This window comes from Uloborus diversus, chromosome 3 (genome assembly GCF_026930045.1).
Source record: "Uloborus diversus isolate 005 chromosome 3, Udiv.v.3.1, whole genome shotgun sequence".
NCBI classification, from domain to species: Eukaryota; Metazoa; Arthropoda; class Arachnida; order Araneae; family Uloboridae; genus Uloborus; species Uloborus diversus.
In genome coordinates this window covers 121859778-122003956 of record NC_072733.1, presented here as the reverse complement: position 1 = coordinate 122003956, position 144179 = coordinate 121859778, and positions in this window count along the sequence as shown.

Sequence of the window (144179 nt, the reverse complement as noted above, 5' to 3'; positions counted from 1 at the left end):
TAATAAACTTATTATCACTAGTTTTTAAGAAATAGCAACCACGATCGTCTATTTCTAAACACTAGAAACAAGAATGGATTCAAAGCTCTCTTAGAACAAAACTGTTGAATAAGTTAGTTTGTCCTCTAAAGTGGCTCGAATGCGACTTTTTTCCCAGATATGAAACATGGCTATTTAAAGCATAAACCACTTTAATCATAAGGTCTTTTACATAATTTCAGGGCCCATATAGCAACAAAAATGACAGATTCAGAATTTCTCCAATGAGGAGGGAGCAGGGTTTGAAACCATATCTACTATATCGATTTCATTTTAAAAAAACATCTTTATTGTAATTATTTTCAATGTAAATTTGTATTTACTTTCAATAGCAGTAAAGGGCCAAGTTTAGTGTTTTTGACTCCGACAATTTTATTTAGTCATAATCATCTAAATTCAAATTTGGCAGGGATGTACTTGGGCACCCGAGAAGGAACGTAGGACAAAAAAGAACCAAACTCTTCGAATTTTAATTTTAGAACCCAAAAATTGCATTAAATGGCTTTTTCTAAAAGAAATTATCCGATTTTCTTGATTCAAATCCCATTGGACAGCCCGCAAAAAATACCCCTAATTTTGGTTTACTTCCTTCGAATTAAAAAAAAAAAAAAACAAGCCTGTAAAATCACAGGGAAAAAAGTTATAAGCAATTTTAAGCCTAATGGAACAACAAAATCAAATCCGAAATTTATCGTTTGCTAACGAGCTCAATTAAAATTAGCGTGAATAAACACATTTAAAAAAAGATTTGTAGACCATTTTTCCCCATGACTGTGATGAAATAAAATGCTTACTATTACTTTGAGGCAAAGTTTTCTCCCTTTGATTATTCTTCGGTAATGTATCTGTTTTTTCCCCCTGTACTGCCAGTAGAAGATAATAAAGGATTGTTGTTGTACTAATGGAGGGTTGCCTTTAATTTATTCGGGACTTTTAGATTTGCCCTCAACGAAATTTCAGAATCATTATTTTGACGAGAAAATTTACAGTATTTTTTTTCTATTATTGAAGCGTAATTGCTGAACACGCGTCACTTGACATAGTTTTTATTTTGGAGGTAGACCGTAATAAATCGCAAAGGATTATTCCCTTACACAGCTACTACCTGACAATCGGCTAAAACTCCATTTAGGTCACACAGGCTTTGAAATCATGGAAACTATAAAATGCTGTATTTCGTGCACATGCAGTTTTTTTTTTTTTTTTTTAACTATTCATATTATTAAAATTAACCTTTTTCTTTCGAATATTAAATTATTGTCTCTCTTTAGTGCTGTTAGATTTTCTGAAAATCTGGTCAAGTTTTCCGGAAAATTAAATCAGTAACGAGCTAATAACTTATTAGAAAATTGTTTCTGTTGCAATAACTGCTCCATTAACGAAAATGCAAAGAATACTCGCAGCGGAATGTGAAGGGAAGTGCAGTAGCGGGGCAATGTGAAATGGTGAACTTTTTTTTCAGTTTGCAGTGTCACCTATTTAGAAATATTTTATAGTGTTGTCAAGCATATATGATTCCAGTCAAAAAAGAAAAAAAAAAACTGCTTTAAAAATAAAAGTAGATTACTTTACGAGTCATTTTAAAAATTTGGTGAACATATTGCAATAGTTTGTGGTTTATTACATTTTCTCCCTTCGAAAATGTGTTAAAGAAAATATGTGAAAAGAAAATCGTGTAATTAACATTTTAAGTATGAATGAAAAATGGCCAAATAAGCTTTGTGCTACAATATAATTAAAGTGAAAAACCAACGTAAATAAAGCACACATTATCAAAAAGACGCAGCAAATAGCTATTTTAAGGCTACAATGGAGCCTCTCAACAGTGCAAAAAGCTCACCACACAACCAGAAATTCGCGAGAGACCTGACGTCAACCACGTGGACACCAGTATTTATACCAAATTTGCCAACCAGTAGGAATTTACGATACAAGATGACAAACAACCAATCAGCAAAAACAAACAATCCCCGAGGAGCGCAGCCAGGGGAAGAGACAACCAATAAAAGCCAAGAAACAAAAAGAGGGAGAGGAAATGAACAACCCGAATTAGCAGTTACAAAAATTGATTCCAAGTATCAGGAAAAAATGCAGTGCCGGAAAAATCATTGACTAGGGAATGAAAAGTTTTCCAAATATAGTAAGTTTTTCAAAAATCTAGGTCATAGACCGAAGAACATTTACAAATAATTTTAGCAGGTGAAAAAATTTAAACAGTGTTTAAAAACTTTAATAATGCTGAGCAACGGAAGAACGAGCAAGTTCTTTATGTTTAACATGATTTTCATGCTCTTTCAGACGATGCTTGAGAGCACGTTTGGTCTGACCAACATAAACAAGTTCACCCAAGTTCACAGGAAATGCTTTAAAATACCCATAATTACATTATATAAATATTATATACTATATAATAATGTATATACACATATAAATTATGAGATACATTTCAAAAACATTTTAAATATAAATTCAAAGACATCGAAAGAAAAATGAAAGAATAAATACTAAGTATTTATTTTGATTGCTTATTCATGAATAATAATAATTATTATTTATATATATATACAGATGACTCTCTGTTTAGCGACGCTCTATTTAACGACTTTCTCTATTTAAAGACGACTTTTCACGGTCCCAGATGCTCTACTGTAGTGTTAGAAGCATTCTATTTAAGGACGATTTTATATATATATATATATATATATATATATATATATATATATATATATATATATATATATATATATATATAGTATTATATGCGCACATTTTGAGGCTAAAATTGTTTAAATCGTAACGTTTCCGTTTTATGTTCATTTTGTTGATAATAGTTTTGTTTTGCTTGGCCAAAACCGTGTTGATAATGCTCGTTTACTTTCTAATTTAATTCTATCGATCCTTGCATCCAATTTACTCTTGAAATGGAAACTGATAGTTCTGTTTCTTTTTTTGGACGTCTTTATTACTGAAAGTTAAAATGACCTTATGACTTCGGTGTTTCGTAAGCTTTTTGCTGTTACACTACCCCCTCAAAAATGCTCTTCTTATCATCCAAACCGCAAGCTGGCCGCATTTCAGTTGGCTTTCGTATTCCGGACTTCAAACACACTGGTTCCTCTTCCAATTCTTTTAATAGTGAGATTTCTTATATTAAATGTGTGGCTTTCGATCGTGTTTACTCTCCTAGTATTATTGATTCGATGTGTAATAAACTAATTAAGCCTTTTAAAGAGCACATTTTAAAGGTGTGGCTTTCGATCGTGTTTACTCTTCTAGTATAATTGATTCGATGTATAAGAAAGTAATCAAGCCGTTTCATTCGGGTAAGGTTTCTGCTTACAATGCTACTAATAATATTGCTTTGCCTTATTATCCAAAAGTCAGTCATTAGTTGGAAACTCTTGAAGAAGTTTGGTTTTGCTACTGCATTTTCTCCTGTAAATGAGATGAAATTTACAAACGTGAAGCATCCCATTGATTGCCATAGCTTCTGGGGGTATTTATAGTATCTCCTGCAAGTTTGGGCTTGGTTATGCTGGTCAGACCAAACGTACCCTCAAGCACTGTCTGGAAGAACATTAAAATTATGTTAAACATAAAGAACTTGCTCGTTCTTCCATCGCTCAGCATTGTTAAAGTTTCTGGCCACTGTTTAAAATTTTTCATCTGTTAAAATTATTTTAGTATGTTCTTCGGTCAACGGACTTTGATTTTGGGGAAGCTTACTACATTTACTACATTTTTCCAGTACAATTTTCGTAACTGCTAATTGGGGTGTTCGTTTTCTCTCCCTCTTTTTGTTTCCTGGCTTCTGATTGGTTATCTCTCCCCCTGGCTGCGCGGCCCCGAGATGACTTATTTTTTGTTTGATTGGCTGTTTTTCGCCTTGTATCGTGAATTATTATAGGATGGCCCATTTGGTATAAATACTGGTGTCCACGTGGTTGACGTCAGGTCCCTCGCGACTTTCTGGATGTGTAGTGAGCTTTTTGCACAGGCAAAGAGCCTTGTAGTTTATAGGAGGCCCCGACTTCAAAAGGTTGCTAAAAATTAAGAGTGGTATGTAATTAGTTAGGTATTTAAAATAGTTCATCGTATATTAATTTAAATCTTTGTTTATTTTAGGATTGGGTGTTTAGTTAAGTTGATTTTTTTACTGGAATTGTAAAATAAGTTTCATTTCTAGGTTTGAATAGGAAATAGTATGTAAGTGTAATCAGTTATTTTTTGCTTTTTAGTTCCTAGGTGGTTTTTTTTTAAATTTAAAATGCATCACAAACCACATATACAAATAAATACAAATACAGTTGTGACGACCAGCAACAGGCTCTTGGCCCGAAACCAGTAAGGCTTCAGTTTCTTCAAAACAACTGAAGATACATTAACATTATAAATGTGTACAGTTGCGACGCTTTTGCATTCGATTTTGGAAAGTCTTGGCAAAACATTTTAAAAGTTTCAGGGATGTAAGTTATTTTTCCCACTCTATCATATGGAAATAGCAAATAAAACTTATTTTAAATGCATCTGCTTTGAAGAGTAAAATAAAGAAGTAGGACATAAAATTTACGAGCTTCTAAAATAGAAGACAAGAGAACGACAGTAAGCGAGAGTGTCCCGATCGTCATAACAAAGTTTACAGCAGAGTAAACTGGCATATATGAAACCGAAAAAGTAGCAGACAACAAGAAAACCATGTCCAAAAAGCTATCACAAGAAGCATTTTAAACGAAAAGAAATAAAACAGACACTTCGGATTCACCTTAAAACAACTATCTTTTGCGGTTTTTACTTTATAAACACAAAATTTCCTTCCGTATGAAGCTCTAGAGATTTTAAAAGCGTTCCTACTGCTCCCCGATAAAGTGGACGAGCTTCGGTCGTATTGTTGGTTCTTTCAATTACATGCGGAAAGAAATTTATCTCCAGAAACAACGATTTGTGTTTTATCTTAGGCTATGAATGTTATGGCTTCATAAAAATGTCACTATAAATAAACTGAATTTTATTGTATGGTTAGATTGAAGTTACGTAAAAGACAAAGGAGACATAAAATTTATCAAAACCTGTGCGTATGCTTGAGATTTCCTTAAAGACTACTAAAACCCGAACAGTTATATTTCAGCCTAAAATGCGTCTACTTTTTCTTTTTACAAAACTTACTGATTTTAGAAGTATGAAGTAAAACCGAAATGTATTTACAAATTCAATTTTGACTTCTAACTTAAAAGCGCGAGCACACACATATTTATGTACTTTATATAACGGGGTGATGCGAAAAAGCAAACGATTTCTATGTTTGAGGAAAGATACAAACATTTGCGAATGAATTTTAGTGGTAGAAAGTTTAAACAATATTTCTCGTAATTAAACATAAGGAGGATAAAACGGACAAAAATGGCTTATGTTGATTATTCCAATTTCGCACCTTGACTTGACCCCGAATGTAAGGCCGTCTGGAAGAAGTTTCTGAATATGCCATCTGTATTTCAGCAGTACGCTACTCCACATCAGCGATTCCCAAAGTGTGTTCCGCTGAACCTTTGGGTACCGCGGTAGGATGAGAAGGATTTCGGCACTATTATTGCAAAAACTTCTACAGTAATTTGAGGAAAAAATAAAAGAAACAAGATCAAAGATTAAAAATGTCGTGCCACATTGTAACTATTAGTTGTTGTTAGCAGTGGCGAACTGGGCAGCCGAGGTACTGGAAAATTCCCGGTGCACCGACGTCTTGAGCAGCAATTATTTTTTAATTGCATATTTTTTTCATGAAAAATATTTTCTTTTGTATCAATATTCAAGCATTGCACATGCTTACAAAAAATGACTGTATTACATTTCTCATTTTTATTTTATCACACCTAATAGCGTATAAGTTGAACTTTTTCATATTGTCAGAAGGTCTTTATTTGTTGTTACTTCATTTGACATTTCCCACTTCCAAATCCTTTTTTTGCTTTCATGCGTTGCTACTTTATTTAACGGCGCAAAATATCATTGCTACTCAAAAAAACTTTATTTTAAATTCAAATCATGACCAAAGGCGTAGCTTAGCAGTGCCGGGAGAACATTTGTACCCGGGCGTAAAACCCCTGGGATCGCTAAATTGAAGCTGTAAAATTTTAAAATGCCGTTTTCCCAACAAAAAAATATAAAAAAATAAAAATAAATCGATTGTGTCGATTGAAATCATCAGGGACAGCGAACGTTCAGATACGACAAATGTAAAGCACCTTCCTTCCTCAACATCATTAAAGATAGCGAAATTTTTCGTTTAAAGGACTTCAATTCTGAAAAATTTTACGGGATAGACCTGAATTTTGTATTTTGGACTTGAATTTTGGGTACTTACCGAAGAGCCCCCTCAACTTTCGCCCGCCCCCAAAATTATAAGAATGTCAGAAAAAACCCCAAAAAATTGTCTGGTCAAGAACCACCAAACGCCCTGAACATTATTAAAGGTGGAATAAAATTTCGTTTTTAAGCCTCAATTTCAGAACTTCTTCAAGTGAGCAGTGCTCCCGGCTGCAGCCAATAAATGTCTAAAATTCCATTTCCTGGTCGTTAGTTTTGAAAACTTTTCGGGAGAGCATCCTCTTCTCCAGCCCAATAGAACCATCTCACAACTTTATAAAATCTACTAACATTTTATTTTTAAAAATTTGAATGTGAACAACTGATGGGGAAGAGTACCTGATCTTCATCCCTACTTTTCAATATATCGGAAAAAGCTAAAAATGACCTTTTTCAAAATTCAATTTCAAACAAATTTCGGAGAGAATCCCGAACCCCAACCTTTTTAATGTCACCCGATTCAATTCAATTCATTAAAATCCGGAGAAATTAACAAACTCATTTCACTCAGAAAAGAAATTTAAAAAGATGACCCCGACTCTATCTCTCCTTAACGACAATAAAAAAACAACCATTTTGTTTTTCATTTTTAGGACTTCAATTTCTAAACATTTTCGAAAGAGAACGCGCGATATATATTTTTTCCACTAAAATCATGAAGAAGGTCTACGGTTACGGTTTTAGGACTTTTATTAGAAAACATTTCTGGCTGAAAACTTGTGAACTGCTTATGTCCCATATCATTGAAGATCGTCTAAAATTTTGTTTTTAGTACCTCATTCTAAAGAACATTCCGTAGGAGTGCCTCCGACCTCAGCACTGCGCCAAAATTACTAAAAATAGTCCAAGTTTTCGTTTTTAACATTAAAATATCGAAAAGCTTCCAGGGGAAAGTTCTTGAACCCCTACCTTTTTCTAATGTCATCTATGATGGCTTACTATTGTATATTTAAGATTTCAACTTTGAAAATTTCCTTGGAGAGTTGCAAGTCCCATTCCACTAACTCTGTCTTGGATTTTCCATAACCGTGTTTTAACATTTGACTTCCCAATCGTAAATATTTCGTCTCCCAGTCACGAACAATACTGGGGTTCCCTGAAATAAATTTAAAGCACCAAGGGTTCCGTGGCCTAAAAAGTTTAGGAACTGCTGCTCTACATAAATGTGACTGTGGAATTGTGTGGAATTCGACCGTTTGGTGGAAATTTGGTAATATCAGCTAACTTTCGCCGCCAGCACACAATTAACCCTTTCAAGGGCAGTGGTCGCGCTGTGAAACCACTAATTTATAATTTTTCCCCCTCTTTTTACCGAATTTTTTGAATCAAAATCGCTTGAGTCCTCTTCTTTTAAGTTCAATGAACAACATTAGATGGCAGAATAACAAAAAAACATTTTTTTCGTAAACTCAATTTCTTGTTCAAATCAAATTTTCAATTTTTTGTTTCCTCAAAAATTGTAATTTTTTTCAGATTTTAAAATTTTTTATTAGCGCTGAAAGAGTGAATCATTTTTCTTCATTTTACCTGAGGTAGTCAATCATAGTGTTCGAAAAGATTCAAATTCATTTTTACATGCATAAACATGTTTTTGTCCTTTCCCAGGTGGGGGGGGGGGTGAACAAATGGGGACACCACCCCCAGCGAAAAAAATTCCAAAAAAAAATTTTTTTAACTGAAAAAATCTATGTCTAGATGATCAAATAAACCCACTTGTGGTGTTTTTTCTTAAGATTTCTCAAAAATTAATGACGCGCCCCTGAAAGGGTTAAGCCAGTAGAAGTCCCACGCACAAATTTTACTAGCATAGTTTTATAAATAATATCCACTGCTTTAATACTTAGATATGACACAGGAGAAAACGGCATACTCCTTGTAGTTTACCGAACCCAAAAGTAGCTGTCATCATCCCGAAATGAACAGTCGTGTTTATAATTACACTGATGAAACGCAGGGAAATTTCTTACAGTGAAAATATAATCGAAAAAGTTACTATGAATAAGGTTTTGGATTAAAGTGTAATCGATAATTGAATAATTAGGCAAAACTTCTCAAGATTAAGTGATCATAATAGACTAAATAACTATCTCGTTTGTACAGAAACAGCTATAACAAAAACAGCGCATCTTTATCAGTCTAGTGAAGCAATTTTGAAGGCTGTCAAACTAGCAATATTTGTTAGGTCGCAACTAAATGTCCACCTCAGGGTTAATTTTCTTTAAGTTGATCAGCCAACAAGAAAAAAAAAAGCAGAAAGGACAAGATCAAAATTTTAAAGAAATACAAATGTAGACTCTTATGAAAAAAATTGTTTTATAATATTAGGAAAGCGATGTATTTTATTTTCTTAAAAGATTTGGACAGCATACATGTTCTGAGTGAGATGCTTAGTTTTATTAATTTGGTTACATGTTAACATAATTATAAGTTGTTCCTGTATTTTATTAACGAAAATTACCTCTCAATTGATTTATCTAAAAATATTTAACTGCAACATATTGAAGTTAACTATGTTTAAAATAGCATACTAAAATACGAATATATTCAGAAATGACGCTTTCTTAAAAATCAATAGTTTTAATTAGTAGCTAGCTTTCCAAGATGCGAATCTTATTAAATAAAAGGATAATGAAAATTATTGATTTTTTAATTTCAATAATGTATCTTCGAAAAATAGATCACACATTTCATGAAACATCATAAAAGTAACATTTGAATTAATTAATAAGGATTTATAAGCATTATATATATATATATATATATATATATATATCTTTATATATAAAAATCTCGTGTCACGATGTTTGTTCGGGGTAAACTCCGAAACTACTCAACCGATTTTTCTCAAATGTCATATCTATGTGTCATTTGGTCCAACTTAAAAGATAGGATAGTTTTTATAATTTTTTATTGCAAATTTCATATTAACTATGCAATAATAGTGTGAATTAATTGTTTAGTTCTAAAAATTCTTAATAGATGGCGGTGTAAGTTAATGAATCGCTTAACTCGAACATCGTATGATTTACTGCTAAAAACACCATGATAAAAATACTCAGAAATGCTGCTTAGAATTTCCATATAACGTTTCGGGATATTACAGGTTATTATTTACTTCCTGAGAAAATCAACTATATTTTTCAAAACGTTTCCTTGAATTGCAACAAATTTCAGATTTCACACAGTTGTGAAAAGTATTTTTCTCAACCAGTATCAAGGTTAACTAAACGTATTTAATAGGTGTATCGGTTTTGGTGTGATCACGGTTCGTCCAGATTGACTCAACACCCAATAAGTGCGAAAACATATCTGGATCACGAAGCTTTGCAAGAATTGCAGAGGAGTTACATTCGAGCTTCTTGCTTGAGAGTCTGACTTCGCGTTGGCAATGCGTGTATTAATGCTTTGAGAGCTTTCTTAGAAAAGCAGGAATGTTCCAGGCTATTGTATTAAATCTGCGTTAGGCTTCTCTGAAGGTGCCAGAATCATAACTGCCTTTAACCAAGAAGACTACTAAATTCTTCAAAAATATTCCAGGTTAATTTCAGGAAGGTTAATGAATTTAAGCGGAAAACAACTATTTTCTTTATTTTGTTCCCCAAGAAATTTTTAATATCATTAATTCTTGCAAAGATACGTTCGAAACAGAAAATTGCAGTGACAATTGCATCGTCAGGCATTGCTGCTACTTTTTTTAGATGTTAGACGAAAAGCACCTTCAGCTTTAAAGTTGCCTATTAGATATTCATAACAAACAAAATGCAATGTGTAACATTAAAGAAAAAAAAAACATGGTATGGCTGTAGTGTTGCAAGAGAGTGAAATTATAATTTGGGATAAGTGTACTATGGCTCATGAGTAAAAGCATTCATTCGAAGCACATCCTAGGATTGTGCAAGATTTGAACGGCAACGATAAACTTTTAGGCGAAATCATCTGAATACTGTCTGGGATCTTCCGGCAGACATTACCAGTTATTCCGATGAAATGAACGCATGTTTAAAACAATCGTTTTTATAGCGTAATGTCGAGATAATGCGATTGGCCATGAACATGCGAGTATAAACGCAAAATAATCTAATCGCACAAGTATTTTCCAAGCAATTGCTGAGTATTGGAAACGGTGAAATTGAACTGTATCAAAATATACAGTACAACAAATAGTCAGACAATTTCTACACTGCCGTTGAGACGAAAAGTGAACTAATTGAGAGTCTATTCCCAGATAAATTTATTTTTTTTTAAAATCATAATTGCCTCTGTAATCGCGCTGGTTTTGTAGCAGTTTTGTTTTCGGTAAACATTCCCGAACAGACAGGAATATTTGTGGATCGTCAATTGTCGACTGTCAAATACATATCCCGATGCATGTCGCAAATTGTGTTTATTGGTCGCACAAAGTCATTGGGAGTTGACACTATCTAATGCAGGTTTGACATAAGGAGAAACAGTATTCGTCAACTGTTTAAAACAATTTTGACGACATACTATCCAACACAATCATTATTTTTTCAGGAGAAACTATAGAACTTTCACGTTTGAAGATGTATTTCATAAAGTTTAACAAACACACAAATGTCCAAATCCAGATTTTTTACTAGAGATGAATATGAAGCTTTAGTTTTAACTGAAGGTTTTTGCGTTTCAATTTCAAATTTGTCACTTAGTTATTATAATATGCCGTCACTTGATAGTTGGGCCAGCGACTTAGTTAACACTGATTTGCGACGTATAACAACAGAGCAATGACGCTGTCATAGCTACAATTATTGCGAATTATGAGCCATTACTGACGGCTGGAAAAAAAAGCTCCCCATTGATGCTGAACAAGCACATACAGTTGTCGATGAAAACAAAGCAGTAAACATTCCAACTTAATTTTTAAATACCCTGGATACACCAGGAATACGACTACACGATTTCCGGTTGAAAATTGGCTCAACAATTTATTCTTTTTCGCCATTTAAACCCACCTAAATTACGCAACGGTACACGTTTCTTCTCAAAAGTCAACAATTTTGTCGGGAAAGTTTAAAGGAGAAATGTTTGTGTTGCCACTTAATCCATTAATAGCGTCATAATTTTCAAACACATTTGAAAGGCCTTAATTTTTGATTCATTTAGCTTTTGCAAAGACCATAAATAGATTTCAAGCTCGAACAATGTCTTCTTTCAGTTTGGACTTGAAACATAAATATTTCTCTTATGGGCAACCATATATCGCCTACTCACACGAGGAAAGTTACCATACTTTTCGTATTAGCAAAAGACTGGAAAAGCAAGAACATTGTGCACAGCTTAGTGCTTAGACAGTTTTCAGTTTTCAAATAATAGAAACAATAGTTCGAAGTCAATGTTATCTACTTCATTGAAAAAATTTCATTTTTATATGTTTTTAATTTAGTTAGTGTATTTTGTAAAGAAGTTATTGATTACAAACTATAGAGAAAGCTGAGGCGAATAAAATGTAGTGTAGAATCTAAAAGTGTAGCGCTTAGTTTCTACATTCGGTTGTTTTACAATTAGTTTCGATATTTACTATCACTTTCAAGTTATTTTTATTTTTTTTTTTTTGCGGAAGTCATACTTACAAAATTTACTACGCGTAAATATAGTGCTTTTTCCATAGAAAATTTAGTTAGTACTTACTGAATTCAATAAGTACTTTCTTCAGCCTGCACTGTAAAAAAAAAAATCTGAAACGTTACTGAGTAAAAATTTTCGATACTTGCTTGCAGTTCTGGCTAAGCTTTGGCTATGTTTGCATTACTGCTTATAGAAGTTCCTTAATAAATCAGAAAGGTGCTAAGCTTTTTTTTTTTTTTGTATCCTTTCCTAAGTTTACACTAAAGTTCCAGAAACACGACTAACTTCAAACGGGAAGATCTTCGAATTTTCAAGAGGCTTCCGAGATTATTTCAGGAAGGTTATTAACTTTTATCGGAAAACTTTCCGAGTTTTGGCATGACACGTTACTAGCAGAAATTGGCCACATCAGCTGCACATAATTTTTCAGGAACATTTGTGAATCGTTTTTACATTGAATCACTCCCATTATCAATCTCATATATTTTAAAATCGGCTATACTACTTTAAGCTCTATTAAAAATATTTATTTGATTCTATTAAAATAATGAGTAAAAGTTTATTTTAATCCAGCTTCTTTGCCACAGCAACGCGTGGCTGAGTCAGCTAGTATATATATATATATATATATATATATATATATATATATATATATATATATATATATATATATATATATATATATATATATATATATATATATATTGTAACTTAATGTTCATTTTTGGAACCGAAACATAATTTCACTTTTCAACATGACAATTATCTAAAGCAGTGGTTCCCAACCTTTTTTGGCTCATCGCCCCTTTCGGAAGTTAAATTACACCCATCGCCCCCACGTTCTTCCCTTAAAAACACAAATTAGATGGCGCTGATTTTAGTGAAGATTGATGTTACTGAACGCCTAATTTTAGTTTAAAGCTTCAAAAAGTGCATGATAAAGCAATAATTAGCTTTAAAACTGAACCCCTTCCCCTCCCCCCCCAAAAAAAAGAAAAAACGTAATTTGAAGTGCTTTAATTAACCAAAGTCATTTACATACTTAGCAAAAATTAAAATATTACATTTTTCAGTAACATGCTTTTTTTTTAAATTGAAATCCGGAAAAAATTGAAAATTTTAACTGTTAAGATTTGTTCTTTTTTACCTTTTTCATGGCTGCCTTGTACTTGATGGAACTCTGTTAAAGCTTTGATGTCTGGCTTTATATTAGTGAGATTTAATCTGAGGCCCCCTGTGAGGCAGATGTTCAATCTATTTCTTTGCTTCGTAAGAAGCTGCACTACAGAGCTAAATCCTCTTTCAACTAAATATGTTGAGGGGAATGAGATGAGGAACTGTTCAACTTTTTTCCAAAGTTGTAGGTAAGTACTCATAAGTTTCATCCAGGCAAGTTCGTAACTGTATTGCTTGAAAATAATTTTTGATTCACAATCAAATTTCAAATCCATAAACTCTGTCTGCAAAGAGTTTTCCACTTCATCCACATCTTCAAAACTAAATGGGTCTAAAATCCAGTCAGAAATTTGTAAGTTGATCAAATCTGCAAACCTTGATTCCATGTTCTTTTTTAACCGATCAAGATGATCAATAAAAATTAAAATTTTATCTTCAGGAAGTTCATCATCCACGATTAAACTTTTTTTTAGAGTCGGAAACAGGATTATTTCTTTACGGCCAATATTTGCCTTGTGGATTCCAAATTTGGCAATGAATGCTGAAATTATGCTTTTGGCCTTGATGAGGTTCATCTTGTTTCCTTGAAGCTTAATGTTGACTTCGTTCATTGTTTCAAAAATATTTGTGAGATTCGCAAGTTCCAATTTGCGTTGTTTCAAATTCTCACTTAAAGCAGGATCATGCAAGTCGAGAAACTCAGCTAGAGTCGAATAATTCAAAGAAACGGCGCAAACAGTTTCCTCTGGAAAGCCATCTTACAGACGTATGTAAAAGCAAGCGTTCGAATTTTTCATCATTTTCATGGCAAAGCTCTCGAAACAGGCGATCATTGAGAGAATTTGCTTTGATCTTGTTAATACCAGTAATGATTAATTGTAAGGTTTCATATAAAACACCACTCAATTTTTTTGCAGCCAAGTGTTGACGATGAATAACACAATCGATAGTAATCACTTCTGGCACTTCTTTTTTAAGGTGTGCAAGAAACCCAATATGACGCCCCACCATGGCAGGGGCACCATCTGCTGCGCAAGCACTTACATTTGTCAATGAAATTTTTTTTCTTCAAAATAATCCTTCACCACTTTAAAAATCGACGATCCCTTTGTATCAGTAATCAAAGTTCTGGCGAACAACATTCCCTCAGTTATCTCTTTCAGCTCATTAATAAACCTCACGTAAGCTAATAAAATAGCTCTGTTATCTGTCACAGTTGATTCATCAATCTGTAGTGCAAATTTACTTTGTTTCAAAACATTTATGAGTTTGCACTCAACGTCAGCAGCCATTTCATCTATTCTCCTGGAAACTTGTTACTTAAGGGGAGAGATTGACTTATCTTTTTACTGGAGCCCTCACGAAGGAAAATTTCAACTATTTTTTTGGCAGCCGGTTGAATAAGAAGGCCAACCACATTTTGCTATCAAAAGAGACCCTTCGTAAGAAGCAAGAAGCCCTTTGTCAAGATCTGTTGCTTGTCTTCTAAGTAATTCCCCCAACTTTGACCGTTTATCCGCTTTTGTTTTGAGGTCTTGAAAATAACTAAGAGGTGTATTTACTTTGTCACCGTGTACTCTTGACAAATGTTCTTTCATTCGCGAGGGCTTCATCGCTTCATTGCTAGAAAATGTTTTATCGCACAAAAGACAATGCGGAAACTGCACATTTTACGGTGACGTGACAAAACCAAATTTTAAATACTCTGCTGAATACTGCCGGCACTTCTTTTCTGAATTCATATCGAACTTCCACACTACGAAACATGCACAATTAAACAGAAATTCACTAAATTAAATCAAACAATAGAAACTACGTAAGGAGTCTTATGCGCTGATTGCAAGATTATGAATGACAACTGATAAGTAAATGCAAAAATCCATTCCTAACATATCCATCCACTTTTCAGGTGTTAAATATAAGCTGGCGCCAACGGTCAGACAGTGCTTACAGAATTTTTTTCTTCCTCGTGAAAACGGCAATAAAATAAAAGATATTTTTCACTTTTGGGATTTTTTTTTTATCCGAACAGATTTGATTGTTCTATAAATCATACATGCCTTATTTTCTGGGAACGACTTTCTATGATTTGACGTGCCATATGCTTGGTTCGGTATTACACAACATAGGTATTCTGAAAGATATTTCTGAATTGTTTTAATAAATATAGTTTTTGAAAGGTCAAGAATTTCCCATTACCAGGTATCCGAATACCGGTCGCTCCCCTATCGCCCCCTAGAACAGTTCGATCGCCCCTTTGGGGGCGATCGCCTCCAGGTTGGGAATCACTGATCTAAAGCATACAATAGCGTTGACCTTTAGTTTTTTCGTATTTTTTTTTTTAATGACAGCCGAATAATAAATTTATAGCATTTGCCATTAATCCGAAATTTATAATTTATTTCCAACTGCATTCCTTTAACCTTCTCTTAGTTTTATTTTCTGATTCACAGTATTTAATGTCTACAGCCCTGTCTTTATACAGTTCTGTAATAAAACAGTATCTAACATCAATATGTTTTGATCTTTAACTCACCCTTTTATCCTTGACCATTGCTATACAGCCTTGATTATCCTTATGAACCACAAATGTTATATTTTTATCACCTTCGATTTCATTCAACAATTGTATTATCCACTTGCCATCTTTACATGCTTCCGACACTGCAAAAAATTCAACTTCAGTTGAAGACAATAATACTGAATTCTGTTTTCTACTTGCCCATACAATCGGTGAACTTCGAAGCATGATGACGTAACCCGTTGTTGATTTTCGATCAGAAATATTTCCTGCCAATCTGCATCGACAAATACATCTCAACTGGATGCATCTGTTCCAAATTTCAGTTTGAAATGAGAGGTCTTCTTTAAATACGTATTACTTGTTTTACTGCTTTCCAATCCTTCTCTGTTCGCTTGCTTAATTTCCGTGATAAAATTCCAACTGATGTAGTTATATCCGGTCGCGATGTTGTTGAAATGTACAGAAGTTATCCAATTACTTCTCTATACGTAATATTATTTTCTAATTCTTCTGATTTTTCTTCTTCTTTTATAAATTCAGAATTCATTGGAATATTTGCTTCTTTTGCTTCAATTAATCCGTATTTCTTTACTAGTTGCTTAATTTTCGATTCTTGATTACTTGCAAAGCTTCCATCTTCAAGTGGTTCTACTTGAACACCCAAGCAGTATGTAATTTTTCCTAAATTGGATATTTCAAAATGCTGTTTAAGCATATTTATCGCATATTTATAGTTACAAAGTTACTAAAGATTATATCTTTACTCCTGAAAAGAGCTCTTTAACCAATCGCATAAAATGTCTCCAATGGCCCAAGCTCGATTAATAACACGCTAAAATTCAGTTTACTGCGTGCAATCTGCAATCTCAGGAGTTAGGAAGAGGGCAAAAAATATTCTATTTGCATTGCTGCATCCACGTAAAACCAAATCTTAAACCACGTATAATCAAAACCGCGTAAAATAAACCCGCATAAAACGAGGGTCTACTGTGTAAAGTTTTATTTTTCTCTTTAAATAAGGTGACGCACTAAAATTTGTACGACTTTCTGAAATTTAATTTTTTTAATGTTCTGAACGGAAAAGCAAACGTGCAAGCAAGTCCAATAAAGACTTCTGATATTTTTAGTACACTCCAGTATGGTGTTTTCTATACTCCGCTCTAGAGTACAGGCACTGCGTTTCATTAATTTTCTAAAACACATTGAAATATCTCAAGGGCCGTGTTGTTCCAATTTACCCGATGTATTACGTATGGGAATGCATTGCTTTTTGACAAAACTAAATATTTACGTTAAAAATAATCTTGACAACTATTTATACGTGTAGCAAGAACTGAAAAAAAAACATGTAAATAAAAAATAGTTTGAACTACGTTAAATTATCCGTACAGTTAAAAAATAGTACGTTAGCAACATGAAGGATATCAGTAAACTTATTACTACTATTTCTTTAATTAAGTTGATTTTTCAAACGAAACTTAATTTAGTTTTTATGGTACTTTGTGATAAAGATAAAATTTGTAGTTCAATAGTTCAAACTTCATTATATAAGAATGATACATAATTTTTTCATTAAATAATAGTTAATGGAAACATGTTTGTTCAGTATTGTGTGTGTGAGAAAAACCATTTGACAAAGGAAAATAAATGTCGATATGTTTCTTTTAACATAGTTCTAAAACGTTTGTCAGCAAAATGCTAGAACCATTAAACAAAGTTCATTACATAACGTACATTTTTTTCTTCTCCAAAATTCAATATCTCTTAAAATTCTTAATTGTCTAAACATTCGAACAATAAGAGAAATGTAAAACCAAATGTATAGAAACTAAGTCAAAATGCATTTCTTATTTTAAAAAATCTCAAAAAAAAAAGAAAAGAAAAAAAGAAAAATATTTATCTTTGTACTGAAAAAGTAAAAACTCAATGCTCTTGATTTTAGCGTTTATTCTACCTTTTTGTTGGATTATTTCTGTGCATTTTGAAAATTATAACAGTAAAATGCATGTTTCCTAAGAGTTTTTTTTTTTTTATTGAGTAGAAACTACCTTTTTTCCCCTTAAGGATCAGAAAATGTTCGATACTTATTGCTATACGCATCAGTGCTTTATTTTAACAATGGCAATATGATATGTGCACAGATATCAAATAGTTATATCTCCTTTAGAAAACCTATCGAAATCATTCACCTCAATTATACCAGTATAGGTTTCAGTAAATCACTGCAAAATAAATACAGCTTTAAAAACTAAGTCTACAAGTACGATCATGCCTAGGCATGTACCATGTATCTATTTAAGCTTGCACACAAAGAAACTCTACCTGTGGTATTGTTTTTTTTTTCTTTTTTTTTAAATTCCTGCCCGCTGGAATATTTTATTCAAAAATATTTCAAGTTATTTTGCTTTAAAGTTATCTGCACCTGCTTTTCTTTTTGAGCGCTTTATAGTAGGGGGGGGGGGGGCATACTACATTCCGTGGGAAATTTCGTGAGGAAATTGTGAGATCAATTTTAATATATTCCTTATGGTCTATATAACTATGCCTCAGCGGGTGTTTTGCTTGAATTCATGTCAGACGGCCTGTATGACGTCATCAATCCAAGATGGCGGCTTTGATGAGTTTTTGAAGTTATGAGTTTATTTTTGGGTATTTTGTGACAATTTTTTGGTGAATTTACTTGATTAATATTCTATTCACCTTTTTATTATAAATTAAAAACAAAATATTTGATTTATTTGTTTATTGATTCATTTTTAAAGAAAATTCTGATAAATCCTTTTTTTTTTTACCTTGGCACACTCTAAATAGCAACTTAAAAGTATCTCAGACTCGAATGGACAAATTCCACTTTCTCTTACCACACCTTCAGCAGCCCGTTCCCTTTCGACATTACCTCAGTCCCTGACTGAAATAACGTCCTATAAAATTACAAAGACAAGTAAGCCCAAATGTGCAGCATTTGGAGAAGTATTAGAAGATAAGAAAATAGAAAGTGAGATATTAAATCAGTTCCACTTAGAGGATATTGTTTGGATGATGGCCCGCGTTCAGCAAATAAAACATGAATCTGTTGATGATGATTTAAATGAATCTGAAAGTGACGTAGATAATGGAAGTGCATCAAGCCCTGAACCTGTTATTCATATTCCAAACTGGTCCGCGTACAACTCTATAGTTAAAAAACAGCAGATCACTGAAACGCGTGTTTGTGAGTTACCTCTCATCGATAGCAGCTCAAGTTTTTCATCAACACAGCTTACTTTCATGCAGAAACTGGAAGACGTAACTAAATATATTTTAGGGGAAAATTCACCGACAGTAGTCACCATGGATATTGGGTTATACAAACCAGTTTTAAAACTTGCAATGGCAAACAAAAACTTGTCCCATAATTGGATTATTAGACCTGGTGAGTTACATACGATTATGGCTATGCTGCGAGCAATTGGGTTATATTTAGATGGTACAAGTCTCGACGCCACTTTGACTGAGTTATACAGTGAAACTGTAGTGTCAAAAATTCTTGCAGGAAAGTGTGTTAGACGGGCTATAGAAGCACATTCTACGTTAAGGATTGCACTATTCAAATGTTATCTCGATGCCTTTTATACACACAATGAAGAAATTAAACTTCAATGCGATTATAAAGTCCAAAAACTAATCAACTGCTTTCAAGAAAAAAAGTATGATGAAGCAAGAGAACTTCACTCAAATGTAATGCAGATATTAATAGATTTTAAAATGCATGAAAAAATGAAAGATTTTGAGGATACAGAATCAAGTGGAAGACCAATATTTAAACTTGATTTGTAATATATGCATATGGTTGATACTATGCTACTTTTTATACGGTCTGTTAGGTCATGAATTGGGAATTACACATTTCTTCATTGGAAGCTTTCGTTCCCTATTTCTTTGCTTTGGATTTAACAAATTATGCAAGTATGATATCATGGTACCTGACTGATATGAAGCGTCTTAAAGTTAAGCATCCAAATCTTTGGAATGAATTTATGGAAGGAAATTGGGTTGTTAAAAAGTCTTCTGTACCATTTTGTGCTTTAGGGTCAGATGAAGCTTTAGAGCAAGAGAATAGGAGAATGAAAGTAATTGGTGGAATAGTAAATATAACTCAAAAGAAAAATACTTTAGCGCGATTTTTTTTTTTTTTTTTGACCTCTCCAGAGATGGCAAGGCTTTCTGATAAAACTAAAGCAATGATTGGATTAAATGAAATGTCAAATAGTAAACATCATCATTTGGCAGGTTCAAGAGGAAAGCGACAACATGAAGATGTGCAGTCTATATATAATGCTATCAGAGTATCAACAAACCCTATAACATATGATGGAAGTGAACTTATTAACACAACAACAAAGTCTATATATAATGCTATCAGAGTATCAACAAACCCTATAACATATGATGGAAGTGAACTTATTAACACAACAACCAAGTCTGTACATAGTGAAGCCACACAAACAGATGTATTAAGCATTTTAAACAGAGGCCGTGAAATGTACGCCACTTTCAAACGAGAGAGAATTGAAACTGGAAATATGAACTTCTGGGCCCCAATGAAGAAAGAAAAACTAAATCTATGTAAAAATAGCATGAAGAAAGTTGCGGCAAATATAGCTGGCACTGTTCTACAGTTATTTACCCGTTTGCTAGTTGTATCGAGGAGCCGAGCAGACATTGATTTAAAAGCAGCACTTGGTGCATATGAATTTTCGGCTGTTCCACAGTCTATGTTTAATTTGGGTGGGTCGATAAAATTGTCCCAAAACAAATCAAAGTTAATGAAGATTTTAGAGGAATGTGGCTCAGAAAAAGTAGAGATTAGCATCAAAGATTCTTTACCAAACCCCATGAAATACTCAAACATACCGAAGCAAATGAATAGAAAATCTTACGGCGTTGCTGTTATTGATGGAATGGCTGAGTTACAATCAATGAAGAAATCAGAGCCAGTGAAAACATGTAATGATTTAGCTGCAGAATTTAATAATAAGATCAAGGAAATTCTTTTAAATTATGATGAAACACACTTAGTGTTTGACACATATATTGAAAACTCGCTGAAATCTGCCATGCGGAAAAAAATGTGAGTACGTTAACACCCATTGAGTTCAAAATAACTGATTATACTAATAATAAAAATGTACAGATGAAGACACTACTTTCTCATATAAAAACAAAGGATAATTTGACAGCTTATCTGGCGGATAAAGCTTTAATATACGCACGCAGCATTGAAAAAGACCTAATCGTTAGCTGGAGAAGTGAAGCTAAATCATCATTAAAAGGTGTTGTGACTGCACTGCAAAGCAGTCATGAAGAGGCAGATGCTAAAATAATACTGCACTGTCTTCATGCTTCTAGAGAAGGGGCAACCAGTATTCATATATATTCCCCTGACACCGATGTATTTTTACTAGCATTGTTCTGGTTAAAATCATTTCACTGCCCATGCTCATTTTTGACTGGTGTAGGTAGTAATCGAAGAATGATCGATCTAACCAGCATTGTGACCGCAATAGGACCCGAAAAAACTAAAGGAATATTAGGACTCCATGCTGTATCAGGATGTGATACAACAGGTTCACTTGCTAGGAAAGGGAAACCATCTTTTTGGAAAATTTACAAGACGGCAGACAAAGAAACTCTTGATGCTCTGAGTCATCTGGGGTCAACCGAAGAATTTAGTGAAAATGATAAAGTTGCTATTGAAGGATTTATTTGCTCCGTGTATGTGCCTCTGACAGATTTCTGACATCGGAGAACTTCGTTGGTTCATGTTTTCCAAGCAGGAGGCTCAAAATGAAAATTTGTCTCCTACAAGAGCATCTTTGTCCCCATACATTTTAAGAGCGCATTATCAGGTATTAGAGTGGCGTCTTGCTGACCAGCAGCACCCGAATTTACCGTCACCGTTAGACTTCGGATGGGAAAAGAAAGACAACGTCTATGCTCCAGTTATGTGTATACTTCCTTGTGCATCTGACTCCATCTTGAAGCTAGTTCGATGCAGCTGTGTAAAGGGAAAATGCATTGTTTCGTGTAAATGCAAATCTCAGAACATTTCATGCACTGAACTTTGTGTGTGTGGAGGTGTTGAGGACTTATGTGAAAATCACAGCCAACAAAGCGATAATGATGACACTTCAGATGAAGAACTTTAAGTAAGAACTGTTTGTTTATTTTTAAATCTATATTTTTAAATTAAAATCAGAGTTTAAATAATTTACTCATTGTTTAGAGTACATAAAATGTAAGTAATAAAATTGTCATTGTTTCCATATTAAGTAAAGGAAGTTGTAAGTTTTTCTACATTAAAAAAAAAGTTTCTTATAACCCAAATATTTGCAAATAATTGTACATGTTTTTATGGAATTATAAATTTTATTTTATCTTACAAGCTTTCCAAAATATTTTTAACTGCTATTGGTAACTAAAAAAGTTCATAAAATCTGAATCGAAATTCACAAATAACAAAAAAAAAAAACTTATTTTATATGCACAATTTGTTCTTAAATTTGAAAAGTAATCGTATTAAAATATTAAATATGTAATACAAGTTGAAAAAAAATCATAATATGCCTCAAAAATGTGTTAAAACCGAGAACTTTCATCAATATCTAGTGCAGCCGCCATCTTGGATTAATGACGTCATACAGGCCGTCTGACACGAATTCAAACAAAACACCCGGTGAGGCATAGTTATATAGGCCATAAGGAATGTATTAGAATTGGTCTCATAATTTCCTCACGAAATTTCCCACGGAGTGTCTTTTACTTTAAGTATGCAACTGGACTATTAGATATTGTGCGGGATTCTGTACGGATAGAAAAAAAAACCAAGTTTTTTCCATAAAAGAACAAACGTTAAGAAGTACCATTGGGTGTAGTTGTCTTAGTTTTTCCTTTTGTCCATTAATTCCCAACCGGTGAGTTGCGACTTAAAATAGAGTACAACACACATCTGGACATAGGTTAAGCATTTCCTATAGAGTCGTGACATTATCCCCACATTTAAAAAATGCATTATTGCATAGGTTAAAAACTAATATATGCTGAGAAAAAATGGCATCATTTTCAAATAACACTGCATTCAATCAACACTTGAATGCAGAGGCGAATCCAGGACAGAGACTATGCGGCTGCAGCATTTCTCCACATCAGAACTCCTGAACTCCCAATGCGCACTAAACTTATCTTAAATTTTGATTTAGGAACTTGAATCTTTACAAATTTCCGCGAAAATGTTCTCGAACTCCTCTCCCTGACATCCTGTAAAAATAGTCTAAAATTTCGTTTTTGGAATTTTAATTTCGAAATAGTTCTGCAAAATAAAAACCTAACCCTTAACCTGATGGTATCAAAGATGGCACACATTTGCATTTTAGGACTTATTTTGGTAAATATTCCGTGGAAAATTTCCGATACCCATCCCGTCCTCAAATTTTATCAAATAGAGCCAATAATAGGGTTTTCAGGACTTCAACTTAAAAAATCAATCCACGGAAATGCCTAATGTCCCCTAAACATAATTGAATGTTGTCTAAAATTTATGTTTTTGGACTTAAATATGGAAAATATTTCGAATGAGGGTTGCCGAAAATTTCCCCTCGCCATCAAAGATAATCTTCTATTGCGTTTTTTGCAGTTACAATTCTACAAGTTTCCGGGAAGTGCCCCACAATTCTCCCCCCCCCCCTATAACTTATTAAAGTTCGTCAAAAATTTCGTTTTTAGAACTGCAGTACTGAAAAAGTTCCGGAGAAGAGTTTCTGCACATCAACCCCTTTCCTGATGGTGTCAAAGTTGGTCTATAATTGCGTTTCTGGGACCTTACTTTCAAAATTTTTCCATGGGCTTGTTACGAATGCATCCATTCTATTAACTTTAAATAAATGGTAAACAACTGCTCTTTTTTCATTACATTTTATTTTCGAAAAGTTCAGGAGAAGCCTCTTAAAATAAGTTAAGAAGCTTGAATCATCGCGTAAATTATGCGCAGTATCAGCTCATAAATACACACACGGGTCGCGGGTTGTTTAATTGATAAAAAAGGGATGATGACGTTAAAAAGTTGAGGAACCACTGTTCTAGTCACTAAAAACTAAGTAAATAGGACGTACTTAAAACTACAAATAGAAAACTACAATGAGATACAAGATTTATTTGTGACCAATTTCATTTGAAGGATCAAACACCAAATTTGAAGTTTTTACGCTGTATTTAATGAACATATTCATTATTTCATGTTTTCAGGTAAAATGCTCGCTTTAGGGATTTAAGTTAACAAAAATAAATAAAAAAAGAAATAATTTAATTTTAAAAGTTTTTTTTCTCAGTATTTTCTGACGGAAATTCCATATTACTTAAAAGTATAACTAAACTGCCGATAATCCTTTTATACACACAAAAAAAAAAAAAAAGTTGCAATTGAAAGGATCTCAAACTGCAAAACATCATATTCAATTTTCTGAAATGGAATGACGCAACATGCACCAATAATATGAAAATCATATTTCATACGAAATCATAATAAGAAAATAGGTTTGTAGGTGATTATATTATTGCCTATGTTGAATTAATGGTTCAGTACACGAGTCGATTCCAAGCGTGTTTGATTGGATTTGAATGAGCGCTCGGATTGCGTAATCTATGTAATAGCATTCCGTAGAGCCACCATACGCAAACATCGTTTAGGGAATTGAATCTCATTTTCTTCCTGCAAAATATTATATTCAAGGTCCGTCCCATTAGAATGTGAAATGCACCACTAGTTACGTAATGAGTTATTATAAATTTAAAGAAAAATGTATAAATGTTTTCTTCATAATTATTGTTGTAAAATAGTTGCCATTCATACAATCAATTTTTAGCATATTAATAAGAAATTTTTTAAATATCAAAATTACTTCCTATGCGGACACTCTAATGCAAAACAGATAAAATTTACGAGGGAAAAAAACAAATGTATACAGTCAGGGTAAATGTTTGGAAAAAGTATTTTACATTTTCAAACGTTACAATACATTTTTCTGAAACGTATGTTACATAAAACATTCTCTTCGTGTTTATTAAAATTTAAATAACATGATTTGCCATTAGAATCACCTTCTCGGGCAATGAAATATTTTTAGGTGCAGCACAGCTAAGAGAAGATGATACTCAAGACATATTGACTAGTAATAAGTGTGAGCGTATGTCTATTTTTGCGTGTGTCAGTGCATCTGTAATCCAATCTCCTCCAGATTGCCACGTCTGCTTGGTCGATACTGGTACTGTTTGATGGAGGACATTCAGTAAAAGTCATTCCGCATTGTCACACCCTTCTAAACTTTAAGGGACTGCGGATATGGATGAAAACTAAAATTATCAACTGTCACTCGACCCAATTGGCGAACGGGAGTTGGTAACCAAAGCAAACATAGGACGGAGCCACCTACTCTTTTAGTAAATTCTAGTAATTAATTGCTATATGTCAGGTAACCGTGATAGGTGACGTGACAGGTACACAGTCAGCTTTTTGAAACGTCTAGTAAAGTTTAAAGCATTCAGTTTGTTGATACCCCGAAAATCAACGTTCGTCTCGTACATTCACGCCATACGTGGCTCATAAGGATACTAAAAGTTCCATTCATGTGTAATTTTCTCAGTAACAAACGGTCACAATAATTTTCTTACGTCAATGTTGCTCTTGTGTATTTTTCGTGTAAATTTTGTTTCGCATTGACAATTCTTTCTCGGTGCGTCATATATATATATATATATATATATAAAGGAATATGGGGGCAAGGCGAAATGGTTTAGATCACTTTCTTTCCATAGGAACAAATTTTAATTTTGTTCTAAAATCTATAATTCATAAAGAAAAAACAATATATTTTATAAGAAAACTTGCACTGCAGCACTATTTTTAATTTTTGGCAGCAACTTTGTACCTCCAAAAAAAGTTGGAAATATTTCACTTTTTCTTTTTTTTTCATGGGGCAAGTGAAAAATTACTTTTTTTACGGTAATTTTCAAAACTAAAAAGTCGGAAAATACTAAAAAGATTTGATACAGTTCGAAGCGAAAAAAGGGTCAGTGGCATGTTTAAGTAAGACACTATAAGAACGTGCGTAAAAAAGGTGCTCCGACACCATCGCGTAAACTTGCCCCGTCGCTAACTTTAGATTCATTTTTAACGTGCAAAAAAATTTAATAACATTTCAGTTCATACAAATACACTTCTTAAACGAGCTGATGTGTGCATCACATGACTTCCTTTTACTCCAATTTAATGTCATTTCCTCGTTATTGGCAATTTTAATGTGGTTCAATTGTTTACTCTCTAAATATCACCAATAGTGGGCAAATTGAAACCAAATTAAAAAAAAAAAAGAAAAAGAAAAATAATCGCCAAATTTGTCGCCAAGTTGGCGACAAAACGGCGACCAAAGGACTGGCGATATATCGCCAAGTGTCCGACAAATTATAACACAACTTGAGTTTACATCGAAATTAACAATGATTTCCACCCAAAAAGGGAAAAAAAAAAACCCTTGGACCATCCGAATGTAACCAAAAGGGAAGGTGCACAACTAGATCCCACTAGGAGTCTACGTACCATTCAACTTTGTAGGACATATCGTTTTTGAGTTATGCGACATACATACACACATACGCACGTACATACGGACGTCACGAGAAATTTCGTTATAATTAATTCGCGGGTCGTCAAAATGGATATTTCGGGTGTTTGTACGTTCCCAGGATTCCCCGATCATCCACGCGTGATCGGGTCGAAAAAAAAACTCAACATTCATTTGGAGGTGAGAAAAATGGAAATTAAGGCCGATTTTTGAGTGAAATTTTTTTCGCGAATTCAATGCTTCCTTTTTTGAAAAAGGAAGTAAAAATGATAAAATTGTGCTAATTTTTATGTATTTGTTCTTTTAACGTTCAACACAAAATTTACACTCAACTTGGTAAAAAACAGATTATCCGCTCTGCATGATAGACCGAAGCTTGACTGATGCTCAAAAACTTGTGCAGCATCAATCTGTTATGACTGTTGGCTCTCCAGTTATAAAGGGATAAAGGGCGCTGCGTCAACGTCCCCCGGTCTACCCTATATGTTTTCTCTCGTACGAGTGTCTCTCTTTTTAAAATGTTGTAACAACTTAAAAGCATCACCTTAGTGTCATAAGATTTTATTTGCGTCCTTAATTTTAAAGTTATGTAGTTAATAAAAACGTTTCCCTTCACTTAAATACTTATGATAGTGACGTCTAATGTTGTTTTGAAGTCACTGTAGTTAAAATCAGAAATTCATTCAATCGTTTGGGTTAATTAAAGTTGATGATAAAAGACTTATTCATAAACGGAAAAGAACGGGAGCAAAATGTGAATGCTTAAACCCATTTATCAGCTTTTCATGGTTTCACTATCTAATTAAAATAGTTGATCTATCTCCTGGAAAGTATGATTGATTGTGAACGAATTTTTGTTATTTAATTATGTTTTAATTAGAACCGTACTTATTTCAAACTTTAAATAAATGCACAATTGTCAAATGAGTTTTAATCCAAGTTTTCAGATGCGAGTTGCATAAATTCTTTAATCAATTTATTTTTGTAGGTACTGATCCACTTTATACTTTTACATATTTTACTTGAGATGCATTATGAACTTGATTTGAATTATATCGAAATATACTTATTTTTTCTATAATGACATAGATTACCGGATTACTTCCTATTTTTGTAAACTTAGCTCTGCGAATCATTGCATTCAAATATCTTTCATAGTATTTTCAAAATAATCATTTCTAAGTGTTCTTCTTGTTAAAAGAGTATATGTTTTTACAAAACAGTAAAAAAATCTAAACTTCAGAATATGGGTCGATGTTAAATAATCATGCAAATATTTGTTCACGTGGTTCAAAGTGAGAAAAATGAAACTTATAAACGAAAATTTCTTACAAATACTTATTTTGTAGGATATAAGTGACTTTTCAAAGCACTTCTATTCTCACAGTTTGAATTTTAGTGAGGAAAACAATTATTTTGTAGGATATAAGTGACTTTTCAAAGCAATTCTTTTCTCACAGTTTGGATTTTAGTTAGGAAAATAGTGACGTTTGGGTGGTGGGCCAAAAAAAAGGGGTATTTTCGATAAGTAACCTCTAACAGAAAAAAATAGGTGTGCATTGGCATCCAAAACCTGGGAAACGTAACTAAAAAATAAAGGTTTCAAAGTTTAGAAAAAAGGCAAAAAATATTAATTTTTCAACAAGTTTATGAAAATGCAAATATTTTAAATTTTTGTTCTAATACCATTTGGTTATTGCATGTTAACATTCGCTTCGCGTATTAAAAATACATTTTTCCCTTTATAGTTTTTAGTTGGCGTATAAGCCTTAAGTTTTTCGCAGTATTAACCAAAAATTGACTTTATTTTGGGTGAATTCCAGGAGAAAGAGGACAAGCAGAAACATTTGCTTAAAAACTTGAAATTTTAATTGGAACAATACAATATTTAAACAGCTTTCAGATTTGTTACCACAAGTCACAAGAAAAGACTGTTGAGAGCATTGATTTAACCATTAAACGTACTGCGAAGAGATCAGTAAATGCGTAGATTAACTTTCAAAAAGATGAACCCAAAGAGAAAAAAAAAGAACCCAAAAAGATCCATTCTCGTCCTGACACACAAAACATGCGCTATTTGAATCATGTAACAAGTTATAATATTGAATATGTTCAGTACTTTAACAAATTGAAAGATATTTAACTTCAAAGTCAACAGACTGACTTAGAAAGTCAATAAATAATGTTTAAAATGTAGATACAGCTAAATCAAAAACTCCAAATCATCAGAAATGCCAACGGATTAATTAACGTTTGGACAAGTTTTGTTAGGTGGATGGAAGGGAAAGAAGTTAGCAAAGAGCAATGTTTGACAGGTACTTCAAATGGAAGATGAAAGAATAAAAATATCTCGTTTGAGAATGCATAATAATGTGGGAATGATCTTCGTGTTTGCTGAGAAAGAAGAGAAATGTTGTACGGATTATGATAAAATTATTGAGTATTTAAAGAATTCAGAATTGCAACAGATGGCTCAGGTATTAGATTTTGTTTCAGACTGCTGTATTAGCTGAATAAATGTGTGTAAGTTGAAATTTACCCAAGTTTAATTGCTTTGGACTTCTTATCCTTCCGTTACTGTTCTTCCGTTACCCTTAACACGTACATAATTTATAAGCTTAAAATAATTATTTTTTCAAACTTGAGGTGAAATTGTAATGATTGGAAACTCCTGTATGTGCTCTATTTTTTTTATAGAATTTTCCCTTATTTAGTTTAGTTGAACTTTTGGGAAGAACATGATAGCGTAAAAATCATGTCGCAAAAATGTCCTTCCTTTACCGTTTTTTAAATTTGAATTTAAAAAGAAAGTTACTAGCAAAAAATTCATGACTTTGGATTTTTTGCAACATACTGTGACATGTATAAAAGTCCATACATCAGTTTTTGAAAAAATATGTATTTTGATATGCTCACACACTGAAATGTAGATTTTTTTTTGTAAAACTGTCCTTTCGTTACCGCTGAAATTAACCTTTGCCTTTTCTACACATTACAGTGTTTCTTTTATAGTCTAGTTATAAATTGTTCACAATAAATGTGCACTATTCAGCTCTTTGTTGGAAATGTAATTACATTTCATTACATAAACAACTTAGAACGCACCACACGGAGGGAGCTGCATATCGTGTTTCGTCCTTCCCTTCCCATCCACCAAGCCGCGTTGTTTACCAGTTCGTATTTACACTATATTTATATTTAGAACTAACGCATGGTTTCAAACTCGTTGCTACTTTTAAATCAAGATTTGAAGTAAAACTTTTGAACTCAGTTTTGGCTATGATGATCGCGAGTGTTATGTTTTTCATGCAAGTCCATATCTTGCCTCTTCCCTTAATACAAATCTACCGATTCAATAAGGAGTTTTATAGCCCTTTCAACAAGTAAAACGTAAAAGGGGAACATTTGCTGAATTATTTATAAAGCTTCAACTATTTCTGAAAAGTTAAGTTTTATTAATTTTGAAAGAACTCGTTTAGAAAAAGCAAAATTTTTAGAACTGACTTAAAAAGCGAGAAAAAGTATTTGGTGATATTGCAATGTAATATAGAAATAAATATTCCACCATTATGTCACAGTCAAAAATCCAATACCTCTTAAATATTAGCATTTGTTTATTCAAAAGCGGGTGCCGAGGAATTCCCGGAGTTGTATTTTATTCAAGCTGAACTACTAATGATATAAATATTGTAGTAGGATATATCTTCAAAAATATGCTTTAATATGGTTTCAATATATAATAATTTTTAAAAAGTTACAACATCCTTGAAACATGGACCCGTACAGTTTTTGAAAGTTAATCATTTGACAAACCTATTTGAACAACCTATTAGACATTTGTCAGATGATCTCCTAAAAACACGGATCTGGTGTTTCAAATAATTTCCTACTTTGCCAAGTTTGAGAATTTGGAAATGGTCATGGCAGCGGACGACAGACAAAATATAATGGAGTTGTGTTACAGAAAATTTTTCGAGCCAAATTATTTACCATCAAGAGAACTTCTATAGCTAAGAGACTTTCTTCGATCAACATTAAGTTTTAAAACTTGAAACTATAAGAAATAATTGACTCAACGTGTTCAACTTCCTCTCCCTAAGTGATAACGTTAAAAATAAGGATATTTTGTCACTTCTACAAACTATACATAAGCTTCAGTATACACTCTCGAAATTAAAATATTACCATGAGGCTGGAATACGGATTGTGGAGTATGTTACTGAATTTGCAGAAATACATTTAAGGTTGAAGCAAGAAATGAATTCATAAGAACACTTTTACACTCACGATCATCAGTGCCAGAACTGAGTCCTAATCCCAACTTCAACATTTGTTCAGAGGTAGAGATTAGTTTAAATTCATTTTGTACTTGTAAATTAAAAGTATATTACAAATAAGTAAGTTATGTTATACACTATCCTTCGTGGTTAGATGAATGGGAAAAGCAGGGTGAAACACGAAACACAGTCACCTAATTGGTGGTGACTGTGTTTCGGTGAGTGAGAACCACAGTGGTGAGTTCTTTGCTGAGAATGCAATAAAATTTAACTGCATTTCCCGCAAAGAGCTGCATTGTGCATATGTATTGCTAAAAATATAAACATTGACTATAATTGAAGAAGTAGTGCAATAAAAAAAAACCCAAAAAGTCGACTTAAAGTTAATTTTGTGAAGATTTACAGCTCATGTAAACAATTTTAATAACGGAAATAATTTTAAACATGCATAAAAATGACGTTGAAAGAAAATATTTTAATGCAATTAAAACATAACTATTGAAACATTTGTATTTTCTGTAAAAAAAAATTAAAAGCTGACCATATTTAACCTTTTTTTTCCTTCAAACTTTGAAGCGTATGCGCCATCTAAAGACATAAATATTCCTTTTTCTTAAAAATATTTTTCCGATATTTAAGATGTCAATATACAACAGTTTTTGCTATTAAAAGTTGCTTATCGAAAATATTTTTTTTCTGCCCACCTTAATGCATGTCGCTATTTTATTTTTAAAATGAATGATTCGTTGAAAATAAATGTATATATTTGACAATTTGGTTGGTTATTTTCATAGATTAAATATTCAAAGTGCAACATAAACTTTCACAAAGAATTGAATTTTTAATACAGTTGCATTTTAGTTCATGTTCATTGTCTATACCGTTTTTCGTACGTAAATAAACCGGAGGCTTTCCCTAATCAGATTACAGTGCTTTCTATCTAGATTATTCAAACGAGTAGACCCCAAATCAGAAATAACAATGTTGTTACAGACAAATTTTAAAATATGTGTATCAGCTAATAGCTTAAAATTTATTTCACCTCAACTACATTTCAAAGTATTTAAAAAGTACGTTTAGAAGTTTTTGGATATTTAAAAGTTACTAGATATCGAACTCAAGCCCAACACATCCTTTAAACATGTGAACACAAAATATTTCATACATTTTGTGCGTGTTTTTTACTTTTTTCTCCATTACTGAAAACGTTTCTAAATTACTAATCCAAACATTTTGAGGTTCATTCTTGGATTTTTTTACAGAAGTAGTGCAAAATTTCCGTATTTTTTTCGGTAAATACAATATTTCCTGTTATTAGGAGTAAAAGGATACATTGGTCATGTGAGTAAATGATTTCTTTTAAACTTTATCCACATCAGATATATATATATATATATATATATATATATATATATATATATATATATATATATATATATATATATATATATATATATATATATATATATATATATATATATATATATATATATATATATATATATATATATATATATATATATACTTTTTTTTTTTGATGAATGAATTACCTAAAGTGAATTCCCCCTATTTTGTCCGTTTGTTTCATTTTTCCTCTTTGTATAATTATTTGACCATTGAGTACCATATGTTACCATCAATTATTCAAAAAAGCCGTTATAAGTCCACCAATTAAGGCTACATGTAAGGCAGTGAGAAGAAAAAGGATGCAAATTTGAAAATTAAAAAGTTGGAGATAACAAGTACGTATGGTAGATGAACCTCTCCTCTGTCTTGGGGAAAGAGATGATACTTAGTACCCCTGGTAATTGCTGCTATACAGCATGATTTGGGAAAAAATATCAATGAAAGCCAACCTAGGATGTTATCTTTATACGTGTTTTACTCAAAACATGAAAATGTCCACTTACATCCCTTTACTTATCCTGCCTCATATGGTATTTAAGCTTAAATATACAAACACATTTGAATACCAAAATGCAATTTTACCAAAAAAAAATACGTTGTATCATTCCCTCTCCCAATACACTTTGTAAACGGGGGTAACAATGGTTTTAAAACAAAGTAATACCAATTAACGCGCATTAAAAATCGTATAAAAGAAAACCAGAGGAAAAATGGCACTCAAATATTACAATCTCTATTAAGCCAGCTTATTTCATTTGAAATTAAGGTCTATATATGTATAAGTCTTCACAAATCAATACAAGTATCTAAAAAGTGAAAAGTCACTTGCTTTAAGGAAGTTAATGGTGTCCAATGCTACATGCTTTAACTGTCTAAGTGTGTTTTAGATTACTAAACTGCTACATTAAATTTTGATCTAGCTTATTTGAAGTTATTTAGAAGAAGAAGGATAATATTTACGTACGTAATGTGCACAAAAATAAGCTTAGGGCGATCGTCAGTTTTTCAAAATTCTTTTCGTATCGTATGTGAAATTTTACTTTTCATTGAATTTTTCCTTGCAAGTATAACCGTAGAATTTTCCCCTTGGCATATTTTTTTTTTCTAATCTTACACTTAGTGTCTTCTTATTTCATGAAAAAGGAGGACTTACTCTCTGTCTTAATGTCATTAATTTGTACTGTACTAAAAGGACTAATAATTTTTTGCTGACTCTTCTACTTTTAGCAAACCAGTAACAGTCCTGCTGTAGATGTTGTAGTCCAACCTGTCTACTCATATATTAAAATGTTGTCCATTCTGTCACGATAGATTTGCTTAAAATACTTGTCAAGACAAGCCATTATCACTTCAAGCAACGAAGGCAGCTTTTTCAAATCTTTTTTTCCTATCATGCACTAGATTATTATGTTCCTTATCATTAAATCTTCTATGGTTACTGGACGGGGATAAAATTGCAATATTGGCAGCATCAGAAAGTTCATCCGTATAAAAAATGTTTACCGAGACAATTGCTTTTTGATACGTCTGACGCTTTTTTGAGAATTTCCTAAGCAAAACGAACCTATTTAATGACAAAAATCTATCATTTTAAATTTAAATTTCATTGATACCAAACTAAACAACCAAACTCCATTGGAGATCCATACATTCCCTTTCTAGAAAACTGATAAATGTACATCACCTGATAACTTTTAAAAAAAATTGAAGGTTATGTATCAATTTAGCTGAGTGTACTGTAAAAATTATAAATATGATGAAACGAAGTTTTACTACTGAAACTCTGTTCCAACTAACTAAACGCTGGCTAGTGCAAAATTACAAAAAAAGGATAATAAAGAAATATACGTGAAAAATGTACAACTTGAATGTAATCACCTGGGCCTTTATTATATTTAGATAAGCTGAAAATATAATCTATGCGTTATAACAAAATAATATTAGACAGTTTTGAGAATGAGAAGTCTTGTTGCGTAGCCAGAAGGTGCTTCATCTCCGGTTTTATGACAGGTAAGCAAGTGCATAAAGAGCAGAAATACAGAATGAAAAATGATTTTGATCTGAAGCATTATATTACCTACCGTAATGAATATTTTTTAACAACACGTAACTCAACTTTTACATCTTTACCGTCCCCCCTTTTTTAAGTCAAAATTTGAAATTTTGAAAATTTGCATTTAGTAATTATTTCGGTATTTCAAAAAAAAAAATAAGAAAGAAAAGAAAAGAAAAGAAATACAATACAGTAGGCGCCGCTTAATGTGATCACGGTTAATGTTATCATTCGCTTAATGTTATCAGAATCACGAAGTCCCGGAACACTTGTATGTTGACACACGTTAAAAAAGTCAGATATTGTAATTGGCGCCTTCGTTTATTGTTATCACTTTTTCATAAACTTTAAAATTTTTTCACGTTTTTGTTCCTCGATTAACAGAAGTACATAGGCAAACCCTGATGAGACTAATTTTCTTTGTAGCATTTTGTGGTTTTCAATAGCAGTTCAAAATTTTTCTAGGAATGAAGCTACAGAAAGTTCGCCCCCTCCCCCCCCCCCCCAACCAGTGACCACAAACTCCTCCTAAGAAAACTTTCTTTTGCACCTAAAAACATTCAGTCGCTGGACATGTTTCAGACATTGATGTAGGACCTCCATTGTTGCCATTACTTTGTGAACTATTAAAGATTTGTGTCGAGATTGAAAACAAAGTGAAGTTAAGTTAAAATTTAAACAACATGCAAAACCATGCTGGAAAAGATAGAAAAGCAGAATGTGCTTTGAAACTGGTTTACGAATGTCAGGGAAAACGGTCATATTTTACTTCACCTATTACTATGTGATAAAACATTGCATAAGTTAGCTATAATTTTTTATAATTCAGATATTTCCATTCTGTTAATTTTATAATTTTATAATTTAAAACTGCTTTCAGTTGAATCATTGTGATTTTAATTTGAGGTTGCCAAAATAAATGCACCTTAATTGGAAAAAAATAATTATTTTGTGTCTCCTGGATTCTTTTCGGTTATTGTTATCAGTCGGTTATTATTATCAAATTGTATTTGTCCCAAAGTGATCACATTAAGCGGCGCCTACTGTATCTTTATATTAATTGAGTAATGTTCAAACATAAAAAATGCAAACCCAGTTAACTACCAGAGTACGTTTTATTATGAGACTAGAAGTTTTGTGCAACTATTATTTGTTTTAGTAATTATTTACCTGCTTAGTTTTTTTTTAATGTGTGTGTAAGAGAATGTCCTAACCGTAGTAAATATTGTACCCCAAATTGGTCTTTCAAGATGCTTACTTTTACGAAAATAAACTTCAAACTTCGAAATAAATTTCGAACAATTACTGCTTTTTTAAAACCTCTTGTAACGTATACTCCTAATTATTGTTTCGCTACAATAAAAAACAACCCATTTAATCTATCTTTAACTGATTGCGCAACTCGTATCTTCATTGGGACTCACACCACACTGGCCAAAGCAATAAAACTAATCAACTGCTCCTCATAAAAAATGTTTTCTGCATCGAAAAAAAAAATGTTCGCTATTTTCTAAATGTTGGGTAAACTGCTTAGTTTCCTGGCAAGCTACGGTAAAACGATTATTTTTTAGGCAGTATGTTGAGAAAATTCTTTGGCGTAAAAGAAAATTACGACGATAAGGAAAACAATTTACAAGCAGTTCATTTTCACCCAGTACTGGAATGTTCTTGGTGTTTTTTCACTGAAAATTTCTAGCTTTGATTAAAAAATAAATGTTCATTTAATACGTATTTCGAACGAATGTTGTTTTAGCTTCATACTGGATACTTCGTTTTAAGTTATCCTTTTAGTTTATATTGGAACTTTCAAAACTTTTTTTCAATATAATTTTAAGGACCTCATTAAATTAAGTACATGCCTGCGAATACATTTTGCGTGAACAATTTCAAAGATATACTATGACGATAAAACTAAATACGAAGTCTTGTAACTTTTCTTAATAGTCTTTTTTTTTAACGTAGGAGAAGGATGGGATAAACCTTATTAAACTTTGGCACCCCTAAAGAAATCGAAATGCAAGGAATGGGATAAAATATCAGTAAGAGAGTTGCGGCCTATAGCCGAAAATTTTGTGACACATTTAATACTCTGTATTAAGGCTAAAGTTAGCTACATTGAAAATTTGTAAATATATTAGACGTAATAATGTATTAATATTTATTTTGAAGCTTTGTCGTAATATTGTTTAAGCGTTTAAGTTATAACGTATTTTGTGCGTCTAAGTTATTTCTTGTTACCCTGTAATTCAGTAGACGAAAATTTTTTCTTCAAAAGTTGCATTTTTTAGCCCACGAGAGGATTGATCCCCATGACCTTCGCGTTGTAAGCAGGAAGTTCGTACGAACTGAACTGCTGGGCTTCCACCTCGGTATGCTACACACTAAAGCATTGCGTAATAAACGAGCAACATAAACTGGAATCGATGTCTCTATTTTTAAAAAAATATTGTAAAAATTATGCTGCGATTTACCATGTTAAAGTTAATCTTGTTAAAATTCATCCTTAAATCTCAATTTCAAAAACAGAACTGTAGAACAGAATCCTGCAATGAGATTACATTATTTATTTATGAAACTTTGTGTAAGAAATCCGATGAAAAGAATAAATAATTAAAACTTAATATTTCAACCCATGGAGATTCGAACTCACGACCTTCACAGTATAAGTTTGACGCTCCAACTAACAGAACTAATGAATCTCGAATTCTAGACACTGCGATGATGTAATGCAGAAACATAATATTTTTTTTTCCGACAAAAGTACCAAATTCCGAATTCTCCTTTTTCCGCTAAAATATTGTTTACATGACGCCTTATTTATGAAAGTTGCCGCATTTTTTACGTTTAGTATACCACATGAAAATACTTATCTAATAAGGTGAGCTGTGAGATCAAGTGTTTTCGCTTTACATCAAAGTTTGTTTTGATACTAATCTCACTAGAATTACAATATATACACAGAACAGAACTATATCAATGGCATAAGTTCGTAGAAATGGGTCAGTGCAAATGTTAACATATTTTCATTTAATGTATGTATATACGTATGTGCATGCTCATGGAGTAGAGTCGGAGGCAGTGGGATGGTGGGAAGAATAAGGAAGCTGCATTTGAACCTAAATGAAACATGAAATATTGTTTCAATCTCCTCCAATAGATGCAGTACATTGAAATCTAGCAATTGTCTAATTCTGCTACTTCACTATTTCTACTAAAAGATATTTCTACTAATATATTTCTACATTTTTCACTTTATTTCGTTTCCGTATAAATGCAGTTCTTCTACTCCTGCCGCCGTCCCATTGCTCTCGACTCTCCCTGCATTCTTTCAATGTTCAAAAGGAGCAAACCAAAATAAAATTCTGCTATAACGCAGAATTTACAAAAAAAAAAAAAAAATCTATCAAAAATGTATTTTACAATTTACAAAATCTCTTCCTACTTGAGAATCAAGGTTGAATTATGATGGTTTTACTCGTTTAGATTTTGAACGAAAGAAACTGACAGTAAGATAATAAAAAGGACTATTTATATTAAAAGTTTTATGAAGATACTGCTGTTAAAAAATGATATAGATTGCTTTTGTAATTGGTTTTACTAAATGGTGAACACTTTTTATATTCTCTAACAAAATATGGCTTTTTAAATTAGGTTTATTTTGAATATAACGATTTTCTTCTCCTTTTTTTCCGAATTACCCTCCCCCCCCCCAAAATGGACATTTTTTTTCCTAAACCGTAAGTTTTCCGAAATTTTTGTATCTCTAATTTGGAGTTATTTCACACTTATATTTGCTCTTAGTATGCAATGCAAATTATGAACTTGAGAACAAAAGTGCCTAAAATTCAGGATTTACCTCAAACAAAAACTTGTGACAAGTAGATTTTACTGCACATAAAAAGTGCTCATAAAATATCTTCAGTCGAAAGCATCTGCGACCTAAATCAGTAGTCTCCGCTAATATATCTTGTCCGATATTTTACAGCTGCTGAAGAAACCATGTCTGACAAGTAGTAAGTATGTATGCCGATAATGTATTTTATTTATCATTCAGTTTTTATTACTTATGCCCAAAATATAAATTATTTATATACTATCTAGTATTATTATATAATCATGTTAGTTCAATTATTTCTATAAGAATATCATGTGTGGATAAATAATTGTAATAGTGGGTAAAAAAAGTTATATCGGAAGATGAAAGCTTATAAAAATGCAATAAATTTTCTAAAACTGATGCTGATGTCGTGACTTCGGTATGTCAAATCCAGACTAACGTCAAGTTATCATCACTTTGCAAGAAAGCGAAAAAACGAAAAATAAGGACTTTGTTGCCTATTTACGAAGCTTTTATGTGAAGTACGCTACAAAACGTTTTTATTAACATTAACACAATATGTAAGCTTTATCGCTTGTTAGTTAATTTCGTACAATTTAACAATTATTTATAAAGTTTTATAATAATAAATAAAATGTTTTTGGGTCATTTCATATAAAACTTTTTTTTAATTAAAAAAAAAGACATCTGAATGAAATATACGGAAGAGCCAAACTTTAAAACACAATATCGCAGCTTGAGCCCAACAGCAGATTCCACTTTTTTGCATAGCACGGATGTATACAGGGTGCGGCAAAAAAAAAAAAAAAAAAAGGAAAAAAATCTCTAACAAAGATTGCATAATCGAATGGAAGTAAAGTAATTTCATTTTTATATGTGTGTCTTATTTGTTTTGTCTCTCAATTATTTACAATACATCTCCTAATTTATGTACTGTTCTTCATTTTTCTTACAATTTTAAGCAAAGACCTGCTATTTTAAAGTTGTTTAACCAAGTAGGACGACAGTTCGTTTACTTGTTTTGCCTCGGCAAACAGTTTTTGATGCGGTATGCCGCTTTAACTGGCTTCGAAATGGAATTCGGTGACAGGAAAGTGTGCAAAAACGAACAGTGAACAACATTTCAATTAATCGTCAGGTCATCCAAAAGTGAGTTCAATAAAATCCTTGGGTTTCCTCAGAGAGTGGTCGTTCGTAAAATGGGAATTTTTGACCGAAAAGTGCGACTAAGGGCAAAAACAGCTCCAACAGAAGTTTTACGAGTTCCAAAAAGTTTAGGCATTCGTATGATTCCTAAGCCAGAAATACTTAAAATACACCGCCAGCTCAGTTACTCCATCCGAAGACTGCAGTTTCGTGCTTTTTAGCACTCATCAGCCCGGATTAGGAATTACCTGAGCTGGAGGCGAAAAACCTCTAAGAGAGCCAAGAGAGTCAAACAAACTGGTAGCTAATGTAGAATTAGCGCACCAGATGAGTGACCGCAGCAGTGGTGCGGTTCAACCGAGACCCACGTGATAACAGGCCAGACAACTCCCCTCCCCCCACTTCGTTACGCCACCAGTCGTCGATCTATGAACTTGGCGCGAAACTTTGAAAGCAGTGCAGTTTACCAGTAAACAATAGTGCTGGCTTGCTCTGGTGGAAATAGGAAATATGTTACTTCGGCTGCACATTTTTGAATACAATACTGTTGGATTTATCTCATCCTTTCCACGTAACGAAATGTAGAGGCAATTAAAAAATATATATATAATATAAGTCTTAAGTGTCTGCTGAGTGAAAGTGAGTCAGCGATTTCCACTTCCGAACAACCTGCATGTGAAGAAAAAAGTTGGGCGCCTCATGGAATAAATTCTAAAGTTCGGAGGTAAGTACTTTTCTCAGATAAACAAATTTACATTTCATGCATTTGAGTTCATGCAGTTAAGGTTACTTAAATTTTCCTTCATTACACAAACAATTGTTAGTTTCCTTTCTGATATCTTTGTCTGTAATTTGTAATTTCAGTATACTGCTTTAATATTTGAAACGGTTAACTTGCAACTTTTTATTTCTTTATTTTTTCAACGTTGTACACGCATTTATTCGAAATGGATTTTCCAAGCTGACAATATACATATGTCAAAATTTTCTGCAAATATACTTGTTGCTATCAGAAGCAACGTAACTTGGTGTTGATATTCAGTTAATATGTAAACAAGTTTATTGAAACAGGCTTTTAACTGAACTAATCTTATATTTTCGGTTTTGATTAAATTGTTTCATACGCTAGCATGCGTTATTTTGATGAAAAAACATTCCTTGATGGGCTTCCTTAGTTCTGAGGTAGAAGATTAGATTTGAACGCCGGAGGTCGTGGGTTCGATACTCAAACATTTCCCCCCAACCACGCCCCTCCAATGTTATTCAAACAAGCTGGTTCTGTGCGTAAATTAAAAAAAATATGTTTTTTTTCCATTCTTGTCTTTAGGTTTTATGATATTTATGCACAAATTGTGGTTAAGTTAACGGTATTCATAATTTCTGGGTTTGCAAAAGATTACTTTTGAGCTGTGGATACGCAACGTGTTTTTGCCAAATGCTCTTTGCTTGTTTGTTTATGCTTAAAAAAGGCAAAATGTCTTGAACTACATATTTTTGGAACTCCTTGGGTTTTCTGTTAATAAGCTTTCAGGAATTTTGAAACTGTAACATTAATTGAATTAAGAGGCTGTCCATAAAGTATGTTGCAAAATTTTGAACAAATCCGCCCCCCTCCTTGTTACATATAACGCTGTTAAACATGAGCATATTGTTATAAACAACGTGTGATGTCACACTTCTTGTTATCCCCTCCCTTCCCCCTGTTACACTGAATTCCTAAAAGAGCATACTCAGCAAAATGTTGATCTAAATTTAACATATATGAGGTTTTAAGTATTGAAGAAAGTTGCTACCCTATTGGAAAAAAAAATGATACCGGAAAAAAATATACCGGCTTATGAAACACCGGAACCGGTATCATACTTCCGGTAAGTCAGTATTTATACCGGAACCGGTGTTCCATAAGCCGGTATAATTCGGATCCCGGTATCCCATACCGGAACCGGTATTCCATACCGGAACCGGTGTTTCATAAGCCGGTATAATTCAGATCCCGGTATCCCAAACCGAAACCGGTATTCCATACCAGAACCGGTATTCCATACTTTAACCGGTGCTCCATAAACCGGTATACTTCATATCCCGGTATTCCATACCGGGACCGGGGCTCAATACCGGAACCGGTATTCCATACTGGAACCGGTGTTCCATAAACCGGTATACTTCATATCCTGGTATTCCATACCGGGACCGGGGCTCAATACCGGAACCGGTGTTCCATTAGCCAGTATACTTCAGATCCCAGTAGTCCATACCGGAACCTGTGTTCCGGTATACTTCAGATCTCGGTAGTTCCTACTGGAACCGGTGTTCCATAAGCTGGTACTTCAGATCCCGGCACTCCATTTCCGAACGGTTGTTCTATTTTGGAATTTATTTGGTTCTTCAAATCCCGGTAGTTTTAGCCAGAGTTGTTGTTCCAACTTCAGTTGTATACCGATATTTTTTCTGGTACTGGTACAGCACATTTCGTTACTTCCTATCGCGGTAGTATATTCTGGTGATTCTCCAGAATGGTCTGTACTGATTTATGATGCGGGAATAGACACTGGTGCAGTCCATTTTGATGTTAAAGTGTACTGGCATTGCATAAGCTGGTACGGTGCATGGTGCCAGTAGCATACTGAAGTCAATAGAATACCAGCATTGCATTAGGTATATTTACGAAGCACAATATTTTAGTGTAACATAATTAAATCAACTAAAAATGCGACTTATCAATATCCAAAACTTAAAAGAAGGGATGCAAATGTACAATATTAATCAAAGCTATATGTAGTGCATTATCGAGTAAATGGTTAAAAAGTAAATATATTTAGTCAGAACAAAAATGTTTAATTGCAATATATTGTTATGAGTCCAGCCACTTCAAGAAATTCTTTAAATGACAATAGTTCTTGAGAAAATAGAGAAGATTTATTTACGACAAGAAATATCGTTAGCAACTGCTAAATTAACCATAGTAATTAGGCAAATTCCATTAACACCGTAAACTCAATGGTCACACACGTATTTACATCACAATACGCAAAAACAAAGCATAAATCTGAGCATGATACGCAAAATCTGAGCATGTTTGGCACCTCTGTTTTGTGCACAAAAAGTGCACTGTACAAACAGCACACTCTGTACAGCTAAATTGTACAATACTTTTCATATGCAATCACAATGCTCAGACTTAGTGCACTTTTTTACATAATGTTTTCATTGTGTAGAGACTACTTTTTGTCCGCAATATTTAAAATGAAAAAAAAAAGAAACTGAAAATTAAAATTTCTTAATTTTTGCATGTTTATTAACAATAAATTTATTTAGGAGAACACATCAAAAGTATTGTTCAGTTTTTGATGAAATATAAGAAATTCTAAAATAAAGCCTGTCGTGGAGTGGAAATCATCTTTGTTACCAAAAATCTGTTTATTACTCCTGAAATTCAGCAGCAGTTGTTACAACTGTTACTGCAGTTGTAACTTTTTATTGAATACATTAATAAGTTAAAGTTGAACAAAATATAGATTTTAACTTACTAACATGTATGGCAAGAATGTCCTTCCTACCAGGAATGATGATGAACCCCCTCCCCCAAGCAAACAAGACCCCAAAGTTGAGGTCAATAAACCCTTTAAAATGTCTATGGCATAATCTGGATTAATAAATCTGGATCACTGTGTTATAACCCAAATTTAATGCTCTTTCTTGCCACAAAAGGTTTTCTTGTGCATGCTTACGATATAAAACTATATAATCAATGGTGATGCATTAAAATTTCATAATTTAGAAGCAAAAATTTCACACATTCAGTATGCATTATTAATTTAGACGACAAAAAGTAAATAATAAGCGCCACATTATAATTTTTTCCAAATATTGTAGTATTCGAGTTCAAACCACTTAAAACTACTATTGTGTAGATGTTTATTCTCCAATATTTTTCAGCTGTTCGTGTCAGTTTTGTTGCTCTATAGCATAGAAAAACATAGTGTGTTATGTATATAACTCACAGCGTGTTACTGGTTTCCATGGTTTGAAAATATATTTTGATATCTATCCGATATTTTCAAATTTAAATAATTAAATGTATTGTCAAATTGTTGCTGTTTATTTTCCTACATTATTCTTATAGTATATAGATTTAAAATTAATGTTTCTTTCATTACTTATACACCCGAACCTGTTTTTATGCGGTGGATGGGGACCGCATAAAAAAAATCCCATAAAAAAAATATTGTTCGAAACTTCACAAGTAGCTATAAAAGGTTGTTTTTGCAACACAGTTAAAAAAAATGTGGTGGATAGAGACCGCATAAAAAAAGTCTCTCAAAGAAAATAACACCCAAAATTAAACAAAATCAAAATAAACCAAGTGAAGATAATTTTGCAGACTCCTGAAAAATTTCCTGAATAAGGAAATTTTTGGGAGGTCAGTGACTTCCCATCCGGATGCCCATGACCTCATTTGAATATATTACCTCACACTCGTTTTATAAATAATTTTCATACACTGCACAAAAACAGGTTTGCATATAAATAAACATGTATTTAATGTAAAAATTTATTCACTTTAAATGGTATTAAATCTAGCTGATATCTACAATTTTGAAATACAATTTAATATAAGAATAAAATATAGCATAACTACAGTTGATATTGACTATATTTTGGTTATTGACTATAATATTTATATACTCTATGAAACTGATTACAAATATACACACAAGCCTTGTAAAGAATCACAGTATCATATACACAAATATAATGTTTTATGTAATATTAATACATGAAAAGCTGATTTAAAATCATAGGTTATATTAGCTTAGTTTTATTGATTATTGCTTACATGTGTTTTAATGCTTATATGTAATTTAAAATTAATGTTTTACAATAAATTTTATTAAATTTAGTTGAGTTGCTTTCGCAACAACAGTAAACAAATTTTACAAAATTATAAATTTTAGAAACTGAAAAAAAAAAAAAAAAACAATACCCATTATTTAGCCCACTTTTCGGTTTTTTAAAATTTTCTGAGAAGTTTTTTTAAAAAAATTAAATATTTTCACAATTTAAACTTCTTTTTTATTTGTTCTTCATCACAGACAGTGGACATAAAAAACGAATTTTGAACTTCAGTGGTATTTCTTAACTCTTTATGGCATTAAAAAATACTTCAAAGATTTTAAATAAATATATTTAACTTTTTCTTTAACTGGTCAATAAATAACTCAAATTGTCTTGACTAAGCCCTGTCACGTCTGATTTTCTCAATATTTGTAGTTTGTACAGAGGAAACTACTCTAGCTAAAAGGCTCTTTCATTTGAATTATTTTCTGCAAACCAACACATCACAAATCTCGAATAAACAAGGTATATTTTTTAGAAGATAACAGGCATTACAAACGGTCAGACAGAAAACAGAATAGGATGTACAGTATTTTCATTATCTTATGAAAAAGTTTAATATTTCTTACTCTGTACACAGAAATAGAAAATAATTTGTGGGTCCGAAAGTCATGCAATAAGTCCCTTGCTAGCACTTACCTTGGATGGAGGGTATTGGAGACCCTCTCTCTCCAGCAGCATATTGTAATTGTAGGGATATCAGCAACTCACTTGACGTGGCCTGACAAAGTAATTAAATTGGTAGATGCTGGCATCTTTTGGGGCTAAGTGCAAAGACCCATAACAGAAGAAGTTCAAAAATGCTACAGGCCTATGTGAACTTAATGTAAAAACAGTAACACCTTTAGTGAAAATACAGGGTTTTGTATATATTTAATTTGAATTCTTGATCCTGTAATATATAAGTCATATCTTCTTATAGAAAATCTTTGAATAACTTCGTTTATTGACGTAGAGTGGATAAATGAGATGAAAGTTAATAAGGTTGAAAATTAAAAATTTTATTTCAATTTTTTAATTATTATGACAATTCTTCTGATTACGTGATAAAGCAATTAAATTGATAGTTGCGGGGTCGTAAAATGAAGTCACAAAAGCACTACAGGCCTGAGTGCTCTTAATAAAAACATAATATACCTGTAAGGAAAATATTGTGTATTTTCATTAAGAAATTTGAAATCTTGACCCTGTAATGTAAAAGTTATCTGCTAATGGGAATTTTTTTAAGAACTTGTCGTGCACTGAACAAGAGTGGATACATAAGATAAAAGGAAATTGGAATGAAAATTTATATTTTTAAGTGACATCAGTCGAATCTCCATAACTCCAATAATTCTTTATCTCGAAGTTTTCATCAGGTCTCAAACATTTGAGACTGTTGTGGAAACTTCCCGTAACTCGAACGTTTTAGCCGGTGCCTTGGGACTTAAGCTATCAAATTTGAGTTGACTGTAGTGATGTAAAATACCCGGGTATTTATTTTTAGGGGTAAATACCCAGAGTATATACCCGGGTAAAAGTAGGGAGATAATGGGCATTTTGCGCCAAGAGGCGGAGGGCCGGAGGGAACTCCGCCTCCCAACTCCCTGGTTAAGCCTCCCACCCCTGGTTGCGCCTGTGACCTCGCCTGTGACCTTGGGTTGAGCCTCCTCTGACCTCCCCACCACCGGGGCCGCCGCGAGAACCCGTAGAAGGTAACGAGGTTATTTTTGCGCGTTTTTGAATATTTTCGCGCGTTTTTGGACTGTCGTTTTTTCTTCTAACCTTATACGAAGGTTTTCGCACGACCGCGTTTTCGCATGGCCGCGTTCTCGCACGACTATGTTTTCGCACGGCCGCGTTTTCATGCGCCTGCGTTTTCGAACTTTTTCGTTTTTTACTTTTACGGAATGGCAACACTTGTTGTCATGACAACCGAAGTTTTTGTGTGGCAACACTTGCTGCTATGTTTTAACATTTCGATTTTTACTTTTAAGAACGTTCGTGGTGCCACCTATCGGCACTTTGATTATTTTTTTTTCGGACTTTGAATATTTCTACAAATTTAATTATTTCTATTTTACAGAGTGTCGGGAATCGAACACCCAAACTTTGAGTTAGCAAAAACGTATGCTAACCACTACGCTATATTTTCCATTACTCTTTCAATCTTAATGTGAATCTGTACCATGACAACGAATATTACAATTTAATTAATTTTAAAACCATCAATTAATTTACCCTTTAGTACTAATCAAGACACATCATTAATTAAATTTCAGCTCATAATTGAAACTATCATCATTATTATTATTTTTCATAATAACAATGTTTTTCACTTAAGCAAAGATTTATTTAAATACAACCCATTCGAGATTTTAGATTTATTTCAATGCTTTGTGGACTTGAAATATATTTTAAACATTGATTTTCTTTTTCATGCATTTCAAATTTTATCATTTTTTTTTACAACATTGATTCTTTGCATGAATTTCAAAACTTGCAATCAATTTACTCTTAGCATTAATTAACACTTATCATTAACAAATTTTCACGGAATTTTTTAAAATCATCTTAAATATGTTTTTTTTTTTTTACTTTTATACAACAAAATATTTTTTCTAACTTGTTAAATTTTCTTAACTAATTTTTTTTTTCTTTGTCAAATTTACAAAATAATTTTTCTAACTTGTAAAAATTTCGAAGAAATAATTTTCTTAACTAATTTTTTTTTCTTTGTCAAATTTACAAAATAATTTTTCTAACTTGTTAAAATTTCGAAGAAATAATTTTCTTAACTATTTTTTCTTACTCGTATTTTTTTTTTTTCATTACGAATAAAAATGAAATCATTTTTTTTTTTTTTTTGACTTTCATACAACAAAATATTTTTTCTTACTTGTTAAATTTTCGAAGAAATAATTAACTTAAATATTCTTTCACACATTTTGAACTTTAACGTTTTTTCCTGTCATTTAGAACTTTGATTATTTTTTTTTCACTATTTTAGCGTTTTTCAATTATTTTCAGTCTTTAACTATTTTCTTACTTTTTAGTATTTAACTAATTTCAAGCATTTCAGACTTAGATTATTTTTTCGTGATTTCGATTTTTTTTAGTATATTTTAGAGTTTGATCATTTTTTCGCTTGTTTTTACTTTATCGTTTTTTTTCCGATATTTTTCGAAACATTATCAAGTCTACAATTTTCATCCAACTAATTTAATTTAAAAACTTGCAATCAATTTACTCTTAGTAGTAACTAGCACTTATCATTAACAAATTTTCACGGATTTTAAAATAATCAACTTAATTAATTTTTTCCAGTAAGCAAATTTCGCACTAAAGTTACATTTCATCACTACATATGCTTTTCAAGAGTTTCATTTAATTTATCACATTTTATTTAATCAAGTCTAATATTTATTTTTTGATTAGTATTTAACTTAGTCATTTCATCTCATAGTATTTTACTTTATTTTTTTTTTCATACAAGCACTCTTGTTAGAATAAAACCAAATTTTCACGAAGTAGATTCACTTTGACTATTTCATTTTCCCAATAATATTTTATTTTACTTTACCATACTTTACTATTTTACTTACTGCGTTTTACTATTTATCATTCATTACAGCTTTTCTAAAATATTACTTTACAACCAACTAATTTCATTAACCGAATTTTCATTACAATTTATAAATTTCAGTTTTATTTAATTATTTTTACCTACGGTAAAATAAAACACATCACATAAAAATGTTAAACATCAATGAAGAATCCAAGAAATGTTAAAATTATAAGTCGAGTATCAAAACTTCATGTCTACAATCCTACAAATTTTAAAAGTAGACTCACCGAAAAATAACTTCTACTGAAATTAATTTCAAAACTTACAATCAATTTACTCCTAGCATTAATAAACACTTATTATTAAGAAATTTTCATGGATTTTAAAAATCATCTTAAATAATTTTTTCATGTAAGCAAATTTCGCGCTCAAGTTACATTTTATCACTACATATGCTTTTCAATAGTTTTATTGAATTTATCACATTTTATTTAATTATTTTTGATTAGTATTTAACTTAGTCATTTTATCGCTTAGTATTTAACTTAATCATTTTTCTTGCTTGTTTTTACTTTATCGTTTTTTCCCGATATTTTTAAACTTAGAAATTTTTCAATTAGTGACAGGAATCGAACCCACAAATTTTTCGGAACATTATCAGGTCTACAATTTTCATCCAACTAATTTAATTTAAAAACTTGCAATCAATTTACTCTTAGTAGTAATTAACACTTATCATTAACAAATTTTCACGAATTTTAAAAAATCAACTTATTTAATTTTTTTCCAGTAAGCAAATTTCGCACTCAAGTTACATTTCATCACTTTATATGCTTTTCAAGAGTTTCATTTAATTTATCACATTTTATTTAATCAACTCTATTAATTATTTTTTTGATTGGTATTTAACTTAGTCATTTTATCGAATAGTATTTTACTTTATTATTTTTTTCATACAAGCACTCTTGTTAGAATAAAACAAAAATTTTCACGAATCACGTGTAATTGATCATGTCAATTTGCATGAGATGCGAAAACGTCATCGGCATTCGATGTGATGTGAAAACCTGCTACCATCTTAAAACTACTCGTAGTAGGTCAGGATGAAGTTGGAAGTCAAAGTGTTGGCATTTTCTAAAAATCTGAATACTGTGGAAAACAACTCAACTCTGCTCAAAAGTTCGTGTGATATTCTATGACGTCAGTAGCAAGAGACTTATGTACACTTCTCATTGGTTAAAGTGAATATTCATTGGTTTATAGTGGATGTTTGGAGAATCATTTTCAGAGTGATTCTGAGCTTTGAAAGGCGTCGTGAAATTTTGTTCTATGTACTTAGGATTTTTCTTCACCCGCTAGTGTTAAAACCTAGTTTCATTTATTTTTTAAGTTCACAGGAAGTTATTTTAGTATTGTGACTCCTAATCCTATGAGAGTTAAGAATGAGTAACGTTGGTGAAAATCATTCTGAAACTTTGAAGCCTGAAGATGAACAGATGGATGCAACGAACATGAAAATAAACATTGAGGCTTCTCCACAGCCTGATGATATGATACACTTGGGTGATTGTATTTTCACTTTAGTGAATACTTTTCGGAAACGTACACGCGTGCATATTAGAAGATATACGTGTGGGAAAGATGATATTCTTCGACCAACTAAGGATGGTATTTCCTTAGAACCAGATGTGTGGAGATCACTTATTTCAAGCCTACGTCGAGTGCGAATGGTAACATCTGTGTTAGTGTGCAAAGATTGTTCAAACTGAAACGAGAAGTGTTCCAGTTGATGCCTGATAGAGTTCTACTTTTGGAAAGCCAGATTGACAAATTGTGTTACGCGTCCCCTTGTATCTCACGTAGTGTCAAAGACAAACTTATGACTTATACTCTAAAAGAGTACATCCTTTCGGAAATTAAGAAAAAATATCCCTGTGATTGTCGATGTGATAAAATCAGCACATATACATCACAAGAAGTTAGTAAATTGGCTGATTCTCTACGTAAGTGTCTATTTGATGAGCTCATATGCAACATAAACTACCTTTCTAAAAAAGAATGTGTGGATTGTAAAAATGGATTCATTTTTTACATGAGAGTGCATGAATGTGAATCATTAACAAGGGGTCGAAAGTTCGACACTTTTTTCGAACAGGCTCTTTTTAATGTTAATTGGGAAAACTTGACTCGTGACTTCGTTACTCTGAATGTTGATAGTTCATGTTTAAAATGTCATGTGTCTGATTTATTTGATGCAATCGATGTTAAAAATATGCTTGAAAGTTTTGAAGAGTTTTACTTAAAGATGTAAGTTTATTTAATTGTCTTTTACTGTGTGTGTGAATAAATTGTGTTTATCATTTTAAAAGAGACTTGTGTTTTTATTGAGTTGTTGAATATGGTTGATGGATTATACTTTGAAATAACTCTTACATATATTTTTCATATGCACTTTCTTGTAAGTAATCTTTATACTATCGGTGTTGTCTCCATCTTATTGTATGGTTTTGTAATTAAGACTGAATGAAAATATAATTTTTGTGATATTTCTATAGTTTAATACATGCGAAGGACTTCGACTAATGCTAAGTGGAAAGTCAAAATTAGAACCGTAAAGCTTAAACATGTCAATGGTTTGAAAACAATACACAGTTATATTCACATACACAAACTCGTACGTATCAATACACTTACATTAAAGAGAAATATTAAAGACTTATAAATTCTCATATGAAATAAGAACGCTCTTTCTTAACTTAGTTGGTCACATGATTGATAGAAGACCCTCACCTATTTGTGATTTGTCATGAAATAATATACATCGATAGATATGTTACTAAGTGTGTAATAGTTTTTATTTTTCTTAAATTCAAAGTTAAAACCAATTTGTTAATTGTAGGATTATATTAAGTGCTAAAAATGTGATATTTTCGCGTATAATTTCGGTTGATGAGTAAAGTTTAATTACAAGTTCCCTCACACGAATGAACAATAACCTGCTAGATGGATATTTGAAAGCTTGAGTGGATGATTTGTAAGTATCATAAACATTATTATTATTATTTGTAATGCGTGTCTGTTAATTAATACTTAGAGTGCAAAGAGTTATTAATACTAAGAGTAAAGTGTTATTGAGTTTTAAATTTAATTAAATCATTGTGCTTGAAGATTCAGTTGAGGAAATGTATTTTATTTTTTTAAATTATGAAAAAAAAATTGATTTTATTTTTATTAGTAGAAAATTATTACAAGTATGAGAAATTATTTCTTTAAAACATTTTATATGATTGAAGGAAAAAAAATGATTTCATATTTATAAGTAGAAAAATATTACAAGTTTGAAAAAATACTGTTTTGAATCAAAATTCTGTTTTTGATAGAAATATTCTTACAAGCTGGAAATTTTTTTTATAAGTTTGAAATGAAAAAGAAATTAATTCGAAACTACGAATTAAAATCTAAAATTTTGTTTGGAAAACCTGACATCAGGCTATTGTCGATCTATGTGCTTGATATTTGAGAAACGTGAACTAATTTTAATGGGTCAGAAACAGTGACGACACTTGAAAGACGTAGGCTAGGGGGTGAATAATACTCGCACGTGGGGTTTGTTATCTGTTATCGGTAAAGGGGTAGATAGCAATATTGATAAAGTCATTTCCTCAATTCGCATCGGTGTGTGTGGACGATCCGAAGTGCTGTAGGATGAGGGTAGCTTTTTTCAACAGCCGCGTTGATTCGCCGATGGGCAGCCAGCCCTATGCAGCGATTTCAAATAAAACAAGCGTGTAGTTGTAATTTGTGAGATTGAGTTGTAATTAACAATCCACTTATTACAATTTCATTCATTGTTTTTGAATAACATCGCGACAGCTGGTACTTGAGGGATTTCACCCCAAAAAGGTTAGTCTTTTCTACTTAATTTTACTCAGTATTTAGCTATAACTTAATTTGTCAAATTTTAGATAAAGTTTCTTAATTTAACGTATAGCTGACCATTTGAATGTATCGTTCGAAAAGGATAAAGACTAAAATAAATGATAACGATTTTGTTAAAGAAATTAGTTGTTAAAGTAAAATATTATCGGGAAAATGAAATAGACAAAGTGAATCTACTTCGTGAAAATTTTTGTTTTATTCTAACAAGAGTGCTTGTATGAAAAAAATAATAAAGTAAAATACTATGCGATAAAATGACTAAGTTAAATACCAATCAAAAAAATAATTAATAGAGTTGATTAAATAAAATGTGATAAATTAAATGAAACTCTTGAAAAGCATATAAAGTGATGAAATGTAACTTGAGTGCGAAATTTGCTTACTGGAAAAAAATTAAATAAGTTGATTTTTTAAAATTCGTGAAAATTTGTTAATGATAAGTGTTAATTACTACTAAGAGTAAATTGATTGCAAGTTTTTAAATTAAATTAGTTGGATGAAAATTGTAGACCTGATAATGTTTCGAAAAATTTGTGGGTTCAATTCCTGTCACTAATTGTAAAAAATTTCTAAGTTAAAAAATATCGGGAAAAAAAACGATAAAGTAAAAACAAGCAAGAAAAATGATTAAGTTAAATACTAAGCGATAAAATGACTAAGTTAAATACTAATCAAAAATAATTAAATAAAATGTGATAAATTCAATAAAACTCTTGAAAAGCATATGTAGTGATAAAATGTAACTTGAGCGCGAAATTTGCTTACATGAAAAAATTATTTAAGATAATTTTTAAAATCCATGAAAATTTCTTAATAATAAGTGTTTATTAATGCTAGGAGTAAATTGATTGTAAGTTTTGAAATTAATTTCAGTAGAAGTTATTTTTCGGTGAGTCTATTTTTAAAATTTGTAGGATTGTAGACATGAAGTTTTGATACTCGACTTATAATTTTAACATTTCTTGGATTCTTCATTGATGTTTAACATTTTTATGTGATGTGTTTTATTTTACCGTAGGTAAAAATAATTAAATAAAACTGAAATTTATAAATTGTAATGAAAATTCTGTTAATGAAATTAGTTGGTTGTAAAGTAATATTTTAGAAAAGCTGTAATGAATGATAAATAGTAAAACGCAGTAAGTAAAAAAGTAAAGTATGGTAAAGTAAAATAAAATATTATTGGGAAAATGAAATAGTCAAAGTGAATCTACTTCGTGAAAATTTGGTTTTATTCTAACAAGAGTGCTTGTATGAAAAAAAATAATAAAGTAAAATACTATGAGATGAAATGACTAAGTTAAATACTAATCAAAAAATAAATATTAGAGTTGATTAAATAAAATGTGATAAATTAAATGAAACTCTTGAAAAGCATATGTAGTGATGAAATGTAACTTGAGTGCGAAATTTGCTTACTGGAAAAAATTAATTAAGTTGATTATTTTAAAATCCGTGAAAATTTGTTAATGATAAGTGTTAGTTACTACTAAGAGTAAATTAATTGCAAGTTTTTAAATTAAATTAGTTGGATGAAAATTGTAGACCTGATAATGTTTCGAAAAATATCGGAAAAAAAACGATAAAGTAAAAACAAGCGAGAAAATGATCAAACTCTAAAATATACTAAAAAAAAAATCGAAATCACGAAAAAATAATCTAAATCTGAAATGCTTGAAATTAGTTAAAGACTAAAAAGTAAGAAAATAGTTAAAGACTGAAAATAATTGAAAAACGCTAAAATAGTGAAAAAAAAAATAATCAAAGTTCTAAATGACAGGAAAAAACGTTAAAGTTCAAAATGTGTGAAAGAATATTTAAGTTAATTATTTCTTCGAAAATTTAACAAGTAAGAAAAAATATTTTGTTGTATGAAAGTCAAAAAAAAAAAAAAAAATTGATTTCATTTTTATTCGTAATGAAAAAAAAAAAAAAAAAAAATACGAGTAAGAAAAAATAGTTAAGAAAATTATTTCTTCGAAATTTTAACAAGTTAGAAAAAATATTTTGTTGTATGAAAGTAAAAAAAAAAAAAAAAAATTAGTTAAGAAAATTATTTCTTCGAAATTTTTACAAGTTAGAAAAATTATTTTGTAAATTTGACAAAGAAAAAAAAATTAGTTAAGAAAATTTAACAAGTTAGAAAAAATATTTTGTTGTATAAAAGTAAAAAAAGAAAAAAACATATTTAAGATGATTTAAAAAAATTCCGTGAACATTTGTTAATGATAAGTGTTAATTAATGCTAAGAGTAAATTGATTGCAAGTTTTGAAATTCATGCAAAGAATCAATGTTGTAAAAAAAAATGATAAAATTTGAAATGCATGAAAAAGAAAATCAAAGTTTAAAATATATTTCTAGTCCACAAAGCATTGAAATAAATCTAAAATCTCGAATGGGTTGTATTTAAATAAATCTTTACTTAAGTGAAAAACATTGTTATTATGAAAAATAATAATAATTATGATAGTTTCAATTATGAGCTGAAATTTAATTAATGATGTGTCTTGATTAGTACTAAAGAGTAAATTAATTGATGGTTTTAAAATTAATTAAATTGTAATATTCGTTGTCATGGTACAGATTCACATTAAGACTGAAAGAGTAATGGAAAATATAGCATAGTGGTTAGCATACGTTTTTGCTAACTCAAAGTTTGGGTGTTCGATTCCCGACACTCTGTAAAATAAAAATAATTAAATTCGTAGAAATATTCAAAGTCCGAAAAAAAATAATCAAATTCCCGATAGATGGCACCACGAACGTTCTTAAAAGTAAAAATCGAAATGTTAAAACATAGCAGCAAGTGTTGCCACACAAAAACTTCGGTTGTCATGACAACAAGTGTTGCCATTCCGTAAAAGTAAAAAACGAAAAAGTTCGAAAACGCAGGCGCATGAAAACGCGGCCGTGCGAAAACATAGTCGTGCGAGAACGCGGCCATGCGAAAACGCGGTCGTGCGAAACCCTTCGTATAAGGTTAGAAGAAAAAACGACAAAGTCCAAAAACGCGCGAAAATATTCAAAAACGCGCAAAAATAACCTCGTTACCTTCTACGGGTTCTCGCGGCGGCCCCGGTGGTGGGGAGGTCAGAGGCGGCTCAACCCAAGGTCACAGGCGCAACCAGGGGTGGGAGGCGCAACCAGGGAGTTGGGAGGCGGAGTTCCCTCCGGCCCTCCGCCTCTTGGCGCAGAATGCCCATTATCTCCCTACTGGTAAATACCCAAAATGGGTAAATACCCGGGTATTAATTTCAAAAATTTATATTCAACTAAAATACTTTTCTGTATGTATTCCATTATGTATATATACAACCAACCATATACAAAACAATAAATTTTTGCCCAAAAAGTGTATTTTAATCACATATTTAAAGAATTATTGTGTGAAACAGCGTAGCAATCTAATATGATATTCACATTAAATGTGTTGGATATGCCTAATCAATGTTGATAGCCAAATTTCAGATATAAAAAGTCATTCTACAAAAAGAAAAAAGCTTAACTGGTTAAAAAAAAGCAAACATCAATTTTTTAAGGTCCTAGTCTTTTATAACCCAGTAATATGTCCCTGAATGACATCAAAATGTAACGAAATGTCGCTCAATTTATTATTACTATTTATTTACCTATATCTTATGCAGAAATTTCCTCCAAACTTAGTTCAATTGTTCAGGTGTATTCTGTATCACACACACACACATATATATATATATATACACACACACATAATATACATAAACATTTAAAATTCATTTAAAATTTTTAATCTTTTATTTTAGGGTTTATGTTTAAAAAAGAAAATAGTCACCTTTTAATACTACCTAAATATTTTTTGCAAAATGCACAATTACTAGGGGATTTACCCTGCCTTCGGATAAATACCCAAAAAAATATTTACCTTCTCACCCTACAGGGGAGCAAATGCAAATGAGCAACGCAACAGAAAAGAAAATTTTGCTTTGTTTTTTGCTTATTAATGTGAAAACTGTTTCTATATTTTCCATGTTATCACTTAAATATCAATAAAATAACACCATAGTGTTTTAATAACTTCTCAGTTTATTCTTCCAAACATCCCTCATGCTTCCTTTTTTTTTTCATTTTGGATATGACTAACCTAGATTGTGATTTTGAAATCTTGAAGTTCATAATGAATTGCTTATACTTCTCCAATTATGACATTGAAAAGAAAGATTCTTTGGTTCACGATATGTTTCTTTCATGATTTCATCAAGTCTTTCAATAAAAAATATTATAAACTGTTTAATACATATGTATATATCAGTTTTACCAATTATTTCATATTTAGATTTAAAAAAAAAAAATTCTCATTCACTTTTTTGCATTTTTTGTAAAATACCCAGTTTTTGGGTATTTACCCAGGCCTTGGGTAAATACCCGGGTAAATACCCAAAAAATATTTACCTACCCGGTGGGTATTTACCCGATCCACATCACTAGTTGACTGTATCTATATTTTTTAATTTTCACGATAATTCTTCTGATGACGCATGCCTCAGTTTCCAAATATTATCTTTATAGAAACATATATTGACAAAAACAAATTTTGAAAATCAATACGCGTGCATTTGGAGCCATTCATTTGTCTAACGCAGACAGTAGAGTCCCGGCACTTGAATGATAATCTGGCTGAATCTAAGAAACGCCCTCAGCAGCAAGGACGGATTCAGGAATCCTTCGAGGGACAAAATTGCGCTTTTAGAACTTCAATTTTGGAAAAATGGCAAGCCTATGAACCCTCTCCCTCACCATAATCCAGTATCGTTTAAAATAGTCCTTTTGGGCCAGCAGTTTTGAAAAATTAACAGAGGAAAGAGATTGAACTTCATTCCCTTACCAAAGCCTCCTCTTAAACATTACCAAAGATGATTAAAAATCGCGTTTTGAAATTATTCCAAAAATCTTCGGATTAAAAAGTTTCATAAAATTTTTGGCAGATTAACGAAAAAATACTTTTGAAACTTTAATGCCGAAAAATTGCCTGTAGAGTGCTTCCCTTGTATCCGTCCATGCTCAGTAGGGCAAAAAAAACCTCTACTAGCAGACTTATTGATAAATACCCATTAGCAATACATTTATACTGCATCGACAAAAAATTTATTTTTGGATGCCCGTTAAAAAATCATGAACAATAATTCAGAAAAATCATTCAACAGAATTCCAAGATTCTGGAACGGAAAAACTGCATGAATTCAGCAGAGTCCAGAGTATTCTTGAGAGAATTTTCTGCTTCTATGGGGAGAAGAACCCAAGACAAAAAACAAATAAGTAAAATAAACCTTTTTTTAAAAAATGAATTGACGAAAATCAGAGTCCGCACAACAATCTAACAGTGGCCTGAAAACTGCGCAACCTATGGTGTAAATGTCTATTTACTTTGCACGTTTTAGCTAATTCTCTGATTTGTTAACATGTCCTATTTGCAGTAACTTATAAATTAAGTCATGGCTATTTTCTATTTGTTTTGGTAACACGCATCTCATTTTCCTCACTGATGTGTACAGTAAGTAGAACTACTATTATCCAAATTTTTTCCAGAAAACGAAAATTAAGATGGAAACTAACGCAAAATATTTGTAGAAGTGATCCACAAAATAAATAATCTGTCTAAGCGCTTTTCCTTCTGTGTGCTAGTTAAACGCTAGCTCACACTAGTCACTTTGACAGAGATATTCAGCAAGCAATGATTTTCATTTAGAGTACAGTACATCCTTACTGTACATAATGTTCGGCACATGTTACTACACTTAGCATGTAAAAACACTCTACTTTCATTTGATAAAGAATTTAAAAATAGTTTTTCCCCCATTTCAAATACAAAAATTTATTAAAATAGAATTTCTTTTCGGAAGAAATTCATTTGTCCGAGTCTACTGTAATTGAACATTGACCAATTTGTAATTTTTCTTATTTCTATACATTTGAATTCTTAGCCTTATTCTGCTTAACTTGCTTCTTTTAGGTACAGTTACTTCTGTACAAAAGTTACTGCTACTCAACTATGGTTTTATTTTTGTTTAAATCATGCAAAAATGTTTGGTGATAAATTTTACTCGACCGTATACAAAAAACACCGAAGAAATATCCCCCAAAAATAAACAAATGTGAAAAAAAAAAAAACCCGAATGAAAAGGGGGCTTTACCTAAAAAATATAAAAGGAACGTAACAAAAATTGCTTGTGAGCGAAAAGTAAGATATTTTTTCCCCCGTTTTCTAGCGACGAAAATTAATATAGTGAAGACCTCAAGGACTTATTTTATATGCTAGAATTAACTCAGACAAAAATTAAAAAGAACAAAGCTTAAAATTAACAAATATTTAAAAAAAATTAACTTTATATTAGCACCTTAAAGAATGAAACAAGGACAGCGCAACACTAGTAAAAAAATTACATGACAAAAAAATTGCTAGAAATAATAGTAAGAAAAAAAATAATAAAAATTTTTCGAAAGAGACATACTGAACTGAATGAACTAAAAAAAAAAGAATAAATTAGCGAAAACGTGCAAAGCATTAAGCAACACTGTAAACAAATCGACCGCATGGCTACGTGTTCGGTTGAGTTGAAGTCGGAAACTGATTCGTTAGGAGTGAAAGAAATATGAAGAAATGATTCATAAATTATTAAATATTAGAAAATCTAGGACGAATACAAATTAAAAAAACTTCGTTAGGCAAACCGCTGGGATGTAAATTAATTTCGTGCCAATCTATATATATATAGAACGCTTATGCGTGGCGCAAAACGAGCCTTTATTTCTTTCTCTTCGTTGGCAACAACCCGCTTTATTTACGTTCGATCTTTGTTTACGTTCTGCAGAGTCGCTTCTATCGTTAGATGTCTAGCGTTAGAGTTTTGATTTTAGAATGAGTGTTTTTAATCACTTGAATATAATTTTTAAAGAAGAGAGCAGTGCACTTGGGAGTCCTTAGATGTTTCCAACCACATTTTTGTATATACAGTGAAGCACCGTTTATGCGGTTTTGAAGGGGACTATTTAAAAAATCGTACAAATGAAAAAACATATACTTGGTAAAGGTTAATGTATATTATACTCTCCGGGGACCAATTTAAAAAATATATTATTAATTAAAACGTATAAAAGGGAAACGTATAAGCTGTGCTTCACTGTATTATGTTATTCCACATAGACTAAAATGAATTTATTGAACAATTCTCATTGCAAAACATGTCACTTAGTTTTGCAAAGCATTGAAGTTAAGAGCTGAACAACAATTACAAAGTAAAGCAACAAATTGAATCGTGAAGACCTGAAAAGCGAAACATTTCACATACTTTTGCAATGGCATTGATGTTAAGAACTGAACCACAGTGACAGAGTAAAGCGACAAATTGAATCGTGAAGCCTGATTTTACTGCTAATATGTTTTCGTAAAATCATTTTGACCCTGCTTTATTTATAGCCATTAGGAAGGCTAATCTAACATGAAATTGTTTACGTTTGAATTTGAAAGGCATAATACTATGGGATGAAATAAAGTGGTATCTGAGGTATGACATAAATATTAGTGTTATATAATAATCACTAATTTTTTTTGCTACAATAATATTTTTCTTCAGTTTTATAATTATCAGTCTTAGGTCAACCCTTTTTCTCCAGTAAAGTGCATGATTAATCTGTAAATGTGTTCGGAAACACTTGCGGAATTCTTTTGATTTGAAGTACACATTGTGCATTTGTGCACCTTAGCCTATCAGCAGCATTTCTGACCGATCTGAGTTTAGATTTTTCATCCAGGGCCAGATTTGGAAATGTGGAGGCCCCTAATCAGGGTTCGAAAAAAATCATTACATTTTCGAAAATATCCGATACATTGATATATATTCGAATATTTTGATACATATATGTATATATCCGATATTTACCACCCGTGAAAGTTAGGATATTTTGTAAAAATTTTACTGTGGGGGCCCCTTTGTTGTGGAGGCCCCGGGGTAGTAGCCCCGCCTGCTCTCCCCTAAATCCGGCCCTGTTTTCATCTAAAGACTCCGTAGCCTACTGCTCTCTTCTTCGTGAATTATATTCAAGTGCTCTGAAGCCCAGTGACTCAGTGGTAGTGCTTTGCGCTACCATGCTGCAGGTCCGGGTTCAATCTCCCGGTCGGGCATGATTGATTCAGCCATTCATCCCTTCAGTGCGTCAATAAAATGAGTACCAAGCATGCTTGGAAACTAAACCCTGGGGGTTCTGCATTAGGCTGACCTCTTTAACAGGAACATCTGCCTAGCTCCCCAGAGCAATGGTATGCTTTTTGATAGGAACTGTATGGGGAAACTAACTTTAGTTTTGTTGCAAAATGAACCTTAAATTATCTGGCATGCCGGAAAATTCAAATTTCTGGCATACTGGTCAACCTCGCTTTTCGGGGTAATATGATATTAAAAAATCTAGATTAAATTGATACTCGTTTCAACAGGGGTGCCCACAGGGGGGGATTATGGCGCAAGTTGCGCCATCAAAATTTTTGGGGGGGGATTTTTTTTTCTTGGGGGAATATGAAATTTTTGAATTGCGGAAAGAAAAAATATTTAAACTCATTCAACAAGATATATATGCATTAATAATACTTTTTCCACGTACTCTTCAGAGACATCAGCGAAGGGGGGGATGTTCACCCCCTCCCACAGTTTTTCAGAAGTGGGGTCACCAATATCATTTTAGAGATGCAAGAAACAAAGAAAAATTTTAACTCTTCGTTGTTTTAAAAGAAATAAAATAGTAATTATAAATGAACAATTGAAATAATAGTGACAAAAATTATTTTTTTCTGTGAAATTTGAATAGAAAACATAGTCTTAAAATACAATTTAGTAGCATCCACGATATCTTTTTACTAAGAGTATCTAAGTAAGGCCCGCGGAAATGTACGCTTTAAACATTAAAAAAAAAAGTATTCAGTACAGTACACTAGGCCGCAGAGTGAGTATGTCTGCCTAGTTGGAAATTGTGGGCTCGGCTTAAATTAAAGTATTGTGCATAGAGTAAAACTAGCATAATGGGAGGGAGGACCGTCTACAAAACTAACATGGTGCACCGCAATGTCTCTCGGCGGCCCTGGTCATAAAAAACTATGCTTCATGGTTCTTCAGTTAAAAAAAAAACAAAAATAAATAGGACAGCTTCATTAGGACAGCCGTTAGGGTAGTGGTCGCGAAACATTCCCGTATGTTTTTATTATTTTTATTTTTTTATTTTTTTTAATGACAAATTTTCCTGAAAATCATTGCTAAGTGGAGAAAAATGTATGGGTCATCGAAATAAATTTGAAATAGTCACAGAGAGAGAGAGAGAGAGAGAAAAGGAAAAACCACTTAAATACAAAAAGAGATTCAAAGTATTGTAATGAATACTCACACCAAAAGTTCTAAATGTTTGAATGGAAAACATTGTAAGTAAATCAAAACTTGATCAAGAGATGCAGGTGGCATATTTACAATAACATGAAGTGGAATAGAAACATAAGGTATCGCAGAAAATTACTACATCCGTTCAAAATGTTAAAAGTCCTTTCTCTAAGGCCGTAAACACTTGTATTGCAAGAAAACAAAAATATTAGGACGGGAAATTGAAAATTTTACTAAAGAAAATTTTACTAAAGAAAATCCAAGAAATAATCGTGTTTGGCAAATGAAAATTGGAAGAAAATATTGCCACAATATTTTTATCAATAATTAAAATTTACAATAAGATAGGGGGAACGTAGCCAAACTGAAAGGAAGAGTGGAGAACTCCAAACCCTTCCTTTTACGTCCCCAAAGCTGGCCTGGAAGTGAGTTTTTTAGAATTTAGGTTTTGAAAAAAATCCCGGGAAAACGTTCGCAAACCCCACCCCTTTTCCCTTACTCTAAAGTCATTAAAGATGGCCTACACCTGAGTATTTAGGACAGTAATTTCGAAAAACCATGAGAGTGCTCCCAACGTAACCTCCGAGAAACGCCCTCTCAATTAATTATTCATCATCATTCAAGGTCGAATAAATTTCGTCGTTTGGACTTTAATTTAAAAAAACTCCCTGAGGTGTCCCGAAACTGTTGTCCTCCAAATATTACCGTAGATCCTAAAAATTTCATTTTTAAGGTTTCAATTCAGAAAAATTTTCGGAGGAGACCAAACCTTCTATTCCTCTTACAGTATTGAAAATCGTCTACGACTGCGTTAATTAAATTTTAATTTTGAAAATTTGCCAGGGGAGGACTCCGAATCTCTCCACCCGTTAACATTACCAAAAAATCTTCTGAAACTCGCGGTTTCTATAGATCGTATTTTTTCCGAGAGAATGCCCCCTCCCCCCCCTCTCGCCAACATCATTGAAAAATGTCTTAAACCTCGGTTTTAGTGCTTCCATTACGGAACATTTTTGGTCGCTAGCCCCCTTCAAAAACTCCCCCCCCCCCACTTTTCATCGAAAGTTGGCTTCAATTTCGTTTTCGAAACTGTAACTTCAAGTAACTGGTAGTGCACAACATTTTTTACAAAAAAAAAAAAAAAAAAAAAAAAAAAAACCTCTACAATCACGTTTTTGAGCCTTCAAAATTTCAAAAACTTTCGGGGGAGGGTCGCCTTTGCCTTTAATATTACCATACATCGTCTAAAACTGCATTTTTTTGAATTACAATTTTCAAATTTTTCCCGAGGGAGAGCCTGCGAACCCCCCTTTACGTGTGTGTCATAATCAGAAATAATTCACAATTAGGAATGCGTGCTTGAAGTTTGCATTTGGAAAAATTATAGAATGATGCCCCAGAGTCTCTTTCTCCCTCAACATCACAATAGATCGTCTGAAACTGTTTTTTTCAGATTCCAATCTCGGAAATTCCGGGGAGAGCCCCCGGACCCCCTCTTCTGAACATAATTAAATATAACGTATGATTGTGTTGGGAACTTAAATTTGGGAAAATTATCGGAAGAGGCTGTCCTGGACATCCACTCTCCTTCTTCCCAAACTTAAAATGTAGTCTAAGCCTGCGCTTTTATATCTTCAATTTCGAAATAATGCAAGAAGCCCTCTGACACCCACCTAAATCTGATTGAATATTATCCTTGCGATTAAATTTATATTACTAGTACTAAGGTCTAGTAATATGACTATCCCTGCTAAACCAGAAGCCATATTTTCTCTCTCTCTCTGCATATTGGAACATGCGTTTGAAAACAATTAAGGGGCCACCAAAAGCTTACAAACCCCTCCCCCCAGTTTTGTGATCTGGCGACGGTCCTGGTACTCCTTTCCAAAATTTAATGACCGTGTCTCTTTTTTAATAAAGGGAACGTCCCAGATGGCATGGAGTTAGTGTCCGTCTTAAAACTGAATCAGACGACTTGATTTCTTTTAAATTTTTTTATAAATTTTCTCGAAGTAGCACAATTCTGCATGATGAATACGTGTGACAGTGATGAGAGAGAGAGGTCAAAAAATTTTTATTCTTTGTATAATATTCTGACCAGTGTGCTGTAGTGGTCTTTCTTTTCAGTTTACGAATAACATATTTTTTATCTCTCCAATCGACAATTAATATATTTTCTTCATTAACTAGCTTAAGCTTATGAATAATTTTTCATTTCACTTCACTCCCATTTTCTACCATTTTTAAACTGATTGTTTTAATTTATCATTAGATGATTTTTATTAAAACTTTCAGTGATGTTGGTTTTCGCTGATGGAAGTGGAACAGTCTGTTCTTAAAGTGCTAATATTATTTTTCGTAAATTTCATTTACTTTCTTCTATCTCTGATATGTATAGAAGGATTTTTGATTCGTTAAAATTCTCGAGTTCTGATTTATGCGCTGAATAGCTGAATCCATTTTTGAGAATTTCCGAAAAAATATCTGTCACGGTGTGTGCGATCCATCTTTTTTGGCTATGCGACTTCAATTTTGGAAAATTTCCAGGAGAGTGATCCCACTGTAAGACCAGAATAACACCCTCATTATCATCAAGAGTCATCTAAAACTGCGTTTTTAGTACTGCAATTTTGAAAAATTTATAAGAGAAAGCCTTCCTCATTGCCTCCCCCCCCCTTTCCTTAACACGATCAAAGACAAGCCTGGAATTGCGTTTTTGGAGTATCAATTTCAAAAAATTGCCGGGGGAATGGCATCGTAATCCACTTTCCACTAACATTATCAAGATCGATCAAAATTGCATTTTTAAAGCTACAAGTTCGAAAATTTAAGTGGAGCACCCCTCTTCCTCCCCCTCCCCCACTCTCGTCAACATTATTAAAAAATCGTCTTAAATTTGGTTTTCAGGGCTTCAATGTCGAGAAAAATTCCGGATGAGCTTCCGAAAACTCTTTTTCTTCACGTCACAAGGGTCGGCTACAATTGCGATTTTAGAACTTCAATTTCAGAAAATTGCTTGTCCCCCAACCATAGATAAGCGTTTTTAAAACTTTAATTTTAAATATTTTACTGGGGCGAGCCCTAGGATCTCTTGTTTCTCTAACATTACCACAGATAGTCTAAAACTGCGTTTTTAGAACTACAATTTTGAAAATAAAGGAGAGCCCTCCTTAACACAATGGTAGACTAACCACAATTGTGCTTTTAAAGTTTCAACATTGAAAAATTACCGGGAAGGGGCCACGAAACCTTTTATACCCCCAAAATCACCAGAGATCATCTAAAACTGTGGTTTTAAAACTACAATTTAAAATATTTTCCGGGGGAGAAACCCCGGACCCCCTATTTAAGTGACAATAAATTTCTGATTCAAGGTTCATATTGTATACATCTCGTGATGCTTCCATCCCAAGCCATAAAGTTGAATTCAATCTATCCGTAAGTATCCATACGCTTCAAGAAAAAAAAAAAAAAAAAAAAAAAACATGCAAATAAGGTGTAGCAAAAAACAGGGATACCCAAAGCTAGTTTACTCAAGATCCATATTGTAAAATTCGGGAAAGCAAGGTGGGGGCAACAATCCAACAATATTTCAGTTCAAATGGTATTTGTTAGCGCTACCCCCCCCCCCCCAGTAACTTTGACTGGAAAATTAGACACTAAAAACTGTTATGTTTAACACGATTCGAAAGCAAGAAAATTTTTGGGGGGGAATTTGCGCCATTGAGCTTGGGGGGGGGGGATGGGCACCCCTGCGTTTCAAAATTCCCTCGTAAGATTTCATACTGGCATTTAAATTTCCAGTGTGGTTAGTTACAGGTTTAAAAATTTCTAGTACGTTTAAAAACAACTATTAAAAATCCAGATTAAATTGATACTGGTTTCAAAATTTCCAGTATGTTTCAAACTAGCATTAAAAAATCCAGATTAAATTGATTCTGGTTTCAAAATTTCCAGTACATTTAGAAACCAGTATTAAAAGAACCAAGTTAAATTGAATGGTTTTCAAAATTTCCAGTATGTTTAAAAACCGGTATTAAAAAATCCAGATTAAATTGATACCGGTTTCAAAATTTCCGGTATGCTTAAAAACCGGTATAAAAATCCAGATTAAATTGATACTGGTTTCGAAATTTCCAGTATAAATTGATACCGGTTTCAAAATTTCCAGTAAGATTTTATACCGGAATTTAAATTTCCGGTATGATTTTCTTTTTTCCAGTATAAATCATACTGGGTCCGGTATCATTTGGATACTGGTTTTAGGCTTTTTTTCCAATAGGATAAAATGGTCATTATATGAAAAGTTTTTTGAAAAAGGTTACATTGTCATCAATTAATGCTTTTTAAAATAATTTTTCAAAAGCCTAAAATGATGAACTATGAAAGCCCCCCCCCACACACACAAGAATCATTAGCAGCAGAAAAAAGCTGAAAAGGGAAAAGTAGCCAAATTCCAAAAAAAATAGGCAGCTTAAATATTGAATACATTTTTTTTGATGTACAACACACAGTATTCATGATGTTGTATAATTCATTCTTTAATTAACGTTTTTCAAGTTGAAATCATGTGTAATTTTTCGGGAGTGCCCACCAAAGGGAGGGTAGCGGGAATCATATTCTCATAGTAATGATAGCTTTTCAACGGCTATAGTTATAAATAACTGTGCCCTTGAAATTTTTTAGGGAGATGGAGATGTTTTTGGTGTATTTTTCTTGAAGTTTTCATAATTGAAGGGGATAGGGCACCGTTTACTTTGGGGGATGGCACCCAAGCATTCATGTCCTATTTAAAAAGCATAAATTTTCTCAGCTAAGTTAAAGTACATAATACCAGATTATTAATGTTAATTTGATGTTATGTCTTTGAAACATATTGCAGTCATGTTTTCCCGTTTACTTAAGTAAAAATGTTTTATTTATTTTTTAAAATTTCATTTAATTCTTATTCAAATACAATGGTAAAAATTATTTTTTGTTTTGATGTAATTGCAAAATGAAAGTCCATTTATTTATTTGAATACTTCTTAAGACTTAATGTTTCAATATAATATACGAGTAGTTAAAATGCGATTAGTTTAAAAAATAAATTCAAATGAAAAATAAAACTGTGTTTATTTATCACTTCGTTTAAACATGATTGTAAAATAAAATCGTGTTTAGTTATTTGAATACTTTGTAAGACTTATAAATGTTTTTATGTAAAATGCTATGAATTAAACACAGTGTATTTTTTAATGTATGATTATTGGTTCCTTTTTATGTTTTCAAGTGAAAAAGTAGAACTTTTAATGCTACTAAAATAATAGAAGGCAATAATAAATTAACCAAATAGTTTAATTAAACCAAAATACTAATCGAAGTGCTCACTTCCTAATATCATTGTGGATCAACGAACGATGACGTCATTTGCTAGTTGGATGGGCCTTCCTATCTCGAAGGCCTCGGTTCAACTCAAAGATTTGATGGCAAAGCATGGAATTTTGTAGTAAGATATCGCCTTAAAGCTGATGAGTGCTAAAAAGCACGAAACTGCAGTCCTCGGATGGAGTAGCTGAGCTGGCGGTGTATTTTAAACAGAACTTAAATGCTGTATCTCAAGGACATAAATAATAGAAACTGACCATATTCTACTATCTTGGGGGTTGAGATTTTGCCGTAAAACAAATAGTTTCGTGTTTTAAGAGAAAAACTAACTCTTTAAACAATGTCCTCCATTTCTTGCTTCCTTTACATCTTAGTTTTCTCACATATCTTAGCCGTTTCGAGTTTCAAAAAGTAGTATGAGAATGTATTGGTCATGCTGTAAATATCTGTCATGCCAATAGTATTTTTAAACATATTGTATAATTGCAATTAAAAAAAAGTTTTTTTTTTTCAATTATGATTTTCATTTTGAGACTGTATTGCATATATGTGCATTTACGTATAATTTTAGAATGATGCAATGCATTAAATGCGCTTAAGTGTTCCATACCTCTACAAATAAATAAAAAAAAGGCATAAAAAAACGCATCTATGAAAGAAATTCATATTCAAGTCGAAATCCCCCCCCCCCCACAAAAAAAAATAAAGAATAATATACTTAATAAAAAAGTTTTGATTTTTAGCGGATGATACTAAAAACAACTTTTCTATAAGAAAATGTCAATACGGAAGAATTTTCATCCCAGGTTCAAAAATATTTTTCATTAAAATAAATTTGATCAACAAATTTAGTTATTAGGTATGTTTAGTAGTAGAAATTTAACTTACATTTTAGTGTAGTCGTTGTCAATAAAAGACATTTTTTCGAATTTAAAAATGCAAATGACCATATTTATTAATTGCGGATACAGTGATTAGCATAATAATTAATTTATAAGATCCATTAAAGTAAATGTTTAATGAGACAAGTCAATACTGAAATTTGAAAATAAAAGGGAAACCAAGATGATACTTTTTTATGCTAAACTTCTTAGCATTTGTCTTCAACAAATTGAGATGGATGAAAACTAATTAAAAAGGTTTCAATTAAAATTAGATTTACACTTAATGGAACATTTTTTTTCTAAAAATTAATTATAAATACTTCCAGTGAACAAACTTATCGAAATGGTTTAACAAGTAACAAATTCAAATCCTGGGGCCAAAATAACTTTTTTCCCTGTATGTATTTTTAAACATTATTAAAAAAATATGTATTTATTTCTGCCTATCCTCTTTACCGTATTCCGTACTTATAGGAAAATTAAGAAACAGTTAAAACGCACCAAAATCAAAATAAATTACAAAAAAGTAGTGGATAGTGTGGTACATTTTAAAAATTTTTATATTTCAGTAAGAATTTATTACAGAAAAATTTTAAAAGGTATTTTTTGGTAGCGTATTGAAATTAATAAACTTTCCAAATGCTCATACGTTAACACGTATTATCTATCTCAATAGTATCCACAACAATCTCAATAGTTTGAGACCTGATTAAAACTTCGAGATAAAGGAATATTTGAGTTATAAGTTTCAAATCATCGGTATTTGACTGTACGTTTTTCCATCATCATAAAACATCAAAAATTATTTTTAAATAAATAAGTCCACCTTCAAAAAACACCCAGGAACTAAAAAAGTAAAAAATAACTGGATACATTTACATACGATTTCCTACCCAAACCTGTAAATCAAATTTATTTTACAGTTCCAGTGCACACAAAACTTTCAACTATAAAATAAACACCGATTTTAATTACTATATGACATTATCTTAATACCTATCTTATTCGATACACACTGGCAACATCCGATAGCACTGATTTTAATTATTATACGATGAATTATTTTAATACCTAACTAAGTATATACGAGATCTTAATTTTTAATAGCCTTTTGAAGTCAGGGCCTCATAACGTAACTGAGTAGATTTAGTTTTAAAGACTTATTTCGCGTTTAATTAAATTCGTGTTCAACTCAGGATTCGGTGGGTTGTCAGTTACGTTAGGTAGTAGTTTATACGAGGCCCCGACTTCAAAAGGTTATAAAAAATTTAAGAGATCGTATGTCAATTAGTTAGGTATTAAAATAATTCCTCAAATAGTAATTAAAATCTGTGTTTATTTTATAATTGGGTGTTTAGTTTATATATATATATATATATATATATATATATATATATAATTGATTTTTGTACCGGAATTGTAAAATTAATTTTATTTAGGGCTTGGGAAGGAAATCGTATGAACGTATGATCAATTATTTTTTATTTTTTAGTTCCTCTTTGTTTTTTGAAGTGTGACTGTCACACTATCGAATGCTTTCATTGTGTATCGAATTGAAATAGTTTGTAGTACAGTAATTAAAATCAGTGTTTATTTTATAGTTAAGTGTTTAGTTTATTCATTTACTATTATTATTATTATTGTTGTGTGTGTGTGTACTGGAACTGTAAAATAAATTTGATTTACAAGTTTGGGTAGGAAATTGTATGTAAATAAAATCAGTTATTTTTTTGCTTTTTAGTTCTTGGGTGTTTCTTGAAGGCGGTTTTTTATTTAAAAATAGATATTTTCTTTTTAGTGGGGTAAATTTAAAATAGGTACATCAGATTGTTAAGTTAGAAATTATGTTGTCTAGTTTTACTTTCTCATTGTTTGTTGGTGTTGAACATTCCCAATAAAGACAACAAGTTTAAAATCTAAAAGCTTTATTATCAACCTCGGATAATGCTGAAACTAAAGAAAGCTCTTAAAAACGTAAATTCATGACGATTTTCTAAGTTTCTCGTACTACAAATAAACAGTAAAGTGCAAATTTAAAAAAATTGTAAAATTGTAAATTGTAAGTTGTAAAGTTGTAAATTATAAGTTCGAAAATAGTAAATTGTAAGTTGTAAAATTGTAAATGATAAGTTCTAACATTGTAAATTGTAATTTATATTTTGCAACAATACCTATCACACAATCCTCGATAGAGCTGTCTTAGATTTTGGAAAAAAGAACTTGGCTGAAGGACATGTATACGTAGCTCGCAACAGAGTCAAGACATAGGAAGAAATAGCTCTATCTGATTTAGAGCCTTCAAACATTTTAACTAAGTCCCACGATGAACGAGCATTAGCATAAATGCAACAATTGGGAAATCTCATTTTTGTTGGAAAGTAGACTAGATCACATAAATTGTAAGTTGTAAAACTGTAAATTGTAAGTTGTAAATTTGTAAGTTCTGAAATTGTAAATCGTAAAATTTCAAATTGTAACATTTTAAATTGTAATTTATATTTCACAACAATACGTGTCACGTAACTCGTAATAAAAGTCGCATGTTTCTTCACATAGCCCTACTATAGATGAAGATGAAAAATTCCACAATGAATTAATTTTATCTTTATTTCAGAGAATCCTTTATTAAAAATGTTCAGTACTAGTACTTATAATATTAATGTTTTTTGGTACTTTCTTTAACTATGAGTAAAGAAAGTAAATACCTTTGTTTTATGGCATTTTCTTTAACAATGGGTTTTACATTTAATCGTTTATGACTGAAATTACATGAAACGTATTGTTTTTTACCCATACATTTTCTCTAAAGAACAAACATGGTAAATCAAAGATTTGGAACCAAAGTTAGACCACCCCCTACCCATTAAGTAAAAAAATCATAAAAACCAGTTCACTAAGTGAGACGATATAAGTTAATCAAGTACAAATCGTTTTAACCACTCCAGACCTGGCTTCCGGTATATTGGACATGAGACAGCTGCTGATCATTTAATAGTTGATTAAATTATTTGATTTTTGTTTTTGTAATCGACTCTTTACATTCTGCTTATTATTATCTGTGAGAGGATTTTGCGCTTTGGTATTGACAACATTAACATGTAGGAATTCATAGAGAGAGTGGCTCATTTTTCCAGCCATGGAATTCTTGTCACAAAAGGAAGTTTTTTCTTTCTGATTTTTAAAAAAATATATAAAATATTAGTCTTCAGTTCTCAAATGCTTAATATATGTTGTATAATTGTTTGGAGAACATTTTACAATAATGTTTATTTGATATTTCATCGTTTTTTTTATCTAAAATATTTATTTCAAAAATATTAGTTCGGTAAAAAATTGGACGTATCACAACTCTTAATTTTTTGCCTATAAACTTGATATTTTGTTTCTAGAACGCTCTTCACCATAGTACACTGTGTACCAAATTGGAACATATTTGGTTAAGTATTCCATAATTCCGACTGAAGGGGTTAAATGTGAGCATGATATTTGAAGTGTTCCCTCGATTTCATCAAACCCGGACTTGAATACCATTAGATCGCCGGGGAAGTATATATCGTTTCAAACAGAAAAAGAATTTTCCTAATCAGTACAGGCGTCTTCGAGCATTTAGGTAGCATTGTACAAAGAAAACACAAATCCGACGAGTTTTGAACCTCCTCCTTTTTTTGAAGACTGCTAATTAGTATAAACCTAATTTCAATTAAGCTGGCGGCATCGTGAAATAGTAGGGGAGACTGGGGATACTTGATCCCCACTTTATTTTTTAAATGTTTTGTCTGCTACAAATTATTATTAAAAAAAGAAAAAGTGCGTGAACAAAGGTAATTTTTTTCCTCTATTTGACAGTATTTTCTTCTAGTTTAAATTAAACAGATAGTTTTGGTAATTTTTTTTTTCAATAATTTCATAAAGGGATCATGTATCCCCACATCAAGGGATGCATGATCCCTTGAGGGATACTTGATCCCACTTAGAAAATACATAGACTTTTCATTAGGTCAGCCATTTATTAATGGATTTTAGTTTTCTACATAATGTTTGTAAAAAGAAAAAAAAACACTATTTCTAATTTTTTATTATATTATAATAATGTTAACACAAAAGAACATTGTTTTAAATTCGACTGGTATATTTCTAAAAAAAAATAAGCAGAACTTTAATGAACTTATGATGCTTTTGATCAGTTACTTATTCTCCAACGCAGTTGTGAACAATAAATTTTACAAATAAAACTAACAATTTTATAAAAGTAGTGTAATGAAGCTAAAATTACAAGAAAAAAAATTGATGACAAGAACAAAAATCAACTTATTTGCTTATTGTCTTTCAATAATAAAATTAAGAGTTTTATGAATTGAATTATTTTTTAAAAAAGAAAGAAGAAAAATGTAAGTATCAGTGTACTTATAAACAAGAAAAAAAAGGAGCCCAGCATGTGTTTTTAAAACCTGAAAAGTCAAATGCAAACAATTCGTTTGTTGTAGCTCTTAAAGTTCCGCTCAACCCAACTGGATGTGTGCAGTTCTACACATTGTGTCAATTTTTCAAGCAAAATAGATATTAACTTATTAACTTTTCGCTTTAGAAAACTTATTTCAAACTCTAGAAATCTAACTTTGCATTCTATCTGCAACTGGGTCCAAATAATGGGCTACTCACTTTTTTGTTGTAAAAAATCTAACTAGAGCAAGATCATTTTTTTTCATTCAATCAAAGATTTGACATCTATTTCAACTTGCTCAAACTTATTTTGCTGATCGGAACATAAGTCATCGGTAAAATTAGTTTATGTTTTAGGTGTTTGAGGTGTTATGTGGGTTACAAATGCGAACAGATATTTTAATTGTTTAGCATATTTACTGCAGTGATTGTTTAAATCTGTCACTCATACTATGATACATTTTATTTTGTTTACATGGCTTTGAATGTTTAAAGTTAATGTCAACTAAGTATGCAACAACTATGTTGTTTTTATTGTGTTTACAATGTCACATGGATACTTGATCCATGGGATCATGTATCCCTCTAAACGAAGGGATCAACTATCCCTAATATGCGATTTTTACAAAGATACTTGTTCTATTGTTAACAATCAGTGGTAATTTACAAAAAAATATGTCTCGATTATTAAAGACTGTCTATACTTTATTATTACACTTCGATATTTTTTAAAAGTTGTATATAACGGATAATATAAATTTCAGAATGCTTTTCTATAAAAAAAAGTTTCTCTTGACATATTCAGACAATCATTTATTGAGCTAAAACAAAATGACTGAAAAAAAAAAAAAAAAAAAAAACAAAAAAAAAATGTTGCCAGTTTTTGTGTACAAGTATAACTTTAATATAACTCACAGGTTTCAAATCTCCACTTAATGATTTTGGTACATTTTTGGCTGTGGTATCTCCAGGGATCAAGTACCCCCAGTCTCCCCTAAATCTAGAATATTGGTCGAACTTCAGAAATCACATACCAGTTATCATTATTAAAGAATATAAATTAAATCGTCGGGAAGGGGTGTTCTGTATTCAATCCCCCTGAATTGAACACATTATATCATTCCCATACCTTTCCCATTTTATCATATCATTCCCATAAAAAGTTAACTAATGAAAAGTCTGCCAATACTGCAATATTATTAAAAACAGAAATTGTTTTGGGAAAATGCAAAAAAAAAAAAAAAAAAAAAGAAAATTAATAAAAACATTTCTTAACCTTTAATATACGTTAACTTCTTTAATGTACACAAAGTCCCTCTAAGCGAGAAAAATATTATCAAGTTTCATATTGACGGTTCACCGCCACACTGCAAATGCTTAAGAAACTTTTAAATTTAAAAACACGCAACAAAGCATTAATATCATGTAATAAAAATTATTTGAAACTCAGCACATTTACAGAAACAAATATTCGTTGAATTGCTCCTTCTGAAGTCGAATTTTCTATCATTAAAGTGTCTTACATTTTTTAAAACTAACAATAACATGCAAAAAATAAAAATTGCAAATGTTGATAACAAAATAACTGTTAAGTTTTACAGGGAAAAAAAGGAAATTAATTAGAGCCCGGAGCAAAAAAAAAATGCTCTTTTTTTTCTTAACTTGCATAAAGAAAGAAGTAAAGAAAAATCTTGTGAAAAACGCAGTAATATGCATTTAAAAAAAAGAGAAAATATATCATTTTATTTATTTATATGCACTAAACGACAGAAGGGGCCAAAATTAACGATTACATATGCACATATGCAAAAGACACTTTTGTAATGCGTGAAATAATAAATAACTGATTAAATAAATAAAACTAAAGTTTAAAAAAAACCTTGAGGTTTTTAAAAATTGAAATATTTTTAATTTTTTGAATTGAAAAAAAGGGATATACTAATTTTGAACATAAGTTAATAATTGCCAAATAAGCACGCACGAGAAATTTTCAAAGAGTTGTTTTTTTACTTAAAATATAAGAAAGTAGATATTATATAGATATATTAAGTGGATAGAGATTTTTATTTAAAGAACATATTATGAATGGAAGTTTATTATTTTTTATAAACAACTTCATTGAAATTAGTTTTAATAAAGTTGCCAAGCTAAGAAAACTTGGAGAATGATATCTGGACACCATTTGTAAATTTAATTTTACATTATTTTGTACAATTTTTAAAGCGAACAGTACAATATTATCGCGTGTTATTATTGTAAATAAATTTTTAAGCTAAAGGAAAAAAATATTGAAAAACAAAAACTTCCCTCAAAATAATTTGTCTTTGACTCTGATTGAAAAGATGATCGCTAAAGACAGTAAAGATTTATGTAGGGAAAATTAAACAAGTTCACACGATAGAGGGATTCAAGTTCTAGAATGATTATGAAATAAAGCTGTTTTTCTCAGAGAAAATCAGCGTAGATTTTCAAAAATTTTCTAATTGGCTAAAAGACTTGTCGGTCTGAAAACTGGGATGACATAGAGGGGGGGGGGGGTTGTAGTAAAAGATGCCGCATGTTCGGAATTCTCTCGAAAAGAAGACGTCGATGACACCATGTTGTTTGTCACATAAAAGAGAAAGGAAGACAGACATTATAGGCCTTTTCATTACAGCCCGCCAAAGATAACTGACAGTCCTTTATCCTTTCCCCTCCATACAATGATCCTAATCCAGGAAACTTTTGAATTCCAATGAGATGTCCCATGAGTGCCCATGGTTCCAATACGAGCATCACCAATGTATTATGGGAGTTAACTAGATAGATAATAGATAACATAGTTCCGACTACCTCATCCCTATCACAACATCAATATAATAACGAACAACAAACAAAGGAGGGTAATTAAAAGGGGGAAACGTACATTTTTCGTTAATTAACTGCCCGTACTTTTCCGTGGAAAAAAATCTGCCTTAAACAGTTTGTTGCCAGGGAGGAACTTTCCATCGACAGTGAAAAATGGAGGCCACAGAGGTCGATATCCCCCCCCCCCCCCGTGGGATGATAGAGTTCCGAATTTTCTATAAATTCCTTCAAAAAAGAAACAAATCTTTACATAGTAAAACAAGTGCAATCCAAATTTTTCTCCGTGGGGGGAAGGGCAGTTAACCTGCTCCGAGGGAGGCACCCCCCCGGAGAGATGTCTGAAAGAAACATTGCCACTAGTGGTTATAAGAGCGAGATAACTTGTGACACATGATGGAGTTTGATCCCGAAGACAATGTAACTACAAGCAGCGACAGAGCTGGAAAAAGTGCTGCTAATTATCATCAAGGTTCTTCGAAAATAGGCAAGGCGCAAAAGTTAGCAAAAAAAAAACACTAGCACAAGTTTCCCGGCAGTTATCACATCAAAACTAGCTTCCACTCTTTACCGAGGGTCGGACAGCTCGGAAATCCGGGAGTGGACCCCAAAATGTGACGTAAGCTCGCGATGACAGACACCTGGTGCGTATGGCGCTGACGAACCGCACAGCTTCTTCTAGACAATTGGCAGCACAGTGGTCCACAGCTACAGGTGTTTCATTGTGTGCTTCATCAATTCGGAGACGTCTGCTGCAGCGTGGGCTGCGCGCAAGGATTCCTTTATACAGGATTCCTCTCACGCAAAACCATCGCCGCCTGCGGTTACAATGGGCCAATGTGCATAGGAATTGGCGTGCTGATTGGCAGCAGGTCGTCTTTTCTGACGAATCCCGCTTCACTTTTATCCACCATGATGGCCGAATTCGTGTCAGGCGCTATGCCGGTGAACGGCATATTCCGGAGTGCATTATCGAACGCCACAGTGGACGAACACCTGAAGTTATGGTCTGGAGTGCCATAGCATATCATGGACGATCACAATTGCTACGAATTGTGGGCAATTTGAACAGTACCCGATACAGAAATGAAGTTTTACAGACCCAAGCTATTCCTTTCCTTCAAGGATTGCCAGGGGCTGTATTCCAGCAGGATAATGCCCGTCCACGTGTCGCAAGGACTGTCAAATCCTCCCTTGATTCGCAGCAGGTACAGCTTCTTCCTTGGCCTGCATATTCCCCGGATATGTCACCGATTGAACATGTGTGGGATTTCGTTGGGCGGCGTCTCGCTCGTGATCCTCGTCCTGTTGCTTTGACAGACGAACTTTGGTTGCACATACAAACAATATGGAATATTCTTCCGCAGGCAGATATTCAAACTTTTTTTCACTCCATGTCGAGTCGTGTAGCAGCTCTTATTGCGGCGCGTGGTGGCTACACAAAATACTAATTTCTATCTCTTTTTATTGTTTGTTTGGTTTGAAAATGCAATCATTTATTTGTACCATTACCACTGAATTGTGTATTAAATTTCATTCAACTATGATGCTTCCTTCATGGTGTTGCAATTTTCACAAACAGGAGTGTATTTTAAAATAGAAAGTCGCCCGTCAATGTATGGCGGGTGAAAATTGCTCCTACATTTGAACAAAGTCATTGCCTGTTTGGTGATATTTTAATATTTGAAATTTTAACCCTAACTCCAGTGAATCAACCCTAAACTCCAGTTTATAGCGTTATGTTTCAATTATTATTTTGATTCCTCATTCTCCTAAAATTACCAGTAAAACGGTTAAGCTACCGGATAGAGTTCCGTTTTGACACAATAAAGCCTTTACCTGCATGTTAATCATTACCAAAACATATTATCACATTATCATGCCGTGGCGCGAGTTTCATTGTTGAAACACGTGGGTTACTTGATCTTTGGCTATTATTTATAAGAGAATAATTAAATCAGTAAATGAAACAAACTATTTCACTTTGCCCCATCTACTTTTCTCCGTATGTACTTGACTAATTGTACAATTTATTTAAAATATTACAAATAAGCTCAATATTAATTACACATTTACTGCATTGAATATTAGAAGGTCTCAATTAACATTTAAAATGTTAATAACAAGAACTTTATTATTTTATAGTAACAAAAATCATTTTTGACTTACAACCAAATATATTACAAGATGAGTATCAATTTTTTTAAAGTTGCCGGTTTTACAAAATGCTTTAATCTTCGGCGATATTTTTTTCCTGACTAGAATAGACTACATATGGTACTACATAGTTAAAATAATTCCAGATAGGTGGAGCTAAAAGCAGCTCTTCGTTTTCGCATTTACACTTGTTTTTGCTTTTAGAATATAAAAATGTCATCAATAAGTTTTGGTAGACAAGAGGATAGTCAGATTTTCAAAAAGCAGATAGTTGAAGAATATCTCGAATTAAAAAAAAAAGAAGAAAAAGATGACGCTTGAAAATCTGATCAATATATTTTTTAATATGAGTGGGACATAAAAAGAATGGAAGTGGGAACATCCTAAACAATATAGTTTATACCTTAATCTGAGTACACTGTAAATTTGCTTTTTATGCTTACAAAAATTATAAAGAAAAACTTTTCACCTGGCAGTGTTTTGCAACTTCTCGTGGAAAAGTAATAGTTGGCAACGTGAGGGATCACGTGAAGAAGTCAAAAGATAATGAGTAAGAACAAAAATCACATAGTTCAATGTGTCAAACATTTTGTTAACTTAGCAACTCACATCGAGCACAAAAAAAAAAAAAAAAATACAACAGTAGAAAAGAGGGGACTGAAGAATGATTGCACTCTAAAAATCTAGGGGGAAAAAAAAGAAAGCTAGAACATCACAAATCTTGAAGAATCTTACAGTGGTGGTAAAATCAGTTAATGGGGGCATAATTGACGTCATAAATTGGCTCGCCATTAACGACAACTTAGTGATGTGTCGACATACTTCAGGCCGAAAATTATGTGCCAAATTTAGTGACAAGCATAAATGAATACAGTTTATTGGCACTCGGGCCTTGGACGAGTTCAAGTACAAACCAGTTGAAAACAAGAGATGGTTGGTTTCTATTATAAAGCAGTGGCGAAATAAGTCCCCCCCCCCCGTAAAGTGGTGTTTTTGGCTTGCGATAAGAAAAAAAAACATTATTAGAAACTGTTGCCTAGCTCCCAGATGAGGTGCACATTGTGGAAATCTTAATTTGCTCATCGCGTTTACTGCCCTCCACACTTCAGACCAATTCGATGTCTTTGACACTCCCACCGAGCGCAAATAATATTGAGTCACATTTTACATGCTAACATTTTTTTGTTTTCTTTTGCCTTTTTCTCGCATGTAGATATCTTGGAAAACAAAATTAATAAATGCGTAAGAAAATTTTCCAAGGCGAACAAAACTTCATTTCAACTTTCTACCACGGGCAGGGCCGTGCCGGTACCGCTAGTTATTAACATATTGGGAAGATAATTTTAAGCTATTGGTAATTTTGTTATAAGATATTATGTGACTCTATGGTATTCATTTGTTGTTATTCATTGATGTAAAAAAATCGATTACATATTAGAGACCGTATACTTATATACAGGTAGTTATCAAAATAATGGAAACACATGAGATTTATACGGAATTATTTATTAGTATGATGTAGGACCGCCTTTGGCATGCAATACAGCTTGGATTCGCCGAGAAATCGATTCATACATGTGTTGAATAGTGTTCAGCGAAATTGTATACCATTCTTCATGGAGATATCGTGAAAGCTCTGGGCGAGACGCTGGTGGAGGATATCGATACCATTTCGATTGTTCTAAAATAGACCAAAACTCTTCAATTATATTAAGGTCAGATGACAGTGCTGCCCAAAGCACATGTTCAACTGCATCCCTGTGTTCATCAAACCATGATTGGACAAGTCCCGCTACATGGATAGGTGCATTATCTTATTGAAAAATTCCATCTCTTTCGGGAAACAAAGTTCGCATCGTAGTATGGAGCTGGTCAACTGAACTATATCTATACTTGTCCCCAGTGATCCTTTCTTTCAGGCTTACGACTGGTCTAGCGAAAAACCCCGACATAGCTGCCCATATCATGACAGATCCTCCTCCATGCTTGACAGTTGGAAGGAGAGAATCACGATCATACGCTTGTGCTGGAGTCCTCCAAACATGTACCCGTCCTGTAGTAGGGAAGAGTTAAAAACGATTCGTCAGACTATATTACAATCTTTCACTCATCAATCAACTAGGATTTGTGAGTGTGGCACCACTTTAGACGACGTTTAGCATTAACATCTGTGACAAGTGTTTTGGGAATCGCTACTCCGCCGTAAATGTTCTGTTTATAATGGTGCCTGTAATCACTCACAAGGGTGAATCCAGATATTTATTGAGTTCTGTGGTCACTTTTGCTGCTGTTGTTCACTTTTTAGACCTTACGATCCGCTTCAATATCCGCCGATCTCTTTCACTGAGCTTCTCCTTCCGCCCACTACTTTGCCTTGCCGAGTTTGTCTCACCGCGCTGTGTGTATGCTGTCATGACTTTAGATACTGTACCTCTAGAAACGTCAAAAAGTTGAGATGTTTCAGTTACACTTGCTCCAACTAGACGCGTTCCAACAGTTTGGGCTTTTTTAGAATTTGAGAGGCCCGACAATTCACGCGCCTGAAAAAATCCAAGACTTCTAGAAGTTCAATTAAGCCACCATATACTACCAGAATATATACATTGCTAGTTATTAAAAAAAACAGATGTCTAACTTTATTCTTTATTACGTACGAAGCGCATTCAAAAATGTCACTTTTTCACAGGTGTTTCCATTATTTTGATAACTACCTGTATGTAAGACCCTTATAATTATAACAGTAATTTACCAAAACCCATTTTAAACACAATGAAATAAACCAAAAATGTTCATTGAAAATGCATTTACTAAGACTTCTTCCAGCAAATTGCTAAATTTGCACTTCACTTTCATTTTGATTGGAACGGACAAGTTAAAACATGTAATAATGAAGATTGCTCATACGTTTTACAAAATGTATATAGTTTGCTAAATTAATTCTTAACTCTGTCTCTAAATATTGAGCTTGTAGAAATAAAAGACAATGATTGCTATCTTTATCAGGGGAGGAAATTAGATCGTCTTCCTATAGGACAGATGCAATTTCCTGTTTCAATATTATGACGATAGCGAGAGAGAACTTCTAATTTCATCCCTTGGGTAATCATTCACGACACATTTATGATTATGTACATATGTGTGTGAGAAAATATTTTAATCTCTTATAAAAGCTTTGGCAAAATTATAGATTAGGGTTACATTTAGAAAAAGATTCGTTAATTATTATCAAGTTTGAATAAATTGTGGTGCGTGTTTTAGCACTTGCAACAATAGATGATATCAAACAAACCCGTTTTAAGGGGGCGCACAGTGGTTCAAGGGAGGAAAAATAGCCATTTTAAAGTTTTAAGATACAAAATATTTCATGCCGTAATTACTTAGTCCTTGAGTTGTAGTAACTTACTCCATAAGAGTTTTTTGAAAAAAAAAATCGTTTTTACAAAAATAAGTCAAGATTGTTGAACAATTATGTTTTTACTTTTTCGGACGTACGCCTTATACTTCAGTTTTAATTCATTCGTTAAATAAGGGGGACTAAAATTTAATAAAAGTCATTTCTGATTGGTTTTTCACACTTATAGGATGCATATTACATTGCAGTTAAAAATTAAAAATTCATTAAAATTGAAAACTACCTCAAATAAAAAACATTATTTTCTTTAAAATATAATTAAAAGTATTGTAGAATATACTTTTATCGGCGGCTTCCGGTGGGCTAAAATTTACATGTATCAATAATTTAATTCTTCCTTTAAATAAACCACAACATTTTAGCTGCGACCACCTGCGACTGCAGTCGTGGCAGATGTTTTTGTTTGATCTTCGCTATTTACGAATACTAGTATAGTAAGTTAGAAAAAAACTCGTAACGGTATGACGGGGGTGAATTGCCTTTTTATCAAAGAAATTGGTCATCAAATTAGACATGCTCCAGACTAACGTATGTCACAGTTTCACTACTTTGCAGGAGAGCCTAAAAACGTTTGTTTACTGTTTCCGAAAGTTGAGGCTTTTGAAACATTCATCAGTAAATATAGAGGATTTTTTTAAACAGATTTACGTTGTTATGGCTTAATGCAAAGCATTATTCTATATGCAATTCAGTAGTAACCTGAAAATAACAAGTTTCGGACCCGTTTAGCTTTAAAGAAGATACATATGAGAAAGAAATTTTTAAAACTCATACAGAATTCCATATAGAAAGTTAAATAACCATTCTGTTCATAAAACAATGAAATTAGAAAATCATTAAACATTTGAAATTTCCGATTTCCTTCTCGAAATCATTCTAGTATAAAGCTGTTCTCAGTTTGTCAACACTGTCAGAAAATATTGTTCGAGGGTATCAATTGCAATAAATAAACCTTGCGTGTGGCATACGGCTGATTTAATTTATATTTTTCACTAAAAACAGAAATGAATTTGAACTACAGACCCTGATTTCACGTTTCTCAGAGGCCTGACTCAAACATAAAATACATAAAGTATGGGAAAACGTCAATTCAAGTCCAAAAACCTAAAATATGGGAAAACGTAAAATACGAGAAATGTATAAAAAGCAAAAATCAGATAAGGAAACAAAAATATTAATAAAGGTTGCTACGATGACGCTTATTAAATGTAAAAATGCGATATTTTACGAAAAGAACTTTATTGTGCACACCAGTTTAGATCATTCTAACACATTAAGTAACGAATTCGGGCGTTTAGGTTGAAAATAGTCAGTAATAATGAGTCATTGAATCCAAAGTAAATACAGCATCTTCCAGGATTGGAACACTTATCAAAGTTTTTCCCTGGTCTTAATGATAAAGAAAATAGTCTTTCACTATTAAGCTCTTAAATGTAGTATCGAAAGAAGAGACGAGTTGTGTTTCCTCTTCTTGTTCATCTTCATTGGCGGCCGAAAAGTCCATAAGGTCAGCTACAGATGGAGCAGAAGCGTTTCTGTTTTCATGGATTAACTTTCAACAGAGTGGATTATGTTTAAAAATGCACAGAGGGAAACACTTTTCTTAATTTTAAAACCCTTTTTCTCTTTTTTTTAACTGTAAAGGGAAAACGTAAAATGCGGGAAATTCATAAATAACAAACTTTTCATCCGGAATTAAATCAATTAATATTATTAGTGTACGGAAAAATTGGGACCTGATGATAAAAAACGTAAAATGTGGGGATAACGTAGATTCGAGGGACGTAAAATCTGGGTTTCGCAATGAATACGATCAGCAAGCATAAGGATAAATACTACCATGCAACAATTTTAACAATTTTCCAAATTATTGAATTTTTTCCGCTTTTTTGCCGTTTTGAACCACTGTGGGGCGTGTCATAAATGTAAATATCAAAGATACATAGTTTTAGGGAAAATATACTTGATGTTTGCATATTCAAAAAAAAATATCTGTTCCGTAATGCGTTTTAAAATTGTATTCCTCATATATTATTAATATAGAATAAACAGTAACTTCTTAACACTGCATTTCTCAAAAGTGTCACTACGTACGTTCGTTGAGGCATTTGGAACTTTGGGACACAAATTGTTTCATAATGATTTTTCTTAAAAGCGTAGTACGTGAATGTGGGGCAAAGTGTAATAGATAAGATGACTTAGCTTTTTCAAAATGAACAAATTTGAATTTATTTCTAAAATACAGTACATAAAGAAAGAACAATGCACTTTATAACAAAAATTGCTTTTAAGCATTTTTTATTTTTGGTAGTAAATTTGTGCCTTCAAGAGAAAGTGGATTTTTTTTTTCTTGGGGCAAAGTAAAAAATTAAATATTTTTAAAATCAAATATTTTTATTCGATTTTAAAAAAACAAAAAAAAAAAAGTCGAAACAATAAGTAAATAAAAGGACAATTGCAAAAATGATAAGATAATGAAATAATATGAACAAATCAATCAATTAATTAATTACTTGATACATGGGAAAAATTAATGAATCAATAAAATAGTGAATGAATAAGAAAATAAGGGAATGAACAAATAAATAATTAAATGACTAAGCGAAGGAATGTAAATAATTTAAGTAATATAAGAATACTTAAGTGATTTAGTAAATGATTGAGTGAGTATAAGAGAAATAAACTATTTCACTTTACCCCGAATGTTAACTAATTGTACAAAATATTTGAAATACAAATAAGATTAATATTAACAAAAAAAAATACTGCATCAAGTATAAGAAGATCTTAATTAGTATTTAAAATGTTAATAACAAGAACTTTATATTTTGAAATAACAAAAAAGAATTTTTGACTTGAACAAAATATTACAATAGGAGTATTAATTTTTGAAAATGGCCTAGATTATCATATGCTTTAACCTTCGGCGGTATTTTCTTAATGATTGGAATAGACTTCGTGTGTCACTGCATGTTTAAACCATTACAAGATAGGTTACTCTAAAGAGAGAGTACATATTCCACCATTTCACTTTGCCCCACATTCCCCTACTTTTAAAAATACACCAAATGCATTTAAAACACCATCCGTCTGTAAGCTCCCGTCAAACTTTTCAGTCTTCTCTTCCATTAATTATAATATATTTTATTAAACTATGCATCCGAAGTGCAGATTACTCATGTTGCTACGCTTTTGCTTATGGGTACGTATCTTTTCGCTGATTACTAATACGTAGGGGAAAGTAGTGAAATAGTGAAATATTTACCCTGATTTTTGCACCACCTATCTGGTAATAGTCTAATTATGCAGCAACAAAAGTACCAGTCAGGAAAAAGTTACCTCTGATTATCGAAACATATCGTAATACAAGTAATTTGAAAAATGCATTGCTCATATTGGAATACTTTGTTGAAAAATTGTTAAATGATAAAAGTTTTTTTTTTTTACATTAAAGAAATAATGAAATTTAACTAATCTTCAGTACAATATTTGTTTAATTAATATTAAGCTTATCTTTACTTGAATTGTTCTTTCAAATGAGCCAAGCGCATACGGTGCAAAAAGAAATAGTTTGTTTTGCTTACTTATTTAATTATTTTTTTAAAATCGCTTATGTATTCATTTACTAATTAATGAATTTGGGTTCCTTTATTTAAAAAGTCCCTTATTTATTTATGCATTCACTTATTTATTTCTTCATTCATTTATTTATTTCTTTATTCATTTATTTATTTCTTTATTAATTTATTTCTTTATTCATTCACTTACTTTCTTATTCATTCTCTATTCTATTAATTCATTAAAGGTAATAAAATGATTATTGTACTGTATGATTATTGTCATATATCTTATGAATTAATACACCTACTTATTCGTTAATTATTTTACTAACTATTCCCATATTCATTCATTATTTTAATTATTCATTCGTTTGATCGAAAATATTTTTCAAAGATAGATAGAAAATAAGTCATAAGACTGCTGTAATTTACGTGTTGTAATTCTCAATCATTTATGTGCTTTAAGGGGGTCCTGGACAAGAAAATCGCCAAATTTTAAAATGTTTTTTTTTTTATCATTTAAAAAACATTTTTTGCTTTTTAAAAGGACGTTTGAAACTTGTTTCTATCTTAATTAGAACGAAATATAATCTTATTTTTGTTGCATGCATTTAAATAATAAAAAATTGAAATTTAAAACTTTAAACACTTTTTTTCCCATGATGCAATTTTTCCTGATTTTCGTCAGTCAAACTCTTATAAATCAAGAAGTGATAAAGATAAAGTAATGAAATTTGGAGCATATCTTTTTTTTCAAACAGTTAACTTTAATTCTTATTCGGCGAATTTGAAAAAAAAAAAAACGTTTATTTCAAAAAATGTGATTTTTTTAAAAAAAGGATACCGTAAACCGGTGTTACTTTGATACAGGTTTCGCATATTTTGTATTGTAGCACCCTCATTTTTCAGAATATTTCAACAATTCTTGAACCAAACGATAGCTTAACATCTCAGTTTGAAATTCTTCGATATATTGAATAGGGAGGAAGGGGGGTCATTTTTTTAAATATTAATGTTACCCCATAATCCGGGGTTACTTTGTAACAACGTGTTTTCTCAATCTAAAACGACGGTTTCGGTGGTTTGTTATAAAGTTACCCCATCCCCACATAAATCAGTGTTGCCAAAACCATTTTACTGTTTCAATCAATTGGCGATGTCAGTGCACTCTGAAAAGTGATTCTTGAAACCCTGAGACCACCAGGGGGTCGCCAATTGTAAAATTAAGCCCGCTAGAACGGTTCAAAAATAAAAAACAGGTTTTTATAAAGTTACCCCGTCAGTCTAAAGTAACCCCGGTTTACGGTATTAAAATTTTTCGAAATTTTCAATTATTGAAGTAATGTTTTTTATATCGGCGAATAAAAATTAAAGCTCATATATTTGTGCATAGTTTTTTGAAAAAAAAATTGAAAATTGGCCAAGATTATTTTGAGTTTTAGCGATTTAAAGCAACCCCCCTTTTTTAATTAATTAAACTTCAAAAAAAAATGATATTTATGTTATGATTCTGCTTACTAAATAGATGGTGAATCAGTGTAAAACATTTCAAAACTTTAAATTGTTTAACATTTTTTTTTTCAAAATGTGTCCCGGACCACCTTAGTTCTCAAAAGGAATTCCCAATTTGTTCATTCTGAAAAATGTAAGTTATTTTAACTTTTTCACTTTCCCAACATGGCTATAATTGTGTGCCTTAGTTATATTTTTTTCTCCAAAATTAGCTCAGTAAAATCGGATAGTAAATATAATTCACTTTAGACCCCTTCTTCAAATGAATTATTATACTCCAACTTTTTCGTTAAAATTAAACACCTTGTCCGTTGATATGTTGTTGTAGCTGCATTTGGACAAAGAATGAACTATTTTAAGGATATCTGAAAGAGTCCTGCTATTTCGGTATGTATCATGTTTTAAAAGTTCTTTCTTCACATTTAGTGTTAATATTAATTGTGATTTTTTTTTTCATTGAAAGTTGAGAAGAAAACCTACAATAAGTGTAAGCACTTTTGCAATATTAAAAAATGTGCTATTTTAAAGCTAGAATTTAATTTATCTTGCTTGTGACATTTATATGATTTTTTTTATTTTATAGTCCAAACGTTCAACAACATTTAAAGATACGTGTTTAATTCTGCACGTAATTTCTACATACCTTTACTTTCTCCGTGACAAATCGTGCAGGTAAGCAAAAGGAAGTGACCCAACTGAAATGCCAATTTAAACAAAAACGAGCTGATATGTGCATCACATGACTTTCTTGTACGCCAATTAAATAATAATAGTGCCTTCGAATAAGCAAAGAAACACTTTAAATATTTTTACCCCAAGCTTGTTTCAAACCGAAGCAAAAAACGCTTTATACAGATTAATTTTCCCAATATTGTATATTCTAATGTGATTCAATGGTTAACTCTCTAAATATTGCCAATAGTGGCCAAAATGAAACCAGATAAAAAAAAACCCGCCAAATTTATCGCCAAGTTGGCAACAACACTTGGCGACCAAAAGCTTGGCGATATATTGCCAAGTGTTTGCCAAATTCTAACACTATTTGAGTTTGCATCGAAATTAACAATGATTTCCCCCCAAAAAAGGTGTTAAAGACCCCCTCTGGAACATCCAAATGCAACCAAAAGAGGAGGTGCACAACTAGACCCAACTAGGAGTCTACGTACCAAATTTCAATCTTCTAGGACTTACCGTTTTTTAGTTATGCGAGATACATACACACAATCGCATACGTACATACGCACATACATACGTACATACGGATGTCACGAGAAAACTCGTTTTAATTAACAGGGGAAATGTCAAAATGGATATTTCGGATGTCAATACGTTCTTAGGCATATATCCACGTGTGGTCGAGTTGAAAAAAAAAACTCAATATTCATTCGGAGGCGAGCAAAATGGAAATTAAGGTCGATTTTTTTTTTGTGATTTTTTTTCACGAATACAATACTTCGTTTACTATGTAAAAGGAAGTAAACGAGCTGATGTGTGCATCACATTACTTCCTTTTACTCCAACTTAATATCATTTTCTCATTATTGACAGTTTTAATATGATTCAATAGTTTACTCTTTAAATATCACCAACAGTGGCCACAACAGTGAAACAAGATTTAAAAAAAAAAAAAAAAAAAATTAAAAATCCGCCAAATTTGTCGCCAAGTTGGCAACAGAACTTGGCGACAAAACTTGGCGACCAGAAGACTGGCGAAATATCGCCAAGTGTCTGCCAAATTATAACACCACTTGAGTTTACATTGAAATTAACAATGATTTCCCCCCAAAAAGGGGCAAAAGACCCCCTTCGAAACATACGAATGCAACCAAAAAGGAAAATGCACAACTAGACCCCACTAGGAGTCTACGTCCCAAATTTCAACTTTCTAGGATATTCCGTTCTTGAGTTATGCGACATACATACACACATACACACATACGCACATACATACAGACGTCACGAGAAAACTCGTTGTAATTAACTCGGAGATCGACAAAATGGATATTTCGGGTGTCTGTACATTCCTAGGCACATATGCACGTGTGGTCGGGTTGAAAAAAAAACTCAACATTCATTTGGGGGCGAGCAAAATGGAAATTAAGGCCGATTTTTGGCTGAAAATTTTTTCGCGAATACAATACTTCCTTTTTTGTAAAAGGAAGTAAAAAATGAAAAATAAAAGAAACTTGCACCTGGAAAAAGCTAATAGCACTTACTGCAGCATGATTATGTAAATATTTACTCCACCCGGAATGAAGAAAGACTCAATTTGTTTTTAGGAAATATTTAATCAAATTTAGGTTATCGAAAATTCCATGCAACTTTTCAGATCATTACCATACGTCACGCACCTCTACTGAGAATATTGAACATATTTCTAAAGCAAGTATCGTCGTATTAAACCACAAACGCGTCCATGAGTTTTCAAGCGCCTACTCGCAATTTCAGACATTGTCTGCGGAAAACTGAATGCAAAAGACAGATAAAATGCAATTATGATTATGTGTAGAATAAGAAATAACAGCTTTAAATAGCACACATCGCAGATAACTGCAGACACGTGTTTTGGCGTTACAAGGAACACCGTTTTCAATGAAAAATATAGCTTATGAATTGTCTTTTTATTCACAAGATTATTTCTTTTGTATTGAAAAAGGCGTTCCTTGTAACGCCGAAACACGTATCTGCAGTAATCTGCAATTTTTGCTATTTAAAGTTATTTGTTATTTCACTTTTTATGCATAAAGGGATTTATTCAAAGAAAGAATATGCGGTTTAAAAATAAATCCACATTTGAATTTTTCTATAAAAGTTACTATTCAGCGGAAGTCGTTTAAAATGTTGTAATGTAAGTTATTGTATGTATGTCATTCATTACTTTAAGATAAGTCAAAATAACCCGAGCATTTCAAACTTACTCCAGCAAAAGGAAATGTAAACATATTTCTTCCTTTATGAGATGTACGAGTTTATATTCAACGTAAAAATGTTGAAATCGTATATATATCATTAAAAATATCGACAATTTTCGACTCTTTTAAACCTTATTAAGCTGTGTTTGTTATTTTGCATTTATAAATACATTTTTTACACAATTGTGTTTGTTTTTCCTTTTTATTTCAGTCGCAAAATCGTTGTGTTCTTTCGTGGAAACTCGACTCGATTAAATTTCCGAACACTTTTCTAAAATATTTTTCATTCTTGTAATTTCTTGTTGCTCTATGCTGAATTTCTTTCTCTGTTATTTTCATTTTTTTACAATTATTACTTGCCCACAAGATTTGTTATTCTGCGTTGGTGACGGAAAGAATGTAAAGATAAAATTTTACATTTGCTTTTGTCAGCACTGCACGGAAATTGAACTCATTCCGAAGAAAAGCTTTTGTGCCACGTTCAGCTAAAAATAAAGGTTTTCATATTGTATTGCTAAGAATTGCGGATTTTTTAAAAAATTATTTATTTTGCGGTCTGTACTATGCATTATAATATCAAAACAGGTAAGGGTTCCAAAGAATAAGCAAGATACTCTTTGATCTTTTTCTTCTATGTGCTTCGAACACTTCTCCTTCTTCAGAAAGATTTTTTTCCGATAAACTTACAATCAAATTTAGTATGGTTGAAGTTTTTGATCCTTAAAATTTACCGTTCAAACTGATACAAGGCTTGTTTGTGCTCTTTCCCTGAATTTCTAACTACAATATATTGTTGTGGTTAGAAAGTTAGGATCTAAATATATTTCCTGACATACATGTATTTGCTTATACTTTTTGCTTATGTTGCATACTAATTTACTATAGATTTTTTTCACGGTTCAATTCATATTTTAATGCTATGAGTGAAAAGTAGTTTGTAGTAAAAACATTACGCCAACATACAATAATATTGTTGGAGCTTCAAAAATTAGTGCCTGACGCAGTTTCATCCTGATTGTGCCAAATTCTCAAGGGGACTGTTCGCTGTTCAAGGGAATGAGGAGTGAGTAAATATTGTTAATATATACAGGGTCCATTATGAAAGTAATGAGCATAATGTTATTGTGACGCGACGATAGATGGCAGCACGGTAAAACCGGCTGGGAAATGTGGTGCGGGATATGCCCTTTCAATGCATCCAGTCGTCAGTTGCTTTCGAGCAGTGTGAGTGGAGATAAGTGCCTCCGCTTGAAGTATGTTTTCAACTTTTGTAACATAACGCAATGGAGCGTTCGCTTGAACAATGATACGCCATAAAGTTTTGCGTGAGGTTTGGAAAAAATGCAACCGAAACATTCCAGATGCTGCAAGAAGCCTTCAAGGACGATTGCATTTCAAGATCATAGTCTGGGAAGTGGCACAAGGCATTCAAAGAGAGCCGGGAGGAGGTCGCCGACGAACCCCGTTATGGGTGCCCCCCCCCCCCCGGTGATCCCTCACCACCTTACAGTCCCTACTTAGCTTCATGTGACTTTTTTTTGTTTCCGCGACTCAAGAGAGAGAGAGAGAAGAAAGGAAAACATTGGGGAACCTTGGGAAACATCCAACACCATGTTACATCGTTCCTGAGAGGCATTCCCTTGGAAGAGTTTCAGGGTGCCTTTCAGGCGTAGCAAACACGTCTCCGCAAGTGTATTGATGCAGGAGGAATGTATTTTGACGAATATTTAACATTTGTACAAATTACGGTCAATAAATATATTTTGCCAGTAAATGCTCATTACTTTCATAATGGACCCTGTATTATATCATGTTTTTGCAAATATGTTATTTTTGGCAAATATGAACTTAAATAAAGGGGCATTAATCATGAGTTATAATTGCTATTTTTGTTTACGTGGAATCATCTTTCTATCGTGCTTTCTTTTACTTGCATGAGTTATGAAGAATGTAATATTTGACATATATTAATTTTCGCAACGTAATGCAGAAAGTGAAAAATTAAAATCCCGTTATTAGGTCAGCATATCAAACATTATGATTGAGTTCTGATGTGAGGTATTTAAAAATTAGAAAAAAAACTAAATTAATGAAGAAGAGGTCAATTTAAGACAGAATTATTTTTATTAGCCCATTAAACAAAAATAACGTATTTGCAAAAACATGATATATTATACATTGCAACCTCTATTTACTCAGCCCCCCCCCCCCCTCCCTGAATAGCGAATCGTGAAAAATTTGATTAAAAACTGCCACGAAAGCTCGAAAGTCATTAAGTTTTACTTTAAAGCAATTCAATGCATAGATATAAATGAAAGCATTTTTTAACACGCTTCCTCTGGCGTTACAAGCAATCTTTCATTAATAAAAGTTTAGGTTTTCGATCATACGAAAATGATGATTCAGTTTTTGAACACATTCAGTCTTCATATTACTTAAAATGTCAGGGTCTGGTGGGGGAAAGTGGTCAATGGGGTAAAGTGGTCATACGTCAAATAAATGGCTATAGCTTGGAAATAAACGTTCGAATGAATGTGAAACTTTTATTTTAGAGTAAAGCAGTTAGAAACTACATTTTGAATACAAAATTTTACAACTGGAAAAATTTTATTTGGTAAAAAAAAATATTTTGCGTGAACATGAAAAATTTTAAAATCTAAACACCTATTTTAACAAACATCCTTGGGAAATTTTGTTTCTTAGAATTAGGAACAGATTGACTGTACAGGAAGCTTCCTACATTTCTCAAGAACTCTTACTCATTAGCAGTTAGCTGAATCTATTTTAGATAATTTTTTAGAACAATTTAAGTAAGATGGGGTAAAGTGGTCATAATATTAGGCTTAACGAATGTTGTTCTTCTAATGTCACTTAATATTTAGGTATAAGGCAGATACAAATTAAATATTAATTTTACTCAATATGTATTGTTTTTAAAGTAAACGGGGTTAAATATACGAGTATATGCGTATATATATACGCATATATACTCGTGTAGACATGTACATAGACGTATTCACATAAATGCGCCAATAAATACATATATGGGTATCTGCAAATATTTTTTATCCACACAGCTATACATTCTACTATACACGTATATACTCGCTTATACTCGTATATATAAGAACACTTATATACTCAGGTAGACACGTATATACGCGTACGTACTCGAGTAGACACTTACATACAAGCATATGATATAAAAGCGTACAGGTTGAGTTTGCATTCTTGAGCAAATTAATAAAAGGTGTTAGAGGAGAGGAGAAGAAGTAAGAGTAAATAAGGAACATTGGTCACAAACACAATGCTGACGCGCTACATGCACGCAAAGTGAGAAATTGATGGATGCAAAAAAAGTCACAAATGTCTATATATATATATATATATATATATATATATATATATATATATATATATATATATATATATATATATATATATATATATATATATATATATATATATATATATATATATATATTACACAAATGCAATTTTACACAACATTTTAGGACATAAGAAAGTTTTAAACCGATTGATGAAATTTACGGCCTTTAGCTGAAAAGCATCATGCGTCGCATTTACAGATCCCTCTCTGTTGCAAAAACAAGACTTTTAAAAAATTTTCATCAGCCGCTGCGCCTAAGTTGCGATGCGTGTATTAGAGCTACTACGGATCGTAACTTTCAACAACTGCTCTAAATATTTCTTAAAAACTAAAATGTTAGGTAAAATCATCTGTGTGCAACAAATTTGTGCCCTGCTTTGCCTCCTGGCTTTGTGTGCATGTAGCCCGTCAGTGATTATAACTTCCTTATGATTCTTTGCTTCTTATCTTTCTTCCTCTTATCTTTCTATCCTCCCCTCTCACACCCCTTTGATTTTTGCCCAAGAGCTTAGATTCACTCTGTAGGCCGACATGTATATAAGCATATATTCTCGTGTACACATACATATACTGGTGTATACACGATAATGTACGTATATACGTCTATACAGGTATATAATCGTGTATACACGTGTATATACTCGTGCTTCCATATTATATATACGTGAGTAGACACGTAGAAAGACGCACTGGATGTATCCACGAATTAATTCGTGTACACCCGTATATGTATGTATGTACACTTATATATGCGTATATACGTCTAATATACACATATATACTCAAGTATGCACGTATTTTCTCGAGATACAAGTGTATACGCGCATATGATGTTCGTTTATACGCGTATATACTCGTATATACACGTGACACGTACATATACGTGACACGTATATACATGTGGTACGTATGTACTCATGTAGACACGTATAGACTCCTGTAGGTAATCAAGTATACATGCTTATATACTCGTATTTACACGTATATACTTGAGTAGGCACGTGCATGCATGTATCTGATGTATACATGTATCTACTCTTATAGGAACGTGTTTATTCGTGTATAACACAACACGTATATATTCGTGTACACATGTACTCGTGAATATACTTGTAATTATAAAAACAACTGAACTATACAAGTATTAGGTTTTTTTATAATGGTTTTGCTACTATTTTTAACTATGACCACTTTACCCCATGCTATGACTACTTTCCCCCACCCCATGGGGTAAAGTGGTCATAAAAACATAGGGAAAAGAAAGTTCTATAAAACTACTAAAATCAATATTTTTCTTCCTAAAATTTAATGTACCGTGTTCTTTAATAATGCAATGTAAAATAACAACAAAAAAAGTTGAAGTGTTTAAAGAATTTGTTGCATTTATTATCCACCTAAGTTGAAAACATACTATTTTATGACCACTTTACCCCACCAGACCCTATGTTGTACATATTGAAAAACAATCATAAGCACGTTTAAAAAATAATCGCAGTCGTAGACAAAAGTGGAACGGCATTCAATGCATCCAAATTGAGTATTAATTTCACTTAAACTAAACAGAAAGTACATTATGTTATTTTAAAAATAATGTAAAATCAAACAATAAATGAATGTATGTTGCCATGCCTTGCCTTCAATCCTCGAGTTGAACAGAACCATTTCTTCGGTCACTCGTCTGGTCTGCGCTAATTCTATATTAGCTACCAGTTTGTTTGGCACTCTTGGCTTCCTTATGAGGTTTTCCATCTTCAGCTCAGTCACTTTCCTATGCCGGACTGATGAGTGCTAATGAAGCACGAAACTGCAGTCATCGGCTGGAAATAACTGAGCTGACGGTGTATTTCATGTATTTCTGTTTTAGCCCTGCTTATTGGGCGGTAATTTACAGAATATATGTATGTGATTGAGTTTGAAACGAACTTGAAATTTGAGTTGAATATGGTAAAAGTGAGTACGATCAGATAGAAAATTCTGTAAAACTATATTATTTTTATTTAATTCTTTCATTTCAACTAATATTCAGTTTTGTATGTAGTCCTATAAACGATTTTAAACCCTAAATAATAATTAAAAAATATGTAAGAGCTCGAATATGGTAGGGTAATGGAGTTTCATTCTGTTTCGAGAATAACTCTGATTTTTAAATCTATACTTGTTTCAGGCTATTTCTATTACTCAGAAAAAGCAAGTATTTTTCCTCCTCTACGATCCTAAGTTCAGTCTTTTCCTCGTCGTCATTCATGGCACAAAAAATATAGAGTGCCTCCAGTTTTTTTTTCACATATCATACGCCAAATTCATATAACAAACGTTCAGTCGTACTTTTTTTCGTTCGGTTTTCTTTCTTTATGAACCCTCCTGTTGCTGTAATTTTCTTTGCTTACTTAGAATCAAAAACATTTTTTCAAGTTATTCCTATTTTCTTCAATTTCTTCTATCACTTTCTATTCTACATTTGAGAAACGTTTGTTTTTATTTTGAATAGGGAATAAAACTAAGAACTACAGACCGACCCTAAGTTTCTTTTTTTTTTTTTTTTGAAATATTTTGATTTTCTTTTCTGCTTGTGCAAAGATTTTCTATCTGCAAAAAAAAAAAAAAAAAAGAACTATCCTGGTAATTGGTTTGTTGAAACATGCTCCTGCATAATGCAAGGGGGAGGAGGAAGTTCCAATGTGAGATAGGTTTTTCGTTTCTAATCACCTGTTCATGGGGCCGAAAATTTGAATGTTTCTAACTTAAGAATATTTCTTTAAAAGTACACTTATTTTTTTAATCTGCATATACATTTCTAAATGTTCTGATTATCCACTCAAAATAAATCCTGTACATTACTAAAAATTTAAGACATTAAGTTCCTTAAAGACATGTATTTGTTGTTATTTTTAATAGAATATTTAAGCAAAAAAATAAAGAGTTTTTTTTTTTTTTTTGAAACAGCAAATAGTACTAGGTTCGAAGATATCATAACGAACGTGTAAAATGTGTGGCACATATATATATATATATAAGCTTTATGTACCGATCTGCTAATAGCTAAGAGAATGGATCGCATAAAGCTAACCTAATATGCATTTGCATATAAATCCCAGAAAATGGAATTGTAACATGATTGCTTAGGTAATAGGTTTTCCAAGTGTTCTATTATTGTTACAAAATTCATTAAATGTATGAATGGTTAAGACAAGTTTCGTGATTTCAATTTCTATATTTCATGACCAATGACAATGAGCATTGTTTAGAAATAGAAAAAAGTTATACAAATATATGCTTTAATAACTATGCAGGTGAATACAAACAAATATCGCATTTTTTGCCTCTAAACAGTTCATAGAAACTAAAACACTGTGGGTTTAACTTTGAAATACATTGAGTAAAAATAATAATTGGGTAAAAATTTGAAATTAATCCACCTTTAAAGCTTTTAATTGAAAATAAAAAAAATGTGCTGATAAATGATGATGTTATCATACGAAAAAAATAAATCGATGAATTAGTTAATATATGGAGAAAAAATAAATGAGTGAATAAATAAGAAAATAATTGAATAAGTGAATAAATCAGTGACTAAAGGTAGATTTTTATTTATTTATTTATTTATTTATTTGCTCATTTTATCTATCATGCTCTTCATAATATTTTAAAACGTTTTGAGTAGTTTCAACCCACTCCTGTTCAGTGATCCAATGCAAACGAAAAATTTAAAAGTGATTTTTCTCGGTAATTCTTTTTCGTGTTTTGATGATAATGAAATCCCAAAGGTTTATTTTTAACTCTCTGACCCATGCAATGCTTTTGCACTCACCAGCTGTAATAAAAGTTTCTGATTTTAATGCAACAATACATTTGTGGTTGTTCAGAATCTTGCAATGAGTTTGGATTACATATTCCTTTCAATATGGATCGGATTGCCCCCGAGGGAAAAAAATCATTCAAAAAGAAAGTTTCCTGGCCCAAGAAGAACAAACCAACGATCTTCGAGTTATTATCACATCCCTTTAACCAGCACAGTAAATGCGACTTCGTTTCACAATGTTATACACTACTGCAATACGTGATAAATTACAAAATAAATAGAAATACATACCTTTATTATTTTTAAAAGTTATATTGCGATTTACCATGGTAAAATAAACGTTTTCTTTTCCGAATTTAATACAACATAACCGTATTTTTATATTTTTATTTATGGGAATTCGAATAAGAATTCTTAGGAAGAAAATAAATCGTTCAAAAGTGACTAATTCTGGCCCACGGAAAATCGAATCTATGCTTTAACCAACTGAGTTAATAAGACCTCCTTCATGGGATTCTACATATTTAAACAATCCTTAATAAGAAAAACCACATTGAACCACCACAATGTGGATTTCGTTTTATTTTGAACCGAAGCGAGGAAGAAAGTTCGGTAAAATAGTATTTTACTTATGAAATTCGATGAATTATGGAGGAAGTTAAGGCAATCCCAAAAAGAAAAAAAATGGAAAATAACATGTATGATTAAAGCTAAATTATTAAAACATTTTAAATTAATCAGTATAATGTAATTAACAAATTTGTGCATTAGTTGCTAGTTTTAGTAATTACTAAAATTTTACAGCATGTATTGCCATTATAAATGAAATTTATTAAAGAAATTGTTTTTGGTTTTATCATAATTGGCCTATTAATATTTCCTAATCAGTACGATCAAATGAAAGCACATGTCTGTAATGGTCATTATTAAGATGATTCAGTAGAAAACTGTTCGGAGTACTTTCAAACGCGGTAAAATTTAAAAAAAGATAAAATAAAAAAAACTGGATTAACAAATTGGGCAATAAAATTCATATGTGGAAAAAAAATCTGGATTGTTAAGTAAGTTCAAATATATAAGTTTTAATAAATGAATTACTTTATTTAAATGGAAAAAAATATTCTAAGGGTAATGATGACCTTTTAACTTTTAACAAAAGTAATACAAATAAGACTTAACAAAATTAAACAAGAAAAACTGTGATGTAGTTTAAAGCGTATTTTCATTAAAATATTTTAATCAAAAACCAACTGTTTATGAGTCAAAAAACAAAGTTGGTGACAGAATGTATTCCTTTTCCTTAAGCATAACAAATTTCAACCTACATATTTCATAATGTATTAATATAAAAGCATTTTTAACTAAAATATTATAACCATCAAATTCTGCAATATGCAGGAATATAATCCGTCGTTTCTGCTGCACCACTAATAAAATTTACCTTATTTTTTTGAAGATGCTCAAATATCTTGTTTTGGATCACGAAGTCGCTGAGATTTCTATATTCGATGAAAAGGTTTGCGGGAAAAGAGAGTGTTTTATGATGCAAGACGAGAAAGAAACGTAGCATCGAACCTTTGTAAAAAATATATTTTCAAATTTGAATGCATATTGTATGAGAAAAAAGTATTACGTTTCATTCTTTAGAAGCAAAAATAACTTGTTTTGAAAAAAAAAAATACAAGGGACCTTTCTGTAAAGCACGCAGACATTTCCAGAGACATGCAGTACGTGTTCCTCAACTAAGCGGAAAACTACGGAGATTTTATAAAAAATAATTCAGAATAATCGTGTGATAAAGATTGCGTATAAATTTAAATGTGTTTATCATACTTCAGTGGAGTGTAAAAATAAAATAAAATTAAACAATCATAGTTTATTGCCAGTTATCCTGGATATATATTCAGTAAACTCCCGATTATCGGCGGTCGGATTATCCGCCTTTTTCACTTTTTTTTAAATGTCATTGAATGTTTTTTAAAACTTATGGGTGTGTTATTGTTCGTTTTTACCTTTGACATATGTTTTTTTTTACATTCAATATTATCGTTTTTAGCTACAATTCAAATGTATGTGTGAGTGTTATTTTTATTTTATCTATTGTTTACAGTAGTATCGTTTTTTGCCTATTATTCGGATAATCCGCGGGGTTTTTTTTTTATCCGTGGTTACCGTGCACCCTATTCTGTGGATAATCGAAAGTTTACTGTGTAAGATTTTTTGTTTTGTTTTTCATTTAGTTCAAGTTTTTGAGTTATCTTTTTCATTAGTAAAAAAATATATAAAATAGATAGAATACTTAGTAAAAATAAAATGCAAATTTTCGTTCTAGACTTAACTCATTCTCTTTCTGTTTTTCAGATAATTAACTTCTTGTTTCAAAAATATTTTGTTTTCAAATGTTTGTCTTGCTTAAAAAAACCAAAACGTTGCTTTTGACAACATAATGTAAGTTTGATTTAGTTTTGATGTATGAATATAGTAAATGTAAACAAGTCCATTGCAAACAATAGCACAAAAGTAAAAAAAAAAAAAAGTCTAGGAAAACTTCAATAAAGAAATATTCAAGCATTATTGCTCAAAATCCATTAGAATATAGTCAGTACATCAGAGTTAAACGTCAGGTATGAAGTTCACAATTATGGAAGACCTTTAGAGAAAGACAATATTTGACTTCAAAGTCAGAGTTTGAGCTCAAACAAATTATCTTTCCTGTAAATATGATTTAGATCTCAGCGAAAGAGAAACTGCCGTAATAAATTGAATAACTAAATATTACCTACTTTTAGCTGGGTGTACTTCTTGTGAATCATAAAGAGTTATTTGATTCACAAATATCTTTGTTTAAGGTGTTTTAAAAAAATCATTATCGTACTTCAAAAAGTCAAATAATTTTTTAACGCCAGTAAGGACATCCTGTACAATAGTTAATAGTCTAATTTCGAAAAGTTTTAGAAAGAAAATAAAGTATCCAAAGTTTAAATATACAACAAAATATGTTTGCAGTAAAATTACCTCGGATTAAACAAGTTACATGTTGTATTGCTGAGTTATTAGGTATCACATTTTCTATTTTTCAAAACATTGTTTAAAAACTCAGAAGAGATTTAAAGTATAAGTAGTGTAAAATGTTTCCCAGACTTATATGTAGTACTTAATGTTGATTTAAAATGAAGAAATCATATATGAAGTTATTCCAAACTGTAGCTTTTTTTAAAGTTTTATGCATCTTTATGTTTTCGTATATTCCTTATCACGGATATTTTATTAGCATTTTACGTGTTTTACTTTTATAATTAAGATAAACAATCGTTGCACTGTGTTTTGAATTATACCTTATGCATAGTATGTCGCAAATATATTTGTAAGGAGAAATAACTACTCATTTTTTCTCAAAAATTAATACGCACGCAGAAAGTTTACATTTGAAAAAAGAAAACTATATGAACAAAGGATCGAACAAGTTGCAATTAAGGATTACTTGCTGGATGATATTGTTTTTGATTTTGATTTGAGTTTGATGTTCGGTAATAACATAGATGGCAAGTATTTTATTTTTAGAAACACTAAATGGGGCAGCAAGAACTGTGTAACGAGGAACAAAAATAAAATAAATAAATAAATAAATAAATAAATAAATAAAAATAAATAAAATAAAATAATAAAACGCATTACTGGCAGAGAAGATGAAATAAATAATCGCTTCTGAAGCCCATGAAAACATTTAAATTTACGTATGCATTCATCAAGGCAAAAAAATAGAATAATAATAAATAGTCAATTTTATTATGGTTCATTAGTTTTACTATTATATGAGTGAGCCCCTCGTTCGTCAATTTATTACGACTTTAGCCGACAAGTATTCAAAATCTGCTTCCCATTTTCAAAAATTGTAAGAAACAAATCTTCAAATTTCTCCTCATTTTAATAAACTAAACACTGGTATAATTTAGGATCTTCAGTTTTATTTCATAAAAACAATTTAAGAAAAAAAATAAAACATGATAGCTTAAAAGTAATCTGAGGTTCGAAACCATCTTTAAGTAACATAATGTAATTCATTAGAATTCAATCCTCATTTTGCAAGCCCTTCTAATAACAGAAAATAGGATCATGTTAAACTTTTGTCTGTCCTTCAGGAAAATGTTTAAAGACGCCTTAATATTTTATTATTTAAATTGGTTTTATGTTAACTTACGCCACATGCTGTGATTCAAACTGCTGCAGAAACAGCCAGTCTGCACAGCGTATATATGCAACCTTCAATTTTTTGAAAAAAAAAAAAAAAAAAAGATGTGCATAGAGCAGAAATGAGAGAAATGGAACGATAGGAAGAATATCAAGCAGCTGTCCATATGCCTTTTATAACATGTGACAAATCATTTCTAGTTTGTGCAGTACATGTTGAACCTTTTGACTACCGCTTGATGCTAATATTTTGCATCTACTGAAGAATCTAGAAATATTTTTACTTATTTTATTTCGTCTAAGTGCGAATCGCAAGAAAACCAGTTAAAATTTTGTCAGAGTTTACAGAAACAGAGATTAGCAAGCGTGTTTTAAAAAGTAAAATTTGGAATGAGTTTTCCTAAGAAAACAGCTACAATGGTTTTGAATGTTAAAAAGGTCTATTTTGAATAAACAAAACAGCTATTTATAATTGTTAAGCAAGTAAAAGTATTATAGTCGAAAAAGACGAGCGTGTTCTTAAAGCAATATTTAGGGTAGAATGGGGAAAGGTGCCCAAATTTTTAACTTTATTTTATATCAATTAAGACAGTGGTTTTACCTTTAATAAACCTTTTGTTTAACACTATATGTACTTTTGGAATTAAAAAAAAGTTTCACTTTGAAAAAAAATTTCATTTACTCGGAAATAAAGTTTTTAAACGTTTGCTATTCGGCATCTTTTCCCGCTCTTAAGGTAAAATTACCGACACATTTGGAGTAACATGCCACTTGGCGAAATCATTATTCAGTTTTTAAAATCAATTCCAATTATATTAAATGAAAAGTTTTAGTGATCATAGTATATGTACATCAAAATATCATTGCAATTTACTTCTTTTTATTGTTCCATATTCAATTTCAGTAATATGTCATCCCATATTTGTTTTCAAGTTTAGAACAATTCTTTGACCCAATAAATGCATACAGTGTAATGTATCTTACTAGATTTTCCTTTAGGATTTTTTTTTTTTTTGTAGTAGGATCACTTCTATCTCTAGCTGTTCAAAAACTCCCCACTTTAACCCCCAAAAAAAATGTTTTAGTCTGTCCCCAAAGCATTGGACAAAATACTGGTCCACCTATAGCCGCTCAGCTGAGGTAGGCGAGCCCCATTGCGCGACTAATGGTCGAATCAAACTTATTAATCCTAACCGAGTTATTTCTCTACTACGAAAAAATAGCTAACATGACTACATAATTAATACGGAGATATGATTTCGAATACTTACAAGAGCTCTCGGAATGACAAACTCATTTAAAATTACCCCTTAAAACAGTTATTACTCAACAAAAACTATTCGTGTATACTCTGAGTTTGCATGCTTTTTCGTGCCAACTGACCAGTAAACGGATATTTCTTATGTTTGGGGAATAATCACTTTTTACGACATCTTGTACAATATTTAGTCTTACAGAAATCCACCTTACTTTACACTAAGTAGCAAGGAGAAGCTAATCAACTATGCTTCTTTTGAAACTAAATATACATTTTTTTTTCCCAAATTGGTGTCCATTTTCTCCAACTATTTTTTTACTATGCTAGTTAAGTATACCGTAAATAATAATAACCTGTTTGCTTTTTGTGTTGTTGTGTTATATTGTCTTTTTGATTCTGTTATTATTATTTTTTATTATTTTACTTTTTTTCTGCACTAAGTCTTTGTGAAAAAAGATACATGTATACGGCTTTAAAATGTTTCGTATCGAAAACGAAATAAATAAATAAAATTGAATTTAGGAAAAAATATCTTTAAATTGGGAGAAAAAAAAATTTTTATCCAAAGAGAGCTGATACTCATTCACCATAACTCTTGACTAGTAGAAAGTTTATACGTAAATTTGCGTCTGAATCTTGCAGAAATATCAAGAAAAGAAGTTCAGGAGATATTTGCCCTCATTGATTGTATTTTTCAAATTTTTGGCAAGGAGGAATTTGCATAAGATATCCGAAGGGAATCAATATTCTGCTCATTCGAAACGAAACTTTGTTACATTCTTTTCCTCGAAAAGTAACCGGAGACGATTTTTTTACAGATAAAAATATATCATTTAAAAATATATCATAGAACATGGTTAGGAAAAAAAATGATCTGTTCAGGTAAAATCCAATTTTACTTCGACAGAAAAATTAATGCAAATAAGTATTAGCTCTTTAAGTTTCCTGTAAAATTTTCAAAAGTATTTGACCCCGAAAGCTGTTATCTTTGCAAGCGGTATTTTGCGTTTACAAAAAAAGTCAAAGCCACAACGCCAAAAACAAATTTTAATACCATTCATGTACGCATAGTTTGCCTTTAATAAACAAATGTATGAACAGTGGTACAAAATATCAAATTCGTAAAATTATACTGTTCCTGATCAAAAACTTAGATCTTGTCATTATTTACACTAAAATGAACATTTCAAGCTTTTCATAAAAATGTTTCTCTCATATAGAGATGTAAAATTTCCGGAAATTTTGAAGTCGTGGAAAAAAAACCGGTTTTTTACCGGTTTTTTCGTTAAAAATTGGAAGAAATGGAAAAGTTGATTTTTTTATGAATAAAAATAGGGATTCTTAATAACTCTGTATTTCTTGGAACTTATAAAGGGTTACGTATTAAAAAATATATGCAATCCCCACATCTTCTTTTTCTGCTTGACAGAAATACACATGAAAGTAAGTTTAATTAGAAAAAAAAAACATTTTTGTTTCATAACTGAGAGCTTTCTTGGTCAATTACCAGAAACAAGTCAAGTCGCCGTTAAACCAATATTATTGGTTAATATGTGTCTAATCATAAAGCTGAATCAGAACTCAAACTGGAGTTTCAGTTTATTCAAATGGCCGTGCTAAGTACATTAGTAAAACTAGTCATAGCTACACTTTTGAACAAAACTGAGTTATTATAACCGAGTTTTTCTCTGTTTCGTATTTTACTTAATAAATAAAATGTTTTAGGGTCATTGCATCAGGAACTATTAAAAAAAAATTCTGAAAGAAAAAAAAATACATCTAAACCACATATATGGAAGAACCAAACTTGAAAAACACAATCTCTCTGCTTGAGCTCAATTGCATATTCCACATTAGTGCTTAGCACGGCAGTATATAGGTGTGGCAAAAAAAAAAAAAAAAAAAAAAAAAAAAACTCGGACAAACATTGCATTATCGAATAGAAGTAAAGTAATTTCATTTTAATGAGTGTCTTATTTATTTTTGTCTCTCACTTTATTAGAAAATAATTTACAATGTATCTCCAAGTTCACGTACATATATTGATTTTCGGTCTTCTTTCAATTTTAACAAAAGACCTGCTATTTTAAAGTTGTTTAAGCAAGTAGAATGACAGTTCGTTTGCTTGTAATTCCTCAACAAACAGTATTTGATGCGGTATGCCGCTTCAAGTGGCGTAAAAATTATAGTCGATGTGTGCAAAGTGTACAAATACGAACAGTGAACATTTCAGTAAAATATCGCCGAAATCCGAAGTCAGGCCTTGTCTGTGACAAGGGCGCCCATATAGGGGGCAAGTGGGGGCTCAAGCCCTCCCCCCCCTTAGAAATTAGAACTTCCATACTCTCAATACTTTTTTCTTTGCAAAAATGTAAAAATATTTCTTCTTTAGCCATTAATGAATAATTTATTGAAAATGTCAAACTTAATAACACTAATCTGTACTGAAATCGGTTTCTATGGGGAAAATATATGAGCCCCCCTCTTAAAATTTGGCATATGGGCGGCCTTGGTCTGTGATTTAATTAGCACAAGCGACAAAAAATCTTTTTTTTTTTTTTTTTTTTTTTTTTTTTTTTTTTTGTGGACGAGAGCTACAAAATAAATGAAAAAGTGTACCAGAAGCTGTTGTACTTTTGTGGACCTAAGAGAACTTTAGCACGGCAATGTGGACTTGACATTTCAATTTGACTCCACACCAGTTCATACAGCCAAAAAGACAAGAGTATTGCATTGTTTTTGACATGATATCAACTTTAGAGTGGACGCTTTACTCGCTAGACCTCAATCACATTTATGACACTGTATCGCCTTTTTTAGAGTGAAAGGTCTACCCTAAACTACACAAAAGTTTGGACTATCTAAACCAATTGCTTTATAGGGAATAGGATTGATTAAAGGTAAAAGACTTGCGGCACTTGAATGAAAACTTCAATAAGCAGTTGTAGCTCTGAATTACTGCAGAAGGTGACCAGTTTGAAACCAATTAGTTTATTGATTGTTAAAGGTCTTCTCATATTATTACTTTTTTGTTTTGTTAGTTTATTTATTTTTAATAAAGTTACATGAGAAATTGCTTGGCCAAGTTTTTTTTTTTTGTTTTTGTTTTTGCCACACCCTGGACATTTGGTTCGCACAGTCAGCAGAAACATAATTCTGTGATTAAAGTATGCTTGTTTGCTTTATGAAGAAGGAAACTAAATTCTCCCCTAAGGATATTGCTTTTTTTTTGCGAAAAGTATAATGTTTTTTAATCTATATGCAAATTATATTATCATACAACAACTTGCATTATCAAAGTTAGACAGAATTTTAATATACAAGGAGGGGGTGGGGGGGAGGAAATTGCATCAGAATGTAAGTATAAGAAATTTCTCATCTCTTTTTACTGAAAATTTTAGTTAAAACTTCCTGAAAAGTTGAAAAAAATCATTTTTTCAGTTTTTCCAGAGTGGAAATAAACCCCCCGTTTTTTTTCGGAAATTTTCCGGTTTTTTCCGACTGTTTTCATCCCTACTCTCATATTAAACAACTTTTTGTGTTCCTTAATTTTAACAAAAACGGAAAAACTTTTGAAAAACCTCTAAAACCTCTAACATAAAAGTATACATTATTTAATCTACAATTATCAAACTACAATTATCATTTATTACTTTCAAAAATGGAAAGCAGTGTTTAAGACAAAGCAAAAAATATAAAAAATTGAACGATAAATGTATTTGATATGCAAAATAAAAGCAAAAGAAACCTTCTATTTTTAATCTTACTAATATAGAACAATGGACACATAAAATAAGTATACAGAGCGACACTTAAAATATGCTTGAAATACCACTCAGGACTTTTAGTGTGCCCGCGTATACAAATAAAATATGAAAATGGCGATAACTATAGAACTTGAACGAAACAAACAAGTAAAATACAGGGGGACGTGGTCCTACATAATTTTTACCCTGATTATTAGGGATATTGCAACACAACACACGTACTTTGCCACCATAAGCCTAAGTGTAACTAGATTGCTTCTAGCAAATATGTAAATGTTAGAAACACATGGTTGAAGAGTGATTGTACTTATTAAGAAATAGTATTCGAAAAATGTTAAAAATGACTTAATGGTTACTACATAGATTTTGTTTTAAGTTTTATATCTGTTCCAAATATTTTAGTCAATAAGTTTTATATTTCTAGGTACTTTTTACGTTTATGTTTTTTTTACGAACCACCATCAATCATGAAGCAACATAATAGTCTTAAATTAGGAGTGAAAATATGATTAAGCGCAAATGTATCGAGGTAATAAAAACCGCATTTCCAAATAAAACGTGCAGTTTTTGCAATTCATTCTGTAAAAAGACTTAAGAGTTATTTTTAAAGAAATATATTTAAGCTCTAAAAGGTGTTCATAGATTTGTTTTTTAAAGTATCATTGTACTAAAGATTATATTTGATTTTTTAAATGTTTTACTTAGTCATTTAACATAATTATCAGCAAAACACAAATTATAAGTCAAAAATCAATAAAGATATCTCTGAAATGTAAACATAACGAATTATGGAATAGCCAAGTGTGATCAAAAGCATTTTGTAAACCATCCTTTCCTCCTTATTATGATGGAGTTTGAACTAGGCTCAATTATGGAAACTCTACCTTTTGTTTGAAAACTGCTGGATTAGTTTAAAAAACAAAAAAACAAAACAAAAAAAAAAAAAAAATCGGAAATACGTATTTTCATTAATATTAGCTAACCCCCGTGCGAATCATTTGCACTGAGAGCTCTAATAATAGTGAAAAAAAAATCTTTCACGTAATTACTTATGACTTATTTCACGACGTAATATGTTAGTTACGGCGTATCCAAAAAAATGAAAAAAAAATAAATAATAATAATAACACTCTTGAAATATATACATAAAATACTACATTTTATCAACTCTGGAAGTTATGCAGTAAAGCAATGCTTGATAAAATAACAAAAAAAAAAATAAATAAATAAATAAATAAAATAAACAATACCTTTATTTTTTTTTAATATTTTCAAATCGTTATCCTGTGATTCACCATGCTGAAATTAATGTTTTGTTTCCTGATTTTAACAATAACATAATTGCAGTTTAGAATCCAGTAATGTTTTAATACTCTATATTAATGAAGTTTTGGATCAGAATTCTGGCGGAGAAAAACAAGTAATTCAAACGATATTTTTGGGTGAAAATGGATGCAAAATCACAAGCTTCACACTATTTCTACGACGCTCTAATCACTAAACCAATAGACCTCAATTTTGGGATGCTATACGTCAAAGCAATGCGTAATGAAAACAAAAAAAAAGACTTTTTTTTGACCTAAATCTGTGAAAAACGTGATTACATGTTCATGAAAATTAGGATTATACAGAGTAGAAGAAATAAATTGGATACGAATAAATTACATCGTCTAATATATTTACACATTTTTGAAGTGGCTATCTTTAGCCTTAATAGGGGAGGCTGGGGATACATGATCCCATAGTCAAAAATGTACCAAAATCATTAAATAGAGATTTGAAATCTGAAAATGACGTTAAAGTTATACTTGTACAAAAAATCTGTTAACACTTTGTTTTCTTCAGCCATTTTGTTTCAGCTCAAGAAATGATTGCCTTAATGTGTCAAGGGAAACTTTTTTTAGGACAGCATTCTGAAGTTTACGTTATCCAATATATACAACTTAAAAAAAATACTGAAAAGTTATGTTAAAGTATAGACAGTCTTTTATACTTGAGACATATTTTTAGTAATTGAAACTGAGTGTTAATAATATAATAAGTATGTTTGCAAAAATCACATATTAGGAATACTTGATCCCAGGGATCAAGTATCCATATGACAATATAAACACAATGAAAACAATGTAACTGTTGCATACTTAGTTGACATTAACTTTAAACATTCAAAACCATATCAATATAATAACATTTATCATAGTATGACAGTATGAGTGATAGATTTATATAATCACTGCAGTAAATATGCTAAACAATAAAAATCAGTTCGCATTTGTAACCCACATAACACCTCAAACATCTAAACATAAAATAACTCTATTGATATGAGTTATGTTTTGATCAGCCAAATGAGCTTGAACAAGTTGAAATAGACGTCAAATCCTTGTTTGAATTGAAAAAAAAAAATACTTTGCTGTCGTTAGATTTACATCAAAAAAGTTATTTGCCCATTATATTGGCCCATTATCAGATAGAATGCTAATTTGGATTTCTTGAGTTTGAAATAAGTTTTCAAAAGCGAAAAGGTAACATGCTTAATTAATCCATTTTTCTTGAAAAACTGACAAAAGTGTAGTAAATGAGAATGAATGTGTTAAGTTGCACACATCAAGATGGGTTGAGCTGAACTTTAAGAACTACAACAAACGAATTGTTCGCATTTGACTTTTCAGGTTTTGAAAATACACTGGTGTGCAAAAATTAAGGACGAAGTCGAAAAATTAGCATATCAGCTGAACGAAGAGGCAGAGCGGACAGAAAGACCAATCAGGAGATTAAGTAAGGTGATGTACGGTAGCACATGCGCAGATATGCAGGCAGACGTAATGGGGGAGTGTCTGAGTAGTATAAAGCATGTTGTCGGTGTAAGATCAGTATTTCTGGCAAAGTGATTGCACGCCGTATAGCAGTTAAAATCACACCGAGCTGCTGCCTCAGCGAGAAATGGCGAATAATCAATCTTTTAGACGACATCTGGATGCTTTTACCCGAGGTCGAATCATTGGGAAGTTGGAGGAAGGCCGCAGTGTGACAAGTGTGGCTGCAGAGTTCGGAATTGCTCACAGCATCGTTTCACGACATTGGAGACAATTTCAAACTACAGGAACAACTAGCTATCCGGGGGTTCAGTAGTGGTCGTCCACGTGGAACCACACCCGCAGATGACCGGTATATTGTCTTACAGGCCAGAAGAAACAGGCGGCAGACAGCGGGAGAAATCGCTAGACACACGACACAGGCGACTGGACGACCGATATCGCGTTTTACAGTGGCCAGAAAACTGCATGGCGGTGGTCTGTTTGCACGTCGCCCTATACGGTGTGTACCTCTAACGCTTGCCCATCGTAGAAGGCGTTCTCTGAGGTGCCGGGAACACCGGAATTGGAGAGACAACGAATGGGGACGAGTACTCTTTACAGATGAGAGCAGATTCAGTCTGAGTAGCGATTCTCATCGCATACTCATCTGGAGAGAGCGGGATCATCCCTCGAACATCATTGAAAGGGACAGGTATGGAGGTCGCGGTGTTCTCGTTTGGGGAGGCATCATGCTTGGTAGTCGTACAGACCTTCACATCTTCGACACAGGTTCAGTCGACGGGACCCGTTATTGTAACGAGATTCTTCTTCCATATGTGCGTCTTTTTAGAGGCGCTATGGGTCTGCAGTTCCTTTTCATGGACGACAATGCATCATGTCATCGCACAGTAGCTGCCGAACAGCTCTTAGAGAGTGAGGATATTGAACGTATGGTTGGCCGGCACGATCTCCGGATCTCAATCCCATCGATCATGTATGGTATTTTCTAGACAGACGCTTGGCAGCTCGTACCTTACCACCAGTAACGATTCGGGAGCTTCGATTGGTGCTGCAAGACGAATGGGCAGCAATGCCTCAACAACTCATTGACACCCTCATTCTCAGCCAGGGCAGACGCTGTGAAACCTGCCTAGCAGTCGGGGGAGATCATATCCCCTACTAAAGACCGGATGTTTCATGCTGGACACCCATCACAGGGATGTTTCGGCCTTCAGTCGCATTGCGCTCCATGCTACTTTTTCAATAAAGCTTCTTTTTATTCCTCTGATTTCTCTTTTAGAAAGTGTTGCTTACATTACACATGTTCTTACGTATTGGGGATCTTACGGTATTAAATGTGTTGATTTGGAAAGCTTTTGTACAAAGTTATATTGAAAAAACCGTCTCGTCCTTAATTTTTGCACACCAGTGTATATGCTAGGCTTTATATTCTTTTCTACAAGTACGCTGATACTTACATTTTTCATTCCTCTTTTTTAAAATTAATTTAGTTGATAAAACTCTTAATTTTACTGTTGCATGACAAGAAGCAAATAAGTTGATTTTTGTGCTTGTCGTCCTTCTTCTTTTTCTATTTGTTGTAATTTGAGTTTCATTACGCTACTTTAAAAAAAAATGTTAGTTTTATTTATGAAATATATTGTTCACAACTGTATTAGAGAATAAGTTACTGATCAAAAGCATCTTAAGTTCATTTAAGTTGTGTACATTTTTTTACAAATGTCTAGTGGAGTTTAAAACAAAGTTATTTTTTGTTCACTTTATTATATTCTAATAAAAAAAATAGAACTAGTGTTATTTTTTAGAAACTTCATGTAGAAAACTAAAATCCAGTGAGATCAAGTATCCCCCATGAAAGGATCATGTATCCCTTTATGTGGGGATACATGATACCATTATAAAGTTATTGAAAAAAATATTTTACCAAATGTATCAGTTTAATTTCAACTAAAAAAATACTGTCAGATAGGGGAAAAAATTATCTTTCTTCACGTACCTTTTTTGAAAAAAAAAAAAAAAGAAAAAACACTGATGATTTTCTGCCTAGGAAAAATTTAAATCTAAAGTTGGGCTCAAGTATCTCCAGTCTCCCCTACAGAATTTTAAACGTGTCACAAAATTTTTGGATATGGGCCGCAGTATACTTACTGATATTTATCCCATTCCTTGCATAAGGATTTCTTTAGGTATGACAAAGTTTTATGGGGTTTAGCACATACCCTTGTCTCCACGACCGTTTTGCATTGTTGAATGGCGTCAACTACCCCAATCTGAAATGCTTTGGGGTGGGATACGCGCTAGTGGGAGACACCACTTATTTTAGTTGATAAAGAGATAAAGATTAACCAAGAAACACTTCGCAAACATATTTTGGAAGATGTTGTCTTACTTTCGTTAAAAAAGTTCTCTGAAAGCAGAAGTATGACCTTTCAACAGGATTCCGTACCTGCACACAGAGCTAAAAGCAATCAATATAGGTGCAAGACTTCATTGGCACTCAAGGATGGCCACCGTATTCCCCAGATTTGAACCCAATTGATGATTATGTTTGGTCCATCTTGGAGACAAGGTGGGGGCTAAACGTTGCCGGGTAATTTGCTTCGATTGAAATAGCAACATGAAAATAAATGTATTAGTGAATACGCCGTGAAATAGAAGTACAGCACATCGATGCTACCATCTTAGTTCAACAGTGGTGTTTGGTATATCAAAATGTGAACACGTGCGTCACTGATCCACTAAAGTAAATCTTTACGTTTTTGATATGATTGCTCGCTTTCACGAATTTTAATAATCAGCGTTTAGGTATTCGGTGTCTTTCATTGTTTATTCTAATGCACTACACTAAACCATTACCGACACCAAAATTTGCATTTTTTTTAAAGATAAATGACTACTTTTTTATTTATTTTTTTATTCGCAAGCTGTTCCGAGGAACAACTTGCAACAGTTTATCTTTACCAGAGTGGTAGGAATTAAATAATTAAAAACGTTTTCTTTCTTTTTTCTTTTTTGCGAAATTTGAACTTAAAAACGATACGAGGTTCTGTGTCTCAATAGTTGATTCCGTTAGTTGCGTAGCCAGCTATTTATGATAGTAAAAAACATTAAGTTGTTGAGACTGAAACATGTATTTGTCATATGATATTATACAAGTTTCTCTAAACGTTGAAATTTGGAATAGAAAATGCTGCATAAACCGCAGAAAAAAAAACTTTAGAGTGAAGAAAAGGAAATTACAATAAAAGAACATTTGTTCCGGGAAAAAACTTAACCCAATTTATCTATAACAGCAATGCTGTAAGCTAATCAAAATGAAGAAGAAAAAAAAACTGAAAAACACATACACACAAAAGCATTACTGTCATAAGTTGCAGATGCAGCTCTTACAGATAGTAGAAACAAGGAAATGAGAAAGTTTTATTATTTTTTCCTTACGTTAGTATACAAAAGTGTATAGAAGTTAAAATCTAGACCACAAAATGATGCGGTAAACTACAAAAGAAAAAAAACAATCAATAAATAACTAAAATTCATCTTTAGTGATAAACAGGAATAAAAGAAAGCACAGTATTTGTTAATATATGTATCAATTTTCTTTTGCAATATCCTTACTACGCTCGTATATTTAACTATATAATTATATATATTTACATATATTAACCCTCATTTAAAAAAACTCAAGGGGAATTGCATACGTAGTAGGCCGTGGGACTTCTATCTCTGAAATAAAAAGTAGTACTGAAAACCGCCATCTGGGGACATTTTGGCATTGAAGACTCGTGAATATTATATGTAGAAAGCCTCAATATTCGTAAATATTGAAGCTGACAAATCATACATTAAATGCATTTACAACAGTTTTTTTTTATTTGCAATTGAGATTAAATGTAACCATCTTCGTTACGTTTCAAAACTGTATGCGATGCACATTTTCCACGTATACGAATTTAATTGTGCTACTTGTAAACTTGTAACATTTTTCGAGTATTTGAGTTTTCAAATACATCGGGTCAAATATATATTGTGATATCGTGAATATGACCTTGATACACAACACCTTTAAGAAGTCCCTCTCACAGTCAAAAGTAACATAGAGAACTATTGGCTACCACGGTGGCCATACCGTAGAAAATAGACTAATAAACTACTATCTAAAAAATATAGAAGCTACACATTTGTATATACAGTTGAATGTAAGGTGTCACACAATGCTGCACAAGGATGGTCGACAGACAAACGTTCTCTGTTGCTCTTTTTACTTCCTTTTACAAAAAAGAAGTATTGTATTCGCGAAAAAAACTTCACTCAAAAATCGGCCTTAATTTCCATTTTGTTCATCCCCGAATGAATGTTGAGTTTATTTTTCAACCCGACCACACGTTGATATATACCTAGGAACGTACAGACACCCGAAATATCCATTTTGACGATCCACGAGTTAATTACAACGAGTTTTCTCGTGACATCTGTATGTACGTATGTATGTATGTCGCATAACTCAAGAACGGAATGTCTTAGAAAGTTGAAATTTGGTACTTAGACTCCTAGTGGGGTCTAGTTGTGCACCTGCGTTTTTGGGTGAATTCAGATGCTCCAAAGGGGGTCTTTTGCCCCTTTTTGGGGGGAAATCATTGTTAATTTCGATGTAAATTAAAGTGGTGTTATAATTTGGCGGACACTTGGCGATATATCGCCAGTCTTTTGGTCGCCAAGTTTTGTCGGCAACTTGGTGATAAATTTGGCTTTTTTTTTAAATCTGGTTTCAATTTGGCCACTGTTGGTGCTATTTGGAGTAAGAGGAAGTCACTTGATGCACACATCAGCTTGTTTCTTTGTGACTTGTAGTAGTATTATTATTTTTTAGGAAAATAAAGTTCAATTGTGGTTTTATTAAACCTACTTCGTAAGTAACAATCATTTGTAGTAAAATTGTTGTGTGCAACATTGTTTTACTCTTACCTTTTTGGTAAATACAGTTATACCCTTTTCCAGCACTAAAATTCCCCCTGGTGGCGACGTTTTATGATTTCTAAATTATAGAAATCAAAATCCCATGGTCCGTTATGCATGCTCATGAAATTTGGCAATGTTACATCCAATACTTTGGAAAGCTCAAAATGTATTAGAGTTTGTAGGTACTCATTAAAAGTGCAATTTTTTTTCTTTGTTTTTTATACTTTTATTTATAATAGGTTCTTAATAGTATAATAAGGTAAAGCAATACTAATTCTTTAATAAATACAAAATATGTATCGTTATCTTAGAAAATAACTAAGGTTTATTTACACTGTCATTGTTCTAGACTCCTCCTTCAAGAATAATTTTATTTAACTCAAAAACCTTGTGAATAATGTTAGTTTAAACAGGGCACCTATCCAAAAAAAAGTAACGTAAAGAATATTTTTCTTTAAATTTGTCATAAACAACATCAACTATCTCAAGTAATTTAACAAAGCTGGCTTTTTTTTTAAGTTGGAAAAACGTTCTTTTTCAAATTTTCTTCAAAGAAACTCACCGCTGGGCAATTGAGAGATTCTGATTTCTTTGTTGAAATAAGAAACCATCAGTAATGCTTTTATGTAAGCGTGTTTTTTTTTTTTTTTTAGAAAAAGCTTTTATTTTACATTTTTAAGCGAAAGAAATGCACTTTATGTAAAAACACATTTTGTATTTGACCGTATTTCTTTTAAGTGTTTACTAAATTTACGTGACTTATGACCAGATGTCTCTAATGAACTTTTAAATTCCGAAGATTTTGCTTCAAAAAAAAGAGCATGAAAGTATCATGCTGAATTCGATAACATGTAAATAAGGCATTAAGATTTTTTAAGCTCTAATCAAAAAAAAAAAGTTACATTTTTAATAGCACCTAAATCATTCTCTGCCAAACAAGGGTCTGGATGTCAATATCTTGCTACAATGAGAATTTACTTGAGAAACAAGAAGTTTTGAGAATATTAAATCAATTTCTAGTAAGATGATCTGTACTCTATATTAGTGGTTCTCAACCTTTTAACTACTGCGGACCACTTAGCACCCTTCCTAATCCTAAGCAATCAACTACGAAACAAAAATCTTTGCACAACTCATATAGTAGGGGAAAAACTCCAGAAGTTTTCTATAATAAATTTAATTACAACAGTAAAAATACTCGGGTCTGGTGGAGGAAAGTGGTCAATGGAATAAAGTGGTCATAATTCAAAAAAATGGCTATAGCTTGGAAATTAATGTTCGAATAAATGTAAAAATTTTATTTTAGGGTAGTGCATTTATAAACTATATTTTGAATACAAAATTTTACAACTGGCAAAATTTTATTTGGTAAAAAAAATATTTTGTGTAAATATGAAAATTCTTAAAATCTAAACACCTTTTTTAACTTCCTTGGGAAATTTTGTTTGTTAGAATTATGAACAGATTGACTGCACAGGAAGCTTCCTACATGTCTCAAGAACTCTTACTCATTAGCAGTTAGCTGAATCTATTTTAGGTAATTTTTTAGAACAATTTAAGTAAGATGGGTTAAAGTGGTCATAATATTAGGCTTAACGAATATTGTTCTTTTAAAGTCACTAAATCTTTAAGTATAAGGCAGATATAAATTAAACATTAATTTCACTTGATATGTATTGTTTTTACAATAAACAGGGTTAAATATGTGAGCATATGCGTATGTATATGCATATACTCGTGTAGGCACGTATATATATTCACATAAATGCACCAATAAACACGTATTTGGGTACCTGCAAGTATTTTTTATCTATACATATATACATTCGACTATACACGTATATTCCTGCTTATATACTCGTATATATACGAACAATTATATACTCAGGGAGACACGTATAAACCCGTACGTACTCGAGTAGACACTTGCATACAAGCATATGATATACATGTACACAGGGTGAGTCTAAACTCTTGGTAAAATTATTAAAAGGTGTTAGACGAGAGGATAAGAAGCAAGAATCATAAGAAACATCCAGAATCAAACTCAAGGCTGACGCGCTACATGCACGCAAAGCCAGAAACTGATGGATGCAAAACATGTCACAAATTTATTACACAAAGACAATTTTACACAACATTTTAGGTTTTAAGAAAATTTTAAAGTTATTGATGAAATTTGCGGCCGGCAGATGTAATACATGCATCGCAATCACTCTGTTGCAATTACGAGACTTTTGAAAACCTTTCATCAGTCGCTGCACCTTCGTTGCGATGCGTGTATTAGAACTACTAGAGGCCGTAACTTTTAACAACTGCTCTAAATATGTCTTAAAAACTAAAATGTCGGGTAAAATCATCTTTGTGTTACAAATTTGTGACCTGTTTTGCCAACGTGAGTTTCTGACCTTTTGTGCATGTAGCGCGTCAGCGACAATAAGTTCCTTATGATTATTTGCTTCTTATCCTCCCCTTTCACACCACTTAGATTTTGCAAAAAATCTTGGATTCATTCTGTAAGCATACATGTATATTAGCGGATATACTCGTGGATATACGTGGATACATGTACTGGTGTATACACGTAAATGCACGTATATACGTCTAACAGGTATATAATCGTGTTTACACGTAAACATACGAATATACTCGTGCTGTCATATATATTTACGTGAGTAGACACGTACAAACATGCACTTGATATATCCACGAATTAACTCGTGTATACTCGTATAAGTATGTATGTACACTTATATATGCGTATATACGTCGACTGTACGCGTATATAATCAGGCATGCACGCATATACTCGAGATACAAGCGCAAAACACGCATATGATGTTCTTTTCTACGCTTTACTCGCATATACACGTGATACGTATATACTCGTGTAGACACGTATACATTCCTAAAGGTAATCACGTATACATGCGTGAGTATATACGTGTATACACTCGTGTATACACGTATATACTTGAGTTGGCATGTGCATGCATCTGATGTATATATGTATCTATTCATATATGAACATGTTTACTCATGTCTACACGACACGTATAGTATACTCGTGTATACCCGTATGTACCCGTACATATACTTGTAACTATAAAAATAACCGACATATACAAAAATTAGGGTTATTTGTAACGGTTTTGCAGTTTTTTTAAACTATGACCACTTTACCCCATGCTATGACCACTTTACCCCATCCCATGGGGTAAAGTGGTCATAAATACAAAGGGAAATGAAAGTGTTATAAAACTACTTAAATTCAATATTTTTTCCCTGAAATGCAATGTACCGTGTTCTTTAATAATGCAATGTAAAATAACAACAAAAAAAGTTGAAGTGTATAAATAATTTATTGTTTTTATTATCCACCTAAGTTGAAAACCTACGATTTTATGACCACTTTACCCCACCAGACCCTATAGTTTGCGCTATTACAAGCAGCTTGCGGAGGACATGAAAATTGCTCGCGGAACTCTCGTGGTACGCGGCCAAGATGTTGAGAAGCAATACTTCATAGATCTAAGACGCTTTTAAAGTCGCTGAATATTCCTGAAATCTCTTATTTTACTTCTGAAAGATTTACTTTAAAAAATATTAGCCTATTCATCGTTAATTTTTTCTTAAATGATCAAAAACTAATATTTACTACTTGGTACCATATTTGTCTTTCTGGAAAGGTTTTTTATCTTCGAATCGCATCTTATTTTCAATGGTTATTTTCCGGAAAAATGTTAGATTTACGTTTAATAGGTGAATGACCAAACACTTTATTGATTTTTTGTTTTCTAAATTTTTACTTCTTATGTTTTTCTTCTTTCGCGCATCCCAAATAATTAAAAAAATCACCACTAGTTGTTCAAATGCCTCTTTTTTCATTATAGGGATCAAATGCAGTTCAAAATACTAATGACAACACTGATGATAGTATAAATGAGAATTGATTAAAAGCTTTTAAAACATTAGTACAGTAATATATAATTCTCTTAATACAGAAAATTAATCCCATGAAAGTGTATAGTTCTTTCTGATTGAAACACAATTATTTTAATTTTTATCTTAATCCAAGTTTTAAACAGTATTTTTCTCTTTACTAATTATTCTTCAAGTGTGCACCCGTAGAAGTCCTGAGAAGGTTTAGAGCATTTTCAACTTCGAACAAGGTATTTACTCTGTCAATGTTAACCTACGGAATGGAGGGGGAGGGTGGCGTATATATGGTATAAACTGCCATAATTAGACTGGTAGTTTATTATAAAACTAAGTTTCTGCTGGGTTGACAATAAAAACCCATTTCGCAGTGCTCAGTGGCACAAGGTGTTAAAAAATGTGAACATGTTGGCATAACTATGGTATAGACTGCCGTATTAGGCCTGGCAGTAAGTGTTAATACTAAGTGTTCTGAGGGGTTGACAATCAACAACCCATTTGCCGCGCTCACTGGCCCAAGGTGTTAACAAATCTGATCATGTTGGCATACCTATGGCCGTTTTCACTGGCACTGGCTATTAACGTGTCCCATAAATTATAATATATAACCATGTATATTATAACCCACGGTATCACGCCGTTTATTTTTCCCTTTAGTAGGTTAATAGTGTGCAATCAACCACATTAGCGGTTCAAGACTGCACTTTTCTACTTACTTTTACAAAAAAGGAAGTATTGTATTCGACAAAAAAATTTTCACTCAAAACTCGACCTTAATTTCCATTTTGCTCACCCCCGAATGAATGTTGAGTTTTTTTTTTTTTTTTCGACCCGACCACACGTGCATATATACCTAAGACCGTATAGACGCCCGAAATATCCATTTTGACGATTCCCGAGTTAAGTATAACGATTTTTCTCGTAACGTCTGTATGTATGTATGTGCGTATGTATGTATTAGTTTATGTATGTCGAATAACTCAAGAACGGTATGTCCTAGAAAGTTGAAATTTGTTACGTAGATTCCTAGTGGGGGGTCATTCCATAGAAATGTCAGTCTCAACCTCAGAATTTTTTTTTCCACAAAGCCTTAATTGTGACCTACCATTCCATTCAGCATACTTTCTAGTACATAAATCCAGTAACAGTTTACAAAAATTTCATTCGATGTTTTTGTTCTGGCTCTAAACGTGCGAGGTTGTAGAAAAGGCTTAGCATGTGCAAAAAACATGCGACTACGTTTTCCTGTGTAATGTAAAAAATTTTGCAAATTTTTCAAAGAACTATGTTTATTCTAAATGATTAGATGTTAGCCCAATAAAATTGACTATTCTTTTTGTATACATTATAAGATAAGTATTTTAATTAGCTTGGTTATTTCACTGAAAATATTTACTTTATGTTAGTCACGAAAATGTGTTATTTTCTGCTTAAAAACTAAACCAGATGATTGAACCAAACAGCACTTTTATTTTCTTACATCTGTGTCATATCTACTTAAAAAGTGCAAAATCTTTATAAGAGTATCAGTAGATATAAAATAATTAGTGTGATTAACGTAAAATTTTAGCTGTGACTAACGTAACAGTTTGCATGTGACTAACGTAACATTTTAAAAATGACTGCTAAAATTTAAAACTTATTTAATTTAATATACATTTTCATGAACAATTTTGAATATGTAGGCATTCTATATTGATTGAAAATATAAAGGATGAAAAATACCAGAAAAATTACATTGTATAGACCTTCTGTTTACTTAAAAAAATACTTTTTTAAAAGTCTTTATAAAGATACTTCCAATTTAAAGAATTATTAAAAAAGAAAAAAAGATGAGTAAAGCAAAATGAGTATTCTGATGAATGTGCATTCAGCACAAGAATCCAAGTTTAAGAATTAAGATAATAGAATTACAGTAATAATAAAGGAGAACGTCTCTGTTTTTTAGTAACTACATCTCCACCAATTATTAAAATGAAGTAATGGCTGCTCGTTGGAAAACATTTGAAGATGTTACATGATACAGTAACAATAAGCGCTGCTGCCATATATTTCAGAAAATGAAAGAATGATCATTTAGAAATTCAAACATTTGCGGTGATATCTAGAATTAAAACGCATGCTGCAAAAACGTTCGAATATTTTTTTTTCAACATTACATTTAAACTCAAAAGCATGTACAACACTATTCGTTCGATGAATCAGTAAACCTTAAAAAATAATATGCCATTGAAAAGTACTACGGAGTTTACGACTAGTTATGACGATAACTATTATATTGGCAGAATACTAAAATTCGGTGAAACTATGAATTTGCATAAAGTTAATTTTTTAAAAGAGAGAAATGTAGGATTTAATTAGCCCAAGAATGATGTTATTCAGTTTGTAAAAACAGTTTTTTTATTTGTTTATTTTTTTCGCACATTCAAATTGAGTTAATTGAACTAAATCCTTCCATTCAATTTCTTACACCAATATAGAAAAAAAAGTAAAGAAAGAATCATAATGCAACACAAAGAAGGTTCTTAAAAAGTGTAAAAGTAATACAGGGTGTCTATAAATGATGGACTTAATACGTAAAATTAAGGAGAAAAGTACCAAGTTTTTTTTTTACCTTATAAATGTTCGATATGGGACACTCTTGTCACACAGCATATAGTCCAGTAAACTTAGTCAAAAAAGGGCCGTACTTGGAAAAAATTATAACCCAAGGTTTTTCTTCACAAAAAGTTTTGTTACATCTTCTTTAACGACATCTCAAAAGTCCCCGACTTTTTGCTGTAAGCTTCCCCCTTTTTTGGGGGGTTAAGGGGTGGAAATTTCAACTTTGCTATCTAGGAAAGTGAGGTATCATTTCTAACGTATTTTTTCACGCCGAGTCGAATAAGATAAGAATTAAGTTTTAAAATACGTATTTTAGCAGTTATAAATGATTTTATAGATGGAATGCCAAAATACTTCATTGTTCAGAGATTTTTCATCATTAAAAGCAGAGCAATATATTTGTCTTCAGTGGTATTTAAGAAAAGAAAGTCACTGAACTGTCTACTTACCCACCCAAGTCAAATATAGGTTTTCTTCCCTTACTATTATGTGTCAAAAGAGGGGGGGGGTGGAGGAGGGCCGAGAGAAGCCCAAATAAAAGTTGTGGGTGAAGAGCTGAAAAATGAAACCTCTGCGTTAGGGAGGATTGAATTATGTGCATGTGTAATATTTCAGTGAAAGTGTAAAAGAAAGGAATCTTTATTGCTTGACTTTGAGGTTTAGGGGAGTGTTACCAGTCTGCACCCCAGTCGTTATCATCAACTCTATTCGACGTCTCTTTTTTTTCTTCAGTCAGTTGCCTTGTTTTCTCGCATTTAAACGTTTCTTTTTCGTCGGAAATGGATGTTTCATGAGTAATTTGTGAAAAACCTTTTTAAATTCAAAAACAGTGATTGTTAAACGTGGATTAGACAATATAATAGCAACTAGTAAAGCGAGAAATAATGGAAAAGTTTCATTATTTCAGCACAGAGCTTCGATTAAACTTCAAGAGAACTGTAGGAAGGACTACATTCTTAGCACAAGTATTGCTGCATCTAAAAGAAAAGTGATGCTTCTTCGTCAGTTTCTCCTATAAAAACAAGAAAACTATCAGAACAGTTTGATTTTAAAAACCGTTGTTTCTTGTGTGGTGACGTAGCTGTACTAAGAAAAGAAAAGAAGAGCCAAAAATTTAGATAGCAAATAAAATTAGTTGCTTCCCTTATTATAACATATAAACATTATCCAAACAAGGAATGATGAATGGGCCAAATTTGTTAAGAAACTCATAATTAATGCAACTGATTTGATTGCAATTGACTCCAGATATCATAGTGCTTGTTTCACTAGATTTGCAAGCAAATCACCAGCAGGTACAGCATTAGGTCGCCCTATCGACAAAGGTATAAAAGATGCAATGGAAAAAATTTATACATACATTGAATATAATGATGACTGTCAATTCACCATTTCTGAGCTGAGTGAGGTAATCGATGAATTAAACATAACTAAGCCTCATCCAAAAACAATCAAGTCTAAACTAGCGGAACGGTAGATAACTGTCGGCATTTTCGCTTTACTAAATCAGTTGCAAAAATTAAAGCAGTAAATTTAAATTCACTACCCCCTACTTCGAGTGCAGCTCAATAATATTCATTTCGTCTTTTATCATGTAGAGGCATGGCTTGGAAACGACATGAACCCTGAGGAATGGGGTTGGATTATGATAAACTGGAATATGATAATATGCTAACTTCAGTTCGAACAACCCAATGCCCCACTCCAGATTCAATTTTAAAAATTATTTTCTGCACATGCAACAAAACTTGTGGTAATGCGAGTGGATATCGAAATTTGGGACTTGGTTGCTATCATGCCTGTGGACACTGCCATGGACATTGTATTAATGCGGTTTCAATGGAAAGAATCTCTGAAAAAGATCATACACCTGGGACAGAACTAAACGAAGACACGGATCTGCAAGATATTGAACATTCTTTCTATGATTAGCATCGAATGTAAAGGTAAAAAGTTACATTTTCTAATTAAAAATCATTACGCTGCGAAATTAATTTTGAATTTAACGTGATGTTTTTATAAAGTCATAATGTTTCTTTCGTAATGTACAATTTTAATATTTTTCTTATTTCAATAATAGTTTACATTTGCAATGAAACATGTTGTTTATAATACATTTCAAAATTTGATCGTTTTAAGCAAGATAATGTTTGAACTACATACTTGGTTGTAGTTTTAGTCGATGTAGCATAAAAAAATCCATTTTAAACGATGTGTCGCTTTCTTATATGCTTTACTTCAAATTCTCCCCATGCCCCTGCAAGAAAAGAGGGTTGTGTGCAACAAAAAACTTGTCTTTTTATAGCTATCATTTAAGAAGACAGAACAAACTTTTTAGTGAAGAAAAATTTACGCTATTATTTTTTTTAAAGAAAAATTCGACAGTTACAATTAAATAAGTTTTTCCTAATTTGTTTTTTAAAAAAATGATTTTTTTCAAAAAAAAAAAAAAATAAAAATAAATATTAGTAATATCGTTTCGTTTATGGTTTTATTCGACTCAGCGTGAAAAAGTACATTAGAAATGATTCCTCACTTTCCTAGATAGCAAAGTTGAAATTTCCACCCCTTAACCCCCCAAAAAAGGGGGCGGCTTGCAGCAAAAAGTCGGGGACTTTTGAGATGTCGTTGAGGAAGACGTAACAAAGCTTTTTGTGAAGAAAAACCGTGGGTTTTAATTTTTTCCAAGTAAAATGCTAATTTTACTGGGCTAATACGTCCATTCGATAATCTAGTTCATTCCACGCATTTTCTAACATGTCTCTGTTAACAGTTTGTAATGCTGCAGAAATGTGTTGTTTCAATTCTGGGAGCGTTTTCAGCATCGTTCTGTTAGTAGCAAAAAAACTTGGTACTTTTCTCCTTAATTTTACGCATTAATTATTTTATTCCGCCGAGAACATTTGAAAATATGATTTTTTAAAATCGGGTCCATCATTTATAGACACCCTGTATAAGAGCAAGAAATTAATTATAAAAAGTTTTTTTATATGCATTTATTGCTTGTTATTCGATTGTTACGTTAGTCACACACAGTTTTTCGTAAAAGTACCATTAAGATCCAAAAAAGATTCATCTGTAACAAATCTGTAGTACATTTTTAAAAATAGATTGTTTACCTCTTACAAATATATCGGCCAATTTTAAATGCCTGCGTAAGTTTCAGAAAAATTTGCCTCGTAACATAAGCATTGTTTCTCAGGGTTGCAAAAATGTTACGTTAGTCACGATGCCTTTTTTGGTGAAAAACACCTGCCAGGGCTTATTTTGCTTCAAATTCTTGGTAGAAATGTAAAATAGTCACCTTGTACATTTTAAATCTGCATATTAAACCAAAACACATTTATTTTTACTCCCGGTGTAAGTAAAAAGAGTTTGAAAATCAGCTGCAAATGTTACGTTAGTCACTATGGAATGACCCTTGGTCAATTTTCAAATTTTTTTCAAGAAATTATGCACAAATACTTAAGCTTTAACTTTTATTGGGCGATTTAAAAAATATTAACTCAATAAAAAATAGAAAATATTTTTTTTAAAAGTTTCGAAAAATTCGAAGATACATTGTTTAAAAAAATCATATTTTTCGTAGTATTGTTTTTTTTAACTCGCCGAAGAAAAATTAAAGTAAACTGTTTAAAAAAGATACTCTCCAAATTTTATTACTTTATCAGTTCCTGACTTATAAGATTTTGAATGCGAAAACTCGGAAAAACTGCATCATGGAGAAAAACGCGTTTGAATTAATATAAATTAAATGCATGCAAAAAAAATAATTATATCTTTCGTTCAATCGTTCTAATTAAGATAGAAAGAAGATTCAAACGTCCTTTTAAGCAGAAAAAGAAGGAGTAGTTATTTGAATAATTTTTTAAAGAAATGCAAAATATGACTTTTTTTGTGTCCCAGACCCCATCAATAAAATTTAGGAAACGTTCCTAGAAAATAATGAGCAGATAATGAGCCTAATTTCTGCAAGTAAAATATGTAGCAAACAATACGCAAGTTTCCTCTTTTAAGTCAGTAACCTTCCTGAAATTAACCTGGTCTATGTGTGAAGAACTCAGAACCTTTCCCAATAAACCCAGTCATAATTTAGGACTAAATCGGGCACTTAAAAAAAACGTTGATACTTTTTTAGAAATAGTTTGTATCCTTCCTAATTCAACAGGAAAGCTCTTGAAATAAAAATGGTCCAAAGTCGAAACTTATGCACAAGTGCAAAGAAACATCCAAATACTTTACTTGTCTGGAATTTTCGCAGCACAAAAATATTCAGAGACTGAACTTTGCCCTCGTTTGGAGTTTAGACAAGCTCGAAGGACCTAAACTGAGTTGAATGAACAAACTTAATAAAAATTATCAATATATCTTTGCACAGGTAGTGTTTTTCACAACATTAAGAAGTCTACTTTAGTGAAACTTGAGATATTTAGAAAAAATTTCACAAATATATTTACTTTTACTGGAAACACCTACGTTTTCAAAACATTGCTTGAGACAAATCTGCGACGTTTCGGAACTTGCTTGCATTGCGATCTCACGTCTTACGTAATTTATATTTTATTTCATGTATTTTTTTTCTTCACGTTGATGAGTGACGGAAAATGATTTGGATACTTAAAACATTTTTCGCTCTGGGAAATAGCTACAATGCTTAATACTTTAAAAAATCACCAGAATATTTTAATTAAGAAACACTCAACTTACATTATAACGTCTGATATTTATTATTCAACAAGGTTTCTCGTTTATAAATTCGCAAAGGTATGTAAGTTTATCTATAGAAAGTCAATAGGAAATAATATTTATTTTTGAGGACTGTTTTGCTGGGGTTTCGAATGGAATGTTTTGAAACAATTTTAACGGGAAATGGATCTTGGAATGTTTTTATAAAGCCAACACAAAGAAAACCAAACACTTTTTTATTTTTCGTATTTGTACGCATATAGTTTTTTTTTGGAATAACTTGTAATCCAATGTTATTTTTCTTGTACTTTTTTTTGCACTTTTTAAAGTCATATATAGATTTCTTTTGCAAAAATAAAATTAAAAACTGGCTTTTAGCAGTAAATTATCATTTTTTTCAAAATTTCTTTCGTTGTGATCGCACCTCACATGTACTGAAATCGATCATCCTAGACGGGAAGGTCTCAAAGGTTTAGAAATGCTGATATGAAAAATGTTTTAATTTCCATTTTGTGAAGTTCAACAATTGATACCCTAAGTACATTCTGTCCCAAAAAGTTTATGCAATAAGAACGTAGTACTTCTTTAAAAGCTATTGATGCTTTAAATTATAGATTGATCTTAAATTTATTTGAGTATCTATTTTCTATTTTCTAGTTTTAAACAAAAATCCTGTAAGCTGTTTAACCAACTCATATAAAACATACTAAACCTATGCCAATAAATTTTAACTGCTCAAATAAGCACATCGTTGGAAAACAGTACTTTGAAAAAATTATCGTGCTTCTCTCTCTTTTCTTATTTTCCTCTCATATACTTAGTTTTATTCAATAAAAAGCCAGCTTTTTAAAGCAAAGTAAAAAGTCATGCAGAACTTTTAGACTCGTCGTTAATGTGCAAAAAAAATCGACAAGATTCCAACGGGATTGAAACTTTTTCTATATTGAGATTCCACACTTTTTTGAATTTCCTGTGTTTATTGCAAGTGAAAACATTATCTAAGCCAATAATGGAATATTAATCCACATCTAGTCACACCGTGGAACGAAAGAGCTTATTTTACGCTTTTTATGCCATTGTGTTCGTCTGATTATATCCTGTGAAGACAGTCTACTGATATGAAACGTTGCGGTATAAAGAACGATTGCGTTTGAACTGATTCTTATCTTTGCAGAAAAGCTGTTAAAAATCGAATTTGTTTTCCTACCAAATCAAATTATTTCTGCTACAAAAAAAAAGTTTTGTTATATTGTTTTTTCTTAATAGTGCAATAAAAGCGAAACACTGAATGCTACTACATTTCTAATTAAATTATAAATTCCTATTATTTTCAAATATACGGATAATGATGAACTAATGCATCGTAGTCAGGATTAAAGACAAATGAAACCTTACTATAGACGTGTTTTTATTGCTTTCATATTTTAAAGACATTTTTGAAAAATACATAGCATTAAAGTATTAAATTTGCAATTTAAAATCTAAAAAAATAATTTATCATGTTTTTTTTTTGCTTAAAATATACTTAACTTATGGCGGAAGTCCATAAGTTTCAATGGCCGAAATATATTCATGGAAATTTTTTTAAAAAAATCTAAAAAGGAAAGATCATGCACTGCAAAAAAAAAGCTGTTGTTTTTACAGTAAAATACTGGCAGCTCACATTCCAAAGAAAAACTGCAAAAATTACAATTCTAAACTGTAAAATTTGCAGTAATATACTGTTTTATAACAGAATTTTACTGGAAATTTACAGCGATAAACTGTAAAATTAGCAGGAATATAATGTCTTTTAATGGAGTTGCCCTGTGAAATTAACAATGATTAACTGTAAAATTAGCAGTAATATACTGTTTTAGGAATGACTTGACGTGTAAATTTAACAGAGATAATATGTAAAATTAACAGTAATATACTGTTTTGTAACGGAATTGCCCTGCAAAATTAACAGTATCAAACTGTAAAGTTAGCAGTATTATGCTGCGGAATCAACTGAATTGCTCCATAAAAGCAGCAGTAGTATACGGTTTTATAAATGATTTGTACAGTAAAATTAACAGCAGTAAACCATAAAATAAAGATATCAATTTTTATGCAAAAGGGTTTTTCACCCTATCGTTGTCTCTTTTCATAGGCGAAATCACTGCTTTTACAGCTGAAGAACAATATAGAAAAGTAAAGCATTTGATTCTGTATGTACGTTGTAGAAATCAGCCTACATACGAAATCTGTTCCTTTTCTCAAGTTTTTCAACAACAAAAATAATGTTTTAGGCTATGAAAAGCGACAAATAAAGAAATATAAAACACTTTTACTTAAAAATAGTTAACTGCTGCTAAATATATATTTTATTGATATTAACTTCCTTGTACACAAAATAAATCAATGCCCCATCTCAATATTTTATAAACACCTGTTAAAGAAGAAAAAGTGGTGCATTTTCATTTCTACAAAAAACTTTTAGATCTATTGCAGACTTAAAAATTTACAAATAGAAGAAAATTTCAAAATATTGTCTGAAGCTTTATTTTAAGAACAGTTATAGCCTTTTCATAATACAAAACTTTTTGATCCATGAAGGTAGTAAAAATGAGAAAGTTTTTTATATATAACTGAAAATACTACATCGTATCTTCACTAAAAGTACTTTTTTCAATTCCAGCGTTATTGTAATGCTAAAATGTGCATCATAACGTGGGAAATGTTTTGCAATATACAATACATTAAACCTTTAAGTTTATTTTAACTTTATGCATGCAATTATGTGCATTTATTTTTCTTTTATGGTAAAACAGAAGATTTTCATGTTTTTTTTTTTTTTTTTTTAATGTTATAAGTTGCATTTGGATCTACTTTATTTGAGAAAAATTAGTAACAATCTAAGTTTATTTCACACCATATGTGCAGTATACAGCACTTAGACTGCACAGAATGGTTTTTATTCTAAACTGATTATTATAGATTTGATAATACTTTATCCTATTAACCTTTTAAAGTTAACATAGATGAAAACTATAAATATGTGACGGTTTAAAATTCCAGAGCTACTAAACAGAAACAGTTTTTTACTCGGTATAATAAAATCTGCAGGTTTATGAGTACTAGTATTAAAGTTAAATTGGTTTTACTACTCCAAAAATTATATAACTTTATATTATGTTATACTGTTTTCATGAGAAAAAATGAACCATTCACACCATTAAAAATTGCCAAATTATTTTATTTCGTATACATCACCTATAAATATCGATTAGTAGTTTTTACAGTGAAATTGCAGAAATTCATTTAAAACCGAATGCTAATTTTTTCAAGGTCATTATTTTTACATTACAAACTTGATTCTTCTATGTGACATCTTTGCCGACTTAGGCGCCATCATTAGGCCTTATATCATGAAAGCATCTGTCAAAATAAAAATTGTTAGAATCTCATAAAACTTGTGGACACCAAAAAACATTCATGGAAAAATCAAATTACGTAGGTATAAAAATACGCCCTAAAATGATTAAAATTATGAATCTGAATGATCTGAAATTAAGATTGCCTTGGGAGTTGCTTTTATTTTTAAACTTTAAAAAAGAAAAAAGAAAGAACATAATCTTACATTTTATCTTCCATGTCAAGAAATGCACTTATACTGGTTTCTGAAATACAATTTAAAAAAATCCTTCTAACTTTCGGTAGTTTTGAAGGATTTTGTAATACGTAGGAGACCGTTGATTAAGAGTAATATTTATTTTTTTCGATCGAATAACTGAAGTGATCGGTGATTGGGAGAATATATATCTTAAGGATAATAAAACTTGAAACTAGTTTCTTCTTATAATAGGCTACAGATTATTGGATTGCAATATGTTTACTTCAAAGCAATAATTAGGATGCGGTAGAGAATTATTTTTTTAGAAAATGGAGCAAGGTCGACGTTTAAGACAACCAATTTGAAAATACTGAGGTATTCATTTAAAACAATGAATACTGTATCTAGCCTCTTTTAACCCCCCCCCTCCTCCCCGAGTTGCTATAGTAGCACTGAAAACCGTAGATGTTTTTTCTTTCTTTTTCTTTTTTTTAAACTTATATTCCATTTCAACACTTGTTAACAACTCGAGCTATGTTCAACTGATACCAGCTTCATATTCTTTTTCTTTGACAGGTGTCCATTATTAGAAATCTGAATATGAAACAATGTGTGATGTAAAATAATTATTTAGATTTCTGTACTTAATATGAAATATTTTACTTATAATTTTTTAAAATATTTTCTTTTCATATATTTTATTATACAATTGTGTTATTATATTGTTTAAATTTAATTTTTTGGAGCTTTTTTCTAAGTACTAAGGAATTGCATAAAAAATCATTTCAGTTGAAATAGAATACCGAAAGAGCATTCTATCTTATATCTGTCTTAATATTTAAGGTACAGATGTGATATACCCCCCCCCCCCCATTTGGCGACATCCGATTTTTTGCACAAAATTGAAATATTTTTCTCGCCAATGAGGCGATAAATTTTTAAGCCTGGTGAAACTAACCTGCGGTTGGCAACGCGAAGGCAAACTTGTTCGAACTTGTTTACTTGGGTACGCAGGAGAGATACGTGTTGTTTTGTGCAATATACCTTACAGGAATGCTTATTTTGTGTTAGTTTAGATTCAGTAGTTGTGTTTTGAAGTAAAAACATTAGAAAATGATAGTTTCTTCAAACTTAAAGGTTAATTAAAAGTTAACTCCAACGTGGTGTGTATCTGTAACGCGCCATTGTCAGATGATGTTTTGTTTTGGACTGAGTGTGAGGATTTATACCATAAAAAGGTAAGTTCTTTATTTTAGAATTCACATAAAAATTCTCACTTCGGAAATTCTTTGTTTTTTACAAATCCTTGAGGGGTTCTTGTAGCTTTTAACTTTATTTTTACTGTATGTTAATTAATTTTACAAAAATAGTTCGGTTATTTTGTTCTAAACGTTAATTCTTATCGATGCCACGAATTATTTAGACATTCTATTAACGTGCCTCCTTTAGGTACTGAATTTTATGTTAACAATTGAAAGTTCTTTTGGTTGTACTCTTAAAAATGCTGAATTTTATTAATAAATCTGCACAATAATGGTGCATATTTCACACTTAAAACTGTGTCATTATTGTACACTGAACGGAAGGAGCCACCCTTGGGTGTACATACACATGAATATGCATAATATACATAAATATACATAATTGTGACCATACTCCGACTGTAATGTATATTAACAGTCGGAGGGATAACGGACCGAGCGAAGCGAGGTCCTGGCGAGCCAGAGGTCTCATAGTACTTTCGAAATGAGACCTCGGCTCGAGGGCTCGTATCCCGGAGAAATGATGAAAAAACAATTAATGCATTAATTTCGACTTGTAATTAATACAATAATTTATTTCATTGTATTTTAATATGTTTACAAAAAACCTCGGCCCTGTACATTTTTGAAGCATATATTCGTGATGTTTTTTGTTGTGCTTTTATGTTGTTTTTATATATATTGTGTTCTGAAGTGCTTTGATCATGTTTTTTTATCTGATTTTTTCCTGTTGGCGCTAAAAAAGCATCGCTAAGAACGATGTATGACATATGTCGTCATACATCGTTTTCTTGGCGACGCTTTCTTGGCGCCAACAGGAAAAAGTCGCCAAGGGTGGGGTATATCACATCAGTTCCATATTTAAGCATAATTTAAGATGTTTCATTTATATTTTATGTCTTTCAAAATGTGGACGCCTCTCCCTCCCGTTTTGAACAGCTATCGATGTCCCCATTTAATCCACCAGCGACTTTTTTTTAAAGTGCTACTTCTTTTGATAGGATTTAGACAATTTATCTTTAAGTTTTTCAGAATTTACCTGAAACCCGGAAGAAACAATTCTATATTCCCAAAATCAAGATGGCTTAGTTCAAGTCAATTCAGTAAAAAGTGAAAATCGATCAGAAAAGTTGAAAGTTTTTAACAAAAGAATAAATCGACAAACATGTCAAGAAATAGATTAAATCTGATACTGCCCCAGTTCTAATCATTAAGAAATTGTAAGTCCACATTTGGCCCGCCGTCCTTGTTGTAAACAATGCTACCCTTCTTGGAAATGCTTGCCAAAGGACCGCACCTCTTTTAACTGTAAATTCAAATATGCTTACATTTGCAAAATAACTGCTTTTTATTTACATTACAATAAAAATAATCTATAATTTTGTTTGATAAGTGTCACAAGTCTGAATATAGGAAGAAAGTTTCATACGCTGTAATACATCGTACTTTAAACTCTAATCTTTATTGTTGCTCTCGTTATGAAGTTGACTTTAAATTTTGTTCCTTTAAATTTTTACAAACATACGTACAATAAATAATAAAGTACTTAACATTCTGATTTGGGTCCTTCAATTTTAATAACATGTACAAACAAAGAATCAGTGCTCCAAAATTTACTGGAAAATAAAATTAAAAAATAAATAAATAATGAAATGAATTACATTTAATTTAGCACTAGCAACAGAAATTTCTATATTCCGGTGATCCTTGAAATGATAATATTCAACTACCCATAAAACCAATATTGAATTACAAGTTTAAAAAACCCAGACGTAAATGAAGTGTATGATCCATCACATTTAAATAAAAAAAAATTTAGTTTGTCTTGTTCCAATACATAGTTCTTGATTGTAACATAAAACCTGACAACGGGCACACAAAAATCAGCTTCAGGGGCCCAATATGGCACACAAACCGTAGGATAGGCTTTAGTGGCTAAGAACGCTCTAAAACTCAAAAGCATTTGTGATTACAAATTGCATCCTAAAACATAAAAATATAAATGAACAAGGTACTTATATACTTCCATTGCCGGCATTCATGTCACTAAGTGAATCATCGCAACATCGTCCAAACTAGAGGCTTCTTTGAAATTCCAAACGGAACACAACTACGAACTGCCATCTTGATAAAAAGAGACCACCCATTCAATTCTGGTCACAAGTTACGTAGTTCTTTACATTTGCATACCACTAAACTCATAGAAATAATATTGCATTAGTGAATAAATTTAGATGAAGGAAATTCCGGCATCTAGAATGAAATACTTTAAGACATGAATAAAAAAAAATAGAAATATATTACAGGGCATCCGTTTGTGTGCACAAATTATAAGTTAAACATAATGGAATATTTGAAACATTTCAAAAAAAGAAAAAAAAAAAACTCTAGAAAAATATGTCATTGCAATTCAAGCTTTATGTACATTTTCCCTAGAGAAAGATTTTGTAAAACAATCAGCTACATTATTTTTAGTTTCAACAAATTGTATTCCAAATTCATTTTTATCCATCAAATTCCTTAGGAAATAGTACCCCACATCAATCTGCTTAATTCTGCAATTTCCTATTGCAGAACTAGAAAAATCGATTGCAACTAGTATGATTAATAGTACTCTGTACTGTGACAATCCAAAGCTCTAAACTCTTTTCGTAGCCAATTGATTTAAAATTCCTTTAACCCACATCCTTAGATTATTCACTAATTGAAATATACTCCGCTTCCATCCGCCCCCCCCCCCCCATTGAAATCCGGTCGTCGTGATTCGAGGCATATTCTGTATCAGAACGACAATAATTTATTCAATTTACAGACAAAATTTAGATTTCGGGGATGGACAAATCTTTCAGGTTGTCTCACAAATCACCTCTTTTACATCCGCATATAGATACGCATTGCAAACATCTACATGGAAATGGACTCAATGTAGCTTATACACAAAAATTCAAAAGAAAGCTTCTATCAAAGAAAAAGAAATTACTGGAGAGAACACTTGCGAAAAGTACCCCCCCCCCCCCCACCTGGTGGGTATTTAAAATTACCAGTCTGGGCTTGAAGCGCATTATTTAATTCTGCTCATTTGTTTTTAAATAAAAAAAAAACATCTGTACCCTTTTTTCTTTCTAAAACTTTCATTTAGTGGAACCAATACGTAAACGTTTCTTTCTCATATCACTTGAATTTCTTGAGCCATTTCGTTTTGCCTATTTTAAATCTCGGAAATGTTAGCTTCTAGCATACTTGAATTATCCCCCCTATCTTCATAAAAATCCTATACTTTTCTTGAATTATCATCACAAGTGAAATTAAAATATTTTGTGACATATTCAATGTTATTTTCAGAACAATAAACCTCGGCTTCACGATTCGGACTTTAGAACCGTCGTGTCAATAGAATAATACTTATCCCTGCATTCTTTATTTTGCCTTGGACTTTCTTTAACCCATTTAATTCTCAACATGCTATTTTATGATTTTCAGGATATTCTTCTTCTACTTCAGATTTACTCAGTAGTGAAATAAAACTGTGTCCCTCTGTTTCTCGTTCCTGGGGGGAGGGGGGGTTGCCCAGAATTTATTTTCATCGAATTTAACATTCAGCGTTTCTGGCACTTCGCGATTTTTGAGATCCCAAATTCTGTAACCTTTCGTATGAAACGCATATCCTACCACGACTCCTTGTTGAGTTCTCATATCCAATTTGTTTATTTTCTGTTTTGGAAGTCCAATATACGAAATGCAGCCAAAAAAAAAAAAAAAAAAAAAAAAAACCCCGGAAGTGTTTAATAGATGGCTTTCTTCCTCCAAATAGCTCGAAATAGGTTTTGTTTAATAGATGGCTTTCTTCCCCCAAATAGCTCAAAATAGGTTTTGTTTAATAGATGGCTTTCTTCCCCCAAAAAGCTCAAAAAAGGGCTTGGTTTTTCCTTTTAAAGCCGCTCTAGTCCGTAAGCAGTGGAAGTACACAGCTGCTTCGGCTCAAAACTGCTGAGTCACACTCGATTCATTTAAAAGTTTCCATAAATTTATGTTAACTTATAGTGTTCTATGACGCTACTTTGTTTAACTAGAGGACTTGATGGTTTTTTCGATTCTTATGCTTTAGTCGCTAAGGTAAATTTCAAACCGGGAGTTAAGAAATTCCTTGCCGTTATCGGAGTTTTGCCACAAATCTCTCTTATCTTTTGAAACCTGACAAAGTGTTTTTAAACCTCACTTTTCTTCTTAAAGAAATAAACTGGAGAGTTTCTTGAAAAATCGTCTATTATTGTGACAATAATTCTCCCCCCCCCCCCTTTAAAGAACTCAACTGCTAAGGAACCCACCGTATTCAAATACAAAAGATCTTACCGGGCGTTGGCTTGAATCTCCGTTACAGGTTTAAACGAAATTCTCCGATTTTTTCATTTTACACGGATAACAATCTGACATATTTTTACTTTTGATAAGCAGTGAAAGACAGTGAAGTACAGAATCACACTTTTCATTATTTATAATATACTTTTTGTCTTCATCCTGGACATGTTGATGCCAAAATTTAAGACTCAAAGTGTTCTAAAAGTTAAAATGTAAGGAAACTGATGAGTTTCAAGGTTATAAGAGTTTCAAATTCTACTGTAGTTCTCGAGCATCTACTTTTCTAAATGAGCATGTCCTTAAAAAGCGAATAAAATATGACAAACAATGCATAATAATGTAAATATTCTACTTTAAATTTAAAAGCTGTAATTTTGACGAGAACGAAACACTGCCAGATCAGAAATGAAAAGCTGAAAATTTTAAAATATAGCCAGGCACGGACTGAACTTAAATATGTTGGGAAGACGTATAATCTCAATTTGCCAAATGGAACTTAAATATTTGCCGATTAATAAAATACTGGTGAATGCACACATTAAGTACGCACAATTAAGTACAATATCTAATGAAATTTGGACATTCGAGAATTTAAAAATTGCAACATTACAATTATGTCCCAAATTTGCCGAATAGCCAGACAAAATTTTCCCAATATGGCATTTTTGGGGAGGTCATAGAGACTTCCCGTGACCTCCAATCGAGTGCCTTTAAATATAGTTTCTAAAATTATTTTTACGTTCACAAGTTTCAATGGTACTAGTGCAATTTTCCTGAAGTAAAACTTTAATTTCCTGCTGACGCAAATATAAAACTTTTAAAACACAAGGGTTTCGTGTTTGTATTTTAAGATGCTTATTTTTTAAGTTTTTTTTTTTTTTTTTTGAGTTCTTTATTGATGATTTTTTTAATTATAATCTGAAAGCTGGCTCCAGATTTCAGAAAATTTTGAGTCGTTCAGACATCCGAGTATTGTATTTACACAGTGTCAAATTCTTCAACAAAAAATATCAGTAAATTGTATACTGTTTGCATGTCTCTCTGTCACGTTGTTATTTTATTTATTTACATTTTATTCATCGAATTATGTACAGAATATAAAAGCTACTGACGCTATAACGCAAAGTTTTTCAATAAAATGGTTAAATGCAAAATGTTAAAGAATTTAAAACTGAACATAAGAAAGAAAAAAAACAGAAGGAAGAAGTCAGTCGCGATATGCTAAAAAATTCACTAGAGAACATAAAAATTTAAATTTTAAGTACTGACATAGTATATAACACAAAATGTAATCGTACACAAAGTTTAATGTTCTAATAACTTTAAATACGATCGAGAAAGGAATTGATTTATTTTTAAATAAAATTTGAGTTTCAGAAAATGTTTAAAAACTATCACACGTGCAGTAAAATATTCAGAATCACAACAACTACTCGGATTTTTGCTAGAAAGTAATCGCTACAACTTAGCAACTATAAGAAATTGCAAAGTCAGCATCAACGAATATTGGGATACGAATTGTGATTTCAAAATAAACTGTTATTTTACATACATTCTCGATGATAAAGAAAACTATATTTTGAGGAAAAGGGAATGAATAATATAACCAGCACTTACCATTAACTTGGATTACAGCTGAGCAGTCCTGGCTCAGCACACCCGAATCATCAAAAAGCATGGCTGCCAGTATCTTGAATTCATTAGTTTCTGTTCCCGTATGAAAGAAACACCTTTTGCGCATCGTTTTGCGCAATCTAAAATATTTTTACAGTTTTTCTCTGTTATTTAGTAGAGCAGTATTAAACTGTAGGAAAAAGCAGTATATTACTATAAAAACAACAATTATTTTTTGCAGTGTGGGCATTTAAAATAAATGGTATACATAAAAGAAAATATATTATTGGATTTCTTATAGTAAGGCAGACCGGGTCACATTTACGCATGGGGCACGTTTATGTAGTGCCCTATTTTCAAAACGAATTATTACTAGAGAGCCAACAGTCATAACAGATTGATGCTATACCCTAGAAAATATTCTTAGAAGTTTTTGAGCATCAGTCGAGTTTCGGTCCAGCATGCAGGAAGAATAATCTGTTTTTTACTAAGTTGAGTAAATTTTGTGTTGAACGTTTGAAGATTATTGTGAATAATCAATACTAAGTTAAGGAAGAACAAATATGTAAAAATTAGCAGAATTTTATCTTTTTTTTAATTGTATTTGTACGAACTGATAACGATGTTATTAATTATTTTTTTGCGCGTTAAAAATAAATCCAAACTCGTCGACGTGGCAAGTTTACGCGTTGAACGTCGGAGCACCTTTACGATCGTTCTTACTGTGTCTTACTTAAACATGCCCCTGTCACTTTTTTCGCTCCAAACTGTCTTAAACATGTTTAGTATTTTCCGGCTATTTAGTTTTGAAAATCACTATTTAATGTTTTATTAAGTTACGCATTCGTATCCTATAGCTTACAATCATATAGTGTTGTCGTCATGCCCCTTCAGCTTCAATTTTAAACGCTATTCAGTCCGTAATAAATTTGCTTTATTTTAGGGATGGTTAAACATTATGTTCAAAACACTAAAAGAACCACGTTAGGTGTCAAAATAAATAGGCGCAAACGTGCCCCGTGTCCGGAGCATGTTTACTCAACCGGGACTAGTCACCAGGATAGGACTCAAAAATATTTTTTAACGTTTAAAAACACAAACGGAGCAACAACTGAATGTACCGATTTTTACTCCATTAACTGCTTCATAAAACTGCAATGTCTAAAATTTAAAAAAGTTTAAAGCATAGAAACTAGAAAACTCGTTGAAAAAAATCCACGTAATCGTTCCCCAGACTACCCTACTATAAAAAATCTGAATATTCGTTTTCTTCGAAATAAGTTACATAATATAGTAAAAATATAAGTAAATTACTATCACAGAAGCGATTGCTTAATCATTACCTTAAACTTTATTTAATTATATTTTATTCTAAAAATAATCAATAATATAAAAAACTTTAGTTGTTGCAAATCATTAATTTTAACCCATTTTTCAAATATTCTGCTTAAAAATTATTTGGTTGTGAAAATATATGTTTCCAGATATTTTTATGCCAATAATACTGGAATAATCTAATGTGAAACATAAAAAGAAAAAAAAATTGCAATCCAATGAGAAAAAACTTTTCGTTTACATTCTTTTCTAAAAAATTACAGCTTATACTTATTTTTTCATTCTTTAAAACTCGTTAAAAATACTTTTTCCAGACACCCGTTTGAGTATGTATCTATGGATAGATTCATGAATGAGAAGATTATGGGTTGAAAAAAGTTAATTTTCTAAAGAAATTGTTTTGAAACACAGTGGAGCCTCAATAACTCTACACCCTAAAGGAACATAAAAACATGTCGACCTAAGCAGATGTCAACTTACTGAGGTTCCATTATTTTAATTCCTAAAGAGTTTCTGTATCACTTACTTATTAATGTTACTATCCACATTATAAAAAATAATTCAGTAAATGCATTTCCGTTTCATTTCCTTTTTTTTTTTGAAAAGAACATAATAAAAGCAATAATATTCTTTTAATACTTCGCAAGAAATTAATCCATAATTTTTGAAAAGAGGTGAAAAATTGGAAAAATCTTACTATCGGTCAGGTTTGTTTAAGATTTTAAAAAAATCCTGCTCACAACATGTGAGCAGCATGTACAAAACATGTCATGATACCTTCTTTCTCTGAAGGACTTCCATGTTTACATTTCTCCTATCATTTCAGTCTTTTAGAATTTCACCAACAGCACTGAGTGTGGTGGCTGGCTCCCTTGGTAAAGGATGGAATTATTTTGAACAGCTTTCCAGAAAAACGATTGACTGACCAAGAAACCATGGAGAAAAATTCTGAGGAGACCTTTATGAAAGAATTATGAATCACTATAAAAGAATGCTGGTAGCAAAAATTGGACTGAAATAGCAATCGGATGTCGACTTATAGGGGTTTCTGCAAATGTGTGTCAAGTTAGAGAGGCTTTTCCCACTGAAATTAGCATTGGGCCAAAGGTAAGAACAATAAATGTCGAATTATCACGGCAGTCGAGTTATCCGCGTGTCGAATTACTGAAGTTTCACTGTATATATTTTGATGTTAAGAAAATTTACTAGTAGAAATCTATGAGAGATATATTGTCTTCAAAGTTTAAAAAAGAATGGGACACAGTTTTATCACTTTCTATTTACCTTGTTTCTAGCTTATGATATTTATTTTTCAGCATTTTGTTCCGGGTAAGTATCATTATTTAATTCAGTTGGAACTTTTAAATAGTAGGGGAGAGTAGAGAGAGTGGAAAGACATATATGTTTGAACGTTCTTTATTACCCTAATTTAGACTTAACAAGAGCACAAGAAAATGCAGTTGTTTAATTTTGCATTCAACAAGCTACTATGTAAGAACTGCAAACTACCAAAAATTGTATTCATTTGCATATTTAAAATTTTTAACATAGTTCTGTACCTACCTCATATAAGAGGGATATAGGAAGCACATAAGCGATAATTAAGACAAGATTTGAGAAGATTAAATTTAACGAGTATTGTATTTTTATTAGTTAAAACAAGAAATAGTAGGAATGAGCTTTTCTATAGTATCTTCAAATATTAGGGTTTGGGCAAAGTTTCATCAGGTTTTCTTTTTACTTTCTTTTGCAAAAACGGAAGTATTGTATTCGCGAAAAAATTTTCACTCAAAAACCGACTTGAATTTCCATTTTACTCACCCCCGAATGAATATTAAGTTTTTTTTTTTTTTTTTCGACTCGATCACACGTGGATAAGTGCCTAAGAACGTATAGACACGCGAACTATCCGTAATAATGATTCCCGAGTTAACTACAACGAATTTTCTCGTGACGTCTGTATGTACGTATGTATGTGCGTGTGTGTTGATGTATGTCGCATAATTTAAGAACGGAATGTCTTAGAAAGTTGAAATTTGGTACATAGACTCCTAGTGGGGTCTAGTTGTGCACCTCCTCTTTTGGTTGCATTCGTATGTTTCGAAGGGGGTCTTTTGCCCCTTTTTGGGGGGAAATCATTATTAATTTCGATGTAAACTCAAATGGTGTTATAATTTGGCGGACACTTGGCGATATATCGCCAGTCTTTTGGTCGCGAAGTTTTGTTGCCAACTTGGCGACAAATTTGGCGATTTTTTTTTATTTGTTTCAATTCGGCCACTGTTTGTGATATTTAGAGCGTAAACTAGGAGTAAAAAGAAGTCATGTGATGCACACATCAGCTCGTTTCTATGTTACATTGAAGCCATTTTTTAGCTGAAATGGAAACTCTTACTACCTCTCTTTTTCTCACGTGCTGAATATTCCATATAACTATCTATAAACATACATCTGTAAATATAATAAACAATTAAATCTTTTAAAACTGTTAGATACATAAATGTTTAACAGCACAGCATTTTAACTAAACAAATATTGCACAAAAAAAAAAAAAAAAAAAAAAAAAAGAAAACTAAAATTAATTAAAAAACTAAATCTCGTAGTAAAAGGTAAGAGTGACTGTATTCCATCAAAGAATATTGTAGCGGAAGTTTCAAAAATAGTTTTAACAAAATAACAAATGCAGCAAGACAAGGAAATGTAAAATATAGGATTATATTACCTTTAAAGATAATATGTGAGTTGAAATTGAATCATCAATAGATCAGTGGACGAATAATGAAATCTTATATTGTAAAATGCAATTTATTAAGAGAATAAACCGAAAAGCTAGGTTTACCGGAAAGTTCTGTACAGTAAGAAAAAAATTAAAGGGTAACAATTTCAATACATTCAACAATATACCCGCGTAATAGAATATCGGTTAAAATAATATCCCGCTTAATGTAATACATTTTCTATGCACCAAACCGTTGTAATTTGTTATTTTGATCCCGGATAATGGAATATCTCGTTTATTAGAATAATTTTTCTTGTCAAATTGGCTATGCCATTAGGCGGGCTCGAATGTATTTCATTTTTGAAAAGCACCGATATAAAGCTGTTTTGATGTCATTTTCACTTCAATTTTTTTAAGCAATCACGATTGCTAATTGTTTCCACTTCACCGTCCTTGACGTTCCGATTCCTCTTTCAAACCCACCGCCCTCTGCTGGCGCGGCTCCTCCGGTCCTGGACAATGTCCCCTGGAATCTGCTTCACTTGGTTGGTGGCGCCCATGTCCCACATACACGCACGCTCATACACATGCACACTCACACACAATACACGGTCACACACACATATGCGTGCGCCTTTACACACATACACGCCAACGTGCATTCACACATGTATACGCACAAACACAAGCCTGCACATACACATCTATTCACACGTAACCGCCCAAGAGGAGAGGCAGGCTTGGGGAGACAGGAGCCGTTTCTAGAAACAATAACTCCAATGAGTAGGATCCTGTCGCAGCTCGTGATTGCGAAAAACATAAATTGAATTCAAATTTTCAGAATTCAAATGAACTCTTCTTTAAATTTATTATTATTATTTTTTTTTTTCATTTCCTCCTAGAGGAATAACTGAAACTCCGGGAGAACAACGTCTGGGGGGGGGGGGGTTGGTGAAAGGCTAGATATGACCATGAGGAATCAGTTCATAGTGCTTCACGACAATGCCAGGCTCTTTTTCACCCCCCCCCCCCCCAGAAATAGCTCACATCGATTTTCACTTGTTCCATGAACAAAATTTACAACAGGTTTACTCGGTTATTTTTCTTAGTTGTAATTTTATTATTTATAATAAAAGTTATGAAGTATTGTGTAACAAGAAAAAGCGAATATATGATGGAACAGTTTTTCTTTTTTCGTTGTCAATATTGCTGAGAAAACTCATGCATAACAGAATAGCGACTGCTTTTGGAGAAAAAGTAATACAGATTGAATTAATTTGAATCACGCTTTTGGAAGCTTTAGAAAAGCGTCGTTTTTTAAGGAGCGATGCTAGAAAATATACTTGAGTTTTCTGTACCAATAAAGATTTCATGGTTTAAACATAAGTCATTTTCGACCTAAAACTAAACCCATTCCACTTGTTATCAAGCTTACCTCCAGATTTGAAATTATAGTGTATTAAAAAGACGATTAATAAGTTTTTTTTTAATAATGTTTTCACTTCGAATTTTGTGCATTAAGATTAGAGAAATGCACCAAAGAATTGTAAAAAAAACAACGTAGTTCCTATTAAATCAAAAAATACAACGTGTTATCCCTTACATGTTACAGTGTTTCAAAAAAAAAAATGTTAAAAACGTTTTTAATTCATACAATCTTAAGAGCTCTTTTTTTTTCATGAGCAAATTAGAGTCATAGTTTTATTTAAAACCAATATGTTTTACTGGTCATTTTCAAATTTACATGCTTTTGTAACATCTTGGCATTTGTCATTATTATTGTTTTTACTATTTCCCCAATTGTATTCAAAAGTTTTGAATTTACTGCTTTATCCTTCATTAAAAACCTATCTTTCATTTTACAAATGACTATTAAAACAATCGAAACTGAAACAGGAGTCTTTTAGGTAATATTGTCCCCTTAAGCTTTGCGAGAATCAAATATCAAGGGGAAATTTAAATGAAATACAAGGGAAATATTTGAATGAAAATCTGCTCAGGGCACGTTTTTTGGTTTGAAAATGTTGCCTTTGTTTAGAAATATCCGCCTTGTCTGCATTTGACGTTTTAAATCTGAGCCCTCATCTTGGAAAGTTTGAGGGATGTTAATTATGTGCAACTATTTTTTGAACAAAAAAGTATTCAGTTGTACTCATTTTTGACTTATTTAATAAATTAGAGAATAATTTAAGAATAAATCATATTGTTGCTCTTTTAATAAATAAGCATACATTGAGTGAAAAGAAAATTTAACTTCTTCTTTCAACTTTTTCTGTTTCACATCATTTTAATGCATATTTATCTTTTTTTTTTTTTTTTTACGATTTTAGAAAGTAAGAGATTTTTAGGAATGAGTGACTAGTGTCGGAATGTGGAATATGGGCACCCGGGGTAAAATGGGTGTATATTGCTACACCTAACTAAACGTCTTACGTTAATGTTACTCATTTTGTAACGTCTTTTTTTTTTGCATTTCTCAGATTTTTTTTTTTTTCATTTTTTTCGTGCTTAGGTTCCCAGTGTTTTCTCATTCGCGATTATAAATACATATCTTGCCTCCTCTGATCTTTAGTATTTTTTCAGTTTGTACCCTTTAAATACGTACAAGATATATTCATTTCATTCTTATTTCAAAAAGCAATATTTCCCATGTTTGTTAAAATACCGGGCTGTTGTAAAGTAGGTGTCGCATTTTGGAGCAATCTGTAACTTGAATGATTAATCCGTATTAAGAAAGAAAACTTGGTACATTTACTAAGCAGGAAAGTGGAAGAAGGATGAAATAATTATAATAATAATATAGTTTCTACTATCGCCAAAAGGTGACTCCGTAGCTGCTAGTTCAAACACATTTAATCTTGAGAAAAATCAAGAATCAATGATTTCCGTTTGGTCCTTATTTTTTTGAAGAGTTACAGACAACAGGGCTTCGTAGTTCCTCAATTGCAGCAATCACACTGACCTTTTGAGACTTTTTATGCGAGATGAAGCCCCAACCCATAAGCCCCAACCCATACTGGGAGAGCAGAACAAGATTTGTTACGGCAATATTTGCAAACAAAAGGATAATAAGCCACTATGTTCATATGACGTGACCTCAGTAACCCCTTCATTTGTCGCTATGTGGTTTTTGATTGGTTTTGGGGGTGTCACAAACCTCAATGACCTAAATGATTACATAACCCAGCATGCTTAAAACATCACTCCTGATGCGGCTGAGCTCGTCGCGCGCTGCCTTTATGGTGTCCTCCAGCTTCATAGACATGCGGAATCTTATATCTTTTTATCTGTAACATTTTTCAGTTAATTAGGCATGCCATCCGGTTTCACATTTTAATTCTTTTTTCTTGTATTACTCATTATACACTCAAAATCACCACTCGTCGATGATTGTTGTAACTATTTTTTGTTATTATTGAATTCTTTATTCTCCCTTTCCGATTAGTAAGTGCACCAATTTTTGCTTCATTTGGATCATTTCTTGAAGCTACAAACAGCTCCAAAGATATATACTTATTTTATAACCGACCGTTATTCACTAATTTTTTGAAGTTGACATGTGAACTGTACTTCTTAAAGCGAAAAGAAACTTATATTAATACAGGCAATTGATAGATACTACTTTCCTACTTTGATTGATTCCGTTTGTAAAATAATTTCTAAAAAAAACCCTAACTAACGTTTTTAACAGACTTTTTATTACTAAGAATTTCGTTGTTTCACCTTTATTTCTATCTGTGAATTATTGGGTTGTTAAATTTTTAAACGCTTCCAATTCTTGGTGGTATTTTCTATATAAAAACGTTTGTCCACTAATCCCAAAGTGTTTTATTACTACACCTTATTGTTGTGTAGCTGATAACATTTAATTGAATTGATGTTTGTTCTCTTTTGGGCAAACTTCGTCAGAAAGAGCATTAGAATCATGTTTAAAACAACAACTAAATATGACTACCACTGCTCATTGCTGTTGCGGTTTGCATCACTCTTCTGATTTTAACTCTCATAAATGACACAAAAATGGCACAAATTAATCAAATCCTCAATTTTGGGAATATTTCCAATGTTAGGAATAGTTCGAACTTAGTTAAAGATCCAAAAACTGATCATTATTTCTCTGAATTCTCATTTCCATTATAATAATGTTAATGTGTCCAAAAATGTTTGTTTGTTTTTTTCATCAGTTCTTCTTATTATTATTACTGTTATTATTTTTGAATGATTTACTTGCGACATGTTTTCGTTTTTTGCATTCAATTTGGCATTTTTTCTTTCTTTTTTCTTTTTTTCATTTTTTTTCGCTTTTGTTCATTTCCCAATGTTATTTCTTTTATTATGCTTATTTCTTCCTTTCTCTATTGTTCACATTTATTGAACTTGATGCTTTTCGTGCTTAAGCTTCAAATTTATCTTTCCACAAATCTATTTTTTTTTTCCTGCTTATGTTTTGTATATCTAAGAAGCTTTTCGAAAAAGATTTGCATTCCTACCGATTCTTTAATTTTGTGTTATTTTATCATAGTCTGTTCGGTTAATCCTCTATTATTTTCTTTTTCAACTGCTTATTGTTCAGTCTTTAAGCTTTTGTCAGATCTCGTCTCACCCATAAGTTCATTGCTTGGCATGGAAAAAGGGGTTCCTTCTATACGCCCGAAACACTTTTCTGCAGTTTCCAGCAAAAATTGTTTGTATTAACTTTGGTTTATTTTATTTTGCTTTTCAGCACAAAAGAGTATACTCTTTAATTTGACATTATTAAATGGTTATGTCTTCTTTTATCTGTATGATTGAATGTGTATAAAACTCATCAAAAGCTTCACGAACATGAGTTATATTAAACTAAAGAGGCACTTATATCCTGTTTGTTACACAAATTTATCCTTAATGTTACTGGTATACTTTGTCGGAAAAATATTTCTATCATATGTCTAAGATGTTTTAATATACCTTTTCTATAAATTATGATTTTTCTCCTCAAAAGTAAGGTCACTAGAAAAACTAAGCTTAAAAAATTTAACTATTGCTACTTTTATTTGAAAAGCAATTAACTTATGGCATGAAAATTTCCATTTTCCGCCAGGAAAAGGCCTGTAAAAATCCATATGTTCAATAAAATACTCATTATACAAAGAAAAGGAAGCTTAACTACGTCTTCTGCTATTTTTAAATCACTAATTGCACGAAAATTTCTTCCTCTTATACATATCATCCGACATTTTTCAATACTTTTCATTCAGCATTATTTGAAAACCATTAACATCATCGTCTCGGAACACTTACGTGCAGCGAACCTGATGAAAAGTTTCGTTCTGCATTATGATTTTTATTTTGTAAACTCTCGGTTCCATGTTATTTTTTTTTTTTTGCCTAAAACGTTTTATATTCCATAAAACATTCAAAAAAAAAAAAAAAAAAACTTCAAGAATCAAAAGATTTGGTATTAGTATGTTTAGTACTAGAATCTGAAACTCTACTTTGGCCAATTTTAAACTAACATTCAAAGATGCAGAATTCAAAAGCATTTTCTACGTCAAAACGTCAATTTCTACAAGCAAAATGTTGTAGGATTTCAAATTCAAATCTCTTATTGCCTTTTACGCCATTCCGTCAAAAAAGGCTCTACATCAATGCTTCTATAATATTTTTTGCCGTGGTGTGAATGTATTGTATCTTGTATTCAGCAGTGAAAAGTTCATACCTTTGTTAACATAGAACAAAGATGATTTTAATATTTTTTCGAATAAAGCACGCAAAAGGCAGTTATTTCTCGGCACATTATATCATAAATTATTGTGAAAAAGAGCTTGTCAGCTATTAGAAAATGTGTACTAAGGCAAAACCACTACACTAGTATTTGACAATTATAAGCAATAAGCTGAAAGTTAGCATTAAAAATTCATAAAACAAAGAATTAAAGACCTTTTTAACCAAAATTATGAAATGATACTTTAACTTATAATTAAATGATATTTAACTTTGGCCAATAGGTTT